This window comes from Eulemur rufifrons, chromosome 1, assembly GCF_041146395.1.
Source record: "Eulemur rufifrons isolate Redbay chromosome 1, OSU_ERuf_1, whole genome shotgun sequence".
Lineage (NCBI taxonomy): Eukaryota > Metazoa > Chordata > Mammalia > Primates > Lemuridae > Eulemur > Eulemur rufifrons.
This window is the reverse complement of record NC_090983.1, coordinates 13203617-13320783: the sequence shown is the minus strand read 5'-3', so window position 1 is coordinate 13320783 and position 117167 is coordinate 13203617. Positions and strand designations below refer to the sequence as shown.

The window sequence follows — 117167 nt, the reverse complement described above, 5'->3', positions numbered from 1 at the left end:
GCCCCAAACCAGAGCCCTCGGAACCCTCAGAAATACTACTACTGCTGCTACACTCCATTCTAAGAAGGCATTGCTGAAATACACACCCTAATTTCGGAAATGTTAAAATGGGAAAAAATATGGTGCACCTTAGAATCTTTGAACTACAGGAGATGACACCCATTGAGCGGTGACTGTGTACCAGGCAGTATCCCAGTTTCTTTGCATAGGTTATTTCATTTAATACTGATAACCTTAAGAGACGAAGAAACAGGTGCCATTGTATTCCCATTTTAGAGATAGGAAAACAACCACCGAGTTCAGTCTCTAGCTCGAGGTTGCATAGCTATGAGCCCTTGCTCTCCACGAACTGGCCTGGTGTTCTCAGCCAGACCTTGGTGTTGCTAGGAGATGGCTGCATAAACATAAACGTCAGACAAGACCACTCCATAATCGTGTCTGAACACAGCCAAAAGTGAACGTTATACAAACTACAAAAATGACCAACGTCCCCCTATCCTGGCTAATCTGAGTAACGCTTGTTTCTTTACCAATTACAACGTTAGCCTCTACCTAGTCTTCCTCCGTCTACATAAGATTTATTAACATATCCAACCTTAGAATGATACCCACTTCCTGACACATCCATTAGAGAGGGGATCCCCTCTTCCCCTTCCCAAATCACCTAACACTGGCCCAAATCCTATGATAAGTCCATTGTAACATCCTCTTACCCAGATGCCCCTCAGTTCCCTGTGGTGTGCCTTCTCCTTCCAACAAGCAATCAACCCACTTTTTCAACTACAGGTGTGTTCCTGGTGGTTTTGGCTGGGGGACATCAACAGCTAGTAAGCCACAATTGGGACCCAGGAAATCAATGACTCCAGAGATCTCTCCTCTCCAACCATCACCTCCCAATATATTATTCTGATGCCTGAATTGTAGAATTGCGCTAGAACTGTACTGTCCACATGGAGCACTTGAAATGTGGCTGATCCAAATTGAGATATAGTATAAGTGTAAAATACATACTGGATTTTAAAGACTTTGTACAAAACAAAAAGGATGGAAGATATTTCATTAATTTTATATTGGTTACATGTTGAAATACTATTTTGTATATATTAAGTTAAATAAGATACTACTAAAATTAATATGACCTGTTTCTTATTTTTTAATGTGGCTAATAAAAATTTTAAATTACAGATGTGGCTCACATGATATTTCTACCTGACAGTGCCGTGCTAGTACATCTTATAATGAAGTTAATGACAGATTCACAGATTTAATTATTCATATAGTCAACAAACATGTACTGTATACCTACTACGAGCCCTATGCTGGCATGTAGAATAAGACATGGTTCTTCCAGGGCTTGTACGGTATAATGACTAGGCAGGGTACTGAACGACTCTGTTTAATCAGCAAAGATTTCTTGAGTGCCTGCTATGAGCTGGGTGTCATTCTACATGCAGCAGTGCTCAAGAGAGGCAATCCCTCTACTGTTAGAACTTACATTCCAGTGAAGGAGCCAGGTAACAAGCAAAATAAATAAGTAAATAATATAGTATATTAGAAGTTAAATGCTATGGAGAAAGTAAAACAGGGAAGGGTGATAGGGACTATAGGTAGTGTTGCAATTTTAAGCAGAATGGTACAGTACATGCAGAGACACACTGCATAGATCCACCTTCAAGGAAGAAAAGTGGTCAGCAGCCAATCTCTAGCCTTCAGCTCCTTCATTCGGGATCTGCCTCAGCTGCTAAGAGCCACCGTGCTTCAGTCATGCCCTTCACAGGGCAGACCACATCCAGTGACTGAACAAGACAAGAATATAAAGGCCTGACCACCAGGACTTACTGATGAGCAGTACTTGCTCGAGAACTCTCCTGGATTGGACAAGGCTTTGTCAGGACTATACTATGTCTGACTTCTCTGTCTAATCCTGTTATCTCCCCCTCCCTTCATGAGTATTGATCCCTAGTAAATACCCTGTGTGCCAATCTCTATCACCATATCTGCTCCTGGAGGATGAGGATGCAACCTGAGACAGGTGGCCAGTGAAGGCCTCATTCAGAAGTGACATTTTGAGCCAAGAAGGAGAGGAGGGAGTAAGCCAGGTGGAAATGTGAGCAAAGTGCTGTCCTAGAAGAGGAAATGGCACATGCTAAGGCCCTGCGGTGAGCACATGCCTGGGGTTTTGTAGGAATAGAAAGGCAGCCAGCAAGGCTGGAACAGAGTGAGTAAGGGAGTGCAGACAGAGATGAGGACAGAGAAGTCACCAGACAGACCAGGCCCAGTCTGAAGGCCATTGTGAGGACGTTGGTTTTCAGTTTAAATGAGATGGGAAGCCATAGGACGGTTTTGAGCCAAAAAACTGGCTTACTCTGCCTTCAATTTTAAAAGGCAAGAGTGGAAGCAAGGTATTAGTCAGGAAGTTAGTGAAATAAGGCAGCTGAGAGATGATGGTGGCTTTCTAAGGGTGCTGGTGTTGAGAAGGCATCAGATTCTACACTTATCTAGAAGGTGGAGCCAGTGAGATTTGTTGGATTTGGACTATGAAAGAAAGAGAAAAGTTGGCACCAGGATTTGTGGGCTGAGCAGCTGGAAAAACGGAGCTGCTGTTTACTGATCTACAGATGATGTTGGAAGGGCGGGTTTGGAAGAGAAGGCGAGTTCAGTTTTGGACATAGGAAGCTTGAGATTCCCATTAGGTCTCCAAGTGAAGATGCTGAAGGTGCTGAGTAGACAGATACAGGAGTTTCAGGAGTTTTATATGCACTACTGAATGTTAGAGAGGTCTGGGCTGCAGCCATAACTCTGGGCGTTAGAGGCACATAGGGTACAGTGTTCTGGGCAGCCGTCCGCGGGGTCAGCAGATGTGCGCTGGTTGGCAGCAGAGTGGAGGAACCAAGTTTACACTTGATCTTCAAGGCAGCAGGATGGTCACAATGAAGTGAGAAGGAGGCCATCTACTATGAGTTGTTCAAAAATTCTAATCAGGACTTTGGCCTGTTAATGTAAATTAAAATGGAAATCAGGGCTGAAGAATCCCTGAACAGACAAAACCAGTCAGACATGTAAGTGACCTTAACCTTGCTTAATTTGGAAACATAAGTGAAACTTAACCCGTGCTATTTCTTCTAAATGCCTAGATTAAAGGAAAACAAAACCGAACCTCAACCAATCAGAAGCAGCCAATAAACACAATTGGACTAAGGACTTTCCAGACCAAATAAGGCCACTTTATAACTGTAACCAATCAAATACTTTATTTATATAACTTCTATGTTCACTCTATAAAAGCTTGTCTCTTATGCTTCTTCAGTGGAGCATCCAAAACACCTGGTTTGGAGCTGTCCAATTCATGAATCTCTGTTTACTCAAATAAACCCTAACATTTTGTTTTGCCTCAGTTTACCTTTACCTGTTAAACAGGACTCATGTCTTGAGTTGTCCTACAAACAGAGAAGATGATTCATCGCCCAGAATGGTTCAATGTGAACAATAAGATCCGGATAACTCTCATCTAGCACAAGGGCAGTGGACAGACCTAAAAGATGTAAAGCCGGTCCAGCTTCTAGAAAAACCAGCTGCTTCTTTGCAATTTCTTCCAAAATGCACGTAAAACATCTTAGCTGTAATATATCTTGAAAGCCACTTATGTGAACAAATTCTAAGTGAAGTTCACCTTTATACCACATTTTGTAAAATCAGTGCTTAAAAACAAAATGATTTTTTTAAAAATACGTATATAGTATGACTATTTACTGCATGAGAGTACATGAAGTCCAGAAGGGAGTATGTGTGTAAATAAAGAAGCGGTACAAAGGCAGAGCCCTTGGAAACATCTGGAGGTCTGGAAGAGAGGGAGGAGCCAGAAAGGAGGCTGGGAAGGAGCCCCCACAAGGTAGGAGGAAAATGGATATACTATGCGTTGTCCTGAAGACAAAGGAAGAAGGTGTTCTAAAAAGGAGCCGGTGGTCAACTGTGTCAAATGCTGCAGATTAATCAAAGTTTCCCCATGGAATGGTAGGGGCAAAATCTGATTGGAATGGGATCAAGTGGTGATACTAGAAGATCAATAACACAGACTCTTGGAACTGATGGACTCTAGGTACACAGAGATAATTGATTTCTGAGCTGCCCTGCTGAGTTAGAAGGTGGAATCTATGAATAATGTTCTACAATTGACTACCAGCTATGTGATCTTAGACAAGTCACTTTACCCTACCTGTGAAAAGAGCGTAATCTTTAGAGTCAGAGAATTTTGCTACTAACGAGCAGAGAAATCTTTGGCAAGCTAGTTGGTGTCTCTGTAGACTTTGCATTTCTAAAATAAGAAGAATAGTATTACCTTTTATTGGTGACATAGGAAGCAGAGATTATGTGTGGTAGATATGATTGTTAACTTAGGTTCTTTACCTTGGATTTGGTCTCTAAATGTCTATTCTTCCATCATCTTCTCTGACTCTAAATACCTTTGCCTTGTGCTAGACTTCCTTGAGATGGTAGTTTATAATAATGATAAGTAGCATTATTTTTTCTTTTATCAAAAAGTTCCTACCTTTAACCTTTGGATAAATTAAGCTATGTTAGCTTAATGGGTTAATGTTCTAATTTGGCCTTGACTTGCTCTTCATATTTCAGATATTTTGAGCCTAATGGCCAGCCTAGTCACTTGCCTGTTTGCAATCAGGTCCACTGCCCTCTACCCTTAGCTGCTCCATCTATATTGCAGGAGCTTGACTGCTGTAAACTACATTTCCTGGACTCCCTAACCAACTGTCTTCCTGATAAGTTTGTACAGTGGAGGCAGTGGTGGGAGATTGGAAGGTAGAAGGAAAGGAGAAACCAGGGTATTTCTCCTTCTCTCTGCTTAGGGAGTGTATTTCCTCTGCAGCTCCAGTTCCCACCAGATACTGCCTTCCTCTTTTGTCACAGCCCTTGCGAGGCAGTCTCTGCTGCGATTTCAGTCATGCTGGGCTCCCCTAACTCCTGCAATCTGGAGACGTCCAGTCCCTTTTCCTCTCCAGTCCTGCCATTGCTAATCTCTAGGATACCCCATGGTCCCTCTGATGCCTTTCAGTTCTTTTAACACCTTTGTAACTAGTTCCTTGTATTAAATTGATTCCATGGAACCATCTGGTATGTGTTCTGTTTTCTTAATTGGATGCTGACTGATACAATTACTGCCATACTGATACTTAATAGTATTGTCAAATGCAGTTTGGCCTAAAGCTGTCTCCATACATATTTTAAGTTTGGCCTAAAGGTTTCTCTGTACATGGTGAGCTGTAACCTAACTTGATGTATAAACAGCCTGTAACCCGTTCTCTTTTTATTTTTTAGACGCAGTATCAAATCATAGCTATAACCTACTCTTCTAACAAGTAGTCGAGTCACAGCCAACCACAGGCAGCCAACTGTTCAAAGCTGGTTCAAACAAGGCAACTGCCCAGCTGTAACCAATCCAGCTGTTTCTGTGCCTCACTTCCATTTTCTACATGTCACTTTTTCCTTTTTCTGTCCATGTATGTTGTCCAACCGTGTGGCAGCCCCGGAGTCGCTCTAAATCTATTCTGGTTCTGTTTCCTGCCCGACTCATTGTTCTTTGCTCAATTAAACTCTGTTAAATTTAATTTGTCTAAAGTTTTTCTTTTTAACAGTGTCATGAGGACTATTTGGTAGAACTCACTGAGATTATGACATCACATATGTAAACTGTAATGTAATATTTAGGTAATTGAGCATTTTTAAAAAATAGATATGAACAATATAAGTGATAGTCTCAAAAAGAATAACTTATTCTCATGCAGTATCCAGATTCTTTCATTTACAACTTTTAATGGTGATAATCTGATTAACTCTAATCAAGAGGAAATACTTTTAAAAAAATCATCAGCATCTTTCAGCAGTTGTTATATATACCTTATCAATGTTTATCCATTCAGAACATATTAAATCTATGGAATAGACTGAAAATGGAATCTACGTTGATTTCTTGTTTGTGGACAAGCTTCACCTCCTTGGCCTTTGCCAAAAGATGTGGAGACAGTTTCATCCCAGAGAGGAAAGGAGACTTGGTGATCTTGTTCAGTAGTTTTCCCAGGAGTTCTTTTATACTGTTCTCTGGGCCTTAGCCAAGGTCTGCACTGAAGGCTAGCATAGCAATCACATTGCAAGCAGCTCAAACCATTTTACAATGCTTTATTTATTAAAAGAAAAAAAAAGCAAAACAAAATATAACCACACCAAACCAGTCTGACTCAGCTTTTACGTAACCAAGTCACGAGTTGTTTTACAGTTGTCATGGAACCCCCAGGTTGAAGGTCATGTAACCTGAGCATGCCCAGATGAGCCACACATGCAATACAACAACCACACATGCAACCACAGGAGGGACCTAAGTGCTTGGACTGAATTGAGATGTGGACACCACATGGCAGGACCCAGAATTCAACTGGATAGAGCCCTGGTGTCACCTCCTGGCAGAATCCAGTCAGATCATGTCTCATTACCCTCCACTTATAAAACCTGACTCAAGCCCCAGCTTGGGGAGACAGATTTGAGTGTTTCCTCCTGTCTTCTTGCTAGTAGACTTGCAATAAAGCTTTTCCTTTGTCAAAGGCTGGTGCAATGGAACTGGCTTCTATGTGCATCAGACAGTGAGCCTATTGATTGCTCAGTAACAAAACCAGTGTTTGAAGTTTCAAGATTATAGTCATAGTGGTCTCATACCTCCACTTATTTTACTTATTTTTATAACACTTTAAAATATAAAATATTCCTCTTTCTGCAATAGGTGTCCCTGTCACTCAGATGTGAGCATTGCTTGGTTGAGCAGAATCATCACAAAGGTAAAGTGAAGACATTGCACTCAAGATCCTCTACTGTGATATTTCCCAACCTCATTTCTTAAAAGTATCTCTAAAGACAGGAAAGACAATCTGTACGTACAGGGATTAAAGGGTGGGGGCAGTTTTTGCTTTTTGGAGGGGAATTTACTACGTCATAACCATTCTTGCCTGAATGCCTTTGTACATGCTATGGAATGTTGTTCTCCTCTCTGCGTCTTCTACATCTAGCAAAATCTCACGCTTCCCTCTACATCCAGAACTCTGAGGCCCTAAGTCTCGTGAATACGAACTATTTTTTATTTTGCCATATTCACCCAATTGATTTGATGCAAATATATTAATTATTAATTATCTGTTGCTCTGTAATAAATTACTCCAAAACTTAGCAGCATAAAGCAACAAACATTTGTTATCTCACATAGTTCCTGAAGGCCAGGAATTTGGGAGCAGCTTAGCTGGGTGACTGTGGCTGAGGGTCTCTCATGAGGTTGCAGGTAAGGGGGCCAGAAGGTAGTCGTCTGAGGGTTTGGGTGGGCTGCAGGACCCATTTCCAAGATGGCTACTTCACATGGGTGTTGACAGAAGGCCTCAGCTACTCACCATGGGAGCCCTTCCACACGGTTTCTTGGGACTCCTTGTAACATGGCAGCTAACTTCCCAATGGGAGAGTAATCAAAGAAATACAAGACATATGATAAAAGTGGAAGCTATGATGTATTTTATTACCTAACCTCAGAAGTGACATAGCATCCACAGTCTATTGGTTATACAACCAATCTAGTACAACGTGGGAGGGGACTATAAACAGGTACAACTACCAGGAGGTGGAGATCGTTTGGAGCCATTATGGTGGCTGCTACCACATCAAGGAAATTTTTATCTCCATAATTATGAATTAAAGTATTTATAAAAGAATTATACCAACATTGATACTTTTCTGAGAAATTGTTTTCTGGAGTAAACTTCATTAAGCCAATTTAATTTCTTGATCAATTTTCTATGCAGCACAAGTAGCCTACTTCTAATTGTTTGTATTTTCATTCTTATATTTCTTACTTAATGTATTTTCATGAATCTTGTTCCTATATTTATTTCATAACTAAGATTTTATTCACTGCTCAAAGCTTTTTGCTAATCAGTTTTATTATCATGAATTTTCTATTGTGGCTATTATATCTGCCAAGTCAATTTTTTCAAAGCTAAGTTCTACAGATGTAATGGTGAAAAAGATTCAATTCTATATCGGTATTTATCAGCAACCAAATTTTTAAATTTTGAATAGTTTTAACTATAGTAAGTTTTATGGCAGTTATTTCTGTCTGTAACTTTTTTTATGACTAGGATTAAAGTCTACTATTTTGTGGTTATTCCTTAGCTCATCTATGAAATAGTTGGAAGTAACCTGAGATGGTTCAGAATTGCTCTCCTGTCCAGGAGGGGACTATTCTAGAGCTAACTTTGTTCTTCTTCATCTTTCTGTGCCCTATGTTCCATTTGTCCTCACCATCACTGAAAAAATATGTAAACAATATCTCTGGGGTCAAAATACAAAGGGTTAAAATGTTCCCCAAGGGTTAAAGTGAACCCTTAGCACCTCACCTTCTCCTCTTCCTAAGTGTGACTTTGGCCACCCTTCCACCTGACCTTGATCCACTGAAAACCAGAAGGTTGTTGACATTTGTGAGATTTGATTAAATTAGGGCTAACAGCAGGTTAAAGGAAAATCAGGTTCTTGAGGACAAAAAACCACACTGGACTTTTTCTTCCTTAGAGTTTCTGGGCCTGGATCCTGGAACAAAGTAGTCTCCTTAATACATGTTTATTGAATATATTAACAAGTGTATAACAAATTTTTAAAAACCTATTAATTCCTGGACTCCACCAGGTATGTTAGTGGGAAAAATCTCTTGAGATTCTTCACTTTTTTTTAAATTTGCAAACCATGCTCTCATTATTGTATTACTGAGAAACTCAATACAAAGGCACTTCAGTTTAACTTAACATTAATATGCTACAACTAGCTTTAGATTATTTCTCCCCATAAATGGAATATTGCAGAAATGACAGTTCCATGTGCTTTCTTATAAACCACTTATTTGACTGATGTTCCATGAATTTTCAATACTTTACATACAATGTAACACAAAGGCAATCATAATCTCCTCTCACTCCTTCTTAGAGAATTTGCTTCAGCCACAGATCCATTGGCTTGTTTTGTGATATGTGCTGAACCTCCCTTTTGCTTTCTCCCTATCGAAAGGCAACCCTTTTATAAGCTGAGATGAACAGTTTAGATTCTCTCTTTTGAAAGATCAAGCTAAGAAACCCAAACTGAGTTGTATGATCCTGGTATTGAAGATTCTCAAGCTAAGTAGTAACATGCTTTTGTTTTGGTCTGTGCTTCAAGGAGATGGATGCAGGTGAGCTGTGTCTGGGGAAGGGAGGAAGGTGCAAGTCTGTTTGAAGCCAATTACAATAACCAGGGGAAAAGGTAAGGAGAGCCATTAGGTAGCTGCTATGGAAATAAACTGAAAAAGCACTTGGTAACCGGACAAAAGAGGGTTTTGGTGGAAACAGGAACAATCAAAGATACAGGAGTCCAATCTGTGTGGCTGCAGGGGACACTGATGCCTTTAATAAGCAGAGAAATCACAGAAAGCGGTGCCTCTTTGAGCATATAGATGTTCAGCGGGCAACTCAAAATTGAGAATTCAAACAAGTTTCCCTTTGTGACTTAATAGAAGATCTATAAAAATTATACTGTATTAACAGTTTGGTAGGAAAGCAATATTAAAACATTTCCAAAGAGTGTAAGATAAAGATGAAAACAAACAAACAAAAAAAGAACTGCTTATAATTCCACTGTCATTACTGTGATGTACTTTTTCCTCAGTCTTTTTTCCAATGTTTTTAAAAAACGTTCTGTTAGATTGCTTTTCAATAAAAATTTTAATTTTGATAAGCCAACATTTCTGAGTCTAGGGCTTCTGAAAGTAAGGCTTTTGGAGATGTGCTGGGTTAAAAGAAGCAGCTCAGTAAATATTTGCTCAGTAGTGGCTGGACTGATGGTCTGGAACTCTAAATCTAAATATAAATAGAAAATGTTTTAGTTTTTGAGAATTTAAGTGTTTTCTTTAACCTGAAAGTGAAACAGGTTTTTTGTTCTGCTTTAACGATAAAAGAAGGCATAAGAGAGCAATTGAAGAAATAAGAGAGCAACTGAAGGAACAAGAGAGCAACAGACCGGGTGAAGAAACTTCTGCCAGAAATTCCAGAACCCAAAAGTCCTTTAAACTGGCTCATCTGCACATAACCTCAAGGTGGGCAAGAACCAGCGCTCGCGCATTCGCAGTGAAAACGCAGCCGTAGTCGCCCCGCCCTCAGGTGCTGTCCCCGCCTCTGCTCTTTCTCCGCATGCTCCAATTCCGGGGGACTTGTGTTCCAGCAACACCGGCTCGACTTTTTTCCTTCCGTTCTCCATTGCTTTCTCCCCTGCGATGGCGTCTAGGCTGGTGACCCTGCTCCAACAGGGGCCTCACTGCCTCCTGGCTCCGGCAGTCCCCATGCTTGTCCCGCCGGTTCGAGGAGTGAAGAAGGGATTTCGCGCCGCCTTCCGCTTCCAGAAGGAGTTAGAGCGGTGGCGCCTGCTGCGGTGCCCGCCGCCGCCCGTGCGCCGGTAGGAGCCACCTGGAGTGGGGGCCGGGGTGTCGGTCGGGGACACGGGGCCTCCTCTCCGCAGCTTCGGACAGGCTGCGGATGCCTGCCTGGCTTGAACCTTAGGAGGTTTGCCATAGACACCCATGGGACTTGGGCACATGGCCTGAGGCAAAGAAAATGGATTTGTGCCGCGGGCGGTATAGCTCCGGGCTGTTCCCGATGCTTTGGAACTCCCGTTTAGAATCTACTGAAAATTGTGAGAAATGAGGTCGGCTGGAGGGCAACCTTAACGTGAGCCTGGGTGTTGTAGCTACCGTTTTGTGATGCCTGAGAATTCTTCGGGCACGGATAAGAGGACTGGCTGGAAGCATTCTGCAGCATTGCGAATTAGGGAGAAAAAAAATTAAGTATCTACAACCAAAAGTCTACTGTCTAGAGTAAAAGAAAAAAAAGGTTAGCTTTAGGTTTTTGCCCTAATTAATCTTGTTCCAGTAGCAGAAGGTTTGGCAGAAAGAGACGCAGGTTTTTATAGCTCCAAATGAGATCATACGTATGGTCCTTTATCTTGCTTTTTCTATTTAATAATGTGTTCTTTGAGATGTTGTCATGACATTACAAATAGGTATAACCCACTCTTTTTTTTATGGCTCTTTTTATGGGCAATATGAGCTCCATATTATTGGTGTTACAACAGATGTAACAGTGAATATCCATATTTTATCTTTGGGAACTTACGTATGTATGAAGTTTTGATAACTTTAATATTGCCCCCTCAAAAAATGTTGATCCCAGTTTATACTCTCACCAGTAGGAACATTCTTCTAACACAGAATATTATGTTCTTTTCCATATTGGCAAAAAATAAGATCTCTTCTTAATTCACATTTCCTTGCTTATTACAAGGCTAGGTATTTTTAGGCTTTTAAAGTTGGGAGAAACTTTATGGATTGTATAGATTATGTAAGTCCATATATTATGTAGATCTTCTGACTTTCAAACCAAATCTTTATCTTTTACTGCTCTTTTTTACTTGAAGGGCTTTATTTTGGGTTTATCTTTTTTAAAAAAAGATTTTAGTTTGTTCTTGAAAATGATTATGAACTTTTAACCTACGTATTATATATTGATGCCAGATTATTTAATTACTAATTTAAATGGATATTTTCAAAACTTAATAAAATACAAACTACAGTTAGCCATTTGTATCCATGGCTTCTGCATGTGGGGATTCAACAAACCACAGATTGAAAATATTGGGGGGGAATGGTTATGTCTGTACTGAACATGTACAGACTTTTCTGTCTTGTCATTCCTTAAACAATAAAGTATAACACTTATTTACATTGTATTAGGTATTACAAGTAATCTAGAGATAGATGTGGATAGGTTATATGCAAATGTAGGCATACCTCGGAGATATTTTGGATTTTGGTTCCAGACCACTGCAATAAAGCGAATCACATGGATTTTTTTGATTTCACATTGCTTATAAAAGTTTTGTTTATACTGTAGTCTGTTGAGTGTGCATTAGCATTTTGTCTAAATAAATAATCTGCATATCTTAATTAATACTTTATTGCTAAAACAATGCTGACACAGATACAAAGTGAGCACAGGCGAGGTTGCTGCAAATGTTCAGTTTGAAAAAAAAATGCAGTATCTGCGAAGTGCAACAAAGTGAAGTACGATAAAATGAATAAGATATGCCTGTATTACACCATTTTATATAAGGGACTGGAGCATCCATGGATTTTGGTATATGAGAGGGGGCCCTGGGAACCATTCCCCCATGGATATCGAGGAGCAGCTGTAAATATGATGTACCTAGTGTTTGTGTCCTGAATCTGTGAAGTTATAGTTTATGTCTCATACCTAGGTATAAAGCTTAGTTTCATGGTTAAAAGAGAAATAAAAAACCTAAAAATTAGGATAATGGTTTAGTGGCAGTTGGGCCAAAGGGAAAATTTATCTAACTATGACTATAACAAAGGATTGTCAGTATTCATCTGACTTAAGTTTTAATGCTTAGCAGAGCCTGGCATTAAAAAGAAACAACCTTTTTTCATTTCCTTTATATAATTAATGAGACAGGATCTTGCTCTATCACCCCGGCTGAAATACAATGGTGCTATTATAGTTCACTCTAACCTCCAACTCCTGGGCTCAAGTGATCCTCCCACTTCAGCCTCCCAAAGTGCTGAGATTACAGGTTTGATCCACCACACCTGGCCTCACAATGAAAAATTTTTACATCATAGTAACATATTCTCTTTACCATCACTTACTGTCTTTATATTTTCAGTTCAGAGAAGCCCAACTGGGATTACCATGCTGAAATACAAGCCTTTGGACCTCGGTTACAAGAAACCTTTTCCTTAGATCTTCTTAAAACTGCATTTGTTAATAACTGCTATATTAAAAGTGAGGAAGCCAAACGCCAAAAACTTGGGGTAGAGAAAGAAGCTGTTCTTCTGAATCTTAAATGTAATCAAGAACTATCTGAACAAGGGAAATCATTTTCACAAACTTGCCTCACGAAATTTCTTGAAGACGAGTACCCCAACTTGCCCACTGAAGGCATCAAGGGTCTTGTTGACTTTCTCACTGGTGAGGAAATTATTTGTCATGTTGCTAGAAACTTGGCTGTGGAGCAGTTAACCTTGAGTGCCGAATTCCCAGTTCCGTTGCCTGTATTACAGCGTACTTTCTTTGCGGTAATTGGAGCCCTCCTACAGAGCAGTGGACCTGAGAGGACTGCACTTTTCATCAGGGTAGGTAATTATTAATTGCACATGCTTGAGGTGGAGAGAAGGAAAAATTTCCTTTTGTAATTCATTTCTTTGATATATCACCTTGGAAGTGAATTTTTCTCCCAACAAAAACTGAAAAAGACCTAAATTTTCTGGTAGGGCCTTCACTATTCCAGCTGTCTCTTATTGACAGCTGTCCTCACATCATCAGAAGTGAACATGAAATTCTGGGTTGTGACTTGTAAAGGACTGCAAGCTCTGTCATCTTTAGCTTTACATTCTTAGGGCCAAGGATAGTTGCCTGCATGGTAGATACTCAATAGATGTTTGGTGAATGAATTGATGTCAAAGGACACTACGCAAAGGCCTAGGGTGGTTAGGAGCTCCATGCTTAAGGATGAGCAGCTGTTCTGCTTTTCCAAGTGATAAATCTTGGGTTTCTCAGTCTCTGTGATAAATAACTATTTGTTAGCTAGTAGCTTAGCTAATTAAAATTGTTACATAACTGGTACATTTTGACTTTCCCTGTCCTTTTAAAATTTATTAACGGGGAGAAGTTTTATCCTCTGCCATTGGATGAGAACATGAGTTTTTGTTCACTCTTCAATAATAGAGGATCTACACGATCTTTCTAAGTAATAAAAACGGTCTCAATTCAGACATTTGAATGTCAGATTCTTTAAACCAGCACCCATGTTGTTGGAATCTATTAATTTCATTTTGATACCAAATTTGATCATTTTGTTAGCGAATGATATCTGTATTTACCAACACTTCAAACTTTGTTCATTGGTAACACATGTCTTCCTCTTCCCTGGTTAGATAGCTTTTTCTAAAGAAATTCTCAGAGTCCTCCTTGATTTCTATTCTCTTTATCCTTATATCCTGTGTTGGGTTTTAAAACTGTCTAAACAATATTTGGCTATGACTTTGAAATTTCCAAAAGGTAGTCATGAGACCATTTTGGAAATATTTGTTTACCATATTGTAGTGCCTTGTTAACAGTTCTAATTAAAGATCCAATTAAACACAGATAATTCAAATGTCTATTTCTAAGTCAAGAGCTTTAGTGTCTCCCATAGTAGAATTGACAGGTTTGGATTATCTTCATTCGTTCATTTATCCACCTAATGTTGAGTGTCTTATTATCTTATTATGTGCCAAGCATTCTGCTGAGCTCTGGAGCCATAGACTAAATAGGCATCTATCCTGCTCATAGCTCATTAGGCAGATGGAGTGGAATGTGGGAAGTGCTTTCATAGTACTATGAAGGTTCAGAGGGAACTTAGAGAAGGTAGCAACCAACTCTGTCTAGTAAGGATAGGGAAGGTTTTACAGAAGTGACGTTTGTCCCTAAAAAGGACATTTTAAGAAGATACATCAAGGATGAGCTTGTGCTTGGGAACTGGAATTAATTTTTCCTGGCTTTATATTGCATCCGGAGGAGTGGTCAAAGATGAACCTTTGAGAGCCAGTATACAGAATATGTAGCATTGTCACCCAGAAAGTGGTTTGGACATTTAGTATCACTAGCATCACTGAAAACTTGTTAGAAATGCACTTCGTCAGGCAGGCACCACCTCAGAGTACATGTCTGGGAGTAGGGCCTAGGAGTCTGTATTTTAACTAGCTCTCTTGGTGATTTTTCTGCACCTGGAAATTTGAGCAGCACCTATCTTAGCCATAATAAAGATGTATTTGATGATCTTGTTTAGAGACAGCTGGAAGAGTTCTAAGTGGGAGATTCTATGATCAAATGTGCATTTTAGAACATCATTTCTTCATATTGCCTCCCTATCCTGGGGAGATGGGATTAGAATATTCAACCCACAGCCTACTGAAAGGTCTCACGAGAAATTAATAAGACGAGGAGCAAATAGGAAAAAATAGGAGGTGGTAGAAGATAACCACACCAGAAAAGTTGAGATTTCTTTCTTTATTCCTAATACTAATATATTAGGCATTGGAAAAGAATTGTTGTTCCTTGCCCTACATTTGGTTATTCAGTATGGTGGATGACAATTTAGTGATCATATATACATGTGTATGTATCCCATAAGACACCTCTACTTCTGTACATTAAAACATTCAAAATCCCCCACTGAGAATGGGCTTAATAAATATTTTTTATTAAGCAAGATGAAGTAGAGCTCTAGTGCTTGGAGGACTATTGTAATGAAATTGCTTTTATTTCATAAACTAAGGGATCTTTTAAAATTTCTTCCGTCCCGCTCTTATTTATCCATTCTCTTACCATATTACTAATGTTTGTTGACACAAGTTACTTATATATAAATTGCTGTGAAAATTAATGTTTGTTTCTATAGTTTCTATTCAACATAATTAAATTTTTTACTGGCAGAATGAATTCTGCTTTGAATGTTCATAATTTGTTTCTCAGTTTTCTTAGTCTTATAAAAAAGTATTAATAAGTCATGGATTTAAAAGGCAGTTTATGTTAAAGTATTATTTAAATGATTTTTTTAAAAAAATCAACTTAATGGAGGAAGTATTATTATCTAGAGATCCTGAATGCCTTTTTATATGAGTTTCTGCCAGAAGTTTTTACTGTTTGTTCATTAATTCAACTTTTTAAATCTTTTTTCCTTACTGGTAGGAATATAATTTTAAATTATAAGATAGGATTTTACCTTGTATGGAATTCTCCTGCATCATATTGCTTAAAATAGACAGTTTTCTCAGGCTTTCAAATTTTTTTATACAACTATGGTTTTTATGATAAAATTTACGTGAAAAAACTATGGGATTGAAAAAAAATAGTCCATTTTGTCTTTTGTTTCCCATTAAGTTTTAAATTTCTGTTAAAAATATACCTTTTGGTTTTTCTAATTCAAACAGTATAAAAGAAAGGACTTTGAATCGTGGTCTGTCTTAATGTTTTTTTATACTAATTTAAATGTATAAATTGTATTTTTATATGCAGGACTTCTTAATTACCCAAATGACTGGAAAAGAGCTCTTTGAGATGTGGAAGATAATAAATCCCATGGGACTATTGTTAGAAGAATTGAAGAAAAGGAATATTTCAGCTCCTGAACCTAGACTTACTAGGCAGTCTGGAAGCACTACACTTCTGCCTTTGTATTTTGTTGGCTTATACTGGTTAGTGAAATTTTAATCTTAACTTCACAATTTTGATTGGAAGCCTTAAAAACAAACTCTTCACATTCCACAACATAACATAAGGAATGTTGACATTCCTTAACAATAACCTCTTCAAATTCCTTTATATAGCCTCTAACTGCATTAAAAGGTTTTTAAAAATCTCTTCCTCATGATTATTTATATTAACATTACTTCCTTTTCTGTTGGTCATTCTTAAGGGGAAGGCAAGTAATATATGTTTTGCTAATGGTAGCTTTTCTTGGCCAACTATTGTAGAATTTCATAGGATATATGTTAACCTAAATTTTTCCATGTAAAAGTACAAGTTTTGAATCATACGTGTTATAGATTTAACCTTAATCTATCCCTGTCAGTAGCTTCAACTGAGCTTAGACCTGGGAAAGAAGGGCTTGGTTATCCATAAAAATGTAAATTTCAAACCATGTTGAGAGTTTTTTAGTTTTGTAAATAAAAACTGCCCAAAATTAATTTCAGGTGTTAAGATTAAAGTGTTAAATGTAAACATTGAATATTTAAGATAGCTAGATTAAAATTTAAGTCTTTTTCTAATCTTATCACAAAAGACTTATGGATATAAAAGCAATGGAAAACATCACAAAAGAGAAAATGTATAGTGTTGTAAAAATTTTCTCTTCAGTTTTAATTGAAGTACAAAGCCAAAATAATGAGATACTTTTTTTTTTGCTTATCATATTGGCAAACCTTAAATACATCTTTTATCATCAATTCATACAGTGCTGGTAGAAGAGAAAAATGTACAATACTATGCAAATAATTTCAATAGAGTGTCAAGAATCTTTAAAACTTGAACGTAGTTGGATTTGGTATTTCTACTTTTGTTTGTCTGCCTTAAGATTGCCAACAAAAATTTGTGAACAAAGGTGTTCATTTCTTTTTTACTTTTTTCTACCCCATACCTTGAATGGTTCCTGGGAGACTTGGTGACCAGTAAATAGTTATTGAACTAATAAAAATGAGAAGTAAGTTTGGTATCCAACACAAGAGAAATGATATATGCACATGATGGAATAATAGTACAGCTACTACAGGTGACATTCTTAAAAGAATTTTTAATGACATTGAGAAATTTGGGGGAATGATCTTTTATCTAAAAAAAGTATGAAATAATTTGCCATATTACATATTAGTAACAGTGATTGCCTTGGGTGTAGTATTTTTCTAGATTTTACATAATGAGTTTTTAAAAGATGATCAGTGATATAATAATCAACATCATTAGACTAGAGACATAAATCTGTGCATGACATTTACTTAGGTGATTTTCTCTATTTTCCACTGTGTATAAATATGTTTGTGTTTATTATGAAGTTTAACTTATGTGATTAACTATTGTTTCATTTCAAATTACTGTCAAATAGCAAATGTTTTAGCAAATTCCTTCCACAGTGGTGTTCTTTTACTTGTGTAGCTTCACTCATTTTTCTTTAATTTAGTTCTGGTGGTTTTCACTTTCAAGTTGACTTACATTGAACCCCAGTTATTAAATGGAATTGCTGTGAATGAAACTTGCAGAAAGATGCCTCTTTTAATTGCATAGGTGAAATTTTAGGTCAGGAAATTTGCAGTTAAAGAAGTAACAAAACAAATAGGATTATAGTTATTTAATGTGCACATCCTTTGCCCCCTTGCAGAAACATTTTTAAAGAAGATAGCTAATTATGATAAGAGAAATATCAGTAAAGCAGAGGAATACCTGTTTTAGTTTTATCTAGTTTTAATAGAACACTGGTAGCCAGCATTTAATGTTTACTGTGCTACCTCTGTCTTTTGGGAATAAATTAGAGTGGATTATAGATACAGAAAATGATTTTTAAGTCTAGCCAGTTTTGAATCTAAAGTTCTCAATTTAAAATGCAGAACTGATTTCTTCATTTGTGTCAATGTTTAAATGACAAAAGGCACAATTTTTTAACAGAATCTTTCTTTAAGTTATATCACACATTCAAACATTCAAAATGAATTACAAATAATTTAGTTATAGTTCCTGAGAATATTTATAATAGTTTCAGATTTTTATAAGAAGATATTTATATTTTTCCAGTTTTCTCATCAGCAATTAAACCCATACTTACATAGGTATGCGTTGCTTTTTTGCCTTCAAAAGTACTGAGCCTAGAAAGTTGTTTGTATTTCTCTGGAAATGGAAATCTATCTTTGTCTAATTGCCATAGATAATGAACTTGCAACAAAACTAGTTAAAATCTAAAAGATGATGTATCTAAAGTTATTGTTTTGTGTCTGGTGTTTGTTGTTACCAAAATATATAAGATTTACAGGGCATAACTGCTTTGTGTACTGGGTCTTACTGTGTACCACACAATGTAAGGCTAGTGTTTGTTTTCTTTCTAGTGATAAAAAGTTGATTGCAGAAGGACCTGGGGAAACAATATTGGTTGCAGAAGAAGAAGCTGCTCGGGTGGCACTTAGAAAACTTTATGGATTCACAGAGAATAGACGGCCCTGGGACTATTCCAAGCCCGAAGAGAACTTGAGAGCACAAAAGACCATCACTGCCAGCTAGCCAAGTCAGAGACATGGCAACCCGAAATTTGTGAGCAAAACAATGAGACAAATGTCAAAGGTGTTTCAAGTTAGACATTTTCAGAATTGTAAAGAAATACGTCTTATTCTTCATACTGTGTTCTAAAATTAAATAAATATTAACCAAGTCACAGTTTTTTGGTTTTGTTTTTTAAAAATCTTTTTTTTTTTGTTTAATCAAAAGTCGTTTTTTGACATTTTTTCCAAGAGATTTTTTCCTAAAGTTTTTTATTTTTACTATTGTAGAGATTTTGTATAGTTAGGTATATTTTATTCCCCACTAGCTTTGAGGTATTATAATTTGAATATATGTCTTATGTGAATTTTGTGCTGTAATACCAATAAAGTTATTCTTTCTCTTAATGGTACATTGCAGTTCGATAGAACCGGGAATGGTAAGAGGTTGATGAACTTTGCTTTTCTAATATAATTTTAATTAAAATAGCAATGTTACAACTCTTCTAGAAATGCAAGATACAGATTATAACTAGACAGCTATTTATATGATCTCTATGTTGAAAATTCTGTGTATTTCTAATATGTTTCTTAGTTACTCCGTTTCATAAAATAAATGGCAGAATAGGTAAATTTTATGGTTTCAAGAAATTGCTTTTTCTAAGAAATCAAAACTCAAAACCAGCTTAAAATGTTGAAGATAATGGAAAAATAAAGTATTTATCAATTTAATTTAGTATTCCATAATCAGGAAATACATAATCATGGAAGAGTATGTACCAGGCACTGTTGCAAGTATTAGAACACATTTAATTCAATAGAGAGTGTCCCTCTGGTTCTTTAATCTTTTGTGTTCAGTTCAGTAATCCTCCAACTTCAAATTCCATTTGATTTATTCCTTTTTAACTTTTTGGCAACAGTTAATTTTTAGTTTCAGTCTGCCAGTAGTTACTCCCAGGGCTTTACAAGAAAAGCAGGACATGAGAGTTGAGAATAGAAAAGAGGTAAAATGTTATACCAACAACACTTTTGCCATGAAATCTTTTTATAAAGGAAGATGAAAGACCTTTGAAACTCATTTCCTGAGACTGGCTAGGAAAGTGGAACTTGAATCACATCTAAGAGTGTTTACAGCTATCACAGGTAAAGCAGGGAACTGCTTTTGGAGGGGAAAATTTGAGAAGTACCTAGCTGGCTGAATTAGTAGCTTGTAAGTTGCAGTTGACCCTTGAACAACACGAGTTGGAACTGTGTGAATCCACTTAAATGTGCATTTTCTTCTGCCTCTTCCACCCCGAGATAGCAAGACCAACTCCTCTTCCTCTTCCTCCGCCTACTCGATGTAAAGATTACGAGGATGAAGACCTTTATGATGATCCACGTCCACTTAATAGTAAATATATTTTCTCTTCTTTATGATTTTCTTAACATTTTCTTTCTTGGCTTTTGTTGTAAGATTGCAGTACATAATACATATAAAATAAGTTAACTTAATGTAACCAGTACAGCTTTCAGTAGTTAAGATTTTGGGGAGTCAAAAGTTATACGTGGATTTTTGACTACATAGTGGGTTGGTGCCCTTAATATCAGGGGTCAGCTGTATTTTACCTTTTTCTTGAGAGTTAACTCCAACTTCTAATTAAACACAAGGATAGAGGACCAAACCCAGTAGTAAAATGCTGCTTAAGTGTCATTCACAAGTAAACATTTTTTTTTATGGAAAAATCTTTTTACTATTTTTTAAACATTATTATGAGTACAGAATAGTTGTATATCTTTATAGAGTACATGTGATGTTTTGATACAGGCATACAATATGAATTAATCAAATCAGGATAATTGGGGTATCCGTCACCTCAGGCATTTATCATGTCTTTGTGTTAGGAACATTCCATTTCCACATTTCCGCTCTTGTTATTTTAAAGTATACTCTCACTTATTGTTGATTATAGTCACTTTGTTGTGCTATCAAATATTGTTCATTCTATCTATATTTTTGTACCCACTGACCATCCCCACTTTATCCCCCTCTCCCTGCTACCCTTCCCAGCTTCTAGTAACTATCATTCTCTTCCCTTTCTTTATGAAATCAATTGTTTTTAATGTTTAGCTCCCACATATGAGTGAGAATATGGGAGATTTATCTTTCTGTGCTTGGTTTATTTCACTTAATGTTCTCCAGTTCCATCCATGTTGTTGCAAATGGCAGGATTTCATTCTTTTTTGTGGCTATATAATATTCCATTGTGTATATGTACCACAATTTCTTCATCCATTCATCCATTGATGGACATTTAGGTTGATTCCATATCTTGGCTATTGTGAATAGTGCTACAATAAACATGAGAATGCAGTGCAAATATCTTTTTGATATACTGATTTTCTCTCCTTTGGATATATACCCAGCAGCAGGATTGCTGGCATATAAGTTTTTTGAGGAACCTTTACATTGTTCTCCATAGTGGTTGCACTAATTTGCATTCCCATCAACAGCATTTGTTATCACCGTTTTGATGAAAGCCATTTTAACTGGGGTAAGATGAAACGTCATTGTAGTTTTGATTTGCATTTTTCTGATGACTAATGATGTTGAGCATTTTTTCATATACCTTTGGGCCATTTATATGTCTTTTGAGAAATATCTAGTCAGATCCTTTGCCCATTTTTTAAATCTGATGGTTTGAATTTTTTCCTGTTAAGTTGTTGGAGCTCCTTATATACTCTAGTTATTAATCCCTTGTCAGATGGGTAGTTTGCAAATATTTTCTCCCATTCTGTGGGTTGTCTCTTCCCTTTGTTGATTGTTTCCTTTGCTGTGCAGAAGCTTTTTCGCTTGATGTGATCCCATTTGTCCAATTTTGCTTTGGTTACTTGTGCTTTGGGGATATTACTCAAATCATTGCTCAGACCAATGTCTTGAAGTGTTTCCCCAATGAAGTAAACATGATTTGATAAGCATCTCATTGACACAGTAGGAGAAGAGATTATATAATGAAAGTTTCTGGGAAGCAAAAGACAGTAAATGTCTTCTAACCACTTACTCATCCAGCAAATATGAAATGGCAGAATCTAGCTAGAGTACAATTCTGATTTTTCTTTAGGTGAACTTTTTACCATAGTTTTTAGGATTTATTTGCAAAGTCAGTAATCCTTACCCCCCTACTCCCAGTAAGGAGTGCTGATAGTACAATCTCAAATATCTCCTGCTCAGGACAGTTTGCAGGACCTTAACCTACAAGTTTGGAGGGGAACTATGCTTGACTAGGTTTTCAAGCTTCTAAACCTTAAATACTGCTAGATTTATATATGGAACAAATCTAGCTCTACTTTGCAAGTAAAGATCCATATCCCTTATAAAGCATGTGGTTTCAACATATTTCTAAGTCAAGTCTTCTCTGAACTTAAATTGTTGTGCCTTTTTAAAAGCACCCATTGAAATATGGTGGGCTGGAATGTAGAAAAATTAACATACATTTGCAGTTCCATGTGAAATAGCTTGAAACTTGGAACCAATCTCTGGATAACTATTTTATTTGTCCTACGAGAATAAACACTCAAATATAATTTATGGTCAAAAGGAATATATTGGTACAAGGGTATGATCGAATGAGGCATGTGACCAAGAGCATTCAGTGACCATTTGGAGGAGTAGCTTTTTGACTAATGCCTAATCCATGTTGAGAAGACAGTTGTAAGACCATACAGAAGTTGTTGGGATATAGAAGCACCGATAGTTGAAGTTGGGTTGGCAGCAGAGGAAGATATTAGAAGATATTAATCATTTACTTTGAAATTCTGACCTCCTTTTCCACCTTTTCCCACTCTCCAATTCCCTAAGCCCAAGGTGTAATTGCACCAAAAAAAAATCCCTTAACCAAAAATGTAAAATTAGTATCAGTAGACTCAATTACATAAACCCAATTCTTTTAAATTCATACTGTTTTTATTATATGCATATATACAGTGGGGATTATTATTCTCAAAGTGTTTTATGTGGTCATGAGAAAGTGAACTAGAAACTATATTCAGAATAATAAAAAATTGAACAAATAGGGCGTTTTTGTGTTCAGCACTATACTGATTTTGGCCACAAGATGGTGCTCTAATCCTGCACAGTTTAGCATGCAACGTGCCATTATGGGGAACGCTTTTCTACCTGTACAGCAAAGATTGTGTTTGTATGTGGTACACAATTACAGTAAAATATGACTTTTCAAGGCCCCTTACAGCTCTAATAGTCTATGAGTATGTTTACAGGAGCTGGCTCACTTCCCTTCAATTCACCTCTGATGCCAAGACATGGATTTTTGAGCTTTTTTATATTTGTTGGAAAGAGGGAAAATTGTAGGGCTGCCATAGATAAAACTTTTAAGACATTTCTTTTTTGGCCTCTTCTTGCTGTTCCTTTCTCCCTACTTTCTCTGCTAGGAGAAAATGCACTGCAGAGACAAGGGAATCCTTTGTCCACCTTGACACTTCCTAAAACCAGGTGTAGACATTCTCCCCATCAGGGAGGCCAGCTCACGCATCCCTCCCCCTCCAGGGATGCCCAGTGAGGGTGTTCAGCTGCTAGATTGCTGCCCAAGTTCTGCATCCTAAGCCCATGTTGGTTTCTGTTCCCCTCAGCTGATCCCTGTATCATCTCTCCAAATCTCAGTTTGTAAAGACCCTTGACCATTGTCCTCTAGGACCTAGAGCTGTGGCTCCTTGGTTGGGTATCACTCGAAAGCCATGGTTCTCTCTACAATACCAAAAATGATTGCCTGATTTAATCCCATCTTGCAAACAAACAAAAAAACCCACAATTTTCCAAGAATTCATGCAATCAGAAATCACAATCACAAGCACACGTTCCTGATGGGGAAAAAAAGCTGTTTTGGCATTTGTAGTGCCTGTGCTTTCCACTAATGCATTTGTTCTTGTTCATTTATCTGCCTGCCTGTTAATGTTCACTAACAGAAGACTAATGGTTTAAGAAAAATTGGGGTAGAAAAACAAGTGAGAAAATTAAAAACACTAACTTATTCTTCCTTCAACTGAAGAAGAACTCTGTTATTTGATTATTTACAGAATATCATTTTCCTAGAGCTGTTGTACATTAAAATTGCAAATGAACTGAGTTTGTTGTATTCCGATCCTCTTCACAGAAGATAGGTAATGAGGTCACTGAGAGTTAGAGGAGGATATTTCTAAGTTAGTGGAGAAGAGTTTGCCTGACTTTCTGATAATGCTTCCTCCACTTAAATTATTGATGTCAGCTTCTTCACACCCCGACAACGTGTCAGTGAGGGCCTGGAGACATTCAGCAGTAGACTGTACAGTGCATAAGACAAATGTAGCAAAAACTCAGCTGACCATCACCAGATGAACTGACTTGACAATGATGTTCATGGAGCTCCTGACAATCTGCCACCAGGACTCAGTTCTTGGTCCTAGGATTGTTTTTTTTTTGTCTAGAAAGGACAGGAACAAAGGCCTGCCACACCTTGGTAGGTGGGATTATAAACTTCAGATGAAAGAGGTATAGCATTAAGAAATAAATTCATTTCCATTTTGCTACCTAATATTCAGTAGTTTCATCTGCAAACACTAACCATGCATTAATACTTGATATGATGATGAACAGTGATTTCTCATTTAGCAAATTTTTCATTTAAATCATAACATCTGTCTCTCTTTTTCTTCAAGATTTGAGAGAGTTAATGGAGCAGTTTGGGAATCTCCAAAGAAATGGGGCTGTAAAGCCAGCAGTGTCTCCCACTCTTTGGCCTCCCAAAGTGGATTCTGAATAGGCAAACCACACAGTGTGTCTTTTTTAACATTTACAGGAGGTTGGGGACCTAGAAGTCACCTGCCAGCTTAGCTCTCACCTCTCTCCCAGCTCTCACCACTAAGCAGACCTAGAAGTGGGCATTTGCTGCTCGGCAGGCTCAGCAAATCCTTGCCATTTTCAGTATTTTAGACAACTTAATGTGGAGCTTATGTGTCATTCAGTTTTTCATTTTCAGAAAAACGAGTTACCGGTACAAAGGCGAGTCACTCCCTCGTTCCTTTTTGTAGAGTTTTCTTATGATTGGGATTTTCTTCAGGTCACCTGTCATCATCTTTTCAAGACAGAGACTCCAAGGCCAGGAAGACATAGAGTGTCCAATGTATTTGGGTCAGTGCCTACTTTCTTTCTTCATTGTGTCTCAGGCGGAAGTACCCGTCTCGTTAAGTGTCAAAAGAGTGACTTCACTGGTTGTGGCCTCAGTTTTTCCATAGGTCTACCATTTTGTTACTTTAGGAAAATTGCAGCCTGTCTCCTGTTCAAACTCAGTGTGACCTCTAATCTATGTGATAAATTGTTTGCCCAAACATGTCTACATAGCAAAAATGATCTAGCTCAGGCCTGTAATCTTTATGGCAGTCTCCATATCTTAAATTTATTCCAGTTTTCTTCCAGGAAAGAAGCATTCATAAATTTGATCACTTTGAAGTAAGATAAGGCCTGTAGACATTGACTTAAGTGTATCTATCAAAAGGTAAAAGTTGAAGTATATAAAAAAAATTAATAAGAGCTTTCTCCCCTAGTCCAGAGATTATAAAGAGGTTCAAAAAGTCAGCCAGGATCAGAATCTAGGTGTTGACTGATGAGGAAGATATAAAGATGAAGAACTTGGATCAAGTGAAAATATAGAGAGGATAGCTAGTCTGGGAACCTTGATATTACAATTTTTCTAAGTTCTATATGTTGTAAGTTTGAAACTTTACTATTTAATAATCAAAGAGGTACTCAGAAATGGGACCAGATACTTCAAAATTTAATGTGCCCAGTAAAATATGACCAATACACTACTGGGAAGCAGCCTATCTGTATCACATAATAGGGTCACTCATTTTGGCAATGTAAGAAAGACGAACTCTCTGGTCCTTCCTGGAATGAGCACTGCTGGAGGAGCCCAGGGATCTGTGGCGCTGCAGCCACTTTTACATCTTCTCTCAGACCTGCTTTGTCCTGGTTCCACATTCTGTAAATACATTACAGTAGTGAGCTATTTTGCTGTGCTAGGACTGTCTCTCTCCAAGATTAAATTACTTAGGGAAAGTGTGTATTTATCTCTGTACCTTCTAGTACTTGGTACTGGTAGGCACGTGTGATGGTCAATTTTAGGTGTAAACTTGACTGGATTAGGGGATACCCAGATAGCTGGTAAAGCATTATTTCTAAGAATGTCTGTGAGAGTGTTTTTGGAAAAGATTGGCATTTGAATCAGTGAAGAGAGCAAGGAAGATTTGCCCTCACCCAATGTGGGCGGGCACCATCTAATCAGTTGAGGGCCCACATAGAACAAAAAGGCAGAGGAAGGGCAAATTCACTCTCTTTTCTGGAACTGGGACACCCATCTTCTACCCTTGGCCTTCACGTTGGATTAAGGGAGGCAGCATGGCTCCCCTGGTTCTTAGGCCTTCAGACGTGGACTGAGCTATGCCACTGGCTCCCTTGTTTCTCTCGCTTGCAGACACTACATCATGGACTTCTCAGTCTCCATAATTGCGCTAGCCAATCCCCATAATAAATCTGCTCTTTTGTATCTATAATATATCTGTATCCTACTGGTTCTGTTTCTCTGGAGAACCCTGACCAACAAAGAACTTGAATGAACGAATGGAGTGAGTATATAATTCTCATTTTATTGCCAACATTATTACTATTTTAAAGTATTGAAAATAATATGACTACATGGGAGCAGAATACTGGAAAATCCAGTCCGACTGGCTCTAAAGAGCATTACTAACTATTGGCATGTTTGCTAGAATAGATGTGGGTTGGGTAGCCCTTCGAAACAGTTTTTTGGCATTTACTCCTAAATAAGGGAAATAGTTCTCCCCTTTCTCCCTTCTCTCTTGGTTCGCCAAACTGTACATAATTAAGTAGTTGCCAACAGCAAAGCTCAGCCCACTTTACAAATAAGAATTACAAATGGCAAACTGATGGAGTGTTGAACGTGAAGTTTCAATGTATAGTTAAAGAGTGACAAGTAGAGCTCATGGGCTAAAAAAAAAATGCTTTTAAGTTTTGATAAATGTTTTAAACCATTCTGATTTAGGTAAGACTACACAAATCTTTAAGAAATTAATGGAAAAAATCAGGCAAATGTTGTAACATTAGAATTGTGATATTTGAGTTCAACTTGGAAAGTTATTCCAAAACCAGAAATGGTCATTTCAGAAAACACTACAGCCTATCACCAAAAAATGAAACATTCATTGTTCCCTCAGATTTTCAAAGTACATTAGTACCCAGCAACTTCATTCTGTGCTTGCTACAAAATCCCTATCCTTGCTGAGAATACTTTGCCATTGCTTGAGAGAACTGCAGTTAGGTTTAGAACTGGCATTACTGCAAGAGTTACTCCTTTGAAGGGATCTAAAAACAGAAGTGTTGAAGTGGGGAATAGTGTTTGATTGCCAGGTTTACAGGAAAAAGGAAAAGTTCAGGGGCTTTGAATTTCCTGATGTTTGCCTAAGTGCAAAGTTTTATTACAAGAGGCTGAAATATTTTTTTAAAAAAGTGTCAGTTTCTTTTGTTGTATTTTCAAATAGTAGACAAATGGCTTTTTTTTTTTTTTTTTTACTACTCATAACACTTTATTTTTACTTTGTACAAAATACAAAAATGCAACTCCAAAGAGTACAGACAAGTAGTGACAGGCACACTGCACAACAGCAAACCTTGTCTAGCAAGACATTAGTTTTTTAAACTTTATTTTAGTGAATACATGCATTATATAAAACAACAACAAAAACACACAAAGAGACTAGAGATTTTCTATTTCTACCCCCAAAATAATGCTTGCTATCAAGACTTTGGACGGGGGTGGGGAAAAAGAATTAAAAAGGCAAATAATATTTTTTCCATAAAAAAGTAAAAGTTACCGTAAAACATCTTTTTGTTTTTTCTGTCACACTGATTAAATTTCTTCTGAAAAGCCGCACATATAAACAAAACAAAACAAAAATCCTGAACTGGACAGACAGCAAATACTCAAGAGGGCTGTTAACCTAGGTAACAGTTCAGTAGTTTAAAGAATCTTTTAGACATTTGGAAGCTTTTCTATTCATTCCTCAGTAGAGTGTTCCAGTCATCCTGCTCTTTTTTCCTTCTAATACCTCCCAGAACAGAAATGCTTGCATCATTGAGCCTCTTCCTAAGAACTAGTTTTGAGAAAGAAAGCAATGTACAAAAATATTTAACAGAACTATGAAAGATGTAGGAAAGGAGTCTTTTCTTCATGGCAAAGTAGTCTTTGCATGGTTTCTTTTGTATACTCTTCAGGGTTTGTTTATCTGCCCCATGAATAAGACAGCACCTACAAAATTAAAAGGAAATGATGTGTGACCCTGTAAATGAATAATCCTTAAAATAAGATGGTAGGTACTATATTTAAGGGAGGGGAAGGAGCCATGTTTAACTTATTATCAGTAGTACTGACCAACAGAACTTTCTGCAATGATAGAAATGGTCTGTGTACTCACTGTCCAATATGGTAGCCACCAGTCACATGTGGACACAGAGCACTTGAAATGTGGCTAGTGTGACTAAGAAATTTAATTTTTAAAGCTAAGGTTAAAGAGCCACCTGTGGCTGGAAGCTCCCACACTGGACTGCTTAGCTCTGGAGCACACTAATCATAGGACATTAAAGATGCAATGAGACAAAAGGATAAGGAACTATCCTATATTACTAATCAAATAAGATAATAAGCTAAAATCTATTAGTGCCTGCTCTGTACCAACATGAAGCCAACCTCTCCACAAAGACAATCATATACTTCATAATTATACTAAGAGGTAGGAACTATTGTATCCTTATTTTAAAGATGAAGCTAAAGGCCAGAGCCAAGTTTGAACCCATGACTCACAGAGCTAAGATCTACTGAATTAACAATTCCCAGGTCATAACAATAGAGTGGGCTTACAAAGGTTGAAGACGTAGCTTCTGGCAAAATTTACAAGATTTATTAAAATATGGAAAAATCAATAAATGTCAAAAATGCCCCAAATGCTAAGCCTCTCGATATGTTAAAAATAGCAACAACTCCCAAAATCTAAAATCCTGTCAGTGTTTAAAAGATTCTGTTACACTCTATAAACACAGCCTTTATTTTCCTATCTCCTTAATGTAGGTGGCTATATTATTCAAGGTGTTTGCAATTATTGACACAAGGAAAATGGATCAAGGCCAACACTGCTGGATATGACTACAATATACCTTTCTGAAATCAAACTCGTGAACAATAGAAGAGGAGAATCGCTTACCTGTAGGATTGTGTCGGATGAAAAATAGAAAAGGTCTGTCTACTATAAACCAGGGAGGCGATGACCTTGCAATTAGAATAGCAGCTGTGGGAAGAAAAGGAAAATGTGTCATACACCCAGTGTGAAGTCAGCAGGGTAGTTAGCTTGATGGACCCTCGGATGCTGGTGTTTGAGGACACACTTAATGCCTGTCCCATAGGCTGGCCGTGTTGTAACAGGCTCAGTGGTCACCATCTATTGAGCACCTACCATGTGACAAGGCCCTTTACATCACTGTCTCATTTATTCTACACAAGCACCGTCTTATCTGATAAACATACTTACTCCTCATAGAGTTTTGATGAGGGGTAAATGACATAAAACATAATAAAGCTCTTAGAACAGTGTTGGTCACTAAATAAACACGCAGTGCATATTCACCGTTGTTATTAGCTATTTTTTATTCACATCATCTGCTTTGCTGATGAAGCCCCTTGGTCCTTTTTCACCTATCCAAATCCTTACTGTATATCAAGTTCAGCCTGGTTTTTAGCTTTTTTGCCTATCCTTTCTCCTTTGGTACATCATTGAGGTTTCCTTTGCACGGGCAATGCAGACCACTCACCTGGGACCTACTACCTTACATTGCTGTCCAACTTATCAGGTGTAGACATCTGACTTAGATATCAAATGCCTCTAGGCTCACAGGTCTTAGCCATTGCTCTGCCATGCTTACCAGTGGAGGCTTCCCTTTAGTAAGCCTGAGCCAAGGCCTGCAAGGAGGGTAGGCGTGTGGCCTTCCTACCACACACCTGCTGCAATGGCTCAGTCCTCTTCCTCAAACCCCTGACAACTTGGGGTTGATGCTATAAAGGAAACACCTGCAGTTATGCTGGGGCAAACCACTCCACCCGGGGTTATTAAAAATAAGTTAGTAGGTGTTATGACTCAACTGTGTTCCCCTAAAATTCATATGTTAAATCCTCTAATATGGCTGTATTTGGAGACAGTACCTTTAGGGAGGTAATTAAGGTTAAATGAGGCCATAAAGGTCCTATTCCAATAGGAGTGGTGTCATTATTCGAAGGGGGACAGACATCAGGGATATGAGGACACAGTGAGGAGGTACCATCTGTAAGCCAAGGAGAGAGATCTCAGGAGAAACCAAACCTGCTGACACCTTGATCTTGGAATTCCAGCCTCTAGACTATTCATTCTGTTGTTTAAACCGCCCAGTCTACAGTATTTTGCTATGGCAGCCCAAGTAGACTAAGATAGCAATAGCAGGACCTGGGCAGTTATACAGAGCCTTGCACTATGATTGGTTTAGCACTCTGAATTGCTATCTTGAAATTCTTGATAAATTCTGAACAAGGAGCTCTGTGTTTTCCTTTTGCACAGAACCCCACAAATTATGTAGCTGGTCCTGATAGTTATGCTAGTTGGCAAAATTGGTCAATAACTTTGTCAGAATTTAGATGTCACTTACAATCACCTAGAAAAGACAAAGAACATTTTAACCATTCCAGCTGTCTTATTCTAGATCTTTGTTGTAAATGCTATATTTTAAAGAAATAAAAAATAAATGTTTATTTGAGAAAACCAATAAGGCAAATGTAAATGGTACCTTTTAATGACCAGAAATATTGGACCCAGTTACAAGTGTAGCAAGATTTTCACTTTATGAGCTCACAGAGTTTTGCCAGATCTAATCATCCAATCTCATATGGATAATTAGGGGGGAAAAATTGTCTTAAGATTGTTCTATTTTCTCCTTCATTATATAAACCACCAAGGAGGAAGTAGATGCGGATGTTCTAATTGTCAAGGAAGGTGGCATAGCAAACCTGCTACAGCTCAATGGAAGCTAATTCTTTGCTTTGTCCTTGATAGACCTAACTGGCTACTTTCCTATAAGTACTTTCTGTTATTTTATGTTTCAATTTGAAGATTTTTTTCCTGCCAGTAAGAAGCCAGAATGTGCTTTATCCTCCTGAGAGCAGGGGTCAGCAAAGTACTGTCCTCAAGCCAAGTCTATGGGGACAAATCTTATTTGTATAAATAAAGTTTTATTGAAACGTGGCCACATGGGTCACGTGTATTGTCTACGGCTGCTGTCATGCTACAATGGCAGAGGTAAGAAGTTGTGATGGAGACAGTATGGCCTAAAAAGCTGAAATGCATACTCTTTGGCTCTTTACAGAAGTTTGCTGACTCCTGTCCTAGAGGAATTTCTCTCACTGAAATGCTTTTCTTTAATGAAACAGATTCTGAGCTTCTTGGATGCAGGTCCTCGATCTGTCTGTACTCGCTGCCGTCTTCCACGGATGAACCCACAATGTCTGGCTGGAAACAGGGCTCATTACATATATGCTGAATTGGTCACTGAACGGGAGTGTGTCTGCCTCCCTGCCAGAGCTAGCCCTGCCACGGGACCCAGTGCTTACTTGTAGCTGCTGAAGCTTTGGTTCCATCTTCACTGACTTCAATTTTTGCTTTTTGCAAGATGTGGGAAACATGGAGGTTTTCTGACCCTGTTTCCAGAAAATAAAACAAAATCAGGATTTGTTTGATATTCAAGTCATCATTTGGCTGGAGAAGTAACCTCAAAGCCATAGCAAATTCCAATTCTTAAAAACTGTGAGGAGATGTGACCTCTGACAGTCCTGGTGACTGAAGGCTGCAGACAGCTGTCACCTGTGAATTTCAGTCCCTGCTAAGTCAACTGTGATACTCACTTCTGGGGAGGGAAGCCCAGGCCCCAAACGTTTTAGTGCCTCTATCAATCCAATTCTGATCAGTAGAATTTCATGAAAAAAAAAAAAAAAAAAGAAGAAAATAGCAGAGATTTAAAAAGGAAGCCCAATTTTCCAGAAGCAGCAAGGCCACACTATTAATTTTCAATCACAGAATGCAGACCCAGAAAGGATTTCAGACAGCATTTACAGATGGGGAAACTGAGGCCCAAAGTGTTAAGGAAGCTGCCCCCAATTCATACAGCCAGTTAGTGGGAGAGTAAGTGCTGACTTTACACAACCACCACCATTCGTGTCATGGGCATGTTGGTGACAGAGTGTCACGTATGAGAAGAGTTTAGACGCTGGTGGAGGATGGGGTGCAGAAATGCAGTCATGCCTCAGGGACCTTGTAGTGAACTCACTCCGTGTGCCTGATAGAAGTAAGCAAGTATCTGAGAGCTCAGATATCTTGATTTTTTTTTCAAACAAAAGGAAAGAGTTCACATTTGAAAACAAAGAGAAACTAACATCTAAATGAGAGCCAAATTTTTAAGTATTAATAATAGAGGCAATACATGAACTACTTTGTGTCATCACTGGGGCATCCCATGAAATGTACACACAAAATGTAGGGAGAATGAAGCATGCTGATTTAGGTGATGACGGTTGATAGTATCGTTTGGTGATACATCAAATTAAACCTTGGACAGTTTTAGGGCCACACATTCCTAATTCTGACCTTTTCTTTCTAAACAAATCAAAGACTCAGTTTGTAACATTTTCTTCAAGTATACAAATAAGTTTTAAATTGAACATACTTGTAATTTTTGCAAAATTTGCCTTTGATGAATCAAACATCTCGGTAATACCAAGAACTTGCAGCGGCTCCTTCAAGTCTATCTGTGCTACAGCTGTGAACCTAGCACAAAAGCAGAAAATAAGGGGAAAAAACATCACTAGGCTATAAATGATGCAAGTAAGATCTGAACACCAATCTGAATTGTTTCTCAAATTTTAATCCCCAAATTTAAATTCCAGGTAAGTAGGGAACAACTCATCTCTCAAACAATGAGTTGGCAAATGAGCAGTACACACTAGCAGCAAGTACGGGCATTCTCACTGTCGTGTGCAACAGGGTCCCTGTCGCAATACTTGGGAAGATCTACAAAGCACTGACACTTACGTGGAGGTTCAGAGTATTATTATATCCAGAGATATCTCAGTACGCTGGAATATCTATAGTTCTTCCCCATATCTAACTACAGTTCTTCCCCACATCCATTTTGACTGTGGTAAGAAACATCATCCTCAACAGGACTGGAGATGGTCAGAAAAGAGGCGACACATTCCTGATAGTTCATGTTGGGATTCTGAAAGCATTTTACTGTTAAAACGGGAACAAACATTAGGCATAGGTGATATGGTGTTATATTTGGGTATAATATGGGTTTATTGGATATTTGTGCTCTACCTGGCCTTGGGGCCATACATATGTAAATTTCATTTATTAAACCAATTGTTAGAGGATGGTTTACGAGATTTGCTTTCATCCCGTAAGCCTCCTCCTGTTCCTCACCCACTGATGCCTACAATGCCATTATCTTACTCATTTATATCATGCATTGCCTAGTTCAAGGCTTAATTTTACCAAAAAAAAAAATAATAATCTTGGGAGGATTACAAGTAATTATTGTGACTGTATTACTCTGATTACTTAACTCAGTGACTGAAGAATCAAAAGCTATTAGAACTCTCTAGTACCACCGAGGCCGGGGTTATTAGAAGCTCTGGAGAATGGGAGAACAGTTAATGTTGAAACGTTCATAGAAAGGGGATTCTCCGACCTCTCAGAAATTTAGGATTCATATAGAGTTTGGGATTACTTTTCCCTTGGCTTCAAGTCATAACAGCTCAAATGGCATCTATATTTTACTTTTAGGGTATAATAGAAAAATTGCCTTATATACTAATGTAAGAATTTTGCCTGGATGGTTTCAAAATATTTCTTTACCACCTAGCTTTTGGGCCTTGGTCTTCAGCAACTTCCAGCTATAACTTAAGAAATAACTAAAATGAAGTTCCTTATCAAAATACATGGAACTCTATTAAACTTTCTTGTACTTTCATTTATACTACATATACATGTTTTTCAGTCTTTTGAACACACATGTATTTTTGAAATACACATGTGTTTTTAAGTCTTTTGAACAGAGTGAGGTATGTTAAAAGCCATCACTGTGTCATGAAGAGTTTGTGCTCATATGGAGGTTCGGAGACCAAAGCTGCCTTCTCTCTCTTTTATCATCATCTTACCAAACCACCAGTGCAGGGATTTAAAAAAAAGCTTTTAGAAAAGCACAGCCTGGTATTCCCACCATGCAATTTCTGCAAAATAAAACAGGCTTCATGACGTGTCATATATTTGCGTCACGTTGTCTGGTATCCAGTACAATAGCTACAGGTTGGACGATCCCATCGTTGTCTTGCAGGGGGAGGCCACTTACTTGGGCAGGACCACCTGCACCCTCTTGGGCACCATGGTGCTCATCCAGCTGTCTATGGTCTTGGTGCTGATGTGAGGGATGATGGCCGACAGCGGGGTGGAGCTCTCGGTGGGCAGCGCAATCAGCATGCTGACGCTTTCCCCGTGGTAGGGCAGTTCGATGAAGTTGTACCATAAGTCATTGGGGGTGCTGGTCGACCCTAAAGAAATCAGAGGCATGTTCAGTACATCCTTGATGGCTCCGAGAAGTGGCATGAGTGCTTGCTGGTCACCAGGTGGCTGCAGAGGGAAGAAGGCAATTCAGCTGCAGAACTTCCTTTTTCCACAAATAGCTTTCTTAGAAGGACAAAGTAAGGACAATTATTTCTTCCTTCCTTTGTGAAGAATTCTCTTTCTCCAGTCTAGACAGCATGGCTTTGGAGATCGCTAAAATCACTTTAACTCCGTTGAGTAGAATTTAACTAGATCATATAAGCACACTTAGAATTCAGCGCTTTGCAAGAAATTTACGCTTATATGAATAAAAGAATGAATTCAAGCTGCCTTAGACTCATTCTTTTTAAAAAAATTTAGTTCAAAAAAATAAACTGTATGTGTATATTAAGGTATACAACATGATGTTCTGGGATACATATGGGTAGTAAAATAGATACTCGAATGACAAGTGCAGCAAATTAACATACCCAGCATCTCACATGGTTTCCTATTTTGTCATCGTTTTTGTGACAAAAGCAGCTAAAATCGGATCATTTTGCAGGAATCCCAAGTACAGTACAAGTTTATCACCTACAGTCCTCATTTTGGATGAGGCTACATGTGAAGAGAAGGGAGAGGATAAACAGCCTCATTGTTTAGGGCTCACTCCGTGCCAGGCCCACACCAACCACCTCAGCAGATCTAGATCTACAGCACCCCATGAGGCGGGTATAACTGGCCCAATCTTGAGAGATTAAGTTACCTGCCGAAGGCACCCTGCTGAGATGTGGGGAGCCAGGAGAGTCTAATGCCAAAGGTGAGCTTCTTCCTACTTCACTCCCTGGCTCCCTACTCACTCTCTACCCATTCCAGCAGCTACCATGATGGTTTTCAGAGATTTCGTGGTACTTTTGCTTACCAGTGAAAATCTAAGAATGAGTTAAATCTGCATTTCTCAAAATGTTGTCTAGAAAAAACTCTACTTGCAAGATGCTCTATAGACAAACCAGATTCCTTATCCCAGCGAGCGGGGGGAGCACTGGACCCTCGATGCCTTGATGCTTCCCGCAGATTCGTAATGTCCACCAGGGCCGTAAAGGCTCTGAGACGATCGGAAGTAAAGGAAAGTGTTTAACCCCATTTATCGCCATGCTCCCCAAAATCATTTTTCTTGGGACCCTTTTATTTCATGTAAGATGTTCAAAATATTTAGCAACTGAGCAGCACAACTGAGCACTGGCAGATTAGAGTGGGTGAAGGCGCAGTCAGGGTGCCAGCCGGCAGCACAGCTAACAGGGCCTGGAGGCGCTATGAGCCCCCTGGGGGAAGGAGTTTTCCCCAGCTTTAGGATCCTAGGAAAGCTTTAAGCTAGGCATCTAATGAAAAGAGTAAGGCCAGGTGAGGTGGCTCACGCCTGTAATCCTAGCACTCTGGGAGGCCAAGGCAGGAAGATCGTTCGAGGTCAGGAGTTTGAGACCAGCCTGAGCAAGAGCAAGACCCTGTCTCTACTAAAAATAGAAAGAAATGATCTGGACAGCTAAAAATATATATAGAAAAAAATTAGCTGGGCATGGTGGCACATGCCTGTAGTCCTAGCTACTTGAGAGGCTGAGGCAGAAGGATTGCTTGAGCCCAGGAGTTTGAGGTTGCTGTGAGCTAGGCTGACACCATGGCACTCTAGTCCAGGCGACAGAGCGAGACTCTGTCTCAAAAAAAAAAAAAAAAAGAAAAGAAAAGAGTTATAAAAATTAACTAGGTGAATGGAAAACCAGCATGTCTAGATTTATGGTGGATTTCTGAAATGTTTTATTAAACACTTCAAACTTGTAAAGAAGAACTCTGTGCCCTGGTGACCTGTGCCTCCTTGTATGTGGAATGGAGACATCACGGTATTAAAGTGTGTACCTCAAAGGGTTGCTGTGATGCTTAAATGAGAAAACAATATATAAGGTGCTTAGCAGGCCTGGCCCGTGGCTGGTGCTCAAGGAACGTCAGCCCTCTCCTCCTCCTCTACGTAACCTGGGAGGACAGCACAGCTGAGAAGCAAGAAAAGGAGAAAGCGAGTTTCTTTGTGATCTTCACCCATCTTTCCTTGGGGGATGACCTTTGCTAGTCACCACATTTGAGACAGGGAACTTCAGAAATATGCCAGCTCTCCACAGAATGGGGTTAGGAGGGAGGGACAGAGGGAGTAAGGGAGAGAGAGACAATAAAGGAGAGAAAGGGAAGGAACTTTGTCTTTGTCACACAATGGACACTGTTAGCCATAAAATCTGATAAACATAGTGTGGCGACTAGAATATGTGACACTACAGGATGACACCACAGTTTCTCCTCCAGGAAGAAATAGGCAGGCGACTGGCGGAGCCACTCAGCTTCTCTGGGTCCCGCCACCCGTATTCGCCTGCGGGCCATTCAGTGACCCGTGTGGCCTGGACTCTGGATGTGTGCCCAGCTCTCTAGCCTGGCTTCGTGTTGGGGCTACCTAAGAATGGAAGATAGGATTCTTCAACTTTACTTTTAGCCATGTAATAAAATAGTCTCAGCAAAAACTGAAAAATCAATGGGAAAGTGAGAAAAAAAAAATCACTTCCTAATAAGCTCTCTAATCCTCGAAGGAAACGTTAAGTCCCTACTCGGGCAGAGCTAATTTTTAGAAACTGTGAAGTTTGGAAAGTAGTTAATAAATGATGCCTCCAGGGCATGAAATAAGGACCCGGAGGCTCTAACTGCTTCTAGACATGTTTACTGTTCTGATAAGAAGGATGGAGGTTATGAATAATGAAAAGTTATGAGCTGGGTGTGTTCCAGGAAGGGAGACAATAGCCACATTCACCAGTTAATCCATCCTCGAAGGATCTGTCGGTGACTGGTCAGTGATACTGATAACCACGTGCCATTGCGTGTCCAGTCACTCATTTCTGTCTGGTGACTGATTCTCCCCCATCCTGGCTCCACTTCTGCTTCTGGCCACAAAGCCAGATATTTCCAGATATATCTATGCTCATCTTTACGTGGTGGCTTGAGGAGCAGGGAGACAGAACAACACCTTTCCTCTCTTTCCACCTGGTCACTAAGGTACCGCTTTCACAGCATCCTTGTATGGAGGACACGTGCCGAGGCTACGGACACGAGATCTGGAGCTATGAGACCTGCATTCAAATCCTGCACCTGCAGCACCCCAGCTCTGGGACTCTGGCAAGTTCCTTAACTCCAAGTCTTAGTTTCCTTACAACAATGGCACCTACCTTATAGAGTTATGAAAATTCAGTGAGATAACATATATGAAGTGCTCAACACAGTCCAGAACACGGCAAAAACTTCCCTCTATTGACGTAAGAAGCTTTGTAAAATACCTCACTTCTTGAATGTGAGGTCACTGCTCACAGTCCACACACAAAATCGACCCACCAAGGGGGACCACGCCTGCTGCACTGGCGCACGCACGGCTCCTGAGCAGAACGGATCAAGTAAGGGAAAGGTATTTGGGAGCCTGGTGTCAGAGCACTGAGCCCCGCGCCCCCCTTTTTAAAATTTTCTTTTATTTTAATATTTAAAAAAATTTTAAAGTTATGATGGGTACATAAATAATAGTTGTATAGACTTATGAAGCCTCTTGTCCCAGAGCTCTTCCCTTTAAAATGCCCTACCCCAGGCTCTCTTTAACCTCTGAAAAGTAGACTGTGTGTTCTTTAATGAGAATAATTTCTGCAGTATATAGAAATACGAAGCAGGTTCATGCATTCTGAAAAGGAGCAGAGATGAAAGGGGATAAGAAGTCTTTCCTCTTAGACAAATGGTGGCCAACAGAACTTTTAATGAGACATATTAGGTGAAGAATCAAGTACTAAAAATGTGGAAAAGACTTAGAATTTCCCATAAGTGGTGCTTTTGGGGTAACTCAATTTTTCTAGAAAGCCCCTAAAGAACTGTGACTCCCACTGAGAGTGCTACACAGGAGGGCATCACGAGGCTCACTGAAATGTTAAGGACTTTTCTCGGCCTGTAAAATCAAAGAGAATATCTTAAATATTTAATATCAGGAAAGCTTTATAGATGAAAGTCGCTCTGGTTACCTTCTACTACAAGTAACTATGGATTTTCTGAGCGCTTAAGGAAATGTTCAGACCATACTTTAGTGGAAACTGAAATATATATTTTGGAAAAACAATAACAGATCCATTGCATGCAGTAGTCTACTTACTATATACAACTATTATTTACGTACCCATCAAAATTTAAATTTTTTTTTATTATAAAAAATAAATAAATAAATAAAAAGGGGCTGCATGCTCTGACACCAGGCTCCCAAATACCTTTCCCTTACTTGATTCATTCTGCTCAGGCTGCATGGGCTGGAGTCCAAAGGGCGTTTGGGGAGAGGTGCTGGGAAGGAGGTGCGGCATAAGCAACTGGTGTGTGTCGGTGCCATTTGCTGCTGAGGAACTACGGGGAGGACTAGACGGCAAGGACAATGGTACATTCAATCTGTGCAGCTAGAACTTAGGAGACATCCAAGCAGTACAGTAATGTGGGTAGACAAGTGTGAGCTGGAAACTCAGAGGAGAAAGGACACTGGAAATATAAATTTGGTTACTCTTTGTGGTCTTTTTCAAAATAAAGACTCTAAGGTCTAAATTCATAACCATAAAAACAAATTAAAAAATCACAACTTTGACTCAGCAATTCCTATTCAAGGAAAATTACCTTTGTACTGATACCAGTATGGAAAGACGTATACACAAAACTACTCAGTGCAGTGTTGTTTATGATAGGAAAAAAGTAAATGGCCACCCATAGGATATTATGATGTTTATGCCATGCAATATTATTATGCAGCTGATAAAAGGATCAAGTAAATCCTCATGAATTGACATAAAAAGTTTTCCATGATGTATTGTCTGATGTATAAGGCAGATTATAGAATAGAAATTAAAGCATAATCCTTTGTATGCAGAAAAGGTTCATAGATACATTTTATAAATATTAGCAGAAAAGGTCTCATTATTATATATAACTGGCATTTAATAAGGTTTTTCAATCCCAGGAAATGGGATTATAGGGGAATGTTTACTTACATACTGTGTATTAAAGATTTTGCAGTGAGCATGAAATACACTTCCATTAAAAATGATTTTAAAGCTTTTTCTTTTAACAGGAAAGTTTCTGTCCTGGGGGCTCATACTTTATGGGGCACGAGTCAGAAGGGTTTTCTCCTCCTCTTCTATTTTCCCCCTTGCTCCTGGGTGTTACCACGGGAATCTTCTCGGGGATTTTCATGGCATCTTGGGGAGGAAAGTGTCAAGAAGACGGATAAACCGAATGACAATGTTTTGGCAAAGTGACCAGGAGCAACGAGGCCTGGCTGAGGCCCAGGAAACATTCGGCAGGTGGCACCACAGGCCGTGGGAATCTGGGCAGGGCCGCCGGAGCCCTGGCTGTGCAAGTTGGCCAGAGTGGGCGGGGACAGCGAACTGCGGTCATGAAAACACGCCTGCTTGGGGCCACCACGGACCTTCACGGCCCCCCCGAGACAAACCTGCCCTGTCTTAGTGTGACAAGCTGCTTTGCTGTCCAAAGCAAGCAACAGGGGAGCATATGACACCCTCGTGCTCTGCAGCACGGCCCACGAGAGGAGCTGGGTCCAACTCCAGGTTTTACTGACCCGATCGCAGGCATAGAAGGGGGAGTGGGCGGCGAGAAGGACAACACTAAGCTGTTTGGAGCGGTTACTTGTGAGGGAATGAGAACAGCAGTGAACAGGAGACGTTCCTATTCTGTTCTTAATTCGGGACAGAGCAGTCAGGGTGGGCAGGAAACAGGTAAGACATCAAACTGGGTCATTTAAGCAGAGTTTACCAATCATGGGCAGAATACAGAGGAACAGTACAGGCAGTACCCTGAGCTACAAACAGTGGGTACCATTGCCAGCCGTAGGCTGGACTGGAGAGGGGCAGTGACTCAGAGAGAAAGGGCTCTTGGGCACAAGCCTGGCAGGAGTCGAGCCTGTGGAGGAGGGACGCAGTGCCCCAGTGACTGGGGGGAGAGGGCTGAGGAGTCTATGCCCCGACCCCTCTCCTCCCTCACCCCTACTGCCTGCTGGTCCCCACTAGCCAACCCAACAAGAAGCCACAGAGCAAGGGAGCCGCTGATGCAGCCTCCTGGGGGGCTCAGAACAGGGTGGAAGCGGGTGGGGAGGAGGCGTGAATCAGGGAAGGTGAGGGAGGACGTCCGGCACTCGTAGGTTCTGTAGGGTTTGACTCTAGACAGCGAGAATGTACTTGTGCATTACTTTCTATAAAACACACACGTGTATCCTTAGACAAATCAGCTCTTCATTGAAAAGCTACCCAGAGATGTAACTCTCTGGGAACAGCTTATACACTGAAGAAAAGCATATTATCTTCCTGTAAAAACAAACATTTTAATCTTCCATAGGAATGTCTGGAGAAGCCTTGTATTTTAATCTTGAACTAATAACTTGTCATTTTTTTCCGCCAAAGAAACATACAGTAAATGAGGCCCCCCTGGCTTTTCCTTTTTTTTATGGACTGTGGAGTGTGTATAAAAGATTGACCTAAAATAAAATCCCTTTGCCTTGGCTACGAGCCAGCGGCCATGCTGCTGGCCTTCCGGTGACGTCCTCTGGGGCAACTCAGCCCGGGGTTGGCAGGGTCAGGGTGAAGCTGCTTCTATTATTCTGAGTTGCTCGGGACAACACCTTTCTGTGGGGCTTTAAGGTACACATCATTTTTTAAAGAATATTTGTTCACTACATGTCAATATTTATCCCAGAAGCTGGGCCGATGACTGAAAGTGACTTTGTTTATTGTGTCCCTCACACGAGTCATTCTTTCATTTCAAGAATTAGGCAGCTGGTGAAATGCTCAGCTGTGTCTGGAGCCGATATCAACTGAATATGCAAAGGTAATATTTAGGACCCAAATGTCTAGGTGTAGACTGGAGACACGAAGACTAACTAATAGAGGGGAAAAAAGGATTAATTTAAATTGGACCCAGAGTGCTTCGATGAAGCTAGATTTAAAAAAACAGTCACCAGGCTTAGCAACCTATGCTGTGGTAATGGCGGCCGACGTGGGCCATTTTTTCCCCTGAGTATAAAATTGACACATGCTCATTAAAAATGAATTCGAATTCAAGTAAAGAAAAATAATTCATTTGAAATCTTACTACTATTATCATTTTTACTGAATATCCTCCATGACCAACCTCTATGGATGTGTGAATATTAAGACAGTATTTTACATAAGGGAAATGAATCGGCATTTGTTGTTCTCTAACATGTTTTCTGAAATCAACCATATATTATATAATCTTTCCACTTATGTAAATCTAAACCTAATGATCACCTGTCCACTACGTATTTGTGTCTGGTTTCTATTTATTTGCTAGTGTGTGCTTATCTGCAGAGCATAAATTCCCTGGAGCAGGACTGCCAGGGCAAGGCCCCTGGTGAAGTCCTTTAGACCACAGGTCCCTGCCACCAACAGTGCTCAAGGGGGCCACCTCCCCCACACCAGAGCCATCACTGGGTTTTATCAATCTTTCTAATTTTTGCTAGTCTCATGAGTGAAAAAGAAATCTAATTTTTACGTTTATTTTTAATTTGGTAATGTACTGTTGCTAATGAGTTGACAATGTTTTAATGTGTTTAAGAACCATTTATACTTCTTATTTTGTGAATTGTCCTTTCATCTTTAAGTTTGCATTCAAAAAGCCCACACATGCTAGGTCTTAATTCATTACCTTTGCACACGACACAAAGACTCACCGTGAGCTTTTTAAAAATCCTGCCTCTCAGCGCCCTGCCCTGCTCCCCACTTCTTTAAAAAATAAAAAGTCAGATTTGCTCTTGGATTAAGTTAAAACCCTCAGGGGCGTCCTAGACTTCCAGGACTTTCTGCCGCCCTGGAACAGGCCTCGCCAAGTGTGAACTTACCGCAGCGGAACACAGAGAGCTGGGCCAGCATCGGCACTTGATAGGATTTCCCGTCAGCTGCCACGAACGTGCGTTTCTTTGTGTTCTCAGGTTGAAACCGTGATTTCCATAAACCCTTAAAATACACTGCATTGACAAGGACCAGTCTGGTGAGCACGCCATCGATAAGATCTGGGGACAGCAGGTGGTCGATCATACCTGTGAAGTCAAAGAACAAACACGGAAAAACCCTCAGGATCGGCGGCTGCTTTGAGGGCAAATGGTAGCTGTTGATCAGGTAGAATGAAAAATCAAAGGGAATCTTAAAGTATTTTAAAAAGAAACTTCTAAAAACACACTTTTGTACTTTCCAGTTTTTTCCTCCCTCACTAAAAATTAAAGTTAAAAACAAGTTACAGCTGGGAGAATTGGTTAGCCACTTGTAGAAGACTGAAACAGGACCCACAGCTTTCACCTCTCACAAAAATCAAATCACGGTGGATAACAGACTTAAACCTTAGGCGTGATACAATCAGAATTCTAGAAGAAAATGTAGGAAAGACTCTTACAGACATTGGCCTAGGCAAAGAATTTATGAAGAAGACCCCCAAGGCAATCACAGCAGCAACAAAAATAAATGAATGGGACATGATTAAATTAAAAAGCTTCTGCACAGCCAAAGAAACAGTCCAGAGAATAAACAGACCACCTACAGAATGGGAAAAAATTTTTGCATACTACACATCAGATAAAGGACTGATAACAAGAATCTATTTAGAACTCAGGAAAATCAGCAAGAAAAAATCAAGCAACCCTATCAAAAAGTGGGCAAAGGACATGAATAGAAATTTTTCAAAAGAAGATATAAAAATGGCTAACAAACATATGAAAAAGTGTTCAACATCTCTAATCATCAGGGAAATGCAAATCAAAACCACAATGAGATATCACTTAACCCCAGTGAGAATGACCTTTATCAAAAAAACCCAAAACAACACATGTTGGCGTGGGTGTGGAGAGACAGGAACACTAATACACTGCTGGTGGGACTGCAAACTAGTGCAACCTCTGTGGAAAGCATTATGGAGGTATCTTAAACAGATTCAAGTAGACCTGCCATTTGACCCAGCAATCCCATTACTGGGCATATACCCAAAGGAAAAAAGGTCATTCTGTAACAAAGGCACGTGTACCCAAATGTTTATAGCAGCACAATTCACAATAGCAAAGATGTGGAAACAACCCAAATGCCCATCAATACATGATTGGATTAGTAAACTGTGGTATATGTATACCATGGAATACTACTCAGCTATAAGGAATGATGAAGATACAACATCTCTATGGTTCTCCTGGAGAGAGTTGGAACCCATTATATTAAGTGAAGTATCCCAAGAATGGAAAAACAAGCATCACATGTACTCACCAGAAAATTGGTTTCCTTGATCATCACCTAAATACAAATCTGGAAACGACACCAATTGGACATCAGACTGAGGTGGGGGGTAGGGGAGGGGATGGGGGTATGCCTACACAATGAGTGCATTGCGCACCGTTTGGGGAGTGGTAACACTTGAAGGTGCTGACTCGGGAAAGGGGGGGGTGGGGAAAAAAATATGAAACTATTGTTTTTAACTTGCACTGTTCACTTAATAATTTATCATGAATATTTCCCATATTATTTCATATCATTGTACAAGAAATAATGTATACATTATGAGGACATACTGTATCTAACAAGATATACTGTTAGACTCTTTGATTCTGTAAAATTAAATAAAAAAAAAAATATATTAATGGCAAGATTTTTAAGAAATCTTTGCTTCCTAAAATTGAATAAAGCAATCAGGCCAAAATGCTTTGAAAAGCTAAAAAAAAAAAAAAAAAAAACAAGTTACAAGTCAGAGAACTGAAAAGACTTTAGAAATCCCTAGTTAGAGGTTACCAAACTTTTTACTGAGAAATTATTTTACTACCGATTTCCTGTAAGCCCATGCTTTAGAAGATTTTACTCAACCAAATAAGCTATACTTGATAATTAATATCCTTGTTTTTTTTGCTAATTAAGTGACTGGCAGTGAAGGTTTTTGTTCAGCACAAGATGAGCAGTTTGGTTTTTGTTTGTTTTTAAGTGCTGAATGGATTTAATCCCAGTCAAAAATAAACACTTCAGCTGGCACAATGTTTTCTAGCGTAAATGTTTTTATTTGTCTTAAGATTTCTCTTAACTTTTCTTAACATTCAGAAATGTTGAGGATTATTTTAGAATTCCTGGATATCACAAGTCTCCATAACTCACTAAAGAATAATTGAAACTAAAAATTGGTTTCTGTATTTATGAGTCAGGCATCGAGCTCGGCCCTGATATTACAGAGATTACAAGACAGGATCTTGAATGTTCTCATCACAAAGAAATGATCAATGTTTGAGGTAATGGATATGCTAATTACTCTAATTTGATCATTACACATTGAATGCATGTATCAAAACATCACATTATACCCCATAATGTATACAATTAATACGTGCCAATTAAAAATAAAATACAACTTAAAAAAAAAAAGATGGGTCTATCCTAGAAGAACTTCTAATTTTGAAGGAAAATGCTCTTCACAAGATATTGGGAATGGTCCATCTTACTGGTGTCGGGAATGAAGGAGCAAAGTTCCTTCTAAAGTGTTGCCTATGGTTGAAACTTTGGTTTTCCATTTAGGCTCCTTTTACTTGGCCTTTTAAGATTCAGCTGTGAGAAAGAAAGAGAGAAGTGCGTGTGTGTTTTAATAGGGATCACTAATGCCTAAAGTTATTAAAAATTAGTTTACTGCATTTTTTTGCCCAAATATATATGTAGGCATATACAGATATATACAAATGCATAATATAAATGCAAGTTGTACTACTTCAAATGGCAAGAGTAAAACCAACCACTTCTGAAGAAGCAAGAGTATCTTATTCAGCAGTGAGAGCCTTAAGCCCTTTTAAATGAAGTTACGAGAGGATCCTGGCATACAAGAAACAAACATTTAAATAAGTCATGATACATAAGCACACTGAAGTTTCCCTGACCCACTCACTACTTCCACAAGGGGGCACCAATGCCACCTGAAGTCAGGAACAGGAAGGAGAATACATAAGCTATAAATAGCCATCATTCAGTTCAGTGCGAGGCTGGCCTCTGCCCACGGACTGTCCTGTGGGAAAGAAGTTAGAACTTTATGCTCTCCCACTAGCAAGCTCATTAGAATTGGTTCCCCCAGAGTGAGTGTTCTTTTTCACCTCTGCTGGGAACATTACCCCGTCCAGTTCTTGAACCTAAGACATAGCTCCGTGGTCCCCTCTACTTCTAATCCTCTGATCCCCCATCCCACCTCGCAGAAGACGCCTCTCTTCTTGGTTTCTCTGAAGCCCAATGCATAGCACTACCATGACACCTGTGGTATTTCATTCTGGCCAACTTCAACGTGTCTGTTTCCCCCAACTAAACTGCGAACTGCATGAGAACAAGCACTCTGCCATTCATTTTTTTCTCACTCCTACCACTATGTTCAGTATACAGTCAGTGCTCAACAAGAGTCTGAAGAAATCTCAGTTCTTTTTTGCAGAGATAAATAACGCCCCCAACTGCCACCAGTAGGACTAAGGTATAATAAGCGGCTGTGAAGATAGAAAGAGAAAAAGGAAGGGTAAAGAGAGAAAGGTAAGAAATGCATATGCAGAGGCAAGAAGGCACATGGAAACCCACCATCAATAACTGCCACAAATGTGCGTCTATCCATCCATCCATCCCTGGATACCTACCTAGCTACCACATGCCAGGTACTCGTTCTTTCAAAAAATGTATTCATTTACTTACTTTATTTGTATAAATTTATAGGGTACCAGTGTAATTTTGTTACGTGGATGTAGTTCATAGTGGTGAAGTCAGGGCTTTCAGTGTATCCATCACTGCAGTGACGTCCATTGTACCCATTAAGTAATTTCTCACTGACCACCCCCCCACCCTCTGGTACTCTCTTAAGAAAACAAAAGGAATTCTGTCTTCAAAGAGCTATGAATTAGAGTGAGGTGGGGACTGACATAAATAACTTGGAACACGACAAAGCTGCAACTTATAGCTCACGCTGGTTGAACGTTTACGAAGTGCAGGGCATGCTGCTGAGTGTATTATTCATGTCCTCACGACAGCCTTAATGCTGTTAGAATTATTCTAATAGGTGTTACTATTATACCTCTCCATTTGACAGATGAGAATGCTGAGGCACAGGAAGGTTCGGTAACTTGCTTGAGGCTACACGGCTAGTGTGTGGCAGGACTGAGATTCCAACGCAGAACTTGTGCCTTTAACTTTCACTCTGCTCACGTGGCGGTGCAGAGGTGAGTAGGCACCGACAAGGAGAAGGCAGTGCGCCTGCGTGCACGGGGGCTGGGGGAGGGGCTGCAATGTGACAGGAGACAGGATGGGGGTGACGGTACTGCGAGGAGGCCTGCATGGTTGGAACACACAGTACATGAGGCTGGCATGTCAGACCATCATGGGGACACTGCAAAGGGCCTGCATGTTACACTCTCCCACTCTGTTAGGGAACGAACTGTCACCTCCATGGAACAGGCTCGGCAATCATCTAGACACACACCGTGGAGCTCCAAGGTCCTTCTGAGCTTCATCATGTAGTCAAGTACCTCTCGGTGGGGCAGGTCACCCCCAGCAGGCAGTTTGGAAACTTGGGGGAGCAATTTTGGTTGAGTGGAGCAGTGGCCAGCGATGCTCCCTGTCCTGCAATACTCCACACAGTTCCATACGATGAAGCACCGTCTGCTTTCGCCTGACTTTCAAATGCCCCACTGGATACCTGTGTCGGTGAGATGCCTCCTTATAATTATCTGAGCCCAGAACCTCACTCTTTTTCACATATAAATACAAAGCATATATTTTTTACATCCTTTTAATGTATAGTGAATGTGCCAGGAATGTGACTACCATGCAAATCAAATAGAGCCTGTACTTTGTTTTGCTTGGAAATTTATGAAGAGTCTTGCAGCGTTTCAGAAAAACTTGCATCAGCAATGGTAACACAGCTCGTGGTCATGTGTCCCAGTACGACGCACCTGCCTCGGTCAGTTTTTATAGCTGTCAACTCCCAATTAGTCTCAGAATCTGACTATTTTTGCTGTAGTCACGTGTAGTTATGCCCCAGGGTTTACCTGTTGAACCATATACACAAATTACTTTTGTTGTGTTTTCCTTTGTACTACAGTTTGGCATTGTACTAAATTTTTATAAATTTGCATATGTGTGTGTAGGGTATATGAGCTATGAGGTCCATTTCAGGATAGCAAAGAGAATATGAAAGATATGTGTGTAAAACAGAAGAGTGGGTCTGATAGGGTCAAAAGTGCTACTGGGGTCTCCACGCCTTCCCTTCCTAGCACATTCAGGTGCTTTGCAAACTGTCAAGTGGTAAAACTAATGTGGTTTAATGATACATTCCACAGGCAAAGGCTGAGAGGGCACAATGACATGCCACAGTCACACAGTCTCTAGCCACAGAGTGGGGACCGAGAGCGGTCCTGCACGCCTCTGCTTCCAGCCGCTCTTCTCAGGCCTGCAGCCTCCCGCAGCCTGGAAACGCCACCGGACGCCCTCATGTTTGCTGGGCTCCTGACGGTTTGTGGTTTCAGGAAGGGAGCCTGACCTGCGTGGTCCGGGACCCATGGAGGAGGGAGGCCGTGGATTTAGAAAACCACCCCGGGTCTCCTCCACTCCTCCTGGGCATGCTTCGTCCACCTCGTCACTAGCTCTGCTGATGGTCCTCCAACATTCGGGTATGTGACTGTGGTGATGGACGGCAGAGACAGACTGGGGGCTGCTAACTCCTCCTCAGAGATTCTGATTTAGTCTGGGGTCCGGGGATCTGAGTTCCACACATACCGCCCAGGTAATTCTGACACCAGTGAACCATGAACCACACTTTAAGAAACATTCCCTGAAAGGCCAGCTTCCCCCAAGTTTTGTCTTTGGGCTTCTTCTCCCTATTGAGTCTCTTTTGCTTCCACTCTTGTGACTCTAACTCTCCCTTTTATGAAAAAAGGTGCCTAAATCTTCATTTCCAGCCGTCACGTTCCTCTGTTGTTCCAGACCTACAGCTCTTACTGTGTGTTTCCACCTAGACCTCCAGTTTAGAAATTAACAGGTTTAAAACACCGATGTTAGACATTTCTTCCATTTAAAGGGAGAAAAGACACACGTAAGTGAGTAATGGTTATGCGATATGGAAAGCGCTATGGTTCGTAAAAGGCATGAGCACATGCCAATCCTAACTACGTCTTGGCAACGGCAGAAGCAAAAGTCCTGGGAGGTGAATAGAGAAACCTAATGAGGTGGACATTGCAGCAAAGGGAACAGCAGATGCAAAAGCAGGAAGGGATGTACAAGAAAACCTTTGAAACAGACAAGCGCCTGTAGCCAGGACTCTGGCCAGGCCACACGGCAAGGATAGGAGACAGCTGTGGGGGGCCGCATTCCGCTCCACTGTCCGAACTACAGGGAGAACCCGCCCCCCCCCCCCCCCCCCCCCCGGCAAGGGTACAGTGAGCAGCGTGAATGAGGAAAGAAGAGAAACTGAGTCTGAGAGCTGGCTGAGAAAGAAGAGAAGGCCCAGAGCTCACTCGGGTCCAGGCATTTCTCAACACAAGGGCCATGGGACTTGGGGACGCCAGTTAGAATCTTGGAGTCTAACTCACACTTTCATACACAAGATATACAAAATATTCCGGTCACTCACCCCTGGTTTCGTTTTTAACCCACACATTGATGGAATCACAGGCGGAGGCAGGGTCCTCAAAGTTCACGTTGCGGACTTCGCACTGAAACACGTCTTTGTTCCTCGTCACGAAAGGCGCTTCCATTTTAAAGCCATTCTTGACAAACACGGCGTTCGCCACTGTCACGATATCTTTGTTCTTCTTGGAGACGATGGCCTTGTTGATCTTCTTTAGCACTTTACCAACTCCTAAAGGGAAATCAGAAAATACAGAAATATTTCCCTAAGAATTTAGAAAAAATTTAAAAAAAATCTTTTGTATTACAGCAAATAAGAACAGCATAAACAGGGTAAGTATGAGCAGCAAGAGACTAAGTCTTCTGCTTTCTCAGGGGCCTGGTTCTTAAGAAACTGGGGTGGAGTTACTATCAAAGGTCTCAAAAATCAGTTGGCTTCTGCATCAAAACAGGCACATTGGGGTGTTCTCGACACCTTCCCAATGTCATCCTCCCGGGCACCAGGTGGCCATGAACGCTGGCATGCCCCTCAGTTCTGCAGCGGGGGAAACAAATTAAAGGGAACTTCCTAATTCATCCTCTCTCTCGTGTCTAACAGTATTAAGGGCGATTTCCTTTCTTGCCAAAGATTTAACAAGGCGATTTCTTTTTTCTATTTTGGAAAAAAAAAAAAATGAATAAAATAAGCATTAGAGAGACTATAAAAAATTACCATGTGCCACCATCCAGAACAATGTGATTTTTACTTGGTATCAAGCTCAAAAAGTAAGGAGATTAATTTTATGGCAATGTAAGCTTTATTTTACACGAGCCATTCATACATGCTCCATTTAGTCTGAGAGCATGAAAAAGAGGAAAATAAGTTACAAGGATGAAGTGGGTTTCTGCAGAGAGCTCAAATTACAGATCCTTTTTCATCGTTTTGGGTCTTTTCGAAATGACACTGTCCCAAAATGTCCTACCAGAGTCACCTTGATGGTTCCCTGAAGAGCCGATTTGGGACTCTGTGTATCTGCTTCAGACCCCTGACATGAGGCAGGGCAAAGTCTCCCCATGGTCCTCAGGGGGGACCGCGCTGGCCTTTACAGTGTGCACGGCCCTTTCTTGGACCTCTCCTGAGCACCTCACCACCGCGCTGTGGGGCAGCCCCACGTTATAAGTAAGGGAACAGCCAGCTTCAGAGGCCAAGACATTTCCAAGGTCAAGTGCATCCAGGGGTGGGGACCCTGAGGGCTCAAGGCTACGTATGGCCTTCTGGATCCCTGAGCACACCTTTTGACTGAACCCAGACCTCACAGAACAAATCCTATGTTTGTTTGTTTGTTCTGTGAAGTTTGGATTTGGTCAAGGGGCCACCCTTGGGGATCTGGAGGGCCCTATGTGGCCTTGAGGCCGCAGGTTCCCCACCCCTGACAAGCCAATGTCATCACAACTTCAGAAATAATGACTTAAAATGAATGTGGGTCAGCATTAAAACAAACAACAGAAGTCCAGTTGCTATTTTGGAATGGTATTGGCCGACAGGGCCTGGATCACACTAGGAAAGGCCATAAATTTTAGCAGTGATTCACCATGAAGTTATAAATTACCAAGAGTTTTCTGAACTTCCAAGCAAGGGGCAGAACAGTGTGTTCCAAGTATTTAGTCCTTCCATGCTTCTAACAGGTGAACAAACTGCAAACTCACGCAGAAGTTTAATGCCGCGTCAACAGAGCGGTGTGGTTCGGCATCTGGGGCTGGCAACCCCGGAGGCCACGCTGAGAACAGAGTCAAAGGTAGGCCCGGAGTGCTGAAGGGCACAAATCCCCACCGCTCTCATCGCACGCTCCCTTCAAAGGCACCAATGCAGTCAAGCTTCTCAGAGCTCTGGACTGGTGGTGGTGCAAGAACATAGGCAGGAAAACTCCCTCATCTCCAGCCTAGACGTGAATGGGACTTGCTCAAGGCCATGGTGCATGCTGGTGGCTAGAAAGAGCCAGGCCTGCTCCCGTACACACCGCGCTTGTGGAAAGGCAGGTGAGAGATGCCCCTGGGTAAGGACCCTGAGCCACAGCAAAACACAGCACCAGGAGATTATGTGCGTGCAATTCAGTAGGCAAAAATGGGTTTTTCTTTCAATAAAACTAAACTTTTTCCATTGGGCCTGGCTTTAAAACAATTTTTTGAGCTTGTTATTTTGAAATAATTATAGATTTATAGGAAGTGGCAAAACAATATGCACGGAGGTCCCATGTGCCCTTCATCTAGTTTTACTCAATGGTGCTGTCATCGTATCAGGAAATTGCCACTGGTGCAGTCCACACGGCTTGCTCTGACTTCACTTGCTTTCCATACACTCCTGTGTGTATGTGTGTTTGTGTGTGTATGTTTGTGTGTGTTTGTGTGTGTGTGTGTGTGTGTGTAACTCTACGAAACCTTATCACCCATGAAGATTCTTGAGACCACCACAGTCAAGACCCAGGATGATCCCAACACTACAAGGCTCTGTGGTGCCCCCCACAGCCACCCCCTCCTGCCTTCCCGGCTCACATGTTTTACAAGGTACAGTTTGGTCCTGGACCCCAGGGAGGTGGGTGAGACAGCGTTTTCTCTGCAGGGATGAGACTGGAGCACTGGGAGATCCAGCGACGGACCCAAAGCCCCGCAGCTGCAGGACAGGGAACCAGAGCCTGGTTCTCCCATCTTCCAGCACCGCAGCATCTGGCCTTGAGAAGAGGCTGACTCTAAGCTCCAGATCTTGCCGGCAAAACCCCATCTGGCTGCTCTGCTTCTCAGGGCTGTAAGCAAACACCAAGCCACCAAGCCCCCCGACACAAGACTCTTGGGCAAAGGCCCCTGCTGGTGAGCACAGTGCACACGCACCATTCACGCTGTATCTCATCACTGTCGTGAGCTGCTTCTTGGTCCTGCCGTCGGCCCCCAGCTGAAGCATCCCCAGGACCGATGCGATCCCATGCGGGGAGACGACGATGTTGTCATAAGGCCTTGACTTGACAATCTGATTGAAAACCTGGATTCCAGTGTCGGAGCCTAGTTCCTCGAGAGACAGAGGGTTGAACTGGGAGCAGATGGAAGGCAAAGTCACGGTGGCCAAGAGGAAGAAGGAGAGATGCCAGTTCATGGTTCCTTCTAGCAAAGATGACCTAAAATTAGATTAAAAAATTTAAATTATACTTAAAACGAAGACTTCTGGGAGCGCTACTTTGTACTCAACTAGGTATGACTTACTGTGTTTGGCATAATTGAACACCCTGTGACTACATTTAAGATAGAGTGCACATTAAATCAGTCTTCAGCACACACCTTAGGGAGGTGGGGAGGGAGAGGACGCAAACTTCCACTTGTTGAATACTTCCCATGCACCAGAACCTATACTAATCATTTTCTAACTCTCATAACCACCCTGCATTCAATGAGGGCTCCTTGTGTGCCAGGCCCTTTGCTAAGTGCCGGGCATGTGATGTAGACGCGATGGACAAGACCCTTGCCCTTGTGGAGCTCACAGTCTAGAGGGAAAACAGAAAATAATCCAGCAAGCAATCAAGTAATTTCAGAGACGAATAAAAGCCATGAACAAATAGAATAGAACAGCATAGAACAAAGGAATGTGAGTGAACTGGGGACTAGGGCTGGGGGCCGCCTCTGCAGTGGGAACATGGGTGACGGGAGGTCAAAGGCGAGAAAAAGCCAGTGGGGGAAGCACGTGCTGGGCAGGGGGACAGCGGGGCGAGGACCGAGGGGGGAATAAGCTTGGTGTGTTAGAGGCCAGCGTGGAGCGAAGTCAAGGACATGGAGGAGAGAGGTGGAACGGGAGGGTGAAACGGAAGGAGAGACAGATCCGGAAGGGCCTGTAGAGCCTGGTGAGGCACTTGGATTTCATTCTAAGGTCACAAGAAATCACTGGAGGGTTTTAAACAAGGGACTGACTCCCTCAGGTTGCTATGACTATCTTGTAACCACATGCACCTGACTCTTACCAGAAGCCTACTACTTTTTAAATTAAATAATTATCAATTAAAATAAACGTAAGTGACAGCTTTAAAGGGACAACAGGGCAGAACAATTGGTAAATTAATAAACTGTGAGGATGGGGCATTGCCTACTCCGATAAGCTCAATCACTGTGATATGTTTTAAATGAGCGTCTTTCCTTGATTACCACCTGCAGGGCTTTCTTTGGCTATGACAAGAGGTAGGAAATTTACATGTATTTATGAAAAAGCAAATACTTTCATGAAATAAGAACTTAACAGTGGCAGCTGGTAAAACAAAAGCAGAATTCGTGAAGTTGCTAATTTGGTTCTTCCCTTATAGGCCCGAGCTCCCGCTAAGCACAAGTCCCCATGGAGCCAATTTGTCCCCCTTTGTCACGTGCATTTATGTGTGGGAGGTTAGGAGTGTTTGCAGAGAATAAAAGAGAGGGAGGCTTTTAAGAGACAGGTGACCTGGAGGGAGGGGAAGCAGTGTCTGTAGGTGCTTAGGGAAGGAACGGGCATGAGGCCGGTATTGACTTCCTTCCTATACACCTTTTGTGCTTCCCACCCTTAGGCACAGTAGATGTTCACTAAAGACTGTGAGATTAAATCTGATGGGTTGTGAGTACTTTCTACCTTTACTAATTATTTTTCCTTGCATCAGAATAGCATTTATTGAGTGTGCCTAAGGAAATGCTTGTGTTTAATCTCGATCCTCAGTGTCAGCTGCAAACGCTCTCCAAGGAAAGAAGGAAAGAGCTGGCCCTGGGTTGGGCAAGGACTGTCGGCATAAACAGAATTCCCCACCGGCTTCCCAACACACAGAGAGCCCCAAGGTGAACCACTGAGGCCGTCCTTCAAGTTGATGTTGCAATTTTCTCATATATTGTGAAACAAGTACCTCTTAAAAAAAAAAATTTAGAACACTCAGTGTTTCTCCAGAGCTTAATTGTAAAACAATTGTGTAAACTTAGGCTGTCTAAATTCAAAACATGTAAGTGACCTACATACACTCCTACTTGGGGCTTGACGATGGCCAGCATGGCCTATTTTGACTTTGGCACCTCGGACTGGCTCCGATACCATGACAATCCCCTGAGTTTCCTGGAGCCCGCCGGACACTGGAGAGCTTCCAAATCCTGACTAGGGAAGCTTTACTTGTTTCATCTAAAAATTAGGAATGGTGTTCTCCCTTCCTCCCTCTTGCTCTTTCTTTCTTTTAGGCAATAACATTTCCTCTTTAAAATTTAATACATCACAAAGTCATCATAAGTATAAAACAACACGTACAATCTTTGTTCCAAACGGTCAAATCCTGTGACTGGTGCCAACTTCGTCCATCTCAAGGGTTGACTCCTGCACCGTAGCCTGTTCTGGCATCGACATTCAACATGCTACAAGCTACTCTCCCCAGTCCTCCTCAAAGAAATCCTTTTGGATTAGTGAATATTTGAATAAATATTTGAATTTGCATTCACGAGGCATAAAAGACACCCAACTGGTTTTGCCTCTGGTAGTCTGAAGTCGACTGACTCAATTACTAGTGATATATATAACACGCTGTAAGACAGGGCGAAAGGATCAGTGACAGCGAGAAACCCAACGGCTCCAATGTCTTGGAGTCAGCAAGGATAGTCTTCCAAATAAATCGCCATCTTCTTTAACAGAATTTGGCCTGCTTATGAATTTCTGCTAAAAGAACAGTTTCATTATGACATGGAGGAAAACTGTCATGGGTGTTTTTCTTGGTTTCTTGGACTTGGGAAGTTTTTGAGAGCTGTCTACGTACAGTTTCATAACAGCGCTTTGGGACAGTGTGAGGGCTGTGCAGAACTTGGAATCAGAGCTCCGTTTGATTGATGTTCTGGGCACAATTTCTTCTTGGCCTCGGTTTCCCAGGCCAAGTGCTCAGTCATCTAAACTCACCTGGTTTATATATATGTCTAAGAATAAGCTTTCACTTCTCTCCAAAGTTCAGTAGCCAACAAAGTGGGTGTTGATCCATAAATTACTTTAGGCTTGTATAATTCCTAAATACAAATGTCCAAATATACAGTCTCTTACATGAAATAACTTGGAGTTCTCAGGCTTTCAAATGCTAATCTCTAGAACAAGCAGATCCCATAATGGGAAGAACAGAGACCACCCGTTTATTTTCGTTTTTAAGAGAAACTACACTTTAGATTTTCAAATCAGAGAGAAAGAATAAAAGTATTGCTCGAATGTGTTGCATAGCATCAAAATAGAAGATCATAAATCTGTTTAAGTATTTCCATTCTTGAATAATGTTTTCACAACAGTAGAAAATAAGTTTCTAGTTTAGGCCATCCTTGGGAGATCATAAACCCATCAAAAAGGCATATCCTGAGAAATGTCGGGTTTCTCTTTCCCCACATTCTTCTAGTTTCTCTTACTCCAAACCTTTCCACTTCCCAATGGGGAGAAGGTTTCTGAATTGGGTTCTGCTCTGAGCCTTAACCATGATTTAGTGTAGTAAATAATGGCTGGTAGTTTTGCAAATTCCAGACTCAAAATACATCTCCATGTTCACCAATGAGCCCCTTGCCGATGGCAGACGTTAGAGGAACACACTCTCTACAGACCCAGTGACTTCAACCGTCACTTCAGCACGGCCAATGCTCAAATCTGCAGCTCTAATCCTCATATTGTGCAAAATGTGACACTGAAATTCAGCAGAGGACTGAATCTGTGCAATCCTGATTGTTCAGGAAAATCTTCCACTGGTGGGCTAGGGAGGGCCGCTCGTCTCCAACATCTACCAACTCTCTTCTTAAAGGCTCATATTTTCTGTGCACAGGCCTTGACCTTCCTGAGCCTGGGCCTTTGCTGTTCTCCCTTCCTTGCCTGCCACCTAGCGACACCCAGACGTCCCCCCAGCTCCCTCCATGGCCATCGGAAGCTTTTCCTGATTGGCCCAGATGGGGTTATTTATCCTCTTCTTTGAATTCCTACAGCATTTCCAATTTGCTCCTCTGTTTTCCACCTACGATCTCTCTCCTCATGGCTAGATTGGAAGCTCACAGAAAGCAGGGGCTTTAGATTCCTGGTGCCCACAGGGTCTAAGTTAGGGCCGTGTGGCCGGCAGACACTCAATCAGAGGTTGACCCACGGGACTAACCCAGCAAGTGAGTGGTTTGGAATACAGAGTGTTCTCAAAGTATGTTAAGCAACTAAAAGTCAAAAGAAATGTCACATACAAGCCTAAACTTAGAGTTATTGTCAGGAAAAATAAAAAAGAATGGAAGTTCTGGTCTCACTGGGCCCCACAGCAAACATTCTGCACGGCCGCTGCCCTGAGAGGCTGGGACGTGCTTTCCTGGTGCCTCATGCCCGGCCAGCGGCTGCCATTCCCGTCACCATCCCCAGGCTGCACAGCACTTGTGACCAGACCCCAGCCCCGGCCAGTGCTGACCACTGAACAAGGGAGACCAGTAAAGCCTGTCATGAAAGATTCAGCTCCAGCCCATTTTCTACCTAATAAATTCTGTTTACAAATAAAATATGGTTTACACGTAACATGTGAGCAAATGATAAATAATATGATATCTGTCTGTTCTATTTAGCCTAACAACTAAGTTGCAGGTAAACAGTTTGGCAGGGGAAAAACACTGGAAAGACTCTTCTGGTTCCATCTCTGAGCCAGATAATTCATGCCTGTTTTGGGAGGACCCGGAGTATTTAATGAAGGAAAAGTATTCCATTCCCTCTCATTCTCTAAAATATTTTAAAGCGATATATTTTATAAAATGTGTGCGTGTGTGTGTGTGTGTGTGTGTGTGTATATATAATTTTTTTTAAGAGACAGGGTCTCTGTCACCCAGGCTAGAGTGCAGTGCCCTGATCATAGGTCATGGTAACCTCACAACGATCCTCCTGCCTCAGCCTCCCGAGTAGCTAGGCCTATAGGCATGGGCCACTGTATCTGGCTAATTTAACTTTTTGTAGAGATGGGGTCTTGCTATGTTGCCTAGGCTGGTCTTGAACTCCTGGCCTCAAGCCATCCTCTTACCTCAGCCTCCCAAAATGCTAGGATTACAGGCATGAGCCACCACCCCTGGCCTAAAATGTTTATACTTTTAAAAACTTTATATCCTAGAAGATTTGGAATATATGCAAAAATATAATAAACCCCCCAGTATATAACATCCAGATAAAACAGTTATCAACTCATGGCTTAGTTTGTTTCATCTCAAATCAAAGATGATTTTTGAAGCAAATTGTAGACATCATTATCATTCAAAATATTTCAACATACATTCTAAACCTAAGGATTTAAAATATATATCCATAATATCATCATCCCAGTACAAAATTAATAACTCCTGAACATGCTAAATATTTAGTCCATGCTGAAATTTTTCTGATTGTGTTCTAATTTTTTATAGTTTATTTGAATTAGGATTTAAATAAGCTCCACACATCGCAACTGGTTATTTCTCTTCTGTGTGTTTTTTTTTTAATCTTCTTTAACTTGTTCCTGGGAACTTTTTTGTTGAAGTAACCAGGTTATTTGTCCTGTGGTTTCCCCAGGCTGGATTTTGCTAACTTATTCATGCAATGCTGTTAACAAGTTCCTCTGTCTTCTGTATTTCCTGTAAACTGGTAAATCTGCAGCAGGGTCTGCAAGCTACCTACTGCCCAGGGGCCAGATCTGGCCACACTTTTGTTCTGCCTATGGCTGTATTTGTGCCACTATAGTGAGCTGAGCAGACAGAATTGCTTAGTTGCAACGGAGACCGTCTGGCCACCAAAGCCAAAACATTTACTCTCTGGCCCTTTACAGAAAAAGTTTGCTGACCGACCCCAGGTCTAGAGACTGCTCAGATTCAAGTAAATTTTCTCTTTTTGCAAGAATATTTTGTAGAGGTGTTGTAGAAGGTGTTGGAATCAGGAGAGAGGGGCTGACTGTCTCTTTTTGTGGTGTTAGCATCTACTCAGGATTATTCCCTGAGTGTGTTTTTTTTTTTTTAAGTTAGGAGTTGTCAAATGGTGGGTGCTATTATAATTCTAACTTTTCACCTTCATTTCTTGGTTGGAATATTTCTATAAAAGGAAATTTTCGATAACCAACTATTTGTTTACCCCACGGTTCAGTTCGTGTAGCAAAGCCAGGATAAATGCTTGATCCATTTCCTACGTCTAACAGTTTTCAAAATAATTCATAATAAGTTGGTTGAACAGAGGATTTTTGTTTTGTTTTTGTATCATTGTGAACTCGTGGTTTTCAACATATTTTAAGGGTCTTGAGGAACGATAAATATTATTTTTATTGATGCTCAAAACGGAGTCTCTTCAGGTTGGTTCTTAAACCTTTGATATGACCCTATAGTCTTGTCAGCTTCCTTGTTTTCTAGTTTGACAAGATGTTTTGGGCTCATTTTGTATATTTTCTGTCCCGGGTGGAATCAGTCACTTCTCTAGGGAGCTCTGGTTCCTTTCAGTGAGAAACAGTATTTAGAGACCCCAGTCTGAGCACCCTCATCAAATGTACTCTAAATCAACTGTGGGAATACTGGGCATCAGTGATAAGGAAAATCCGAAATCCATTTACACCACTCTCTGGACTATATCCAAATATTGAAATTCAAATTATGAAAGACAAACTGCTTACACAGTTTTACTCAGACTGCTTACGCCTAACTTGAAAATCAAATTACAAAGGGCAGACTGCTTATATGTGAATTGGGTTCCCTCCCATGGCCACAGAGACCAGGAGAGACCCACTGGATGATGAGAAGGTGGAGGAGACAGCTGAATGGAGGCTGGGCTGGGATAATCAAAATAGATTGCCCTCATGTGAGTCTCCGGAATCAAGCCCCTCCTAAAAGTGGGATCCTAACAGGAAGGTGAATGGAATGAACAACTGACACACAGCATGACAAGGAGAGTCCCCAATTTATCTCAGCCCCTGCCCCCATCCCCTCAATGAAAGCTGACATTCTCTCGGGCACTGGAAAACACTGGGTTTCTGTGTTTCCAGGATCCTAGTTCTTGGAACCTAAGGGGCCTTATTAATCTGCCTCCCGACCAACCATTTCTTCTAGAGGGGCTTCTGTAGGGAGAGAAAAACTGCCTATCAGATTGCATCAGAATCATGACATCTCAACAGCTCCTCTTGCCAGGGCTTCCCAAAGAAATAAATGTATAGGAAAGGTTTTGGGCTGCCAGTCTGAGACTCCTAAGTGGCTTTAGTAGGATTGTGCTGTCCAGAAGTCAGGCCAAATGTTTCTCATCAATACTTTGCCAACAGGCAAAGGTCTAACTCCTCAGGGTATTTGGCAAAAGGCACTCTACAGACCCTTCAAGAGATGACCCATGGAGATTAAAGCTGTATCTGCAAAGCGATAGTAATTGTTAATGCAGAGGTAATTGGGGTAAAGCTTCAAATATGGTCTTATGATGGCAAGAGGGTGAATCTGTTCTCCCAAATCTGTATAAACATTACTGAAATGTACCCACCAAGACCTGTCTTCATTTTCCAAATATCTACCATGTTTACTTAAGATACCAAATCAGGTGAACAAGCAAACTAAAGTGCATCTTGATAATCCTTGGGAAGCGTACTGTTACCAAAATGACTCAGCATCTTTAAAACTTAGAGAAAGAACAGGAATGCCAATGTCCTGTTTGTTCTTCCCTGCTTGTCCTTGATCAAAGGGACAGTAGCTTGGGGGTTTTAAAATGTGCTCTTTCACGTTACTGGAGAAAGACTTAGAGTCCTCTGAATCTTTTCTTAATTTTTTAATCTGACTTCAAAGCGTAGGTCCATTCTATGACTCTAATTGGCCAAAAAGGAACCTAAAAATGTTTAGGAAAGAACTTTTCAGCCACTGAAAAGTATGGCAACAATGTCTAAAAGGTTCCTTCAATGAGAAGACACATCTTTTATTATTAAATACACTCTCACTGATATCCAAGTGCCTTTTGTACATATACTTGTTTATTCTGATGTCTCTTTGGGGGTGAAGGGAGAAGGATAAAAGGAAGAAGGGGACTGGGGCTTTGTTAGTTGTCTACCTTTTAAAAATCAAGCTTACTGGACATTTACTCTATTTTCCTGTAGGTTTCAGGGAAAATTCATCTAAGGTTCAAAGCCCAGTTCTGCCATCGATTAACCAGGAAGGGTAAGGCAAGTCACAATCTTCATCAACCTCAGCTTTCTCCTCTATCATGTTATTATAGAAACCATATCTCAAGGGTGGTCACAGGAATTCAGCAAGTGCAAAGAGAAAGACAGACAGTAACTAGTACAGTGCCTGGCTCAGAGCAGGTGCTCAATAAACGCTGGCTCCCTTCCCCTTATCTTTGTCAATGCTCAAGACCTGAAATAGTCTCTGATTTTTATTTCAACAGTTATTTAGAAAGTCTCAAGGATCAAACTGAGAAAACAGTCAAACATTTCTACCTTGATAAAGCCCTGTATCTTTATAGCTTCCTTAGACTATTTAAGACACAGAAATAGATTGAGAAAATGCTGGTGTGTTTCAAAGTCTCTATAAGAGGATGGAAGGGTCGGTTATGATGGGAGTGGAGGTGGGTGAGCATGTTCCAAAAAACTTTTAATGATTCTGAGATATGTTTTCCAGTCTGCTGACTTAGGTCATTCAATCCATTTTACTCATGGTATCAAGTCCATACACTTTTCTTTTTGACAAATCTTCAAGACGTAATGGTTCAAATGGGTGATTTCCTCATCCAACAGCCAAGAGATGAGCCAAGGCATTATAGTGATATTCATCAATGGTTCTCAGTCTTTAAAAACAAGGATGTACCTTTTTTAGACATAAAAAGGTATTACAGATATTTCATGACTAATTATATTTCTAGTACTTGTGAAAGTACATGATAAAAAATAGCCATGAATTCCTGGACACTTTAATAGAATGCAAGTTCTTTTTATTAGAATCTAGATCCACTTAAAAAATCATACTTTGAGATATTATTTATTCAATCTACACTCAGAGCTGGACCATGAACATGACTTCTCTGATCCCTTGCAATAATTCTGATGTGCACTAATAAATGGGTATTAAACAATGGGTATACCTGGTCATATAGTGGTGTAAAGGACATTGGAAACTAATGGGGGGAGGTCAGAAGAGAGGTAAGGAATAAAAACATAACTTCAGGAATAGTGTACACTACTGTGGTGATGGGCACACTAAAAGCCCCTGACTTCAGCATTACTCAATTCAACCACTCAACAAAAACACTTGTACCCTCTTAATATTTTGAAATTAAAAAAAATTCTGATGCGCCTATGGGTCCCCAATTCATAGATGACATACTAATACTCTTTAGATTGTTGTCAATAAAAAACAAGTAGCGAGTGTTGGAAGTATAAACTGATTTAAAAAAATCTTTCTGAAAGGCAATCTCTGGTATGCATAATCTTAAAAATGTATATACCTATTAGAGTAGTAATGCCCTTTCTACCAATCAACCCCAATGTAATAATAAAAAAGATTTGAGTCCAAAAATGTTCACTGTTGTTTCCAGTAGCAAAAGCATTGCAATATTCTTTCCAATAAATAATTGCAATAGCAATTATAATTGCAACCTAAATCTCCAATGGAGGGGACGCTGTGGGTGACCTTTTAGCAGCTTTGTGCACTTATCCTCTAGATTCTGTGTGCTTTGTTGCTGATGGTTTGCATCTGTTACTTTGGACCACTACTAGAGGAAGGTGACACTCACTTTATTAGTGAGCCTTCAATGGCTGAGAATTCACATACACCATCCCCACCCCACAGGCCAACAGCCATTGACCATCAGTCTGAATGTAAATGACTCTCTAGAGCTTCTGATAAGCTCTGAGTGTAGGACTTCACTGGGTATTATCTCTTGCTTGGCTTCTTCCCTAATTCCCACTTTTCCCATTCCCTTACTGTTCCTCCTGGGGGCACTTCCTTAATGAATCACTTGAACTTTATCCTTGGCTCAGGGATTGCTTCTGGGAGAACATGACCTACAACATCCAACAATAAGGAACAGTTAATGACATCCATCCAACACAATATCATTCAGCTGTTAAGAATCTATCTTTGAAGAAAACTTAAAGACATGGTAATATATTTGAGATATATCTTAACTGAAAAAAGCTGGGCACAGTGGCACATGCCTGTAATCCCTGTTACTCCAGAGGCTGAGGTGGGAGGATTGCTTGAGCCCAGGAGTTCAAGACAAGCCTGGGCAACATAGCAAGACCCCCATCCCAAAAATAAAAACAAAAAATAAGTAAATAAGAAAACTACTGATGGTATAACTATGTAAAAATCATACATAGGCACAGAAAAAAGACTACAAAGACATTAAAATATCTACATAGTTATGTTTGATGGTGGGGATATAAATATAGTTTATTATACTGTATACTGTTCTACATTTTTTCAAAATTTCTGTAATGAACACATCACTTAAAACAAGCATTCCTATTCTGTTTATAAAAACATGAGCAGCAGGAACTTAGACTCTGGATCAGCTGAAACTTGCACTAAAGTGGAGCAGAGAATGCTATAGAGATACATCAGAGGATCATAAAGTTTTAACAAAAAGTGGTATTTATTGGAAAAGGAGAGCACTGAGAAATAATAGAGTGGGATCCCCTTATGTACACTAAGATGAATGTTACACCCCACTACAACTCATATCATTTCATGTTGAGTTTTTTTCTATAAATGGTGCCTCTATTTTGATGAACGTGATTTGGCCTATTTATGTGACTAAATCAACAGATTAGATACTTAATGGCAGGGATTACAGTTTTACTCCTTATGTTTAGCATAATACCTAGTACAGAGTATAACTCAATATATGTTTATGAAATAAATTGTAATTCAATGGAAATTAACTGTCCCATTACTATTTTAGTAGCAGCAGCAACTGTTATTGCTAACTTTAAAAAAAAATTCCAATTTGTTTAAAATTTGTGTAATACATTCTTAAGTACTCAAGAGTAGTAGCCATCATTTATTGAATGCCTACTGCCATGGTCGGAATATCTGTGTCCTTCCAAAATTCGTATGTTGAAATCCCAACCCCCAGGGTAACAGCATTAGAAGTTGAGCCTTTGGGAGGTGATTAGATCATGGATGGGATTAGTGCCCTTATAAAATAGACTCCAGAAAGCTGGCTAATCCCTTCTGCTACGTGAGGACACAGCTAGAAGGTGCCACCAGAAAGTGGGCCCTCACCAAACACAGAGCCTACTGATGTCTTGATCTTGGACTTCCCAGCCTCCAGGGAAATAAATTTGATTTTTTAATAAACTACTTAAGGCATTTTGTTACAGCAGCCTGAACAAACTAAGACCTCCACTATATGCCAGACACTGTACTTAGAGCTTTATTTTCAACATCTAGTTTAGTCCTCAGCTTAAGAAGTAGGCATTAGTATTTATATTTTACAGATATGAAAACTGAGGCCTGGGAAAATTAAATAATCTGCCCAGACTGTATAAACTGAACATGGTGAAGGATCTGATGCCTGAAAGCCGATGCTCTTGGCCACTATGCCATGCTGCGTCTTGTGATGGGGTTTAAGGAATCAACCAAGGAAAAGGTGAAGAAACTGCCTCTCTGTCCTTTTCCTTAAATCATCAAGAACTCGGAGTAAACAAGTGATCACAACTTTACAAGGTAATAGGATTGAACATAATGTCTGTTACTTTAGTGCAGTGCCAACTAGAGGTGGCAGGTGACATCGCCCCCCAGGGGACATTTGTTGGCAATGGGTGGAGACATTTTTGGTTGCTAGGTCTGGAACAAAGGTGCTACAGGCATCTAGTGGGTGGAAGCCAGGGAGGCTACTAAACATTCTACCCACCAGAGAGTTATTCGGCCCAAAATGCCAGTTGTGCCGAGGACAAGAGAGCCTGCTCTGGAGCACAACGGAGCACACATGCCCACCCTATACCGTTTCTCATCAAAGCAACGACTGCACTGACACCAATTTACGTACTAGTTCTCCCTAGCATTTTCCATCCAAGGCTTCTCCATGTGGGAGAGGAAGGGATCCAACCAATTACTTTTGTGAGTCCTAGAAGGGAAGGTTTGTGGTACCAGTCATTGAAGCTGTGCCTGCCAGCCCACCTGATCCAACTTACCAGCCCAAGGTCACCTACAGCCTGTTGAGAAGTTCTGCTGCTAGTGGTGGGGAAGCCCACGTTACTCTGAGCTTCCTGCAAGAAGCATGGTGGAAGGCGTTAACCCCGGGCCGAGTCGCTGGGCAGTTGTTCCTCTGCAGGAGGATACGAGCCTCCCAGCGCGGGGCACTTCCTGAAATCCTTCCCATGAAGCAGCATCAGGGAGGCAGGGTCACACCATCAGTCACTGCCCTCTGTTGGCCTGTCCTCCCTGCTGATCACCCTGGCGGCCTTTTTCTTGCTAAACCACAGCCAGCTCTATCATACAGGTTCAGGAAACAGAACTGCCAGGTACCTAAAATGTTCACACATACCCCCAATTATTCTTACAACCACTGTACTCACTCCCTGGGAACTTCCTGAACCAATGACATCCAGTTACCTGCTTAGCTAAGCAAAGCTGACCTCAGACCCCTAGTTCCCTCCTTCCCCTCATGGAAAGGGAGGAGCCCAGCTAGAGAGGAGAGGCATCTCCGCAGAGAGCGCTGCATTAGGTCTCCACGCAGCCCCGTGCCAAATCACCTCGAAAGGCCACCCGAAGGAGGTCCCGCTCTGTGGGCTGGGATGCCCTTTTTCTCGGAAGAGTTCTGAGTCCATAGGAGACTCCGAGCTCTGCAAGTAACAGAGATGCTTTTTGTTAACGGTCAGGGCCCAGCTTTGGCAGCCTTAACAGAGGATGTGGGCTTTAATCAGGCAGGAACTGCTGGCTCCCGCTCCTATTTCAGTCGGTGGGCAGAGGGGCAGGGAACCACATACACAGCGGTGTAGAGAGGGACTTTAGATTCCTAGGGCTCAAATTCTCAGTGAAACCCTCTTCGTTCCTTTGACATCAGGGTGGCCTTTCCAAGGTTGCTGCATACAGAACCTTGTGTTGGATATTAAGTATGGTTCGTCCATTCATTTATTCCACAAATACTAATGGAGCATCAGTGTGCCAGGCACAGTGCTGGGCTGCTAGGGAGAGGAGAGGGACAAAAAGGGACTCGGGACCCACTCTCTCAGCTCCCATAGTCTAGAGCTGTGGTCCTCAACTGGGTGATTTTGTCCTTCAGGGAACATGTGGCAATGTCTGAAGACATTTTTGATTTTCACAACTGGGTGGGGCTAGGGAGGGTGTCCTGTGGCATCCAGCGGGTAGAGGCCAGGGATGCTGCTAAACATCCTACGACACACAGGACAGCTGCTTACAACAAAGAATTGTCTGGCCCCAAATGCCAGTATGTGCTGAGGCTGAGCATGCCTAGTCTAGAGGGGAAAAAAACTTTAATCCAATCGTCGTATTACTGAATTGATATTTACATTCATTTTTACATATTTACTTTACAAATGCCCTGACAGCAATTGGAGCGTACAACCAAGGCAGTTGAGGCCCACCTGGGTAGAGGGGACCAGCAGTGACCAGGGAAGCGCTCTGGGGATGGGCCACGTGGGCAGACACTGGAGGATGAACTGGACAGAGCTGACCAAGGCGCAGAGGGAGGGGGTAGGGAAGCGTGTTCCAGACGCAGGAGCTCGAGTGCGAAAAAGCCTTGTGTCAGGAGGCACCCTGGACAATTCAAAATATTTTTCTCTTCACACCATCATCACCTTACAGCCTTTGCAAGACAAGGCCGACCCTGTGGCCATGACCCTGGCAAACATCACGACACACACCAGACAGAGCCCAGCTGGAGAGAAGCTGGAAGAGCCGTTCACACTCCAATGTCCATCTTGTTCCATGATCTTCTTTCTCAACACCCAGTCACTGCACACTGCAAGAGGCAGGGCTCAAGACCCTATTTTTCTCTTAGACTTGACATCAAAAGTGCAAAAAAAAAAAAAAAACCCTGCAAAGATGATGAAAAGACTAGGAGAAAATATTTGCAAAACACATATCTGACAAAGGACTAGTACCTAGAATATTTAAAGAACTCTCAAAATCCAAACAATCCAACTATTATTTATTTTTTAAATAAAAAGAACAATATAATTAGGAAATGTACAAAAGACATGGACAAACATTCCATTAAAGAGGATATACAGTTGGCAAATAAGCCCATGAAAAGATGTTCAACATTATTAGCCATCAGAGAAACGCAAATGAAAACCACAATGAGATATCACTACCTGCCTATCAGAATAATTAAAATAAATACTAGTGACAACACCAATTGCTGGTGAGATGCAGAGAAACTAGGTCACTCACACATTGCTGGTGCGAATGTAAAATGGCACAGCCACTCTGGAAAACAGTGTGGCAGTTTCTTACAAAACTAAACATGTGCTTAAGCATATGATCCAGCAATCCTGAACATTTATTCCAAGAATGAAAACTCATGTTCACCCAGAAACCTATATACCAATGTTCATAGCAACTTTATTTCTAACAGCCCCAAACTGGAAACAACCCAGGTGTTCATCAATGGGTGAATGGTTACACAAACTGTGGTCCATCCATGCCATGGAACACTACTCAGCAACAAAAAGAAATAAACTACTGAGACACTCAACAACTTGGGTGGATCTCAAGAAAATTATGCTGAGTGAAAAAACTAATCCCCAAATGTTACACAGTGTATGATTCCGCTTATATAACATTCTCGAAATGACAAAATTACAGAGGTAGAATCCAGATTAGTGGTTGCCAGGGGTTAGGGAGGACAGGAGGGAGGCGGGTGGGTGTGACTGCGGAAGGGGTATGAGGGGCCCGTGTGACGGAACTGTTCTGTATGTTGACTGTGGTGGTGGTCACACGGATCTACACGTGGTAAAACTGCACAGAAGTAAATACATACACCAGTGCATGTGAAACCGGTAAAATCTGAATAAGGTGGCTGGATTGTACCGACGTCAATTTCCTCGTTGTGCTATTGTACTATAGTTACACAAGATGGTACTTTGCCGGAAGCCAGGTGAAAGGTAGATGGAATCTCTCTACAACTATCTCAAAATACAAAGTTTTTTTTTAAAAAACCTACTGTAAAATTTTAGTTGGCCAACAAATGCCAATGCACCTTAAGACAGATATTTCTATTACTTACTTTATTTTTCCAAGCACACTAAAACTGTAGATATTCTTTAAAAAGTTACCAAAATATGTTTTTGCATAATTTTACACTTTCATAATTATTTGATCTGTGGCAGCATCAATTCTTATTCTTTAAGAAATAAATAAAAGGATCTAGGACACTGTACTTGGCCTCTGCAGGCTCCTGAGACAAACCAACTAAGGTGCAATCCCAGCTCCACTGCCAATTAACCGCATGACTTTCAACAAGTGCTTAACTTCACTGCGCCTCAGTTTCTCCATCTGTAAAATGGGCGTTAATCACAGTCCCTGCCTTAAGAGTTGTTGTGAGGACTCAAAAAAAGTTAGGCCGGGCACGGTGGCTCACGCCTGTAATCCCAGCACTCTGGGAGGCCGAGGCGGGAGGATCGCTCAAGGTCAGGAGTTCGAGACCAGCCTGAGCAAGAACGAGACCCCGTCTCTACTAAAAAATAGAAAGAAATTATCTGGACAGCTAAAATTATATATATAGAAAAAATTAGCAGGGCATGGTGGCGCATGCCTGTAGTCCCAGCTACTCGGGAGGCTGAGGCAGAAGGATCACTTAAGCCCAGGAGTTTGAGGTTGCTGTGAGCTTGATGCCACGGCACTCTAGCCCGGGCAACAGAGAGAGACTCTGTCTCCAAAAAAAAAAAAAAAAAGTATTATATTTTTATTACATGTCAGGTTCTTGGGACAGTTCCTGAGGTCCCAACCGAAGCTGGCCTCTGCCATAACCTGTTTTCCACCCTCATCACGAAGGGCTGTGTTCCCCTCTTCCACCTCTGAAGGTCTATACTATGGCCCAGCTTAACTTTCTCCTCAGCTGCAAAATGTTCAAGAATTCTCATTTCTCAAAATCAAAAGGATTTTTTAAAGCTGACTTTTTTTTAACTGACTCATGATCTTTTTTTGATTTCCTTTATTTCTTTGCTGTAGGAGGGACTCAGGGGTCTCATATGTGACTTTATCAGAGTGTCACATCTGGTCATAAGCCCTCAGAGACAGAGACCTGAGGGGCCGTGCCCTCCCGGGGGCAGCAGCCCAGCCCCTGTGGCCTCCACCCACAGCCCTGGTGAAGGGGTCAGGAAATGTCTGATGGTCCCTGGCCGACTGAGGAAATGGGCGTCAGGTTCTGGCGATTTTCCTTGTGTTCTTTCCAAGGCTGCCAAGCTTGTGAATAAGGAAGTGTTTTCCTACCAGCCTGAAACTGAAATAGGGTGAGATTACACTAATTTTAAAAAGTTTTAAGGTGGCAAAGTCAGACTAGCCTCATCTTGGTGGTCAAGAGACACAGTGGTAGAAGTCTGGATCTTGCACCAACCTTCATCACTGTTCTGTTTTGATGGATGAAACACCTAATACAGAAAGTGCTTGACAATTGCCCGAAGAGGCCATTTAGAAATAATTCTGAGCTCCATGGGAAAGCTTGTTACGATGGTAACCGAAAGAAGAGGTAATCCAGGAGAAAACCTTCCAGTTTTGCAAGCAGACCCTAAAACATGGTGTTTCTTATTTTAAAATGGGGTAGAAAGATACATAGAAGTCCCCTTATCAGTTTTCACAGACATTCTAGAATGAGAGGAAAAATAAATACTCCTTGCCCCTAAAGCTGCTGTTCTCCCAGGTCCCACATCTCAGTGAGTGACAGCCCCAGCCAGCCCCCTGGGAATCTAAGCCAGAAGCCCAGGACTCACCCTTCATCCTTTCGCTCATCCCAGGGAACCATCAACAAGCACCATCATTTGAATGGTCCACCTCTTTCCATTTCCTCTGCCCCCAGCCCACGTGCCACTAGCATCTCTGCAGGAGGACGCTGTTCCCCTAGACCTGACTTGCTGCCTGCCCTACTCCAATGACAGGGAAAGCTGACCCTGACTCTATACCAAGACCTGAGTCAAGCCCTCCGACGGGTTCCCACATGCTTGCAAGGAAACGCAAACCTCCTCCTACAGCCTCCAAGTCTGCCCGCCTGGTCTGGATTTGGCTTCCTTCTCGGGACAGTGGTTCTCCTCGTTATTTGAGGGAGATACGTTCCAAGAACCCCCATGAATGCCTGAAACCATGGATAGTACAGAACCTTCTATATGCTATGTTTTTCCCCATCCATGCATACCTATGTAAAGTCTAATTTATAAATTGGGCACAATAATAGACGAACAATAATAATAAAAGAATAATTAGAATATACTGTAATAAAAGTTATGTGAATGTGGTCTATGTCTCTCTCTCAAAATACCTTATCGTGCCGTACTCACTATTCTCAGACCTCGGGTAACTGAAGCTACGGATAAGGCAGGACTGCCGTGCCCTGTCCTTGCAGTTTGCAGAACCTGCCAGCTGTTCCCAGCCTCAGGCCTCCAGGCCTATGTTCCCTCTGACTGGAACATTTGCTGTCTTTCCTTCCCTGTGTGCCTGTGAGCATGGTGGGGACCTAGTCTGTCCTGTCACCTGTACCCCAGCATCTAACATGGCACATGGACACTGAGGTGCTCAACACACAATTGAGGCATTGATGAAGAAGCCAGGCCTTCGATGATCAACTTAAGTTGCATCATATACTAAGGTCAATTACAGAAGCCACCATTTTACAAGCAGGTAGAGTCAGGGGCCTGGTACCAGTCCCTGGTGCCAAAAAGGTTGAGGACTGCTGGTCTGAAGTATTTGGGGAAATATTTTTTTTTTAAGAATTTACATATATTCTACAGCAAGGTTTCACAACCTTGGCACTCTTGACGTGTTGGGCTAAATATTCCTTGTTGTAGGGGGCTGTCCTGCATATTGTAGGATATTTAGCAGTATCCCTGGCCTTTATTCACAAGATGCTGGTAGCACCCTGTCCAGACGTGCCAACCAAATGTTTGTAGACATTGACAAATGACCCTGGGGGAGAGAGGAAGGATCACCCTGCTTAAGAGCCACCATTACAGAGAAAGGTTAGAAACTGGAGGTTAGTATTTTAATTCTGCCAACAAAATGCCTAATTAACTGATACTGTCTGAATCACATGAGTACTAATGCATTTTAATACAGCATTACCTAATCACCACTTACAACATCATTTCAGTGGGAACATGCATTCCAAATCCCTAGTAACATTTATGAACAACCATGGAAGAGCTGATTATTCCATCCCGAGAGGCTCAACTTAGCTTTCTGTGTCAGTATACTAGGTGACGGGTGATGTGAAATGGCACCAAGAATTGGTGCAGAAGGTACAGGGAGTCAGAAAGGAGTCAGGGGAAGGACAGGGCTCCTCATGTCTGATCCGACCTTGTGTGTGACACATAAGAACAGAAGAGAGACACAAGAGAATGCCTTAGTGTTTGGGGTCCTTCCAGAAAGCATCACCCCACAGTTAAACATTTTCTTTCTTTCCGTGGTGGAGCAAAACCCAGGAAGGAGATGTGAAGGGCTGAGTCTCAGTAGTGATCTAACTCCCTCTCCACCCCGCCCCCTTTTGCTAATATAATGCTACTGAGCTTGGAGCACCTCTTCAGGAATGCAAAACGATTCCTACTTTTACCTGCCACGCTGCAACAATATTTTCAATTATTAGTTAAACTGCAAATGCCCCACGAGTCATTTAAATAAATCTCACATGTATAAAATAGTCAATTGTGTTCTCTGAGCAATTCCCAGCTGTAAAAATAGAGCCACACTGAACGTATTTTTTTTCTGCAGCTAATTGAAAATACTGCACATATAATGCATGATTTAAAGCACCCATGAGGAATTTCAATTTGCATTCCCTATTTCAAATGTACAATCAAATGCTGTCTTAAAGGGCTCCACACGTTTAATTCAATATTGCTTGCTCAAAGCCCTGACCACTCCTAAATTTTAACAACTGAATTGATGATCGGAGATTTTTAATGCTCCAAGTGACTTTTAAAAACAATAGCTTTAATAGGGCTGCTTTTCCTGAGAAAACAAACACTCCAGACTTGGCTGGTTCAAACCTCTGTGGCCCAGAGAAAATCTCCCAAATGGCAGCCAGGAGATGCCTGCCAGGAGGAAGGACCCTGTACAAGAACGTCCTTCGATCAAGAGTTGAAACTGTGATCTCTGAAGTGCTCATAGCTGCTGCCCTGGAGTTAGAAAGGCCACCTCGATATTCCTGGTGGTTGATCAAGATGGTTGATCAAGGGTGGCTGAAGATGAAGAGAGGGGCTGCCGCAGTGACCTGTGCTGAAGGAGGAGGGTCCCGAATCTTGGGATCTGGGGAAAAGGTGTCATGAGGTTTATGATCATCTTCATTTTTAACGGAGCTTTAGAGGTTGCACAAACAGCTCAAGAGCTTTCCTAGTTAATGAAACAGTTAATGAGGTTCCTAAGCCCTGAGGAAAGGACAAGTTACAAAGAAGGGAAAGCAGAGCTTGACCTGAAGAGCTTACAGACCAACAGAAGATAAAAGTCCTTAAGGACTAAGAAATGAGGTAGAAAGTGACACGTAGTATTAAGAGTTTCAGGTGAATGAGGAAGGCGCTAGCTATTTGCTTTTACTTTTTATGCAATAGCACTGTTGGATTACTAACGTCCCACCACACAACAAATTGGTAAGAAGAGGTGAAAATGGACAAGGAGTCACACCTTTCTCTAACGGGCAGGATGAGAGAGAGTGACTCGCGGTGGTGGCAACTGACAAATGATAATCAAACCAGCAAAGAATTAAAAGCATCAGAATTTAAAGTAGAGTAACATAATGGACGCTAGATACATACTTATTGAACAAATGAAAGTACTAGTCACAACTTAGTGTTATTTCTTAGATATGCAAATCTTTAACCCATAGCTTTTGTTTCACAAGTTTCTAAATAAAATGAGAAATAATGAAAGGACTCAGAAATTATCCGTTTCAACTACCTGTCATCAGGGGTTCTTCTCTCACATTATCCTACACTACAGTTAGTCTATAAGGCATTCTCAACATCTAGGAATGAAGAGACCTAGTACATGCAACGTTGTTGATCCACTAACCACCCCTCCCCATGCTGATTGACCAGGGAATTTCCTACAGGCCATAGGCAACTGACCCAGGTTTTACTTCTGTGACGTGGGCCATCAACTTGCTTTCACGTGGTACTTACCAACCAACCTTCCCATAACAAGCAGACTTCCCGTGAAGATTTTGTTAAGGTAGGGAATGTGCTCATTGGCCAACAGGCCCTCTCTTATTGTCATTCATCCATCTCTCATGAGTCTGGTAACTGTTAGTCAGTCTCTCCCACCTGCAGCCACCCTGCTGTCCTGACAAACTCGGAGTCTGCCTCCTGTGCTTCGTGCTGGGGGTGCTCCTGAGTGACTTCATCTAGTCAGCCAGCTTCTCTGACATTATGCAAATAAAATGCAGCACCATTTGGTGACCCATCCTATGTTCTTTCTTCTGCCTTTTGCAGTGGATAGTAATTACTTACTACTTACTACCTTTCCCAGGGCAAATGGAGGGAAGGCAGGAAAGTGCTGAGCTTGTGTTATGGAACCTGACGGGGAAGAGTGGGAAGGAAGAGATCAGTGTGGCTAAATCAGCCTCCTGATACACCTATGTCCCCAAGTAGGTTCACTTAAGCAGTTTAGTAATTAAAAAAAAAAAGATTCAGGGAAAATAAACAGAATATCTTCCCTACCCTCCCTCCAAATATATCAAAGACATTGCATTAAAACAATGGATTCTTGTAGTAAACATGGAGTAAACATTTTCCATTTTTTATTAAATGACGTTAGGGCTGCTTTGAGATAAGTTTTAGCATCCACAGAAGTGATCCTGTGATACTTGGGTACACATTCTCTTCCTTTTCAGTTTTCCATTCTGGTTCTTGTATTTAAGACCCTCTCTACCCAGGCTTGGTGCAAGAAACCCACACAGGCTCAGTCCATCAAAATTCTACGGTGTCCCTGAAATAAACAGTTACCTAGAAAGAGTTTGGGCTGGGTACAAGAGGGAGATGGTCCCTGGTTCCCTTGTTTTAACTTCTGGGGGAAAATTACATGAGTCATCTTCCAAAATATAGTAAGCAAGCAAATTAAAAATATATATTTCTATAGACACAGGGTCTGGAAATACTTCTAAAGCGAGAAAAAGAAAAGAGGGATGGGGAGGATATGAGAACGTAGTTGAACTTCCACTTTAAGAAAGGTTCCTGCGTATTTACCTCCAACTCTGCTCTTTTTGCTCTTTTCTTTCAGTACCAAAGAGTTTGTAAACACAATCTCAAAGGAATGCTAAAAAAAGATGACCACTCTATGTTTAAATGTTGGGTTTTTTTCCCCCAACAAGTAACCATCAAACCAGAAAAGTTCTTCAAGGCTTAGAAACTATCAGAAGTGACAGGAAGTGCACTTCCAAACATGGCTTTGGTCACTCAGCTACTAAGGTTCTTGCTTCAGCCCGACTCAGTTTCCTTCTCTGCAGCCAATGCTAATACCTTCCAAAGGGGCGTGGAGGTGGGGACACATTTAGCTGTTTGCCGGAAGAAACCTGTGTCCACTTTGACACGACTGTGAAACAGGCCTGCTGTCTGGCCCAGGCCTGCCTGCATGGGACGAATCACACAACCGCTCTGGGATTTTGTCCCCTCACCTAGAAGATCAGCGATAAGCCTCCTCCCTCTGCCGCTGTGAGGTTCGCAAGAAACACCATGCTGGAGAGTAATGTGACCACTCTTAGGGACCACAGAATTTTTCTTCATGGGACCAGGCTGCTCCCCCAACCCCAACATCCACAGCTAAGACAGAAGAACAAGGATTTCTAGACTTAAAAGTCAATGGCTTAACGAAAAGTTCTTCTCACCTTCTCTAACCTTGGGCATAAGATACTGCACTGAGGGACATTAGGGATGAAGGGGGCCGAGCTTCCTTTCGTCATGAACTTGCATTTCATAGGTGAGAATGCCTCCCCAGTGTCTCGCAGCCAATTTACAGAGATGATGTTCTCTGGGGATGGGGCTGGTGAGTAGCTTTACAGGAGATGGGGGAGGAAACATTCATAAAGCTCCTACTGCGTGCACAGCCCTGTGAACATGCTATCTCTCTGAATGTCACACTGATGCAGAGAGGTTGTGTGCCCTGCCCATGTCACCCAGAAGGGGGGAGAGAGAGCACTCAGGTGTGCCCACCACCAGGAGACTGGGCTTCTCCCAGAGAGAGGGTCACCTGCTTTCCCCCTGCCAAGTCCCTGTGGGTTCCTTTTCCTGCCCCCAGTCAGAGCACAGGATTGGCCTTGGTCCCATTCCCTCACTTTCGCCTCTCCGTTTACCCCTAGATGCAGAACTGTGTTTCCAGCAAATGTGACAACCCTCCCCTACACTGGTAGGCACCCCTTCCTCCAGCATAAATCCTTTATTTCTTTGATCAACTTCTAATTCCCATATGTACTTGAATATAAGGCAACCCCCAGAAAAGGCAACCCTCTTCTTTTCCCAATGAGAAGATCCCTGCCCACCCACACAAGTTTTGGTCAACCTGACTAAATAAACTTCATGACTAATATGTGAAATCACACATATTATGAATTAGAAATACCGCTTTTCTTTCTACCCCCATTTTCCATGAAGTAATGCAATTCAGAGTCTTCCCAGGCATCTTCCACATGCGTGTCCTCACCTTCTGAGGTGTCTAGCCATTTGCCCAAGCACAGCACCTCTTTACCTTCCAGCTGCCTGTGACACGGCACTTTTCAAATCTATATGAGGCACTGGGACGAAACACCTACTGTAAGCCCTTCATAGTGCATCAGAACGGTTGCCCTCAGAGATATTAATAAAAATATATTCATGATCCCCACAGTGTATTATTGACTGTGTTACTTTAGAAAGTGACTTTTAATGGTCTTAGAATTCCATCTGACAGAGTAGCTAGCTCCTCGACAAACTCATTTTTGCTTCTTCCCAACCACAGAGCTAGACTGCATTTCCTAGTCTCTGCGGTAGGGGGGAGTGACCATAAGACTTTGTTCCCAACACACGGAAATGATAAACGCTTGAGATGATACATCCCCTAAATACCCTGACTTGATCATGACACATTCCATGCACGTGACAAACTATCACATGTACCCCATAAATATGTGCAAATATTATATATATCAACAAAAAATATATATAAAAAAAGACTGAACGGTATTATACTTAATGAAATGGGAGTGGAAGCAACAAATGCCATTCCCAGCCCTGGCCCAGCAAAGCCTCCCATAGGCCATCCTCCACGGTATTTCTGCTTCGATGCTGACAAGCACCATGACCTTGGCAACAGCCTATAAAATAAAGTGGAGCCACAAGATGGCTGTGTCACTGCATCCCCAGGTTTCAAACAGACACACCCACTTTGGGCTTTATGCAAGTTGAAAATAATCTTCCATTGTGTGTGAACCACGGTACACGCCAGGGTTTATTTGTTGCAGCAACCAGCATTGCCCTAACTGATTCAACATCCGGCATCTGGCAATTGTGAAGTCATGACCTCAGGAATAGTAACTAAATCTGCATTCAATTTCTTTGCTTCTCTCTTTTTTAATCTAACCCCTTTTCACCATGCAACCTCAATAAGCATTGCTAAGGAAATACTGACGAAGGGAACTGCAAGCTACTGAACCCTCCCCATCTGTTCTCAACCAGTCACTTGTAAGTCTCATCCCTCCAGGCCTTTTTGTGAACTCTGACTGATGAACGTATCTGAATCTCGTAATAGCAAAGACTGTATAAGGACCCTACTAGACAGCAACTCCCTTTTTCTCCGAGGAAAAATTTTGAGGAAATTGTTTGCTTCACATCTAGGTACACAATTTTTAAACTGGGACAGTCTTTTTCCTAGAGACAATTTTACATTTCAGTGCCTTTTAATGATTTATTAAGGCACTGCTCAGGCACTATTTTCAGTTTGCATGCCCGGCCCGGAGGAGACTGGGCCGTAATGCAGCGTTGCACACTGCCGTGTCTCGTGGTCATGAGTATTTAATGAAAGTAAAAGTTACATGTGAGTAATGCTTCACACCTTTCCACAGCTGTCCATTAAAACTTTCGGCTTCTTTTTAAGGGAACTAATCTCCCCTTTGTGAAGGAGTTATCTGCTTTTATTCAGCCATAGAGAGCATGTGAGAGAATAAACAGCCAACTCTTAGCTGATACAAATCACTAAATGGCAATTCTGCAAAGCTTAGGGGTAAAAAAGATTTTGTGGAGAGTTAAGTGAAAGAAAACAATAAGGACTGTATTACCCGTGAGGGTTATCTAGACATTCACGTTTGTGCACAGAGACTGTCCTCTGGTGCATATTATCATGAGTAGTAACTGACGTTTAAGTCACTTCTCTTTGTGCAGGGCTTGGCATTGGCAGTACTGAGCCTCCTGCCACCCACCTGGAAACTGGGCATTACTACCCTCAGCTCACACAGGAGGACATCAAGACCTGGAGACGTCCTGTCACTTGCCCCCATCCCTCATCTACAGAACTGTCTTGGGCCGCTGAGGAGTCAGCATGGCCATGCACAGAAAGCACCTTCCCGGCCCACGGCTCACTCGGGCATCAGCTCCAGCCCTCAGGGTCACAGACTGCTCTCCAGGTGTCTTGTCATGACCAAGAGGGCGGGGAAAGGACCCCTGCGCAGCCTTCCCCAACAATTCAGTCCTTGCTGACCACTGCCAGCTTGACCTCCCAAACACCTCATTAGTATCACTCATTTAGGCAGTTGATTATTGACCTAGTACGGGAATTAGGGACAGGGTGGGAGTGGTAGAACTGGTTGGCTCCAGTGGAGAGACATTTTATCACCATGGTGCATGATGATAATAAAAAGTAAATCAACTCTAAGGCAATTTCATTATTGCTTTTAGATCCTCTACAGACAATGCATCCTGATTGCTTCTCCTCCCCACCACGGTGTGCTACTGGTCTAGACTACCTTGAATTTGTTAAGAGTATCACAGAAATGCCCTTTCTACCTAAATAGACAAGCCCCTCCAAGGCTGACCTATTTCGTAGGTATTTCTGTGCCCCTCCAAGAACCTATTGCAGAGTAAGTGCTCAAAGGCTAGCTCTGAGCTGCCTGCCACCCAAATACAATAGTGCTGTGACCTTCAGTTCCCCTGAAGTCCCATGCGGGGCAGATACATCAAGAGCGAGTCTTGCAGGAATCCCTCTGCTCTCTGGCAAGAATCTTCCTTGAGAACATGGGAGTGAAGGGAGAAAACACGACAGAGAGAAGGAGACATGAGTCAGCCACGTGGCCCAAGGGGATGGGTGGCGAGGGCCACTGAGTTAGTGGGGTCCTCTGTGGGCTAATCAGGGGTGAGTGGCAGGCGATGGCACTTCTGCTGCCACACTGTACCCAGACTTGGCACAGGTGATAGCCGTCAGAGACAGGAATTCTCAACCTGCCACAGCTCTGACCTTGACATGTGACTTAAGTCACTGTAGTTGCTATTTCCCTGCCTGTGAGTCAGGGACAGTACACTCTTCCTCTGCAAGGAGGGCAACATCCTCACCACCTCTACTCTCTCACTATGGAAATGCAGCACAGAGAGGGGAGTATTTCCCCTAAGGCCAAACAACTACTAAGTGTGGAGCTAGGGTTAAACCCAAGTTCATCTGATTGCCAAACTCATCCTCTGCCCAGCAATGTTCCGACCTTTAATCGGTGGGGCCTTGCGTTGTTGCTCAGCCTCAGTCGTTCATTGAAAATAATGTTTCAGAACTGAAATGTCTACCATGGAGACACATAGACCTGGAGTCTATAACCCACCCGTTGGAATCTGAGCAGGTTGTTCTACAACTTCAATCTCAGCTTTCTCACCTTTAAACTAGGACTAATTTCTACCTTATAAGGGTTACTAGGATTCAACAAGATCTTGTATAAAATATGCCTAACAGTACTTGACATACTGATGATTCACAATTTTTCATTTCATTCTCTCCCCTTTGAAGCATCTTTTGGGCACTTCTGTGCCAGGTATGGTAGAAGGAGCCTGAAAGAATAAGATAGATTTGAAGGTTCCTAATGGGTCAGATAAGATACATACACAACTAGAACACAAGGTACAGAGCAGTACAAAAGCATAATTTTGGCCGGACGCGATGGCTCACACCTATAATCCTAGCACTTTGGGAGGTCGAGGTGGGAGGACCACTTGAGCTCAGGAGGTCAAGACCAGCCTGAGCAAGAGCAAGACCCCATCTCTACTAAAAATAGAAAAATTAGCCAGGCGCGGTGGCACGTGCCTGTAGTCCCAGCTACTAAGGAGGCTGAGGTAAGAGGACTGCTTGAGCCCAGGAGTTTGAGATTGCAGTGAGTTATGATGATGCCACTGCACTCTACCCAGGGCGACAGAGTGAGACTCTCTCTCAAAAAAACAAAAAACAAAAAACATAATTCTGCCACCATATATGTAAAAAATGTACTTATCCTATGCAAAGAAACTGTAGGCTATTAAGTGACATATATACATGGGAAAAACTCTGTCTTCACATCTTCAATTATGCTAAATTAATTCACATTAGTATGATCAGCACTTTGATATTCATGATTTACCACCTTGCTGTGCAAGAACAGGTTTATTATGAATACTTTGGCATCTTCAGCCAATCCTCCAAATTGCTATTTTAACTAATATGTCATTAGAAATTAACACAGATTTGGCGTAAGATGATATGAGTCTTTTAGTAAATTAATTTCAGAGAGAAAATCCACATGTTCAGAAAGAAAATTCTCTTTAAAATAAAGTCATTGGCCGGGCGCGGTGGCTCACGCCTGTAATTCTAGCACTCTGGGAGGCCGAGGCGGGTGGATCGCTCAAGGTCAGGAGTTCGAGACCAGCCTGAGCAAGAGCGAGACCCCGTCTCTACTAAAAATAGAAAGAAATTATATGGACAGCTAAAAATATATATAGAAAAAATTAGCCGGGCATGGTGGCGCATGCCTGTAGTCCCAGCTACTCGGGAGGCTGAGGCAGGAGGATCGCTTGAGCTCAGGAGTTTGAGGTTGCTGTGAGCGAGGCTGACGCCACGGCACTCACTCTAGCCTGGGCAACAGAGTGAGACTCTGTCTCAAAAAAAAAAAAAATAAATAAAATAAAGTCATCACACAGAATCTCCCTGGCATCTCCCACCTCACAGAGCAACAGTTCAGGTGTAGGCACATACTCAGACTGCTGTATCCTCTCAAGAGGATACATGCCAGAGAAATCCACCCAAATCATATCAATGGTAGCAGAAAACACATTTCTTATCTGGGAATGTTTGTTAAGGTTAATTCAACATTCTTAGAACTCTTTTGCATATCGAAGGAATAAAATTGTAATTAAATGACCATGTGTTTTAAATACATTCAGCAAGTGTTTAAAATAGTTATTTTTGGGTATCTGAACATCATCAGACATAGTAGAATGACTGTCTCACAGTCTGAAAAAAAAAAAAAAAAAGAAAAGATTCTGGATGCTACCCATGCAAAGACCTAAATACTAAACAAAATCAGCATTCTTCAACCTTTTTGGCACCAGGGATCAGTTTCACAGAAGATAATTTTTTCATGGACGTGTGTGGGTGTGTGCATGTGTGTTTGTGTGTGTTTGCGTGTGTGTGTTTTAACAGGCTGCCGACCGGTACCTGCAGGCTGGGAGTTGGGGACCGAAGAAATAGATTATTCTTCCTACTATATAGACATTTATTCATTCTTCACAGCTAACCTAGGGGGAAAAAGCACCCACTGTAACAGGGCTACCTACAATGTGCCCCTAGAAAAACCTCCTGGTAACAGGGCCGTTTACATTTCCTCCCAAATGCAAGGCTGGAGTTGGAGGGAGGTTATTTCATGCATCAGCCATCCTTTGCTTCGTGGCCAGTGCACAAGAGCCTGAAGCCTGCAGGAAGGACAAATGACCAGCTGATCACGGGGAAGTAGTGCCCACCGAGAGTGTTACAGGAAAGGGGTGCAGAAACATAGCGCGCAAACACACAGAGCAAGCCGCTCATTCACCTGGTCAAAGACACAATGAAAACATGAGTCTTGAGGAAGTACCCACCTGTACTACTGTGACAAATAAAACCTAGCACCACGGCTATCTGTGTCCCAAAAATCAGTTCCATTCCTCTCACTGTGCTCAGCACCTACCTTCCTTTTCATCCTCACAACACTTACAGGGTGGTTACCTTTCTGCCTAACTCGCAGATGAAGAAACTGAAGCTTGGAGAAGTTAAGAAATTGAGCTACGGCTCATGGCCTGCAACTTGTAACTGACAGACTCTAGATTCAAACCCAGCCCAGCTGGCCTCCAAATCCCCCCCACTCTTATTACTATTCTATGGAGGAAAAGGAGGCAATCACTATTATTCAGAAGTGGCATCTTTTAAAATAAAGCTAATACTATAGACTTTAGAAAAAAGAAGAGCTAAATCCTAAACAAAGTTCAATTAGGCATCTTTTAAAAACCATTCCGCACCTGTTCTTTGGTTCTATCGAGTTCTATACAGCTAGCCTGTTATTCCCTTGAACTCTGTATAAATGCACTCTACCTTCTCACTCCAAAGGTCAGTACTAATTCTAGATTTCAATCCCAGAAAAAGGTGTCTAAGGAACAAAATGGGGAGGGGGGTGCAAAAGGCATAAAAACATTACTCCAGACATGACACAAAAAGATTGGCCTCTTCCATCTCGTGTGTTGTGGTGGTGTCACTGAAGGAAGGTGTGTGGTTTGACAGGAATTTCTTTTTGAGAAGGTATAAATATTGATGGGATATAAACCTTGGGCAATCCCTGGTACCAGCTCATCATTCCCACATTTACAGTGCTGGCTCCAGGCTCTGGCATTGACACTCCCAGGCCCTGTGACTGGGACACACAGGCTGTAGGACCATGGATACTTTGGTTCCCCTACACTCTTCTTTCCCAGGTGTAGGGGCGGGGATGATATTAATATCTATGCGAGAGGCAGGCATGAGGCTCAAGGAGATCACACAGAGCCTCTGTCAATGGAAAACTGAAAACTAATGGAGGTTGGGTAACTTGCCTACCCAGGACACCCTTCTCAATACACCCTCCCTCCTGACCACAGGGCTGAACATGTGACTCTGCCTCAGCCAATCACAGCACTCCATTCACCCAACCATAGCCACTGGTACCAGGAAGGGCATGTGGCCAAAACTAAGCCAATCAGAATTCCTCCCTGGGATTCTCCCAACTAGAACTGGTAGGGAAGACCCTCTTTCCTCTCAGCTTAGGAGGCTGGAGCTGCCTGCAGTCATGGCAATCAGCAGAGAGAAGCAGAGAAAAGAGACCAGGAGGGACAGAAGAAAGCCACAAGGCCCCCAGTCTTTGACCAGAGCCACCTCTGCCATGCCTGGGGGTGGGCAATGTAAGCCAACAGCTCTGCCCTGGTTTCTGTCTGAGTTATTTTGATTTGGGTTTCTGCACTTGGAAGCAAAAGATAACACTGTAGTTAATAGTTCTTATAATCTGCACAGTGACCAAATCCTCAATAAAAGTAACTTCCTCTTAAGTGGATTTCTTATTTTAAATATGTGGAGAAAAAGAGATCTTAGTAGACGAAGCAAACATTGCCATTATTTATATAGCACTTTCCCCAAAGAAAGAAATAAGTATCTATTTTTATTTGTAGTCACCTGATTCATTTCTAGTGGGCTTCCTATTTGGCATTAAACTCTCTCACATACCCACACCCACTTTCAAGATCTGGTCCATAAAAACTTAGGATAAAAACAAGTGGTTATTTTTTTCTATAATAGCCATATTTTCTGGCACTACACAGAGGGAGAAAGCGGGGGAGACGGCACGGATGCTATTTTCGGTATGCTCTCAAGAGAAATTCCCCAGGTTACCGGAGTTCTCACTGGGGTGTTGGGGGGTTACAGAAGCAAAGTGTATTTACCAAGATTTGCAGCCACTGCGAGAAATCCTTTCTGCCTCTTCACAGGATATTTTTTTCTTTTATATTAAAGATCTCCTCCATATTATCTTTCTTCTAAAAATTAACTGATAGAAATGGAAAGGCACAGTGGCTTCTAATTCTCAAATGATCTTCTGAAGCAAAGGGCAGAGTCTGCAGTCGAACTAGAAGCCTGGGTGCTCCCAAGCTGATCTTGAACTAGGGTGTCCACCTCAACCTTTGGAGGACTCTAAGGATGAAACAGGGGACGTATCTGTCAAAACACACAAATGAAATTACAAATAGTCAGAGGACTGCTTAGGCTCAGTGGCCATCCCATACACAAAAAGAACCCCAGAAGGGATGCCAACTTCTCTGGACTGGGCTTACGGCCAGACCCAGAAATCTAACAGCAGAATAAAGACGAGACTCACTGACTGTGGAAATAGACTTGGCCTGTTGGATGAAAGGTAGTGCTTCCCAAAAAAGAAATAAAACAGTACTAATCTTTTCATGTTCTTAGACAAATTGGGAACTTAGAGATAAGAAATAACCTAAAGACGTAGTTTACTGCCTTTGACTCCATTCTGCACCTAAGAGTTTTTTTTTTAAAACCCAACATTGATTTTTAGATCAGGCATGCAATCTCTTCATGAGGAGAGATGGTTTGGGAAGAGAAGTTGGGCACATTTATGAGTGGAGAACAGGTTTACAAAGAAGATCCAAGTAGATGGGACTCAATTTACTTAACATTTTTATAAATGCATCTAAGTGGGAATACAAACTAAATCTTCATTTTGGCCCACAGTGCTCTGAGTACTAACACTGAATGATTTTATAAGCTTGAAAATGAGAGAGAGACAGAATCTCACAGTACAAAAGCACATAACAATGCATTTAAGAAAAAAATCTCATCAAGACTTGACACTTATGAGAAAACTGGATCAGAAAGTTAGCCAAGAAATTATAGGTTTTTTAAAATAAGACACCTTTGAGATCAATTTATTTCAACATACTCATTGTATAGACAAGGAAACTGAGTTGTAGATGTTTACACAGACTGCTGGTGGCGCCCTCTTTCAGCCTGCTCTTTCCACCAAACGTAGCTGAAGCTATTAGCTGAAAAACTACCATGGGAAAAAACAAACAAACAAACACACAAAAAACTTAAAAAGGGTCACCAAGAGATCAGGTCTCACTATCACCAAGAAGGTTAATGGAAATAAAACCAAAAAGCATCCTACTTTGTACAAACCAGGAAATGCAGATTGCAGTCAAGCCAACAGACTTCAAGGAAGACAGAATCAAGCCAAAAAAAGATTCAGATAAGGATAACCGAAGTGAACACAGGCACAGAAGCACTTCTGTATTAGACTTCTGCTTTTTCTAAGTAATGGGTTATCTCAAAAGACAAGGTTGACCAAAAAATTTTACAGTATCGATACATACATTAAATTTGGAAGTACCAAAACCAGGTGTAGAGGGCTGGGGAGATACCTCCCCTTTCAGCCTGAAATACATGCACTCTTCCATAAAGCATGCAGTAAACTAATGCAGATATGGTTTAGTTCAAACGTCTGCTAAATGCCTCTGGGTCACACTGTTGCTGGTGTAAATAAGACTAAAACACAGGCATGTCTTCATGAAGCTTAGAGTCTAGTGGCTAGAGCATGTTGCTGTAACACACAAACTGCCATCACAGAGGTATGCACAGGGTAGGTGGTACACACATGTGCACACTGCACACACGCCACAGAGGGTAGGTGGTACATGCGTGTGCACACTGCACACACGCCACAGAGGGTAGGTGGTACACGTGTGTGCACACTGCACACATGCCACAGAGGGTAGGTGGTACACACATGTGCACACTGCACACATGCCACAGAGGGTAGGTGGTACACGTGTGTGCACACCGTACATAGGCCATAGAGGGTAGGTGGTACACGCGTGTGCACACTGTACATAGGCCATAGAGGGTAGGTGGTACACGCGTGTGCACACTGTACATAGGCCACAGAGGGTAGGTGGTACACGCGTGTGCACACTGCACATGTGCCCCAGAGGACTAGGGGTAGTGACTGTCAGGAAGGACTTTTCAGAACAGGTGATACTAGTCTTGAAAAAGGGAAAATGAGCCAGACAATGAATGCCGTGGGAGAAAGACAACTGCAGGCAGAGGTACAGCAGGAGCAAAGGCGAGGAGGCACTGGGTAGCACCACGGCACACAGAGTCTACAGGAAGCTCAGTTTGCAGGAAAATAAAGTTTCAGAAAGGAGACAAGGCCGGGAGGTAGGAAGGGGTTGAAGAAAGCTTCAACTTTGTCAGGTCATTACAAATGGCCACAGCCTGGTAAGCCCATGGAACACTGTGGAAAGTTCCCCAGCTTCGTGCTAAGAGGACCTTAAGTTCTGGGCCAGCACTGTCCAAAGGCAGCAGAGTGACCTTGGGAAGACGCTGTATGACTCTCAGCACCACGCGTGAAACAGGGCCCTCCATGTCCCAAGGGCTGAGGGCTCCTGGGGCAGCCTGAGCGTCCCTATTTACAGAATCCCCACTGCTGTCTGCAATGTGGAACTGACCGGTCCCATCTCCACCCGGGGGGGGGTGTGAGGAGGTGGTGGTGGTGAGGTCTGTGGAAACGGTCTGTAAACAGCAGAGGCTGCAGTCTTGACGCAGGTGAGCTAGCACTAGAATTCTGTGTTAACCACCCTACAAAGTTCAAAAGCATCTTGAGACACTCAGGTGCAATGTGGTATAGAGACAACAAAGTGCTCACCTTTCACTCTGAGATCCCCAGCCTGTGATGTGACATCATCACTCCTTCAGAGTCGGGGTTTATCCCCAAATCAAGAAGGAGGCACTGTATTTTTATCGGGAAAGACACAAGCAGATTTGAATGTGGGGGGCTGAAGTCACACCAGCAATAATGTGAGAGGCAATTAGAAGGGAAGCAAAACCAGGCACAGGAAACCGTGCAGTAGCCACTAGAGATTCCCAGGCCAATGGTCGTCTCAGCCTAGGGTCGCTAGCTCTGAAGTCCACGGGAGCCAGAAGCTACTGTAAATGAGGGCCACGGGTCCAGGGGGAACCAGAACACAACCAACCTCCAGCAGGGACAGCTACTGGAAACTCAGCACTGGCGAGTGTGGCCACACGGGAATGTATGCCTCTTATTCCAGGTCTTCTAACTTTTAAGAGAAATTATTAATCCAAGTGACATCTCCAGATTCCTAGATATTACGTCAATTTTTGTATAATTTGTTCAGCCAACAACACATCTGCCAGCTGAAAGTGGCACACTGGCCACCATTTTACCACTCTGGACTCTGCACGACTGTGGTGGAGGTTTACAGGAGTTCACGGCATAGAGAAGCAACAGGAGTTGACAACTGTCTGGGTGTGGGGAGTGGAGGAGCCCAGTGCCAATGTGAAGCTTCTGCTCTAACACCTCGATGGATGATGGAGCCACTGCCAAAAAAAAAAAAAAAAAAATCCAGAGACTAAGCTCTGGTAACAATGAAACGGATATGAGGTGGGCAGTGAAAGCTAAAATCAGTTCTAGACTTATCATGGGTTTTCTCGCCTAAAGGACATGGATACGTACACTAGACTGCAGATAACCTGTTGGAACACAGCACAATGCTCTTAACTGGGACACCAATCTGGGACTCACTTCATAGTGGTGATAGAGGAAGCTGTGGAAACGTGATTCACCCAAAGACTCTACAGACAGCAGAAGAGGGGTGAGAACAGAACCTGGGTAACCCCGGGAAGCAGCAGAGATGCCAGGGAGGAAGAAGGAAAACCACAAGATGGCAACTAGGGAGGAAAAAAGCATCAGAAAGGAATGAAAGAGCCTCATCAAATGCCGCAGAGAGGTCTGGTGAATAACTAGAAGATGGCTTGTTCAGGAAACCATGGGGTCTTCTACTTTGGGGAGACCCTGGCCAGCTGGCAGAGAGCAGAGCGGGAAGGGGAGACCACCGTGGAAAGCCTGGGGAGAGGCAGTGGTTACTACAGGTGAGCTGGGGATGCAGGGACAAGGGAGGTTAAGGCATTTAAAAAATACTGCTAAAAAAGAAAAGAGTTCCTAGGGAGAGACTGCAGATAAAATGAGAGAAAGGAGTGAGATTCCTGAGGAAAGGGAGGCATTGTGATTCAGGACACAGCTGGAGACATTAGTCACTGCTACAAGGAGGCCTTCTCTCTAAACTCCCCAAAGTTCCCCAACCAACGTGATTTTCCTTCTATCATTCTACCTATTCATTTTTTATCATACATTTTATAATATATTTATGTTTGCTTTTTGTCTGTTTTCTCTCACAAGAATGACAGTTCCAAAAAAGTGAGGATCTGCTACACGTGCCCTATATGAGGACCTAGCAAAGTACCCAGACACAGCAGATGCTTAAGAAGATTTATTGGATGCCTGGGTAAATACGGAAAAGTTTGTAGTGGGAGAGGGGATAGGACAAAAAAAGACCCTGGTGACCTCTGTTTTCTTGATTGAGAGGGCCGTGAAGTCACCTGCCAAACCTGAAGCTTGGAGATCTCTTGTGTTGAAGATCACAATGAAAATCTCAGTCTGCAACCTGAAAAGAAGGAACTTGTGGGATGGAGACACTAATATACTAAAGTTTCTGATTTCAGAAGTTGAACATCAAGTCAGGCACAGTGACTCACGCCTGTAATCCTAACACTCTGGGAGGCCAAGACTGGAGTACTGCTTGAGCTCAGGAGTTGGAGACCAGTCTGAGCAAGAGCAAGACTCCGTCTCTACTAAAAATAGAAAAAAGTTAGCTGGGTGTGGTGGCACATGCCTGTAGTCCCAGCTACTCAGTACGCTGAGGCAGGAGATTGCCTGTGCCCAGGAATTGGAGGTTGCAGTGAGCTGTGATGACGTCACTGCACTCTAGCTGGGGAGACAGAGTGAGACTCTATCTCAAAAAATAAATACATACATAAATAAGACAAGTTGAGCATCTCTGGGAGAGAGTGAGACTTGGATGTAGAGGACTTAATAGCTGGAGTGGGTGGAGGCCACTGGATTTGAGATGATCAAGGAAGTGAGAATCTAGACTCTAGATCCCCCACACAGACTTTGGGACAAGAGGAGGAGAAAAAAAGCCATGAGCCAAAGTCCCCATGCTGTGGCAGAAGGAATGGCTGGAAGAGAGGGCAACATGGAGGTGGAGCCAAGGACCTAGCCAGGTCACCACCCCATTTCCAACTCTACCACCTCCAGCAATCTCTGACTAGTATTTAATCCCCAGGTGAGGGACTGAAAATTAATGTCCTTTGGAGACTAAGAATTTTAAAATTATACTAATATGTGAAGTTCATGGGAGGTAGAAATTTTCTGCATAGATCGATTTTGTTTTTAGAATAAAAGATGGATGACATTTTCATGACCTTCAGTAATTGCCCTGCACTGTACAATATTTTCAAACATTATGTGAATAAAGAATCAAGACTTGGGTGTTCAAAGGAACCTTAGATGATTTAGGCTAGCACTTTCATTTGCATAGCCAAAAACTTTAATGAAGTATCTCAAACAGCAAATAATTACTTATTTAGATATGCAGATAGTACCCTGAATTTTCAAAGTGTGGTTTAGGATACACAAATCAGCAATGTTGACATTTCTTCCAGTTCTCTGTGTTCAACTTTTGATATAAAATCTCCAAAGTACAAAATTATCACATAAATTGTTCCAGAACAGTTCAGAGAAGTAAACTGCTTTCTAGCTTAAAAGAGAAAGTTAAACTTTCAAACACCTTTTTATGTTGATGCTAAATATAAGAACGTTCTCTGCAAAGTAGTCAAAGCAAGACGCAGCGGCATCTGAGATTTCTCCAGACACACACAAAGACTGTTTCGTTCATTAAAACACCAAAACCATCAACAGCATCTTCCACAGTACCTGAAGGTGGAGTGCTGTCTTATGTAATAGAAGCCTTCCCTCCCTGCTTAGTTTGTGGGCAAATTAAACACCTAATTTTGCCCAGAATTTCTGAGTACTGTACTTTCACTTTACCTGTAGTCACTACGCAGCCTCACAACTCGCATTTCTACAGATGATGAAAATAGCAAAGACCTGCTCTATCGGGTTAAAACGGTTGCCTACGGCCAATTTAAGGGGTCTCCCCCAAACCACTGGTCACCTCCACCCTGCTCAGGCCGAGGTAACAAGGAAGAGTCCGTTTGTCTTTCCCTGTCCGGCGGCACACAGGCAAAGTACGGGGTAGGGGACGCCCGCGAGTAGCTGGGTGTCTCAGGTTCAGGGTCATGGGCGCCAGCTCGGATGGACAGAGGCCACGCCGGCCTCGGGGACTCTCTCGGCTGGCCCCGGGGCTCCCAGGTGTGGGCACATCTGGACACCACAGCCGGCGCGCCCCGCCTTGCCCTGCTCGAGTCCCACTCGGGGTTCCCGGCGGGCGGGACCGAGGAGCCCGGCGCGCACCCAGCCTTGGCCGAGGCAGCCAGAGGGAAGCTGAGAAAGTTCCCTCCGCCTCGACGTCGGCGCCCCGGGTCCCGCTCGCCCCTCAGCCTCCCGGCCAGGCGCAAGGTCGCGGTGCGGAGCGGGCGGCGCGCGGAGCCCCGGGGACCGTCCCCTGCGCCGGGGGCAGAGCCAGCCGCGCCCCTCCCGCGCCGGGGACCGCGCAGCCCGTACTCACCGCTTCGCGCTCGGATCCCCAGGTGGCGGCCGCGGAGGGCGGCGCGGCCGGAGCCGGAGCCGGGTCTCGGCGGGGCGGGCGAGCCGGGGGAGGGAGAGCGGCGGCGGCGGCCAGGAGGATCAGGGCAGGGAAAGAGGCGGCGGTGGCGCCTGCAGACGCCGCGCAGCCCGGACAGCCCCACAGCGCGAGCTGGGCGGCCGCGGCGGCGGGGGCTTTATCGCCGGCGCCGCGCGGGCCCCCGCCCCTTCCTGCCGCCCCCGCCCCCGGTCTGCCCCGCCCCGCCTTCCCGCCGCCTCCTTTGTGTGCCAGCGGGCCGCCGCGTCCCCGCGCCCGGACTCCGGGACGCCCCCGCTCTGCCCGCGACCTCCCGGATGGTGCCCCCCAGGGGTCCCCGTCGTGGGGCAGCGCCCTGAAAGCGCCCGGGAGACGCGCCGATCCAGAGGTGCGGGCCAGCCGGGGCCGAGCTGCACGTGGGTCGCCTGAATGGGTGTGTGGGGGGTTGCTGGGGGGATATGAGGGCTCGTGGCGCGTCCCTAAGACGCAGGACAAGTCGTCTTGATTGCCCCGTGGGAGAGACAGAGGGCGCCCTGGGACAGCGCCCGCCCCTCCTGGTGCTGGAATAACTAACGGTGCCAGGACGCAGCCGGGAAGGGGCAGATCACCCCTCGAGGAGCTTTATAGGGTGTCCTAGAGCCGACTTTTCCCTGCCTGGGGGACAGAAGAGCGGCAGTAAGTCGCCTTAGGCAGATAGCAGACAAGGGAATCCAGAAAATTGGATTCCTGGCTGCGGTGACAGCACAGCGTACCCGTAGAGTCCTGGAGTCCAGCCCTTCTCAGCGGGTAACGATAGCTGATGGGACCCTGTGCGCGGCAGAGGCGCAGACCCGGAGGCAAGGCCACAGATCACTGTCCCACCCCGGGCGCTGTTACCCGGATCTGCTTCGTCCAGCCCTCCTTTGCAAGTTAGGTTTGTAGGAGCTCAACTTTAATGACATAATTTATGTTGCCTTTAGTGCAGAACCCTCACTAGCTAGCCCACGGCCCCAGCTGTGAGGAAGACATGTGGTAAATTTCCTTAGACACAGCTCTGAATTAAGGCTGCATCTGCTGCTGAGAGTAATTGGGAAGATCGGTTTGCAATCACCCGTTGGCATGTAGGTGGCCATGCCACACAGTGCGTACGTGTGTTAGGGGAGGGGCTGCTTGTAAAAGTATAAAGTCCGAGCCAGTTCGACGGTGTCACAGTCCTTCTTATATGGAAACAAGCATGGGAGGTTTGGCCCTAAGATAAGAAGGAAACACAGTCCTCAAAAAGAAAACCTGTTTAATTATTTTGCAGTCATGTTGAATATTCCTATTCAGTTACAGGGCAGCGTATACATCCTTTTTTCTTGTTTCCTGTGCCTGAAATGCTTTTTGCCCCAGGGTCTTCTCATGACTGCCTCCCTGTGCTTTAGGTGACAACTCAAATGTCCGCTCCTTTAAGAAGCTTTCCTTGACCACTTGAGCTAAGGTCACTTCCTCCCCTGCAACCTATTGCTTTCTTCATAGCCCTCATCATGATTTTATTTATTTATTTATTTTGCTTGTTTCTTGCTAGTTTTCTTCCACTCTCTCTCACTGGACTATGCTCCCAGAGAGCAAGGAAGAGAAACCAACTCAATATGGTTCCCAGCTGACCCCATCCCTCGTGCCTAGAGCCATACTACACATCTAGCAGTTGCTCAATAAATGTTTGCTGGCAGGTGGAGCTAATAGCCAACTATTAGTTCGTGACTGCTCCAATGACAGTGCTGTGGCTTGGTCCAGTCCGGGAAGTTGAGCTGGAGCTGGGAAAAAATTTAGATGAGGTGGGATGGGACAAAAACCCAGAGGTAGGAATGAGCTTGCTCAATGTGTTTGGGAAGTTGGGAGTAGCCTCTTCCAGATATAAGGGAGTGATTCAAGAAACTACCTGAGAAACAAACTAGAATCAGGAAATATAGGTGAAGCCAGATTATGAAAGCTTGCTAGATTCCCTGTATTCATTTCTATCACAATCACCTTTTTAAATAGAAGTTTTAATTGAGATAACTATAGGTTCCCATGCAATTGTAACAAAGAACCCAGAGAGGTCCCTTGTACACTCTTCCCAGCTTTCCTCCTTGGTAACATTGTGCAAAATTATTGTATAATATCACAACATTGATACATTGATTCATATCTCACACACTTTGGTTAATTATAACTTTAAGGTTTTAGTAAAGTTATTCTAAAGTTAAACCAGTTTTTAAGAGAAATGTACAGACATTATTTTAAAGGGTTTCAGTCTTTTAATGGAGCCAATATTTTCTGGGGAAAAAACCTTATTATTTTCCCAAGTAGAGTATAAATGGGGTCCAGATTCTTTATAACAGACATTCAGAAGTCTTTAGGACTGACTTATTTTGTTTACATTTTTATGACTGACATTCACTTCCCTGTTCTCCCCAGTACTGTTGAAGGAACATTTTGAGCAATACTGTGCATGACTTGTCAATTCTGAAATAAGACAGCATGCAGTGCTAACTAATACGGTAAACTAAGCCCAGCCACTAATGTTTCTTTCTCTCTCCTTGGACATTGGATGGGACGGATGAAGGATGTCTCCCAAAGAAAAGTGATTCAAGACAAAGACCCATTCTGCCAGTGGGATATGCTGAGAATACCAACTATACTTGTTCCAGAGTGTGCATGGCTGGCGTTGGCTGGCCTTCTTGATGCTGGAGAGAGAAGACAGAAGCAATCACCCAAGCTACACTTTCTATGACATTCAAATGACCAGACTCTTTGACACCGTCATTAGGGGTCATTAGGGGGCTGTCCCAGAGAAGTTGTGTTCCTACCTCAGTTGGTGCCCACAAGCAGCATGTTCCTCCTCCAGTTTGTGACCCTCTTTGAAATGCATTTCTCACAGATGTATATCCAATCGACACTTCCCTCCTACCTCTACAGCAGTTTTGTGTGAGAGATCCAAATCATTTAACACTCCTACCTGACTCACTCTTTGCAACTTCGTATTCACAGCAGAATTTCATTTTGCCCTTCAATTGTGTGTCTTGCCTTAATCCTCAAATAGAGCTTCAAATTGTTTATTCCTTTGACCTGGAGTTTAGCCAGCTCCAGCCAGGCTCTGAGTTTGGCTTTGTGTCCATAAGCCGCAGTTGGGAGAAACGCAAGAAATGCCCAAACAGAATAAAACAAATGATCTATTTAGTCTTGTTTCCTCTCTTGGAAGAGATCCAGCGTTGAGTGCCTTAGAATAAATGAAAATCCCCCCACCCCACCTCCACTGCTCCTCCATGCACCCGAACAGTATAACCTTGTATCTAAGTAAAAACTGTCCTTAACTCCCAACGGGGTGATGATGTTTTGTCTGGAAGACTAACCGATATTATGATAATAAGATAATGGTAGTTGCTTCTCTCCCATCTAACTCCTATTTAAAAGACATTACTCCATAAGGCTACTTGTTACACAACATTATAGATACAAATGCTGTTTTTGTAAGATTGTTTCAACCAGAGGAAAGGAAACTGGTTATAACAGTTCATTTACACAATTAGTTTCCAGGACTATTGCATTGGGTATTTGTTTGTTTGTTCGTTTGTTTTTTGTTTTCTTTTTAGATCATAAAAGGTATCTGTCTTCTTGTTTGCTTTTCAAGTTGGCTGTCAGGTGAATCCAATTCCCTCTTTCTGTAACTTCTGAAACAGATTAAATTGGAGCCTCAATTTGCACTTTCCTATTGTCGTCACTACTTTTCACCAAAAGCTTCAGAGAAAAGACATTACTAAGTGCTGAGCTGGGTATTATTTTCTACTTGTAATTGACCAGATGGGATGGAAGAGCCAGATTCTGAGAATCATTGTGGTACTGATGCCTTCAAACAGCAACCTCCGCTCCTCTGCTTCCTGTTACGACCAAACAATAGAGGATTCCTCCCTCCTTCCAGGAGTCTCTTAAATTCATCTTACCTGCATCCGTGCTCCCCTCCCACTCTTCCTCACTTCCTCTGTCCCTCCTTCTCTCTCGAATGTCACCAATAACTTGCAATGCTAACCCCAGCAGTTTTTCATCATTTTTCATCACCTTTCAACATTTTTCACCATCTTTCATCACCTTTGATCCCTTGGCAGCATTTAACCTTCATGTTTTGCCCATTTTTTGGAAACTCCTCTGCTTTTTCTCTCTCTCTTCCACTTCCTTACCTTGCCTTCATCTTTCCCTCATTAAATCTTTCTCCTCCAATAGCTGGGCACCATGCTACTGACTGCTCTCAGCTCTCTCCTCTCTTCTCCACACTTTTTTCCATTGGAATGAACGTCGATTGATTTGTGGCCATCCAGCATCTATTCTCCCTCACACCCCTGCCCCATCCTTTGATAGTGGATTTAATTCTCCTGTTCTATGCACCATTTTGTTAGGAATGGAAGTCAAGGTGCCTTTTCCCTCTCTACCCCACCTCCACTGCTCCCCCATGCACCCAAACAGTATGACCTTTGTCTGGAAGACTGACGGATGTTATGATGGTAAGATGATGGTAGTTGTTTCTCTCCTATCTAACCCCTATTTAAAAGGCATTACACCATAAGGTTACTTGTTACACAACATTATAGATGCAAATATTGTTATGCAAGATTGTTTCAACCAGGGGAAAGGAGACTGGTTATAACAGTTCACTTATACAATTAGTTTCTAGGACTGTTGCATTGGTGACCAAGCTAACTGGATTCCCTCCCAGTACTTTGAATTTCAAAAGTAGTAGAGGAAGTAATTGGAGCTGACTCATCCCAGGTTGATGAGATTAGGAATTCCTCCAGTCTGGATCTCAGAGCTGCCCTAGTCCCTGCCCTTTCTAAGTAAATGTCCTCAGTGGACTCTGTTTCTGTGAGCTTTTTCTATTTTTAGCCAGATTCAGTTTCTGTTGCTTGCAAACAAGGACTCCTAACTGACCCACCCTAGATGTATGTAAATCACTTAATTATGGATGAATTCCAAGCCTGTGTCTACAGATGGCCTTAGCCACTAACCCAAGGTCCCACTCATATATCTCCATGTGCCTCCATTTAATGTCCCACCATCACTTTCTACCTAACAAGTCTAAAACTAAGTTTATCAACTTCATCCTCAAACCACTTCTTCCTCCTTCATGCCCTGTGTGTTTTACAGGAATGCCTGCTCTCTCGGTCACCAAAGCCAGAAAGATGGGAATGAGTTCCTACTCCTCTTCTTTTTTTAAAGTTTATCTCATATCCAGCCACTCCCTGGGTGTTATTAATATAGTTTTCCCCCAAATCCCTCTTATTCACCCCCTTTTCCATTGCTTTCAAACTAGTACAGACCCTTATCATCTCATCCCTGGACCATTCCAATAGTACCTGGCTGTTCTCTCAGCTTCCAGATTCCATCCACAACTGCCAGCCCAGTCTTTCTAAAGTACCGCTTCTCATGCCGTCCTCTGCTTAAAATAATTCCATGTTTCTCACTAAGGTCCAACTTTCTTGGTCTAGGCAATCTTCTGTAGAGATTATGGGCACAGGTTTGGCATTAGACTGCCTGTGTACAAATCCCAGTCTCACCACTATGAAATTTTTTTTCAGGTAATTTAACCTTTGAGCCTCAGTTTCTGTCTTTGTAAAATGGGGGATAATAGCATAACCTACTCATAGGGTTATGTGAGGATTAAGTAGTTAATACATGAAAAGGACTTAGTGGGTGTCTGACACATAGTCAATGCTTAATAAAAATTTACTACAATGAAAGCTCTCCACAATCTAACCCCAACCTACATTTCTGGCATTATCTTCTCATTTTCTCTACGTTCCTAAAGCCTTTCCCAATCAGAATTACTCACTCACCTATATTGTATTTTTCTACCACTGTGCCATTATTTAACCATTCTCTGAATGAATTCTGCCCTGAATACCCTTTTCTCATGCCAGCTGTATCAGTTATCTAGTGTTGCATTACAAACTATCCCAAATTTTAATGACTTAAAATAACAATGATTTTATTTGTTTGTGATTCTATTGGTTGGCTGGGCAGAGTTCAGCTGGGATGGTTCATCGCTGATCCGTCTTGTGTCCTTTGACTTCATTTGTGCAGTGGTAAGATTCAGAATGACCTCACTCGTGTGTGGATCTTCAGTGAGGAGGGCTGAAACTCTCAGTCTTCCCTTTTCTCCAGGTTTCCTTTTTAAAAAAATCTTCATTGGCCTTTTCTACCTTGTATTTCAAACCCAAATGCTTCTCTATGTGATTTTTCCAGCAGTGATTAAACTTTGCATGATGGCTTAACACTCCAAGGTGGTGAAAACAGAAATTCCAAGTTCTCTTAAGAACTAGCCTTGGATTTGGCACAATGTCACTTCTGCTATCACAATTCAAAGCAAGTCACAGGGCTATCTCAGATTCAGTTAGGAGAAGTAGACTTTACCTCTTGATGTGAGATGTATGAGTCAGCTTGGGCTGCCATAACAAGATACTGCAGACTGTCTCTTCCTCTTCCCTTAAGGACATCAGTCCTATTGGCTTAGTGTCCTACCCTTGTGACCTCATCTGGCATTAATTAGCTCTTTAAAGACCCTATTTCCAAATACAGTCACATTAAGGGGTCAGGGCTGTAATGTATGAATTTTAGGAGACGTAATTTAGTCCATAATAAGAGGAGTGGCAAACTCATTTAAAAAGGACACGCAGAATGGGAGCATTACTTCTGCCATTTTTGGACAAAATTTACCACTCTTCTCTGCCACTGAAATCATTTTCATCCTCACAACTTTCCCCTCTCAGCCTAGCCCAGTGTTGATCTCTCCTCACTTCCCACTCCTGTGGCTCTGAGTGTGGGCTGCTTATTTCACATGACCACATCCTGCCTTGGATGTTAGCATTTGGTTTAGGCTCAACCACAAGGCAATGGACCATGTGGTGTATGTTTTTACATTTTCACACAGTGCCTTGCACAGAGAAGTCTACAATAAATATTTGTCGAATAAATGAAAAGTGCAATAAATTTTACTATTCCAAAGGGGACAGCCACTTGAATACCAAGCTAGGTTTGACACCTGGGCGGTCTGTATGCTTTTGTTCCGTCATATGTCCTAAGTCCCCACCTCTTCCAGCTTTTAGGGCATTTCATGATGGGAAGAACTCAGAAAACTGAACCCTGGAGCCAAAAACCAGGGTCCTCTAGCATCTCTTAATTGTGGTCTTGGGTGAGTCATTTGACTTCTCTGGGCCTCAATTTCCTCATTCCCAAAACAAGAGTAACAATATCCTTTACAGGGTTGTTGAGAAAAAGAAATATGATAAAATAGGTGAAGTGCTTTGTAAAGTCCAAAGAAATTCACAGATATTATTGCTATTGTTAATTCTGAAGCACACAGTTGTGCTTCATTGGTCCAGCATGGTTCCTGGCTGGTTCTGTACCAGATGCTATGGTCTCAATGTTTATGCCCCCTTAAAATTCATATATTAAAATCTAATCATCAATGAATGGTATTGGGAGGTGGGACTTTGGGGACGTGATTAGGTCCTGAGGGCAGAGCCCTCGTAAATGGAATTAGGGTCCTCATAAAAGCCTCACCCCTTCTGCCATGTGAGGACACAGCGAGAAAGCAGCTGTCTATGAACTAGGAGATGGGCCCTCACCAGACACTGAATCCGCTGGTACCTTGATCTTGAACTTCCTAGACTCCAGAATTGTGAGGAATAAGTTTCTGTTGTTTATAAGTCACCCAGTCTAAGGTATTTCATTATAACTGCCCTCATGGACTAAGACACCAACCCTTTTGGTACACCTTCTATAGTATCAGGAACAAGTCCATAAATGACAACATTTCTTATTGTTAATCTTGGGCCCTACTGAAAGGTCTCAGGGGAATAGAAGATGAAGGCAAGTGTCCTGAGATTTCTGGTTCTAAACAGGAAAAAAAAAAAAAAAAAAAAAGGATTTGTTCTCTTAGGTTCCTAACTTCATGCTAGGTTAGAAAAACTCCCTGAGAATTACGTTGATCTGTCTCCAAACGCTTAGGCAGACCCCTGAATCATCAAAACTCACTCAGATTACAGAGTGAGAACAGCTACAGTCTTTAAATTCTTAAGATGGCTTCTGAGTTAAAAAAAATTATTATAATAATTAATTAATTTCATAAAAATCACGGGCTTCGTAACCAGCTCTGTACCTGGCTACAGGGCAGGAGCTGATTGTGCTGCATCTTGTACACTGACTGTAAAGTGGCAGTTCTCACCATTCCAGGCCACCAGCCTTTCCAAAGTGACAAAGGACCCTGTGTCCCACCAACATCATCTGCTTCCACTTATCACCTCTACTTGCACACCATTTTGGATTTAATGAGGATTATGATGCCGCTGTCTTTATGAGACCCTGAAGAAAAACTGGTTCTTATTAAAGAATAAAAGCAAATTATTAAGTTATACCACACAGAGATTCACCGCCACTTTTTAAGCAATAATCCCATAAAAGGCCACTTGGAGGACTCTCTTCAGCCTCTCCAGTTGACACTTTATAGACTTCTACCCTAAAGGTTCTAGGAACAAGCAAGTAAACAGCAAGGAGGTCTGTAAGTGTAAGCTGTTGTCTAATTGGTGTCCGTGTCATCTTAGCATCGAACATCTCTTCCAAGATTTCTAGAGTAAGGAAGGCACCTTACAGATCCCTAAGCTCAGTATTTGTTAAAGTGTAGTACAAGGATGACCTGCACAAGCATCTTTGAGATTCTTGTTAAAAATGCACTTTAGAATCCATCCCCAGATCTACTCATTTGGCTTCCATCTCTCCTCCCTGACCTTAAAGCAGTTCTGGGATTCTCACTTCATTCCCCTGTCCCTCTTTCACCTTCATTCTTTCCCCGGCTTTCAGGCTATGTGGCCATTGTCTCACCATTGCCTCACCTTCTCCTTCCATCCTTCCGGGTACCGTGTCTCCATACATTTGTCTTGATTCGGGATCACAACAATCATGGGAACTGGGCTTGCGAAAGCAGAACTTCTGTAGAGGGAAGAGCAAAGGAGAGGAAATTAAGCAGTAAATGCAAAACATTTTAGTAAGAGGAACACAGGGGGCTCAGGAACTCTGTTGGTTTTTTTTTTATCTAGGCTCAGGGCTAGACACAGAGCATCGCCCTGGGGCCTGGGGGCTGCTGCTGTGTTTCCAGGCTTGCTTCTCATGTTGACTGGCTCGGCCTGAGTGACCCAGCAGGTAACAGGTCTCCAGGCTTCATAATGGGCACGCCTGGGGAAGTCAGGCACTGACCCTGTTTGGTATATGGGTTCCTGCTGAGATTTCAGACCAGGGCAAAGCCCCAGCAGGCTTGATTGGGTCCCCCATCTCCTCCTGGGATGCTGGCCCTCCACCTTCCCCCAGAACTCCCAGGCAGCTTCCCACCGGACTCGGTACTTCCTCTGCACCTCCAGTCTTGGGTGTCATCGCCCTTGGGAGCACAGTGCTTTTGAGACTGGGCCCTGGAGCCAGACCACAGGGTCTGAATTTTAGGTCTGATGCTTCCTGCAAGTGTAGCCTTAAATCCTCTTCTTTACCTTCTGAGTCCTAGTTTCTTCATCTGCAGGTAAGAAAAATAAATCTAAAGCAAGGTTGGATAAGAGAAATAAATGAGATGGTGCATGCAAAGCACTGGGCATAAGGTCCAGCACATACAACTGTTACGTGGTATTATTATTATATTTTATAATTAGCGAATTTGGATGGAGGCTGGTCTTACGGCTGGGGCTGTCCCTTGGCCTCACTCTGGCTCCTTCTTATTTTGACCTCTGCCCCTTCCCCACCAATCTGGATGTCGAGAGTCTAATATATCTCCAGGTTGAGATGCCTTAATGTTCTCCAGGGAAACTCTGCCATCACACCTGTGTGAGAGGACACTCACATGCACACATCTTTAAGGGAGGGACGGGAATCAACTCCCAAGTCAGTTCAATGTGATCCTTTGTTTTTCTTATAATTTCCACTCTGAATCGGGAACAAACAGACCCCTGTCTCTTCTGGGAACACAGTGAAGGTGATGCCTCTTTTTTCAGAAAAGCTTGTTAAAGGCTCAGCACATAGGACCAATGGGAGGGAGTTGCAGAATCATTTTGCTTGATTTATAGGAGGATTGGGAAGCATATGAGAAGATATTTGTAGGAAGTATAGTGACTTGTTATTCTCCACCATCACCAATAATAGCACAAGATTAAATTAAATGAATTATAAGAGAGAAAAGTCAGTTTAAATTCAAAAAAGAGAATAGAGAGAGAGTCGGAGTAGAATTAGCTTGGAAGATACAAAAATTGAGATTGTTCTAGGCATCCAACACTCATTTAAGATGTAGAATGCAGTGATGTCAACACAGTCAGGCACCTGTTCTGGGTCTATCTAGTCTGTATGGTTTCACAGGAGAGTAATAATTATCATGGCATTTTTTCCCTGATAATGACTTTCTTTCTTTCTCTTTTGTTTTTAGATTGTCTGTGTTCATTTTCACTTTCCCACATCCTCTACTCTCTTTCCCACCTTGCCTCCTCCGTGACAATAATGCGAATTTGTGCCCAATTAAACCGAAAGCTCCCACTCTCCTTTCAAATTGCCCTTAAAATATTTTATGCCCCACCTTCCCCCTAGGCCGGTCCATGGAGCATTTTTAATGCTGTTTACAAGTGTCCACATAGAGCTGAAGATGGTAGAGGAATGAGAGAAGGGGTCTTAGCTTTAGGTTTCATTCAGTTTACCAAAACGTTTGAGCGTGGATTTCTGTGGTAGACTTCTGTTGTTTCATTTTTCAGTGTTCATTGTTCATCCTTCAGGTTACAGAACCCTCATGTTGCTCTGGGGAACTATCTCCTTTCCTCCCCACACAGTCTACCCCATTTGAAGCAGTTCTGTAGGGAGTGACAATCAAGGTGGCCCCGCCTTCCCTTGGGCAAGACTGAGTAGGTGACATAAGTTAGAATAAGTAGATGCTCTCTTTCTGCAATTAGACTCGTAAGCTAAATCACATGAAAAGACTGAAAACAGCTGGAGGTCATTCATTATGACAATGGCAATTTGAAGAGGTGACATGTTAAATAGTTTTAGACTCTTTCATACCTGCAGCTACTGTTCCTTGTCCCTTCTGGAGTCTGGTATTTTTTTGTTGTTGTTGGTGCTTTAAAGTTTTGCCTTTGATTATAAGGGCTGTCCTGGGTCCTTTCAGTAAGTTGTTTTTTCTTAATTTAGTTATAGTTGATTTCTGTGTTGTAAGAAAATCCCCACAAAGATACTTTGATACACTGTCCTTTATAAGATTATCAAAGACTACAAAACAATTCCTGTAGGTCCTTTAAAAAATTATCTCTTCTCGCTTTAAGGCATTAATAAAATGTTGATTATTGGCACAGAGATAGTTGTAATGTTTTGGAGGAGTAACCAGATGGTGACATTACATAGAATTTTCTAATCCAATTTATCTCAAAGTATATGTGTTTGTTAAATCTTGGGAAAATGTTTTATCATCATTATTATGTTATAGCTCTGCTTTTTAAAAACTGAGCTATAGAACATCTTGTGGGGATAGAATTTGGATGTGATGAAAGCAGTTTGTTTGGCAATGCCTCAGAGGTGTATACCCTAACTTCAAACAATTTATGTCCAAAATGCCTGAAGGCAAACAAATATTCTCAGAGGGGGAATATTTCCTAGGTGGATGCAGCCAATATGTAGATTTTATTACAGCTCTGTCAGGACCCAGTGACTTACACATTGCAGTTGCCTTTCACAGATTGTGATAAATGTTTCTCTGATACAGTAGGCACTGCTCCCAGCAAAGCTCAAGCAATGGACTCTGACCAGAAGCCAAGTGAGTGGTGGAAAAAGACCTTTGCTTTGGATTATAAGTAAGATTGCAGATTAAATTGTTAGGGTCAAGTGGGGACTAGAAAAGATTTCTACATTTGTAATAGGAAGTCTATGGATAGCTTTTACATTTGATCAGAGTTATTTTGGTAGATCAGACAAAAAGAAGAAGGAAATGATAACACTGAACCCCTGTATTGCTGTTAGAAACTCACTGATAATATCAGCTTCTACCCAAGAAAACGCCACAAAATTTACTCCTGAGTAAGTATTCCCTATTTCCCCTCTGCTCCCAGCTCTGATTTTTCTCTTCTTTCACTAATGTATCAGTTAACTAGCGTTGTGTAACAAACCACTCCAAAAGGTAGTGGCTTAAAACAGCCAACAAAATTAGCTCATGAGACTGTGGGTTGGCTGGGCACTTCTGCTCTTGGCTGGGCCTGCTCATGCATCTATGATGAGTGGGTGGCCCAGCTGCCGGCTGGCTTTGCCGATCTTGGCTGTGCTCTCACATGTTTGGGTTGGTTGGCTGTAGGCTGATCGAGGATGTTCTCAGCTGGGACAACTAGGCTCTCCTCTGTTGATCTTCCAACAGGCAGCCTGGGCTTGTTCACGTAACTGTGCTACAGTTCCGAGAGTGAGACAGAGAGAGAGAGACAGAGACAGAGACAGAGAGAAATAGGAAGTAGGGAAGGCCTCTTGAGGTCTGAGCTCAGAACAGGCACATAGTAACTTCCACCTCTAGTCAGGGGGAGCTACAAAGTCACATTGCAAAAGGTGTGAATATAGAGAGGCATGAAAAATTGAGGCCATTATTAATTTCCTCTACTTAGAAATGTTGCAGCTCTGCTAGTCTAATGTTGTTTTTCCTGTGATGCCAAATGAGAAGAATGGGTGGAGAGGGATACTGACCCAGAGAGAAGAGAAGTGGAAGGGAGAGAATTCATGTGGGTTGAATGTCAGAAAGAATTTGGGGAATGTGGCAAATGAGAGGTTTTGACAAAACTTCAGTATAGAAACCAAAGGGGGGGGGGCGGGGTGAGGGACGATGGGGTTTGGAGTTGTGTTCGATGGTTTAGGAATTTGATTCCTTTTGATATTCTATGAGACATGCAAGAAACGAGCAGAATTTCCATTAAGTTACTTTTTGGCTATTGAACCACACATTTTTCCGACACAACTGTACAAGGCAGAGCTATGTGGGTTCCCAGGACTTACTTGGATTAAACATTTAAATTTCTAAAGGAAGCTCCTGAAAAAAGAAAAGCTCTACCAAACTGAAGGAAAAGTAAAACATTGATTTTTTTGCTCCCCTCGGGAGAACAATCAATCATATTTAGATGTTTAATATTTCCTGAGTGCTATCAGGTTCAGCAAGTGAAACTTTTCAGCAAATGTGGGGTTCTCTGAAGACTATAGGAGTTTAATTTTTTCAAATATCCGTGGAAATGTAAAGAAATAATGTATCAACTAACTCATAGGTCTGCAATGCAGCTGGTTTGTTTGCGCATTTGACAGATAGCTCTTGTGCGTCCATACCCGTTTCTATCCTGATGGTGTCAGTGCTTAAAATCTAGAACACCCGTGCTGTGAATGGAAGGTGCCCTGGAAGCCAAAGCCCAAGGGCTTGAAAGTTAGCCCATCCTGTATTTAAACCCTGATTTCACCCTTGACTAGCTATGTGAACTTGGGCCCATTTTCTTACCTGACTGAGCTTGTTTTTAATCTGAAAGTAACAATCCTTTTGTTAACAATCTCCGATTGTTGCAAGAATTCAGGATAATATATAATCAGCGACGAGCACATAAATGTTTAGTTTAGATCCCTCACAAGAGGCTATACTGTAAGGTTTTTTGGAGTGGCCAGGCCAGAGAAAGAAAGACGAGCAGAGTTAAAAGGGATAAGTAAAGAGGCTTTATTGGGGTGCTTCTGGGTGGGGGTAACGGATCCCAAGAGAGGGGCCTGGACGAGTCTCATGGTCCCACGAGTGGAACCAGAGAAGCCACCCCACCCAGAAGTCTGGGTGGGCTTATATACTTTTTTAGGGCTGGGGCATGGGAGTTTCTCTGGAGGGAAGGTTTCGGCGGGAAGAGTGAGGGATATTTTTGTTTCAGCTTTAGGGTGGGGATTGAGGAATACGAGGGGCTTCTTCTTTTTCCATTAGGGAGGGGAGGGATGCCCCCCACCAGCCTTACATATACGCCAGGCTTTATTGTGCTGGTGTCAAGAAACATCCCCGCATTTGGTCAAATAAGCTTGTCTACAGTCCAATGTTAGGAAATCACAGAACTAACAAAGACCTCTCTTTTTCTTATTGCTTGTAGGACAGAACCAAAGGTATAGCTACCAACTTAGGTGTGATACTAACTGTGCCATTGAGGCCATTTACAAATGACTCAATCATCAGATACAGTTTTTATTTTCCGTATCTTTATTCTAGATCTTAAGGCACTCACAATTTAGTTGGGGAGAAAAAGCAACAGAAAACATTCAAATGCAGCAAGTATCTGCTCAAATGCTAAATGTGGAGTTTGAGGGTAGGGAGAGATAAAGAAAAGGCTGAAGTGGATCTTGAAGGCTAGAAAGGTTTTCAGTGTATAAAGTTGGCAAAAAGAACATTCTGAAAGTGTTCTGAGAGCCAGGCAGACGACCCCTGATGGGGCAGAAACCTAAAGCACCACTAACAATTTCTGAACAAGCGAAAAAAATCATGAAGGTTAGTGCCTGGCAGGGACCTCTAGAATCCCAAGGCAGAGCCTGGAATCAGGAGTCAGCTGGCCAGGAGTGAGACACACGGTGATGGAATCGGGCGTGATGCGTGGTGGTAGGGGCAGGAGAGAGTCACAAAGACTCTTCACTATTAGGACATTGGAGAGCTGTAGCTTCTGAGCCCCATTTTTTCCAGACTGACCCAGCACAATTCTGGCTCAAACACCTGCTCCGTTGGGTACTGGTGGATCGAGCTGAGATCATCTCTCCTTATTGGTAACTTCTCATAAGCCAGAATGCCTCATCCTTCAGGTGCTTAATAAACAGAGATGAGAATAGTATGCCTCATCTGGCAGCTTGTACAACAGCTATAATTTCCTTTATACCTGAACTCTATAATAAAACGGAGGACAGTTTCTCTTCGTATCCCTGGGCAAGGGCCAAATAGAAAAGCAGAGCATGGGATGGAATAGCAGGGTCATCCCCTCAGTTACTAATGCTCATCTTTGCCTTCTTCAGATTGTCAATTACAGATAAATTGGCCCACACAACATCGCAGGAAAAACTCAAGGGCAGACAAGTCTCCTGATTCAAATAACAGTGGACTTGTGTTGCTGTGCTTTTCTGCCAACTAAAGGATGAGAACCGAAATGTTTTCATGTGACTTCTAAATAAGCGATATCTTATGTCTCCAAGCTGGCATTCAGCACACAACAAAGGAGAGAAAAGACTGAACTGGAGAGGCCTGAGAGTCAAGGCCAATTCCCTTTTCATTTGAGATGTTTTCTTATTAAGAAGGTCTATTGTGATGGGTGAGAGAGAATGAGGGGGAGTATTACCCTTGAAGGAAAATAATACTGAAAGTTTAAACTTGGAAATTTACCTGCAAATAATCTCTACAGGAGTTAATAATTTAAAGCACATTATAAGCCATGCAAATTTATTTATTCAACAAGTAGTTACTAAGGGCCAGCCTGTGCCAGAGTCTGTCTTGGGAATGGGGAATACATCAGAAATGACACAAGTCCCTGCTCACATGGGATTGAAAATGGACAACAGCCTGTAAACATGTACTCTGCCAGGTTGGTTGTCCTAGTGCTAAAAAGATGAATATGTCTGGAGACGGGAATGGAGAGAGGCAGAGCTGATGACGGTGGTGTGCTCTTTCAGACATGGTGCTAAGGGCAGGCCTCTGTACTGAGGTGGCATCTGAGGGAAGTGAGGGACTGAGCCCTGTGGACATCTAGCAGAGTATTCTGTGCAGAGGGACCAGATCATGGGCTTCACAGATAAAATACAGGATGCCAGTTCAAGTTGAATCTCAAATAAAAAACAAATATTTTTTACTATAAGTATATCCTAAATATTACATAAGACATATTAAAAAGAAATCTTTATTTATGTAAAATTCAGCTTGAACTGGGAGTGCTGTATTTTTATTTGCTGACTCCAGCCACCCTTGCCAGGCCTTGAGGAAAGAGTGTGCTTGGTGAGTTCAAGGATCAGCAAGTAGACCAGAGAGTGAGCAAGGGGAAGGCTTAGAAGATGAGGTCCTAGAGGTGGCAGAGGGCCCTGGGGGCTGCTGTAACAACTTTGGCTTTTCTGTTGGGTGTGATGAGAAGCCAGTAGGAGGCGCTGACCAGAGAATTGTCAAAATTCATTGATTTCTTTCAACTGTTTAAGGAGTTTCATCCAACACTTGTTCAAACAAATTATTGAATACCTACCTGTTTTACTGAGATAGGACAAAAGTAGGATCCTGTTCCTGATTTCTGGGTACTCATCAACTATCTGGGGGAGATGACACTTAACAAAGTAACACCATAAATGTGTGGACAGCATGGGCACTTCAGCCCAGAATACCACAGGTGGATGGGTTAGTTGGGCCAGAAAAGTCTGGGAAGCATTTTAGAGGAGGCTGGACTAGCTGGTCCAGGAAGGACAGCTGAGAAGGATCATCTTTCCATCCTATTTCAACCATGTAGATGTCATCCTCTCAAATGGGAATGGAACTCTTGGCCCATTGCAGCCTCTGCAGCCAATTTGCCTGGGGACAGTCCTTTCCCAATATATCACACCTAGACAGCACGTCAGAACCAAATGGATTGCAGGATGAGCAGGAATATCTCAAGTAAATAGAGGTCCAGAACTCTCTGAAGAGAGTCAAAGTGGGTCTTCTCCACCCTCACACACCATGTGCACAGCCTTTGCCTAGAGAAGGAATGTGGGCCTCAATAAATGTGTGTTTAATAAAACTTTTCCTTGGGTATTCTTGCATATGAGAAGTTAGCACCCAGCAAAATTCTTGGCACACCACCGAAGCTGATGAGTGTTTGTGAAATAAATATCCAACTTTTGCATTAATTTGCAGAAAGCATTTTGAAGTGTTTCTAATAGAGTCATCAGCTTCATCAACTAGCCTTAATTTAATTCATATTTTTCAAGCTTTCTGAGTGTAGAAGAGATTTTGTGTCCTGTGTCTTCTCTGAAATGGCCAGAGAACTTCAGAGAAGGGCTATGCTTATAGTTCGGAGCCAGGCGCACAGGGTCCAGGGTCTCCTAGGTCTCAAGACCTGGAGCACTGGTGGGAAACACTGTTGGTGCAGGTCCTCCGAGCACAAACCTAGTTGTGACCGGAGGACTGACTGGTCTGTGTGCAAGTTACTCCGTGAAAACTAAATTCCTGTAAAGGCTGCTGGCATTCCCTGAGGATGGATCAGAAACAAGTCCCCAGAAACTCTCTGTAGTAATTGCCTAGAACTGTCATGAAAATTATTAATACCACAAACTAGGTGGCTTACAGCAACAGAAATCTATTCTCTCACAGTTCTGGAGGTGAGAAATCCAAAATCCAGGTGTCATCAGGGCCACATTCCTTTCAAAAGCTCTGGGGGAAAACCCTTCCCGCTGCTTCCTGTGGCTGCAGGAGTTCCCTGGCTTTTGGCTGCATCACTCCAAACTCTCTGCCTCTGTGGTCACACTGCGCTTCCTCTCTAGCCTCAAAACTCCCACTGCCTCTCTCTTACCAGGACACTTTTTCATTGGATTTAGGGCCCACCTAGATGATTTTATCTCATGATTCTTAATCTAATTACATGTGCAAAAATCCTTTTTACAAATAAATTCACATTCACAGGTCCGAGGAGTTAAGACACAGACATATATTTTGGGGGAACGTTATCCAACTCACTACACCCCCAAAATATAAGGCAGTGAGGGAACCAAGAGAGGAGGAGAGTTTATGAATGCAGTGAAAATGTCTAAGAAGATTACTGGTATTATAGAATGTGTGCAAATACATGTCACAGCCAAAGCTGTCATTGCCCTGTCCACGCTCCTTCAGCACTCACCAGGCTCACACACACCAGTGGATTCCCCCTGCATGCACTTCTCACTTTCTGCCTAAGCGCTTTTTCTAGTTGCTGGGTTGCATTTGGCTCTGGGGAAATTGAGGCAGACTAAAAATACCGAGAAGTTAATGCCCCAGGAAAAAGATGTCAACAGACAAAAGATAGGAGCTGGGGATAAATACCTCAGATTCCTACTCTGGTGGTTCAACTTGAGGAAAGCAAGTTCTGTCCAGTCTTTCAGAGGTCCCTGGTGGGACTGAGCCCTAATTGCCACAGCAATAACTTTCTCCTTAACATACTCAGTATTGGCTCTCTTTCTTTCTCCATCTCTCTTCCCTTCTCCACTTCAGGTGCTTCCTGGGCTCACCTCCTCAATAATCTACCTGCACTCAAATACTTGGCTCAGGGTCTGCTTCAGGGGGAACTCAACAGAAACACTTAAATGTACGTGCTTCCCATTTATTATTTATTATGTCAAACATTGTGCTAAGAACTTTATTGTATGTATTAATAATTTACTCATTGATGATAGCCATTTGAGTCTCACATTATTATCATAATTTTACAGGTGCAGAAACAGAAGCTTAGGGAATGTAAGCATCTTGCCTAAGAGTTCACAGATTAGTATTAAATGGAAAGCTGGGATTTGAACAAGCTCTATGGGAATCCAAAATCTATGGCCTTAAACACTATGGTATAGCATCTTTCCATATTAAGGCTTTTGTCTTAGGTTCTCTAGGAAATAGTCTCTAAGACAGAGATTGGTGTGTGGAAAGTTCTTTGGGGAGTGTTGTCAACATCAGTACTCATGGGGGAGTGACAGAAGCAAGGTTAGTCAGAGAGGAAAGCTGGACTGTGGTACAGTCACAAAGACCTCATCCTACTCCATGGGGAGCTCAAAAACTGGAATGGCCTTTCAGAGTTGTCTTGCCTTGAGTCCAAGTGGCTGGTATTTTATACCCCCACAGGATTAAGCAGTCACTGCATGTGTGCTGCAAGTGTAAAGTGGACATAGCATTGCATGAGGTGACTCTTAACATAGGGCAATTTCTGGAGGGCAACTCAATTGAAAATCTTCAGCTCTCAACATGCCAAGCAATTAGGTGAATAGATGCCAATCTTGAGAGGGAGGATCTGGGTGGTGCACTAAACCATGCATTACATTCCACCCCTATACTGATTGGATCTGATTTTTTCATATACTAAGTTATGGGGACAACTCTTTCGGAATTCCAGTTGATCACTTTCCTTGAGAAAACTTAAAGAAAATGGTTAATGGGATGAATTATAGGCTTCATCACTGCAGCTGGTCTTGAAGCTGCAACTGATCTACCCACTCTAGATTTATCTTACCCTCAGCTGTCACTTCTGCTGGTTTAGGGGGTTTTCTTGGTGGGATAACCCAGACCCTCAATGGTGAGTGATCTGAACATTGGTCAATATGCCCTTCTCAGGCTATGGCTGCTACCTTTATCCAGATATTTGCTATCAAAATCAAGCAAAGAGGTGTCAAGAGACACTCAGGTGAGTCACCTGGGTATCTACCATATTCTTCCCTCTCCTCACTGTGTAATAGTAGCCTCACCTCTTCATGATGGCCAGAAGCAATCACTCCCGCCAGGATGGAGACAACCTGCTTTGCCTTCCTGTCTCTTGGCACAAGAAGCCTGAAGTGACTGGGTACAGCTCAGTAGCTTAAAGTTTAATGGGACTCTTGACTTGCTCCTTGTTGCAAGTGTTACCACTCTAGGAACTAGGACCCTTAAATTCATAGAAACTAGCGTTATTGGGACCAAAAGCCCATCACTGGGCATGATGGTGGCCAGGACCACTGCTACTTCCCCTCCTTGTTCTGAATATATGGATCCTACATACTTGTGACCAAACACCATATAATGCTAACTGATTCAGAGTGTATGTTGAATCTTGGGGGAGCGGGCATCCTTGCAGGGTATCATATCCAAGTTGGCACCATCATTGCACCTTCAAAAGTCCATGCCATTGCTCTATCAGGCCTGAAGCTTCTGAATGGTGCAGTAAGTAATGGTATCAGTAGATCCCATGATAATGTTCTTTGGTACAGCATGATGTTATGTAGGACCCATGGCAGTAGATCAGATGCTCTGTAAGCCCCTGGCTAATGTTTCTGGCTGAGGCCCTGTGCGAAGAAAAGACAGATATATACCCCTTTAAATATGTCTATATGCCTATCCAAACCAATCACTGTCCTTTCAAGATGGAAAGAGTCCACTGTATGGCCAGTCCCCTCAAGGGATGATGTCATATCAAGGCAGTTACTACAGAGGCTTCTGTTTATCCTATAGGGAGCTCAGGAACAAGAATGGCTCTTCAGGGTTCTCTTAATTTAAGGAAAGACAGCTGGACCTTTATACCCATTCCCCATCAACCAGTTATTAGATGCTGACTGTCCCCAGAGAGGCAAAAAACTCTGGCTAAGACAACAACTTCCCCCAGCTGACATAGATGCCCAAAGAGCAACTCGGCTGAGAGCTTCCAGCCCCCAGACATCCCAGAAGCTGGGGAAGGATCTGGCCACACAGTATCCACTAGGACTCATTCATCTTCCATGAAAGGACTGTGTTTGCTTTTTTTTTTTTTTTTCCCTCTCCATGTTACTCAGGGCAGTTAGCAGATTGCTGGTGGTTTTAGTAGGAACTATTTCAACGATGTTGAGAGGAGAGAGGAATACAGACAATTAAGAAGTAAATCTGAAGTAAGGGGGCTGAGCTGATGAGTCTAAACCTCTCTTGCAAAAACTTTGTTGGAAAGAAGAGGGTTGCTATAGAATCTAGAGAGAGAATGACGTAGGATACCCTTCCTTCCCCAAAGAGTGCACTTCCAAAATAGATGACTGGGGCTAGGAGGGAAATTTGGAAGAATTTTTCTCTGTGTGAAGCTAATTAGTCCCTAGGGGAATTGAATCTGTAGTTCCAACTTCATTAGTTATCATCCCCGCTGAACCAACTGGCTGGAGAGCAACCAGGCTTCAGGCGAGCATTAGTAGTCAAGTCCAAGATCATCTGAGGGGTGAAGTTATTTACTATGTCAGACAGAGAGGGTGGGTTTATGTTCATGGTATCTACAAAATGTTATATCATAACATATGAGGTCTGACACTGAGTAGTTTGAATGGGCTTGGCTGAAACTTTGAGAAAACTTTCCTATATATTCCCAAAAGGTACAATAAAAAATTTAAATAAAGATGAGCATCAGAGGCTCTGGGATATTTTGATGGAACAGATTTGAAGAAGGGCAATGGATTCGGATATGGTCAGGACCTTCCATGTTATCAAATCAGCAGGCTGCATGAAAATGTATTTTCTGAGCATCATTTTTCAGTTATACATCTGTTTAGTCTGTAAAATATGAAGAACTGAGCTCATTATGCTATAAATATAACTGATGAGGGCAAGTGGAATTCTCATCAACTTGTGAAGTATTTGAATAATTTCCTAAGTCCTATGTTTTATTATATATATATATTTTTTCTGTTTAGGAAGATCTGTCCTTAATTAAATCAGGAAGGAGTCAAGACTCCTTGAGCAGGAAACCTAAGCAAGCTCAGCCTTTTTTCTTATGCTGTTTTTGGAAGATGAATGGAGTGTGAGAGAAGATGGGTGAGAGTGTGGGTCTCATTCCAAATAACAAGAGGAACTCTTTTCTTATGGATGTAAGAAAAATTGTCTTGAGCTGAAGGAGGAGTTGAACCAGGTGTGCATGGGGGCTGGGCAGTTGGTTCATCCTTGGACATCATAAGCATGTCCTTCATCAGAGGACAGTCTAGACTGGCCTCATGCTCAACAACATTGAAGGCACCTCTGGATGTCTGGAATCTTCTTCTCATGCCTCTTGAAACTCCTTCCAGGGCTATCTCTTTATCATCTTTCAGATCTCCGAACTTAAATGCCCCTTCTGTCAAAAAGTGGGAGGTACCATTAGGTAGGTAAAGTGGATACTCCCTATTATTCTCTCTCTCAATCCTTTGATTGTTTCCTTTATAACTGCAGTCCCCAAACCCCAGGCTGTGGACTGGTACTGGTCTGTGGCCTGTTAGGAACCGGGCTGCATAGCAGGAGGTGAGCAGCTAGGGAGCAAGTGAGTCTTCATCTGTATTTACAGCTGCTCCCCATCGCTCACATCACCACCTGAGCTCCACCTCCTGTCAGATCAGTGGTGGCATTAGATTCTCACAGGAGCGCGATGAACCCTACTGTAAATGGCACATGTGAGGGATCTAGGTTGCACACTCCTTATGAGAATCTAATGCCTGATGATCTGAGGTGGAGCTGAGGCAGTGATGCTAGTGCTGGGGAGTGCTGCAAATATGGATTATCATTAGCAGAGAGGTTTGACTGTGTAATAAATGTAATGCACTTGAATCATCCTTAAACCATCCCCTGACACTAGTCCATGGAAAAATTGTCTTCCATGAAACCAGTCCCTGGTGCTAAAAAGGGTGGGGACTGCTGCTTTATAGTACATATCCCAATCTGAAATTAGTTTACTTGTTCATCTGTCTCACCTACTTGAATATAAGCTCCATGAGGGCAGGGACTAAGTCTGCATTATTTCACAATCAAATCCCCGTGCTAGGCACCTCATAATCATTCATTAAAGGTATGTTGATTGAATGTGTGAACAGAATTGACTTAAAAAGGACCATAAGGCAAAGGCGATGCTTCATTTTTAAAGACACGGTACAGAGCTCAGTCTTACCTTTGCTATTAACCAGCACTGTGACTGGACAAGACTTTCAATGTCTCTGGGTCTCATTTGTAAAATGGAAAGTTAGAAAAGTTCATTTTTATTCCAGAGTTATGCAGCTAGAACTGAGTGACAATGTACATTCTGGAGTTTTGTGAGTGTGTTATTTTTGAACTGTAGCCTTACACAGAGTTTCTCTTTCTAACTGGTTTATGTACCTTATTTTTCATAGAGCAACTTGTTTTGACCTGAGGCATATCTATGGCCAAAACTGAACAGGCCCTTATTGGAAAAATATGTCCATGTAATTAAATTCTAGTATTCATGATTTCCAAAACCACTTTACAGAGAGAATATGATCAATCAGTGTAGAAATCCCCAATAAAAATTAAATTAAGCATTAGAGTCTATTTGAAATGGTTACAAATAATATGGGAAATTCAAAGCTTTTGTGGTCTGTTGAAAACATTTCAAATGCTTGAAGAAATGACAATATTTACTGAAGCATCAACTTGTTCTTTCATGCTAAGAACAGAGGTATCAAAAAGTTGAGAAATCCCTTTGACAGGCTCTCTGGTGGGTACAAAGGCATAAATTACCATTTTATTTGTTCTTTTAACAGAAGCCTAGCAGAAGACCAGAGAAAAGTGGTCGTGGGAGCTCATGGAGGCTCATGACCCAGACACGACTCACCATTTGAGCACTGGGCTCAGGTCCCTCTGTGCAGCTGATGCCCACTAGTGGAGGGAAGGACCACAAGTCACAGGGGGTCATGGCTTATTTTCTAGGTGTCTGTGGTGTCAGCAAGCTTCTTCTGGCATTAAGCTGTTTCCAGGTATCCGACTATTCATTTCATCACCCTTAAATGTCTAGTGGTGACTTCCAGAAGGAAAACATAAAAAGCCGGTTATTTTATTTAAGACCCAGCATCTATAACTGTTAGTAGCATTTTTCACATTTTCCTCCATAATTTGGAATCAAATGGTTAGTTGACATAGTAGCATGAATACTACTCATAGGTAGTAACAGATTGGAAGCCAGCCCATCGGCAAGGATTCGAAGACCCAATTAGCTGAGAATGGCTGGTCTGAACATCAGAGTTCCCACATGGAGCAGCCAGGCTACTGTGTGAAGACTTTATCCATGTGACCATGGATGACCTAGTGCCTTATTAATAGCACACTATTAACATGTACTATAGTGACAGAGCTTTCACCACCAGTTTAGGCCCACATCCAGAAAGAGATTAAGTGCACTCTATGTTTTAACAGAGATTAGAAACCCGTAAACCAACAGGGTGTGTCCGAGAAGGAGCAGACTTTTCTTTAGAAACTTGAATTTCACTAATATTAGTTAGACAACTCTGTCAGCCAAAGTACAGTGGTTAAGGGTGGATTTATTTAGACCTCAGTTCCAAGCTCCAATAAGAACAAAGAAAAAAAAAAGTTCCTACACGTATGTAAAAACACTTTAAATCCTGGTCCATCCACCTCAGGCAAAAATGTTTATTTCCAACCTCACTTTTAGATGTCATAACATTAAGAGGTCTTTTGTCCTCCTTCTCCTTCTTTCCTCTTCCTTATGTCTTCACATTTCTCTGCTTGTGTCTTACACCAAAGATTTTGATGAAAATTTCCCCAGTGTTCTAGGCTATTTGCTTTGCTCCTTCTTTACTGCTAGTCAAAATAGAGACATAGACCAATGGAGCAGAACAGAGAACCCAGATATAAAACCATCCACATACAGCCAACTGATCTTTGACAAGGCAGACAACAATATACACTGGGGAAAAGAAGTCCTATTCAATAAATGGTGCTGGGAAAATTGGATAGCCATATGCAGAAGAATGAAATAGGACCCATATCTCTCACCACTCACCAAAATTAATTCAAGATGGATAAAAGACTTAAATGTAAGCTATGAAACCATAAGAATTCTTGAAGAAAATGTAGGAAAAACTCTTCTAGATATTGGCCTAGGCAAAGAATTTATGAAAAAGACCCAAATGACAATTACAGCAATAACAAAAATAAATAAATGGGACTTGATTAAATTAAAAAGCATATGCACAGCTGAGGAAATAATCAACAGAGCAAATAGACAACCTACAGAATGCCAGAAAATATTCGCAAGCTATACATCTGATAAAGGGCTAATAACCAGAATCTATGAAGAACTCAAGCAAATCAGCAAGAAAAAAAATAGACAACCCCATTAAAAAGTGAGCAAAAGACATGAACAGAAGCTTTTCAAAAGAAGATAGACAAATGGCCAATAAACATATGAAAAAATGCTCAATGTCACTAATCATCAGGGAAATGCAAATTAAAACCACAATAAGATAGCACCTTACCCCAGTTAGAATGACTTTTATTAAAAAGTACAAAAACAATAGATAGAAAGGAACACTTAGACACTGTTGGTGGGACTGCAAATTAATACAACCTCTATGGAAAACAGTATGAAGATTCCTCAAAGAACTAAAAGTACACCTACAATTAAATTCAGCAATTCCACTACTGGGTATCTACCCAAAGGAAAATATGTCATTTTATCAAAAAGACACCTGCACTCAAATGTTTTTTGCAGCACAATTCACAGATGTGGAATCAACCCAAGTGCCCATCAGTTCATGAGTGGATTAACAAAATATGGTATATCTATACCATGGAATACTACTCAGCCATAAAAAGGATGAATTAATGCCTTTTGTGACAATTTGGATGGAACTGGAGATCATTCTCCTAAGTGAAATATCTCAAGAATGGAAAAACAAATACCATATGTACTTGCTATCAAATTGGAACTAACTCATGAGCACACATATGCACAGAGGGAAGTAAAACTCAGTGGAAATCAAGCAGGGGAGGAGGAGAGGAAAGGATGGGTGAAAATCTACCTAGTGGTACAATGAACAATATCTGGGAGATGGGCACTCTTATAGCCCTGACTGAGGCATTACAAGAGTAATCAATGTAACCAAAAACATTTGTACCTCTGTAATATTTTAAAATTAGAAAAAAAAAACTTACCACAAAAGGGACACAAATAAAGTGCATTGGTTACCAAAAAAAGAATCCATTTTCTCTCAGCTCCAGAACCTTCTAAAAGCATAAGTTTTAAAGATTTACTCCTTTCGTATATATTGTGTATTGTGTATATGATAGGAAATATGTATATAATGGGAAATGTAGGATTAAATCCAATAAGTATAGAAACACAGATAATAGTATGTTATTTCTTTACAGATTGCAGGTATCATAGACAGCCTTATTTGTATGCTGTAAGGACACCCCATATATCCTTTATTCTCCCCAGCCCACATGGCTGTTATCGATTGTTAAGAGGTTGAGACTTTGGTTGATATTAAAATTCAAAATGCCCTGGAAAAGCTCACCATATTAAACTGTTTTTAAATCACATGCAACATAGTGAAGGAGTTTATCTGCTCTTTCCTGAGAGCAAGTTTTGTGAGGACAGAGGGGAGAACATACACTGAAATGGGTACAATGTGTGGAATCACAGATGGTGTTTGAGGCAGACGATCTGGTCTCCTCTCCCTGACTCCATCTCACCACATTCCCAATTTCTGCCAGAAAGAAGCTATCTGTTCCCAGTAGGTTAAGCTTCCCCTTGCTTTTTTTAGCCTGGCCAAGGACCAAGAAGTTCTAAATTACCTCTTTCTTCTGGTACACTTTATTCATTCAGTTGTTGCTCTCTGCAAAAAATGATGCCATCCAGGCATCATGCTAGTTGCTGGATGGGCATTGGCAAATAAGGCAGACCTCTGCCTTCATGGGGCTTGTAATCTAGGATCAACAATAAACAGGCAAATAAACATGTAACCACCTGTGGTTAGCTCCACAATGGAAGCAAATGGGACTCTACCATAGAGAATCATTGATGAGTACTTCTTCTTATAGACTGGCAGGACAGCTTCTCTGTGGAGGTGAAGACAGAGAAGAGAACACCAATCACTATGGTCAGAGTAATGGTCTACTCTCATTGGCCAGTCTTGGGTCATGTGCCCACCCAAGAGTCAGGGCAAACAGGGATCTTGTCCTACCAACATGGAGGGAGGAGGAACAGTTTTCCAAAGGAAGAGAGACTGGCAGGCACACACAAGAGATGACTAGTACCAAAGACACTACTTTCCTGACAATCACAGCACTGGTGAGCTGAAGGTAACCTCCAAGCTCAGTTAGCCTCCTCTTTCCTACACAAGGTTCTGCTGTGAACTCCTAATGGTGTGGTGACCCACAGCACATTTCAACACCTCTTCCCCCAGAACTCTTACCCTTCTCTGAGGTGCCTGCTGATAGAGTAATGAAACCCAGACATGCAAAAATTTAGTAGAAACAGATTTGTGAGACAACGTTCCCATCATTCAAAGAAAAGCATTATTTATTTATTAGGAAATTTCTTTTTTTTTTTTTTAAGACAAAGTCTCGCTTTGTTGCCCGGGCTAGAGTGAGTGCCGTGGCATCAGCCTAGCTCACAGCAACCTCAAACTCCTGGGCTTAAGCGATCCTACTGCCTCAGCCTCCCGAGTAGCTGGGACGACAGGCATGTGCCACCATGCCCGGCTAATTTTTTCTATATATATTTTAGTTGGCCAGATAATTTCTTTCTATTTTTAGTAGAGACGGGGGTCTCGCTCTTGCTCAGGCTGGTCTCGAACTCCTGACCTCGAGCAATCCACCCACCTCGGCCTCCCAGAGTGCTAGGATTACAGGCGTGAGCCACCGCGCCCAGCCTATTTATTAGGAAATTTCTTTTTCTTCTTTTCTTTCTTTCTTTTTTCTTTTCTTTTTCTTTTTTCTCTTTTCTCTCTCTCTTTTTTTTTTTCCTGGTCTCCAGTTTGCAATAGCATAATAAGGTTATAGAAGAAAACTTAAATATACTATCCTACTATTCTACTCAGATGTCCCCCAACCAACCAAATAGTCAACTGGTGGGAGAACTGTAAGACATCCTACGAGAGAGCACTTACTGCCTGAAAACACTGCTGAAGTGTTTTCAATCAATGATTGAAAACAGGTACAAGCAATGAGTCACAGCTGAACATTATTGTTTAAATTCTGGCTTGCCCTCTGAATCATGGTCTTCACAGGTGCTGGTCCCTCTGCCTAGAACACCCCACTCTGTCTTCACCTCCACAGAGAAGCTGTCCTGCCAGTCTATAATAAGAGGTACTCATCAATGATTCTCTATGGTAGAGCCCCATTTGCTTCCATTGTGGAGCTAACCACAGGTGGTTACATGTTTATTTGCCTGTTTATTGTTGATCCTAGATTACAAGCCCCATGAAGGCAGAGGTCTGCCTTATTTGCCAGTGATTGGTTCAGCCATGGGCACATGACCCAAACAGGCCTACCAGAGCTCGCTCTTGAGATTTGATATGTGGGAGCAGAAAGAGAGTCTTTCTCGTCTTCCAGGATTAGGAGCTATAAGGACAAAG

General features: G+C 42.0%; 2 protein-coding genes across 4 annotated transcripts; one reads left to right on the top strand and one right to left on the bottom strand.

The window, feature by feature from the left end:
- Nucleotides 1-10333: 10333 nt before the first annotated feature.
- MRPL44 (mitochondrial ribosomal protein L44) lies at nt 10334-19240 on the top strand. The gene is made up of 4 exons (XM_069466865.1): nt 10334-10515; nt 12799-13267; nt 16191-16369; nt 18764-19240. The coding sequence occupies exons 1-4, from the start codon at nt 10337-10339 to the stop codon at nt 18933-18935; spliced, it is 999 nt and encodes a 332-aa protein (XP_069322966.1). The 5' UTR covers nt 10334-10336; the 3' UTR covers nt 18936-19240.
- Nucleotides 19241-27395: 8155 nt separating this feature from the next.
- SERPINE2 (serpin family E member 2) lies at nt 27396-88570 on the bottom strand. Of its 3 annotated transcripts, none has more exons than XM_069466838.1 (9): nt 80216-80355; nt 52207-52487; nt 49349-49576; nt 42588-42785; nt 34434-34632; nt 32748-32848; nt 31639-31725; nt 29213-29296; nt 27396-28263 (listed from the first exon to the last, which is right to left on the bottom strand). In XM_069466838.1, the coding sequence occupies exons 2-9, from the start codon at nt 52463-52465 to the stop codon at nt 28226-28228; spliced, it is 1194 nt and encodes a 397-aa protein (XP_069322939.1). In that variant the 5' UTR covers nt 52466-52487; nt 80216-80355; the 3' UTR covers nt 27396-28225. The 3 variants fall into 3 exon arrangements, with proteins under 3 accessions (XP_069322939.1, XP_069322928.1, XP_069322950.1); XM_069466827.1 differs by lacking the exon at nt 80216-80355 and adding an exon at nt 88418-88570 and having other exon boundaries at nt 27399-28263; XM_069466849.1 differs by lacking the exon at nt 80216-80355 and having other exon boundaries at nt 27892-28263; nt 31639-31730; nt 32750-32848; nt 52207-52465.
- Between the last annotated feature and the right edge of the window lie 28597 nt (nt 88571-117167).

What these genes read in the sequence shown, in the direction of transcription:
- MRPL44 (XM_069466865.1), top strand. Translation starts at nt 10,337, where the DNA reads ATGGCGTCTAGGCTGGTGACCCTGCTCCAACAGGGGCCTCACTGCCTC. An exon ending in GGACTGCACTTTTCATCAGG is followed by an intron (nt 13,268 to 16,190) that starts GTAGGTAATTAT and finishes TTTTATATGCAG; the next exon opens with GACTTCTTAATTACCCAAAT. An exon ending in TATTTTGTTGGCTTATACTG is followed by an intron (nt 16,370 to 18,763) that starts GTTAGTGAAATT and finishes TTTTCTTTCTAG; the next exon opens with TGATAAAAAGTTGATTGCAG.
- SERPINE2 (XM_069466827.1), bottom strand. Translation starts at nt 88,449, where the DNA reads ATGCGAGTTGTGAGGCTGCGTAGTGACTACAG. An exon ending in GCTCTCTGTGTTCCGCTGCG is followed by an intron (nt 34,633 to 42,587) that starts GTAAGTTCACAC and finishes TGATTTCTTTAG; the next exon opens with GGTCGACCAGCACCCCCAAT. An exon ending in GTGCAGGTGGTCCTGCCCAA is followed by an intron (nt 32,849 to 34,433) that starts GTAAGTGGCCTC and finishes CTTTTGTGCTAG; the next exon opens with GTTCACAGCTGTAGCACAGA.